The sequence below is a fragment of the Trichosurus vulpecula genome, chromosome 3 (genome assembly GCF_011100635.1).
Source record: "Trichosurus vulpecula isolate mTriVul1 chromosome 3, mTriVul1.pri, whole genome shotgun sequence".
NCBI classification, from domain to species: domain Eukaryota; kingdom Metazoa; phylum Chordata; class Mammalia; order Diprotodontia; family Phalangeridae; genus Trichosurus; species Trichosurus vulpecula.
In genome coordinates this window covers 435,769,592-435,882,455 of record NC_050575.1, presented here as the reverse complement: position 1 = coordinate 435,882,455, position 112,864 = coordinate 435,769,592, and the positions used below count along the sequence as shown (strand labels likewise).

The following is a 112,864-nucleotide window of genomic DNA, read 5'->3' as shown; positions in this document are numbered from 1 at the left end:
CTATCATCACCAACTAGGTCAGACCACCCCTACCCCAACTTTTTGACTAGCAGAAGGATCGCTGAGCTGGAGGATATCTCGGAGGTCATATCTACATAAGAATCCCCACCACAATATCCTGGCCAGTCCAAAGCTGTAACTAGCTTGGGACAAACGGGGCTTTGCTGCCAGGTGCTGATAGGGAGGCAGCTTTCTTCCCCTTAAAATCCTCCAGAGGCACAACTTCTGGGTGATTCTCTGGGGCACTCAGGGCTCCCTCTAGACCTAGCCTGCTCTCTGAACTACCTCCTGCTACTCTCCTATACAAACCTATTTATTAAGCCCTTCCTGCGTGCCACTAGGGATCAGAAAGCTGTGATATTTAGAAGGTCTCTAAGACAAAGAAAACAAACAAAAGCAAAAACAGCTCCTGCCCTCAAGGAGCTTATATTCGAACGGAGGAGACAATATGTACTTACAATCTAGGTACAAAGTAGATGGAAGACAATCTGAGATGGGAACTCAAAGAGCTGGAGGTGAGGTGGGACCGAGGAAGGCTCTCTGTTCAAGGTGACAGTGGAACTGAATTTCCAAAGAATGAAGGGACTGGAAGGATGGAGGTGCCCTTGATAGTAACAGGAAGTTTAGAAGAGGGGTGGGTTTGGGGAGAAAGATCAGACTGTGTTGCGTTTGAAATGTCTACAGGAAATCTAATAGGAAACATCCCTTGGGCGGCTAGATGAGAGAGAATAAGATTGACTCTGTAGATTTGGGAATTCCTGGCATAGAGATGACAATTGGAGATGATGAAACAGATTAACCAAGTGACTTAGAACTGCGGCAGAAGAGAAGAGAGAGCATGTGATATACTCACAGTCGGTGGGTGGGAGATGGATGAAGGTCCTGCAAGGGAGACTGAGGAGTGGTTAGACAGATAGGAGGGGAACCAGTGGAGAGCAGTGCCATGAAAACCTAGCATGATAGAGAAGCCAAAGGCTTCAGAGAGGTCATCAGGATGAAGATGGAGAAAAAGCCACTGGAGCCGGCAATTCGAGATCACTGGTAACCTTAGAGAGAAGAGCTTCAGGTGAACAGATCAGAAGCCCAATTTTGAGGATTTTGAAGAGAGTTAGCATCGAGGAAGTTGAGGCACCAGTGTAGATGGCTTTCTCAAAGACCTTAGCTAAGAGAGGAAGACCAGGTATGCCATGGTTTCTGAAAAAGGCATATCTTTGTGTCCAATCATCATCCTTGTGACTTCTTAGGCCGAAACATCCATCCCTGGCTAACCCACTCCTACCTTTTGTAACTTCCCATTAGAATGGGAACTTCTTGTGGGAAGGAGCTGTCTCTTTTTGTATTTGTGTTCCCAGTACTTTGCGTAGCATCTGGCTCCTAGTAAACAATAAATGCTTTTTCAGTCATTCCCTAATTCATTCTTTTATTTATAGCAGTAGCAAGCTGTTCCCTTGCCCCCCACCCACCCTCAGCTCAAATGATGTAATACTAGTTAGAGACCGATGACAGAAGTGATTCAATCTTACTGTGTTAAATAAAATGTAAAGCATTATCTATAACTTGGGAAGGGCAATTTACTTTTGGCTGACAAAACACTGAATATGTCCTTTGTGGTCTTTAAAAAGTTTGTTAGCCTTGGGACATTCAAACCTGGGAGCAATTTTGTGGGGTGTGATCACCGTGTCTTTACTAGAAGGCAGTAACTGCCTGGGAGATTTCTTTCTCCTCCTTCTCCTCCCATCTGCCATGGAGATATTCTTACAGTAGAGACAACTGCCACCACATCCAGCAGGAACAGAAGGAGAGAGTCAGGACAAGAAACAGCCTCAGGGAGTGTGACCCCAGCAGCAGAGAAGAGAGTCAACTGTGAATCCCTGGGAAGTTGGGGGCTGAGATGCTGAGAAGAAGGAAAAGGCATACTGTCCAAGGTAACATTGGAACTTAGTTAAATGATCCTCCCAGAAGAGATGCTATGTCCAGGGTGGATGCAACATGAAGGTATGTGAAATAAAAAACATTGGAGTCACGTAGTACCAGAGTCATGAGTACCTTTGGACACACACACATCTATCTATATCTACATATTTTTCACAGCCCTCCCTCACTTAAATCCAATTAACTTGCATGTCATGGCATCGTCTCCCTGATGTCATGATCCTCTTCAAGAATGAAGGACGAACAACAACAACAACCCTATACGTATGCGTGGGGCAGTGAGGTGGTGCCATAGTCACCTGGAGTCAGAAAGAGTCAGGTTTCCTGAGTTCACATCCAGCCTCAGATATTTCCTAGCTGTGTGACCCTGGGCAAGTCACTTAACTCTGTTTGCCTCAGTTTCTTCATCTGTAAAATGAGCTGGAGAAGGAAATGGCAAACCACTCCAGGGTCTTTGCCAAGAAAATCCCCAATGAGGTCATGAAGAGTCTGAACAGGCTGACAAATGACTGAAGAACAATCCGTATGACTCACTATCATGCTTGCAGTTCTCAGTTGTGACCTTCTTCCTATTGAGAGCATGTGTATTTGTGGAAGGGCACGCACTCTCCTAAGGCAGCCTACGCATCGTTCCTGTCTGCCTCATTTCTTATGGAATTTGTCCAAGCCCAGTTTTGGTTGGATCCAGTTCCAATCCAGTGATCACTTGAAGACTTCCAGAAAAGCTGAGTGCCCTTCAGCTCAGTAATGTTCTTTATAGGGTGTGGTGCCCAGACCAGAACAGGCCATTCTAGAGGTAACCTGATCTGGGCACAATATGGCCATATTATTGCTTCCCAAGACCTCGATGATAGGCTTCTCTCAATGTGATAATGATAGGTAGAATTTATAAAATACTTTTCAAATATTTTATCCTCAAAGCAACCCTCAGGATAGGTGCTGGTTATTATAATCTCCATTTACACATGAGAAATCTGAGACGGAGAGGAGCAAAGTGACTTGTCCAAAGTCACACGACTAGTTAGTGTCTGAGGTGGTGTTTGAACGCAGGTCTAACCCCAGATCCAGTGAGGTAGCCACTGGGCCATCTGGCTATGTAGCCTAAAGTTGCACTGTATGTTTTTGGCTGCCATATCCTACCACTGAAGCATATTGAACTTGTGGTCCATTAAGACCCCCAGGTCTTTCATATATGACCTGCTATCCTGACAAGCCTGAACCCTGGTCCTGGTTACTGAGCTCACATTTCCTTAGCTCCATGATTTTGCATATTATCTTCTTGATTCTCATGATATCTCTAAGAGGGAGCATCCTTATCCCCATTTCTGCAGCTAGATAGACTGAATTCTGCAGGGAGGTGAAGCCCTTTCCCTAAGGTCACACAGTCAGTAGGATACAGAGACCACTCTGCTGCCTTATTTCTACCTTAAAATAATCCCTGGAATGTCCTACTGTTCTCTTTTTTTCCTCACTCATAAAGCTTCTTAGGAACAACTCTGACTGGAGAGCAGTAGGGAACCTTGGTATTTTCCCATTTATATGGTGTCTGAGGATTTAGATCTGGAAGGGATCTAGAAAGTCATCTACCCCAAAGCCCTTATTTAACAGGTGAAGCAAGTGAAGTCAGCGGGGTGCTGTTGAAAGAGGTCTAGTTCTGAAGTCAGAGGATGTGGGTTCAAATCCTAGCTTTGGTGCTTCCTGCTGTGTGTCCTTGGGGAAGTCACTTAACTTTTCTGGCTTCATTGTACAATGAGAGGTGGGTGGGTGGGCTAGATGGCTTCCTGTTCTAGATCTATGATCCTAGTCTAAGACTCTGAGAGGCCAAATATGACCAAGGTCACACAAACAATGAATAATAGAAGCAGAATTTGATTCTATGCCCTGTGACCCCAGTTCCCATGATCTTTCTACCATACCGCCTCGTAGCTGCGTAGCTGTAACCACATACTGGCTGGCCAGGCCCAGGCCTACTGCCTTCAGATGAAGACCATAAAGTAAGTCTCTCTGCCCCTGCAACGGATGACGGCTTTCCCAGATAAGAAGTATGGGGGTGCCTACGAGTTCTCCTTAACATGGGGAGGCTCTAGCTCACTCCTGACATACTTGGGGGGCTTTGGCTTCAAGTCAGGGCAGGGGAGAGGGAGTTCCAAGGTGGTAAGACTTGCAGGGACCTCTCCATCATGTGGGTGTCTTGGGGGTTTTGGACCCAATCTAAAACCAAGGGTTTGGGATTGTCAGAGAAACAAGTTCAGCTAATAGGACTTCATCATTGGAAGGGAACTTTGAGATCATCTAAATAGACTGGAAAGGGATTGGGAGACAGAGGGTCTGGGTTTAAAACCCGGTTCTGCCACCTACTAGCTGTGTGACCTTGGACATTTCCTCTCTGTGACTGAATGACTGGATGAGCATTTGCTAAGTGCTTACTGTATGAAGAGCGCTGTGCTAGGGAGGCAAATAGAAGAGACAGTTCTGTTGTCAGGGAGCTGCCATTGTGATGGAGGGGCACAACACCCAGGAAGGGTTCAGGTGCAAATCAAAGGTCCTCTGGCTCTTAGGATGCAATGAATGGCAGCACGTGGTCTTGTATCACCCTCGATGTCATTCCCACTATCAAATCACCACAGATTCTGATGGTGAACCACCAGATAGTGCCAAGGACTTCAGTGGTGAGAATACCCTTTTCTGAATCTTCTGTAGTCATGCTGATGGGCGTCTCTGTGGCACCCACAGGAGCAGTGGCCAGGCATCATCTTCATGGCATTTGCTTCCTGGAGGTCAGCTTCTGAATGTGGGCTGGAAGAGGGGCCTGGATATTCTCATGACTCCTGGGTTTGGGGTCCTGAGATATTTCCACTGGGTTCTTTTTTTAAAAAAATTATTTTATTTTCAATTCATGGAACAAAACAAGCATTTTGTATAATAAAAAAGATGAGGCAAATATGAAACTGCAAATCTACCATAAACAACTTGCTATTCCCTCCAAATATACAACAAAGTTATCATATAAATTTATTTTTTTCTCCCCCCCCCATGGCTACTATGAGACACAAATATATATGCATACACATATGTAAAATGAGTCTGTACATGCTTCTATTTATCAGTTCTTTCTCTGGATGCAGATAGCATCTTTCTTCATACACCCTTTACTAATGGGTTCTGAGTAGCGGTGGGAGAGGTTGATTTGCCTGGTATCTGCTGCCACCTGGGGGCCTTGCTGCTTCAGCTAAGCCGGCTTGCCTGCCCTGTGGGTGCAGTCAGCAGGGATGCCTGGCACATCGCCACAGGAGCTACTTTCAATATGACGTGGGAGCTGGGCTAGAAGCTGTAATGGCGGTCTGGTTAGTGTTTCTGCTCCTGTGCCTCTTGGTCCTACTTGCCCATAGGAGGCTGTTGGTGTTGGTGGTGGCAGGGAAGCTGAGCTTCTCCCCAGCCTCATCTCTAGAATGAGGAGGTTGGACTAGGTATGACTACTAGAGATCTCTGGTTAATCCAACACCCTCCTCCTCCAGATGAATAAAACGAGGCTTCCCTCTGTACCATCTTATCCCCCCAGATGATCTCGGAGGTCCCTCCCTATGGCTGCCTCACACCTACAGGCCTCAAGGCCTCCCTCTCTCCAAATTTCAGCTCCAGCATCGAAAAGGGTTCTGGGGCAGTCAACACTGTCTCCTTTTGTCACTCCCTAAAATCAGTCTTCCTCCCTGGAAAGTCCTGGGCCCCCAAATCTCCAGAGTTCCTTGAGAAGTCAGGATTCCCTCCCTCCCTCTCCCACTTCCTCACACCTACTCCAACCCCACCTCTCCCATCAGGCTTCCCAGATTGTGTAATTATAAACTGGAGGGATGGCGTGGGATGGCAGCACCCCCTGGAGGCGGCCGGAATCTCTGCACCTTCTGTGTGGATGGCGCGGTGAGCCAGAGTGGGATGCAGGATCAGAGAATCTCAGGACCCCGGAATGCCTAGAATCTGACCTGTAACTGAACAAGAATCCCTTCTCCAGCATTGCTGAGAAGCGGCACTCTGGCCTTTGCCTGAGGAGCTCAGTGACATAGGGAGCGCACTCTTTCTGCCCCAAGCATATTCATTCATTGGTTCAGCAAGCATCTATTATATGCCTACTGTGTGCTAGGTGCTAAGGATACATAGGCCATGGAAAAACAGTCCTTGATTTCCAGGAACTTGTATTCTGTTGGGGGAAAACTACATCTACACCGAGAAACCAACATGTAATAAATGTAAAGGAGATAGAAAACAGTTTTCTTGTACAAGGCGGCATTTGGGTTGATTTTTTTCAAGATCGAGGTGGAGGTGAGAGGGAGCGCGTTCCAGGCATGAAGGTCATGTCACCTGGGCCAAGGCCTGGAGGCCGGAGATAGAACAGGGGCCTCAGGAGATAGGCCAGATGGGCTGCAGTGTAGTTTGTGAAGGGGAGCAATTCTTTGGGATAGCTCTAACTAGAGGGTTCCATAGTGCACAGAGTGCTGGGTGTGGAGTCCGGAAGATTCATCGTCCTAAGTTCAAACGTGACCTCAGACACTTCCAAGCTGTGTGACCCTGGGCGAGTCACTCAACCCCGATTGCCTCAGTTTCCTCATCTGTAAAATGGGCTAGAGAAGGAAATGGCAAACCACTGCAGTATCTCAGCCAAGAAAACCCCAAATGGGGTCACGAAGAGTCGAACAGGACCGAAATGGCTAAGCAACAACAAAGGGAAGTTGGCTTTCTTGAGAGGGGGTGAGTTCTCTCTTTTTGGAGGTCTTCGGTGAGAAGCAGGTCCACTTTTCATGCATGTATATATGTGTGTGTGTATGTACATTGTGTTTTGGTTTTCCTGTGTAAGTCACTTGTGTCCATGGCTCTGTCTAGGTGTGACTCACAAGGAAGGAAAATAAACGTCCCTGAACCTCCTCCCCTCCCCCCTTCTCCAGGGGAGACCGATTTCTGCTGAGAGGAAGTAGGAAGTTGGGGCTGGAGGCCGGCTTCTCGCTGTCCTCGGAGGAAGGGGGTCCTGGGCCGGGGCTAGATCTGCCTGCTCCTTTAAATATTGCTGGGACAAAGATGCCGCGATAGCCGTTGCCGCAGGAATGACGGCCAACATTTATGTAGCGCTGACTCCACGCCAGGCACTGTGCTGAGGGCTTTACAATTATTATCTCGCGTGATCCTCATAGCACTTCAGTCCTCTCATTTTACAGGTGAGGAAACTGGGGCAAACAGGCATCGAGAGACTTGCCCAGGGTCACACAGCCAGTCAGTGTCTGAGGTTGGATTTGAGCTCAGGTCTTCCTTACTCTAGGCCCTGCATTCTACCCACTGGGCCACCTAATTTAGGGGAAATAAGTTTTAAGTTCAAGCTGTGCCCCTGATCATTGTTTTTTTTTTTTTGTTTGTTTTTTTTTGGGAGGGTAATTGGGGTTAAGTGACTTGGCCAAGGTCACACAGCTAGTACGTGTGTCAAGCATCTGAGGCTGCATTTGAACTCAGGTCCTCCTGACTTCAGGGCCGGCTCTCTACTCATTGTGCCACCTAGCTGCCCCACCGATCATTGTTTCTTAGTGGGGAAGCCCAAGCTATGTATCCGAGGCTCGAACCCCTTCCTGCAAGACACCACCAGTTCCACAGAGAGTGGATTTAGCCAAACAGAGCAAACAGAACTCAGAAAGAATGCAGGTGAGAGCACACGCCAGGCCACACGCGGAATGAATGAGCTTACCTACTGGGGGCGAGATAACTCAGCCCAACGGAGAGAGAGAGCGCCAGAGACAGGGGAGATTCCTTCCCAGTAAGGTCCCTTGTGAGCCTCCAGTTCTGTGAGTCTGGAACGCTAGGGTGAAGGGAAAGAACCAACCTGATCGTCTACATAGTGAATAAACTTAGGTCAGTTGGTCCTGACAGAATATGGGCTCGGGACCATGGTAGGATCCAGGGAAAGGCGTTAGAGAGGCTCCCAGGAGGGATAGGGCCAGGCCGAGGGAGGAATCTTTGATGAGGATGATGATGATATCTAGCGATGATTAAGGTTTGCAAAATGCTTTACAAACATTTCATTTGCTCCTCACAACGACCCTGGGATGTAGGTGTTATTATCACCTTCTACAGATGAGCAGTAAAATGACTTACCCAGGGTCACACAGCTAGTGTCTGAGGCAGGATTCAAACTTAGTTCTTCCCCACACTACGCAGTACCTACTGCACTATCTCGGTGCCCTGGAAGTGAGGAGGCTTCTTCCTCATTAGGGAGCCCATATCCACAATGCAGTTTCAGGAAAGGGCCTAGAATTCTATTAATTCTTGCTCCCATACCTATGGAGCTAGGCAGCACAGTGTACAGAGCGTTGGGCCTGGAGCCAGGAAAACCTGAGTTCAAATTCAGCTTCATTCCCATACTAGCTGTGTGACCCTGGGCGAGTCACTTAACCTTGATTGTCTCAGTTTCCTCATTTGTAAAATGAGCTGGAGAAGGAAATGGCAAACCATTCCAGTATCTCTGCCAAGAAAACCACAACAGGGGTCATGAACATTTAGATATGACTGAAGACAACTAAACGACAACAACTACCAGCCTGAACCTCCTTCAAATTAGGAGCCTGTGAGTTTGGTCTTACATCCTCACAGACTAGCCAAATTCAGTCCTATTTTTGACCTTTTCTGGAGGGGTATCCTCTGGTGAATTCCCTTGTTAGCATGGATGCCAGCCAATGAATGAAGTGAAGGCTAGATTCAGGGGCTCAGAACCTTCAAGGATACTTATCTCTAGACAATGTGCCCCAGATCAAGGACTCTACATGCTGTGGTCTGGCCTAAACTTCTGGCTTTTCTTTTATTTTCTCTCTTTGATTTCTTGCAAAGGTTACCTTTATAAGTATCGAATTTGACTCGACTGGGCTAAGAGAAGAAGGGGACCTATATTGCAAATAGGACATGGGGGAGCAGAGGGCCCTGAGAAGCTGGGGAAGGCTGATGTTTCATTTCCCTGGACAGTGTGCGTGAAGCCAGGGCAGATCAAAGGATGACAGCTTAGAACAGGGAAGGCCAAGACAGCTGGGGATGCTGATGTAGCTGAGCTGACGAGAAGAGCTTTCCTTCACATGTGGGCAAATCCCTTCCTTTCTCTGGCCCCAGTTTCCTCATTTATAAAATACTCAGATTAGCATATATCAGGGATTCTTAATCTGGGGTCCATTTAAAAAACATTTTGACAACTATATTTCAACATATTATAGTGGATTTCCTTTTCATCCTGCATATTTTATTTTATGCATTTAAAAATGTTGTTCTGAGAAGGGCTTCAAAGGCTTCCACAGACTGCCAAAGAGTCAGATACAAAAAGGGTAAGGATCTTTGGGTTGGATGATTTCCAAGGTCCCTGTAAATGTTGGTATTTGATGACAAAACTAATCTTCCATGGGGAGCAAGGATTTCTTTCTTTTAAGAAATGTCATTTGTTCATTTGTTTATTTGCTTATTTATTCATTCATTTATTTACCCATTCATTCACTTATCTAATCATCTAACTATCCATCCATCTATCTATCTATCTATCTATCTATCTATCTATCTATCTATCTATCTATCTATCTATCTGTCTGTCTGTCTGTCTGTCTGTCTGTTTGTCTGTCTGTCCGTCTGTCCGTCCGCCCGCCTGCCCGCCTGCCTGCCTGTCTGTCTGTCTGTCTATCTATGTATCTATCTTTCTGTCTGCCTATCTATCTATCTTTCTTTCTGTCTGTCTATCTCTCTATCTATCTACCACTCATCAGTAACATCTATCTATCTATCTATCTATCTATCTATCTATCTATCTATCTATCTATCTATTCTGTCTGCCTATCTATCTATCTGCCTACCTACCCATCTATCTATCTGTCTAATCTGATAAAATTCCAAATGGGGCTTCTTGGCAAAGCATTCAACTTCTCAGCGTTGATACTCAGGTGGCGTTCTGTGCAAAGGACACCGCATTTGGAGTCAGAGGAACTAACTTGGTCCTACTTAATTCTCATTTGACGTTGGACAAGTTATTTTCTCTTTTGGCCTGACTTTCCTCCTCTGTAAAATGAGGAAGTTGGATTCTACGGTGTTTATGGTCCCTTACAGTTCTCAATCTTATGATCCAAAGAGAGCTCCTCCCTCTTCCCAACCTCTGGATTAATGCTGCTAGGGATGAATGAGGGTGACATTTTTCCAAACTGGTCCCTCCTGTCCATAGATGAGGCCAGATCAGCTGGATGTGCTGAGTGGCTTGTGTAGAAAAAGAAGGGAAGCATCATTTGGGGGTGGGGACTAAGGAAGTCTATGTGATATTCAGTTGGTGTTTAGGTTGTTTTTGCTGAACTTCTGTTTTTTCTCTCTTTGTTATTATTTGTTACAAGGGATGAGTTTCTAGGGAAAAACAAAACACCCATGATCTTGCCATCACTCACGAATGTTCCACTTCCATGTTCATGAACCAGGAAATTCTCTCATCTGATCATGGTCTATGGCCATTCCACTTCTCCCTCTGCCTAGAAATCCCAAACCCTGTTCTTCATCTTCACCCTTGCCTCCAATCCTTTGGCCCCACAGTTTCTTCCAGGCCATCACTCCTGCCCTGATTACACTCTGCTTCCTTCCCCATTTGACAACTTGGTGAACCAGTTCAACTCAACACTGTCTCTCCAATCCCATGCCCTTTTATCCCCCATCTTGCCCAGCTAAGCATCAGCTTTGGATTTCTCCCACCTTCTGCTGCCTTCACTCCTACTCATGTTGCTAAATGGAGCTGCAAGAAATCATGAGACTGTCCCGACCATGTCCATTACAAATTTACATTACATAATCTCCACTGGGCTCTTGGTGTGATGAGGCAATTCTTTTATATCTGTCTGATCAATTCGCTGCAATTGTGAATTGTGAACACCACAATTCACTACATTGTGGTGGGTTCCTACCCACCACAATGACTTTTCCAAGCCTTTTCATCCCTTCCCAAACCTCCCATATCTCCCTCTCTCAGCTAAAATCTTTGCCTCATGTTTCATTGGAAAAAATTGAGGCCATTTGACAAGAGTGCTCTCTTTCCCCCTCCGCCTTATCTCCCCTCATAATTGTGCCTTCTACAACTCTCTCCTTCACCTCTGTCTCATATGAACAGGTAGCCCTTCTCCTTGCCAGGGGAAACTCATCTATATCCATGAGTTGTCTTGTTCTATCCTGTCTTCTCTAACAGATTGTCCTTTCTTATCATCCCTACTTTCTCACTAACATCTTCAGTCTCTTCCTGACTACTGATTGCTTCTGTATTGCCTACAAACATGCCTATGTTTCCTCCATTTCCAAAGAACTCTTACTTGATTCACCCATCATAGCTAAATATAATTCCATATCTCCCTTGCTTTTCTGTGGCTAACCTCCTTGAGAAGTCCATTTATAATAGGTCTCCAGATAATTTTACAGATGAGGAAACTGAGGCAAACAGAGTTAAGTGACTTGCCCAGGATTATAAGTGTCTGAGGCTGGATTTGAACTCATGAAGATGAGTCTTCCTGACTCCAGGCCTGGTCCTCTGTGCACTATGGAGCCCCCTAGCTGCCCTCATCACCTCAGGCTTAGACTATTAATAACTGCTTTGGAGTCAGCCTGCCTCAAGTGTCTCCTCACTCCAGTCCTTCCTCCACTCACCTCTCAAGCTGACCTTCTCAAAGCACAGTTTGACCATGTCACCCCCCCACTCATTAATCTCCACCTTCCAAATCAAATATAAAATAATCTATCTGGCATTCAAAGTCCTCTTTGTCCTGTTCTGACATTTCCAGTATTCTTACCTTTTACTCCCACGTACTCTGTGATCCAATAACAATGACCTCCTTTCTATCCCTTGAATAAGACTGTCTTCTCTGAACTTCCGGGAGTTTTCTCTGGCTTTCCCCAATGCTTGGAGTGCTCTCTCTCCTCACCGCCATCTCTTGACTCCCTTCAAGTCCCAGTCAAAGCCCCTACTCTACAAGAAGCCTTTCCTTTCCCCCTGGTGCCTTCTCTCTGTTGCTCATTTCCAGTTTCTCCAACACATTTCTTGTTTGTACATAGTTGTTATCTACTCTGTTAGATGATGAGCTCCTTCAGATAGAGACTGCTTCTCTTCCCTTCCCTCACCCTTTCTTTTTAACCCCAGTGCTTAACACAATGCCTGGCGCACACTTAATAAATGCTTGGTGACTGATTGATTGACTGATGGAGGGGAGGCAGGAGGGATATATTTGGAAATGAGGTACTGCAAAAACAAACCATATCAATAAAATTGTGACAGTCATGGGCCAATAGAATGACAAGGTAGAAACAATGTTGATAGCTTATGATGCACCAAAAACCATCTCTTCCTGTCATTTCGATAACCTATATAAGACCCCTCTCCCAGAGTCTGGACTATATGTAGCGCCTGTCCTTAGAGGCACAAACTTGAATTGGCAAGGTTTGGAGAACACGTGATAACACTGTCTCCAGAAGGCCCCTGTCAAATTGTACCTTCGCTACTTGGGAGGAGTGGACAGGGCTCTGGGGTTAGGGTGTATCCCCCTACCCCTCTCCCATTAGCACAAAAGTCTAGCTGAGCCTATCAGATGAGTAATTATCATTCCAGAATGAACCAGATGTGGGCCCCAAGGGAGTGAGAACCAGGCTGGGCCCATTTCAGTAGGGGCAGCATGGGTAGAGAACAGATGAGGTTGAACGGCTTAGCTAGGGAGAGCATATCCAGGTTGGTAGAGTCATCTTTTGGCAGTGAGCCCAGAAGCGAACCGCTCAGAAATGACTTGGGGAACTAAAAATCTTACTTTGCTGACCTCAGGATTTGGCCTTGGCTCTAGGCTCTTTTTATGTCCCTACCCCATGACCCAGTAGAGAGGCTGAGAAGAGGTGGGGTCAGGACCTCCTCAGTTTCCATTTCTCCTCTTAGATCTCTGCTGATCCCAAGAAAGATGAGCAATCTCAGCAGTTTGGGAAGAAAAGGGGGAGGGAAGGTGGAAAGGAGGGATGGAGAAGAGTTTCTGATGATAATTATTTCCTAGTAGCACCATTTACTTTCTCCCACTACCAAACCAATTTTATTTTTGATTTGGGGTTGGTGGCAGTACTGCCTATCAAATCTCAGGCCCAGATCTTACCTTTGGTTTCACCAGGGATGATCTATGTCCTGGAGCTGGGAGAGAAAATGGTTTTGGAGAGTGTTCTAGCCTTGAAGAGCTAGGTTTTAGGGGATTAGGGCCCTTGGGAAGCTGGTGGTCTAATTATGGAATAGATACAGTGACCTTAAGCTTTTCCTAAGTCTAGAAGTCATGGTGAGGGTGGGGTGGGACTGACATATGCTGATGATTAGGGACAATTAATAGGATACGAGAGAATGAACCCTTCTGGGGAAAGACATGGTGGTCCAATCTGATCTCCAGGGTCCCTTCCAGCTCTAAATTCTGTGATTCTGTGAAGCCAAGAAAGTAACAGTATGCCTTCAAGAATCCAACCAGAGTTAACCAAGAAATCAAACCCAAAGGGTGGTGATAAAGGAACATGAAGAAGCATTTTCTGCCCAAGGAATTCAACATGGATGAGGATGAACATACCTTGAAGGGGATCAGTAGGAGGGATGAGGTAGTGACCATTTCTTGCACCCGAGATGACTCTCTTCTCTGGCATCTACCTGTTAACTGCACTTCTTTCTCCCTGGACCCAGGCGACACTTTTCATAGGCCTTTTTTGGGTGGAAATGGAGAATTATCATAGGCTGAGCCAAGTGAAGACTACCTAGGCAGAAAAAGTACAACCAAGCCCCAGACTGTCAACCTCCTGATTTTCTTCACTACAATAGACCGAACCTCTTTATAGGAAGGGCATCCTCACCTCCTGCCAGGGCTCTGATGCCCCAACATAGCTTTGTCTGCCCTTTAGCCTCATGAAATGTTTAACGCCTGGAGAGGGCTAAAGTCAGATGCAGGCATGGTGCTCAGTGTTGGGATGCAGACAGGGCAGGAACTTAGAGACAGTGGTGGATGGGCATGACCATGGCACAGCTAACATAGCCTCCTTGATGTTGGCGAGTGAACTTTTAAACCTTGATCCTTCCAGTGAAGGAGGGCTTCTAGGCCAAACAGCTGTGTGAACTAGCCAAGGTGAAGTCAGACTGAGGCCCTTTGTCTTCTCCTTCCAGACAGTTGGGACTCTAATCCTGGTAGAGACAACTTCTCATGAGTTAATTTCCTGTGTGCCACTCCCATTTTCAGGGCATACAAGAAGGCCTAATAGAAGTCATCTCTTGCTTCTGTGCTGTGTCCAGGAGGCCAAAGAGGGAGAAACTGAACTTTAGCCAGAGAAGAGATTTTTAACCTGGGAGGCTGGAATGGAGAAGGGGGTAGAATGTGGCATTTTGTGAAGTATCTGTCTTAAAATGTTTTATTCATTCTGCTTTTATCTAATCTATTTAAACCAATTACTCAACTACTCAACTGTGACCTTGAGTTGAGATGGCTCCTAAAAGAGCATGTTGGGTTTGGCAAGCAAGGGGTGTGACTAGTAAGCCAAGGTGGAGCCATATATGGCATGATTGACACAGACTTCTAGATCAAAGGGCAGCTAGGTGGGGCGGTGCATAAAGCAGTGGGCATGGGGTCAGGAAGACCTGAGTTCAAATGTAGCCTTAGATACTTATTAGCTGTGACCCTGGGCAAGTCACTTAACCCTGTTTGCCTCAGTTCCATCATCTGTAAAGTGAACAAGAGAAGGAAATGGCAAACCATTCTAGAATCTTTGCCAAGAAAACCCAAACGGGGTCATGAAGAATAGGAAGTGACTGGAATGACTGAACAACAACAACCTAGATCAAAAGCCCAGGTCACAGAGGAGAGTGGCAGAAGGCTGGATGATTGATTGACAGCCCCCTGCGTCAGGGCCATGACTGTTGACCCAGATCCAGACAGTCACACGTATTAGAAACAAATTTAGAACTAGAAGGGACCACAGAAATCATCCTGTCCAAGCCTTTCATTTTACTGAGGAAGAAGCTGGAGCCTAGGGCGAGGACTTTCTTTAGGTCGTATAGACCATAAGCAGCAAAGCTAGGCTTTGAATGCAGTTCTCCTGTCTCTAAACCCCATGCTCTCCCTAAAGTGAGAATCTGAAAAGACTTTAGCCCAAAAAGGCCAGGGTCTCCCATTGCCTCCTGGTCCATCTCTAGTTATCCTGATGAATATCAGGACACTGGACCCAGATGGCTCTGGAGGAGAAAGTGAGGCTGGTGACCTTGCACAACGATCCCTCCCTCAAATCCAAGTTAACTGCAAATCATGTCATCATCTGCTGATGTCATGGGCCTCTTTGAGAATGAAGGACAAACAACTATCCAATACTGCCTTTCTCCTCTCTATTGCCTTGGAGTTGGCTGAAGGAATAGCTAGCTTCACAGTAGGAATTAATGTAATCATGTCAACCTGGTGGGAGGTCACAGTTGGCCAGTCAATAAACATTTATTAAGTCTCTACTATGGGCACTATGCTGAACATTGAGGAGTCAAAGAAATGCAAAAGAGAGTTCCTACCTTCAAGGAGCTCACAATCCAATGGGGAAAGACAATATACGAAAAGAAGATGTGGGCCCAGGGAAGGTACCCAGCACTGGGGCATGATGAAACTAGGTGGGGAATGATGAGATGGCTGTCCTGGACACCCTTAGATGCCTGCCCTCCACCTTTTCCGGTCAGAGGGAGGGAGGGGTCCAAGGGTCAGGGGTTACTGAGAAGGTGTAACATTCAGGGTGATGTCATCTCGCAGGATGGTGAGTTTCTGGAGACCATGAAGTCCGGGAGAGCGGCCCAGTGGGAAATGGCGAGGTGACTGCCTTGGGAGCCCTCCTTAAATGGAGGATCTGGGAGGACTTCCCACATGTCCACCACCCCCACTGTCTAATCAGAGGATCAAGGTCATCTAGTCCATTCTAATTCATTCAAAGGCATGAGGAAACTGAAGCCCAGGGAAATGAAATGATTTCTTTGAAGTCACACAGTTAGTAGGTGGCAGAGGGGCAATTCAAACCCAAGTTTTCTGATTCTGATTCATCCCACTACAACAAGTCCCAGTGCTGCAGGATCTTGTCCTTGGTCCTGACCTGTTCAGCATTTTTTTTTTTACAGCGACTTGGATGAAGGCACAAGGAGCATCTTTCTTGAGTTTGCAGACAATATAAAGCTGGGAAGGACATAGCTCACATACTGTGTGACAGGATCCCAAAGGACCTTGGTAAGACAATCAGATCTAGCAAGGGGATTGACTTGAATCGAAGCAGCTATGAATGACGAATGATGCCATGATCCTTCCTTTTTCCATTTCAAAGTTTACATCTAAGGGCGGGTAAAGAATTTTTGTTGATTCCACCTCTAAGTTCCTTGAGGTGGGGTTTGTTTCATTTTTTTATCCTTGTATCCTACGCTGTACCTAATACTTAATAGGAGTTTAATAAATGTGTGTCAAATTAAAAGGAATTAAATTGACTGGCATAAAAATGTTTGTTGAATTGAGCAGTAAAAGTGAACCTGGAGGTGGAAGAACAGACCAAAAGACTCTCAATCAATGCCACTGGGATGATGAATCCCAGTTTTTGCTTGAGTGTGTTTCATAGAGCCTATTGTTAAATTTTTAGTGTGAATATTTTTACTTCAGGAATTAGCAAATGCTGCAAATGAGGGCTTCATTTATTGTTTTGTGGATTGTCTAGACTTAGGAAAATGTTAATAATGTAAATTCTCTTAAAAGTATGTCACAGGTACATTCCCTCTCCCCCCCAAAGAGCTGATTGTTAAACATTTACCAGAATACCCTAGGTGTGCTCTGAAAAAAAACACCACTGATGTCATTTTTTTACTTGTTACTATGGATAAAACAGAGTCCCTCTCAACCCAAGGAGAATCAGGCTAGGTCTGGGGAAGCTGTAGTCTAGGAGAGTTTAGAAATTGATGCCTCTTGATGTGGAAAAAGAGACACTAATGCATTGTTGGTGGAGTTGTGAACTGGTCCAACCATTCTGGAGAACAATTTGGGACTATGGAACTGTGTATACCCTTTGACCCAACAATACCCTTGCTAGGTCTGTATCTCAAAGAAATCAAAGAAAATGGAAGAGAACCTATTTGTTAAAAAAATATTTTGTGGCAGCAATTTTTGTGTTGGCAAAGAATTGGACATTGATGTGATGACCACCAATTGGAGAATGGCTGAACGAGTTGTGATATGTGATTGTGATGGAATACTACTGTGCTATAAGAAATGACGAGCCAAATGCTTTCAGAAAAACCCAGGAAGACCTATATGAATTGATACAAAGTAAAGTGAGCAGACACAGGGCAGCTTTGTACACAGTAACAGCAATATTGTAACTATGATCAATTGTGAAAGACTCCGCTCTTCTCAGTAAGACAATGATCCAAGATAATTCCAAAGGACTTGTGATGAAAAACACTGTCTACCTCCAGAGAAAGAACTGATGAACTCAGATTGAAATATAAGTTTTCACTTTTTATTTTTCTTTTTTTGTGTGACGTGGCTTATATGAAAATATGTTTTGCATGATTTCACATGTGTAATTGTTATCATATTACTTGTCTTCTCAATGGGTGGGGGAGGAGCCGGAGGGAGGGAGAGAATTTGGAATTCAAAATTTAAAAAAGAATGTTAAAAATAAATAAATGATTAATTAAAAAAAAAGAAATTTAAGCCCCCTATCTGGTAGATTTCTTTTGTACAAACTTTGAATTACTTTATCCTGGCCTAGTATTTATGAAAAATGGAAAATGGCACCCAGAATTGGTGGCAGTAGCATGAAAAGACAGTTAGTAGGGTTTTGGGCACTACAGCTCCCTAACCTCAGGAAACTGAGATGGCTTAGGGGCCAGGAAGGGCCAAGAGACTGGGTAATTCCACTCCTCCAAAAAGCCCTTGGGCCCAAGGTAGGTCACTGGAAGTTGCTCTGAGAGGAAGAGTTGGTGATCCAGGAAACTGAGGTGTCTGGCCCAGAACCAGACATTTTCCAACTTATTTGTTGTTATTTTCTCTGCTGGGTAACCTTAAATCGCCGCCTGTTTGCGTGGTTGGAGAGACGAACGTCTCTCTCTGGGGGCACAGAACACCTCACACTGCTCCTTATCCCAGGCCTCAGAGAGGCCGGGTGATGTAGGAGGAGAAATTTAAAACTTAGAGTCAGGGAAGACCTGGGTTCAAATCCTCTCTCTGATACTTAGTTCTGCGGCCATGGGCAAGTCACACAAGCATTCTAAGACTCCATTTCCTTGTGAGTAAAATGAGGACACTAACAGCACCTCCTGCACAGGGCTGTTGTGAAGCTCAGACGAGACAGTGTATGGAAAATAACTGGCAAATGTCCAAGTACTAGAGAAATATCTGCTGTTATTATTATTAGGATAAGTGACTCGCCCAAGGTCACACATAGCCAGGATTTGAACTCAGCTCCTCTGACTCCAATTCTGATGCATTTCCCACTGAATCACACCGTCCTCTAATTCCCAGCTCTCCAAGGGACCTCAATGAGGCACTCATCATCATCTTCTTCTTTTCCTCCTCTTCCTCTCTCTCTTTCTCTCTCTCCCCACCTCCTTCTCTTCTTGCCTTCTTTCCTTCTTCTCCTGCCCCTCATAGCAGAGAAAACGACCTATTGACTCGACTCAATGATAATTCATTCTTCTGTATTGGGGGCCAGTCCTTCCTCTGCACCATCATGGAACATGCTCAGAGAACCCTTTCTGGTTTTGGTTGACCTGGGAGCCTTCTGTCCGTGTTGTAAACCCCTACTGAAAGAATTTTACATTTCACTGCGATGTGGTACCCTCTGAGTGTTTTCTTGGTTTCCCCCCTGCCGTACGATAGGAGCAAGGAGGTAGATGTTTCATCATCTAAGTGAAGACAGCCTAAGACTGAGCCTTCTCTTGCCTGTGAACCTTCCTTCTGTCTAGAGCTGAGGGATGGGCAGTACTTATTCCCTTATGGGAACGCTGCTTCCCTGTGGATCATGACCTCAATTAGGCAAGTGTGGGCTGGGGCTCCTGCTGCTTTTTCTACTTCATTTTTCCTTTCACAAATAGGTAACCAAACCTGCTGCTTGAAGTGGCCATGTTCAGGCTTGGGGGTGATTTTGTGAGACTGAAAGGTCAAAGAAAGGAGTAGATGGTTGGTGCAGATGCAGGAAAATTAGCTTGTGGAAGCAGCTAAGTTCAAGGTTCAGAGGAAGTTTGAGGTGGGATAGCGTGAGGGCTAAGATAAAATGCAAAATACCTAATCAATAAGCCTGCAAACTGATAACGTTTGGCTTCTGATAATGTTTAAGAATCAGTCTTTCTTTAGATTGTAACAGTAGTCAAAGTTTAAGCTACTGAATTTTGTTCTGTTGATATATGTGTTTGTGAGTTTTTTTTTATTTTTAACATTTCTTTTGTTTATAGGAACAAATTAACTTTACCGTATCTGATTCACTTTGGATACCCCTTTGCTTTCCCCTTTTTGGGGAGGCCCTAGAGGTAGCCATAAATAAAATAGTCCCAAAGGGTTACTAGGCTTGGAGGAGGGGGGAATGAGTATAAGAAGAGGGAGTCTAATCCACTTATTAGAGGCCGGCTCCTCCAGGATTAAACCAAGTCAAAACTACATGACTGAGTACAGAACAAAGAGTGGAACAGTACCCTTGACCCCATGGACCCACTGAGGTTCCTCATGGTCAGACTTCAAAAGATGGAAGAACAAAAAGGGAATTTTTATTCTGGAACTGATTCTCACTAAGGAGGAACTAAATCGCTGGAATGGGAACCTCGGGAGGAAGCAACTATTCGTCCCTAGCATTTGTGATAGAGGAGACATTCAGGCAAAGTCTGGCATGCATCCTAGATTTGAGGAGAACAAATGACAAAGGGTTCAGATAAAGGATAGACAGAAGCCCAGGGACTACCCACTTACAGATGAAGCCAGACAGCTATGTGGGGCGGTTCACAGAGGTCCTGGGGTCAGAGAGACCTGAGTTCAAATCCTGCCTCAGTCATTTATTTGGTTTGTGACATTGGGCAAGGGGTTTAATATCTGAGTTTCCTCCTCTGTAAAATGGGGCTAATAAAGCAACTACTTCACAGGTTTATTTTGAGGATACCATGAGATGATACATGATTTGAAGTCCTTAGAGAACCACACAAAAACTAGTTTTTATTATGATGAAGATAGGCTTTCAAGGATAACGCTGTGAATACCCAGATAGAAATAATTTTGATAAAGAGAGAAGAGGGGAGATGCCTAACGAGACCGATCTAGATGCGGGGGAAGCAGCCCAGCAAAGATGGAAGTAAGCAGGGCTGTGCTGGAGCCAGCTAAACTGGCTTGAGAGACCTGATGATGAAATTGTCAGCGAGAACCTACACTTCGGAAACTGGCAAAAGCTACAGGCTGAGGCTTGGTTGACTGTATTGCTGATTGTCTAGACTTAAAAAGATGACGGAGAAAATGTTAATAAAGATATTAAACTTAAAAAGTATGTCCTGTGTACGTTTTCGGAGTCTTGTTAAGCATTTACCAGCAAGCCCTTGGAAGCAAGGGTAGGTAACCAAGGGTGAATACAGAGATGTGATAGTGTCAGGAGTGCTAAAGCTTATGGAGGGTGATAGGGAAGGCCATGAATAATTGTTCTCCACTTTGTTGAATCTCTCCTTTAATCTAGAACAATTCAGAGGAACCTGGATGTCTCCAGATTCTGAGATCCTCCCTGGACATACCCTTAACTTCTCTATAAAAAAGAGAAGAGGTGAAGTTAAAGTTTCAAAAGACTCAAAGACAAGGGGTTAACACAGCAGGAAAAAAGATAACTGTGCTTTGTGGCTTCTTTTTTGCCTCTTCTCCACTTTATCTTTTTTTTTCTTCAAGAAGACAGCGTCAAGAGAGAAGCAATGGTAACCTAAATGTTAATGATGGAGAAGTGTGGGTATCAAGGAGTGGAGCTATGAACAGCATTGTTCAGAAACAGCTGAGGTTTGGCAGCTATCAAACTTGTATACACACACGATATGTAGGTATGTATGTATGTACGTGGTATTTTGGTCCACATTACCAAAAATGATGGGATCGCAACATACTGTGTTTTTAATCTCTGAGCACTGTGGGAAGTAAGGAGAGAGTGGAATACCCCTAAGTAGTGGGTGTTCTGAATCAACTATAGATAGTAGATTTCATATTTTAGTATGTAATCAATATTTCATTCGTTTCCTGGATTAAATTGGAACATGGCCAGAAAATGAAAAGTTCTTCCAAGTGAAGCCTTCCAAAGCAAAGCTGACATTGGTTGAGGAAGTAGCAAAGTCATTTTGATCCTTCCCTAGTGGGGACACTGCAGTGGGGATACTATAGCCTGTTAAAGGATCCATTAAGACTTGACTTTTTTATTTTTATTTTTGTGAGGCAATCATAGTTAAGTGACTTGCCCAGGGTCACACAACTAGCAAGTGTCAAGTGTCTGAGGCTGGTTTTGAACTTAGAAGACCTGACTTTGTAAAACTAGTCTTTCTTTCTCCTTTTGAGAAGAGAAAGAGAGAGAGAGAGCTCAAACAGAGAGAGAGCTCAAACAGAAATGACATTTAAAAACAAATTTAAAAATCTCATATGTAAGAACAATTTCTAAAATAAGATACAGATTTATTATTATTATTTTTTAACCATTTTGCACGTACTGAAATATTTTGGACATCCAGTCTATTTAATGTATGAGCGTGAACAAATTGAGACAAACCTTTTTCTAAAGCTACATGCTTTAGGATTGTGTGACTATAAAGACCCTTGTGTTTGATGAGCCTAATTGTTTTTAATGATTTTATCCTGCTATTTGGTAGGAAATATGGCCACAGGTACTAAAGGAGGGAGAAGCAGTCAACTTTGACTATCTGCTTAGGGTAAGCAGAAGTTTCTGAGTGAGTAACAGAGAATGCCGAATTCTCTATTTACTGTTCATTTGTCTCTGGACAGTTTAGCTACTGCATTTTTAGTTTTTATTTGTAAAATAATAAAAATTTATTGATTATAGAGAATGAAGGTATTCCACTGAAACTTTCTTTTTTCTTCCAGAGTGATGCTTTAGAAATCTCTGGGAAGTCTTCTTCACCTATTATGTGGCTTGACATAATTTTTGCTCATTCTGGGACCACAGGCATTTCCATTCTCTTTTCTCAGTGTACACACATATATTGTATATACCTCTAGGTATAGTAGTTTAAATTGTTTTGTCAAAGAGATGGGTAGCATTTATTTCTTCTCTATCTTTTCATTTCCAAAAAAATCATAATCTAAAACAGTTCTTTTTGTTATTTCAAAAACATTTTGTTTATTTATTTTTACTTTAAAAAGGTTTTATTTTTAAAGGTCTCAATTTATCTCGAGACCTTATAAACAAGTACTAAAATATATCCAAACAGTTACTAAAACATATCCCAAACTGTCACTAAGACATACCCGAACCTGTGTATTTAGGTATCTGTATGGAAAGACAGCTGTGAATATTTAAATGAGCCTAAAAGAAATTCTGTAGTTCCCGATGACTTCTAGGATAAAACTGAAAATATTTCATTTAGAACTATCCTCTTTACTTGGCCTTTTCAGTTGTTTTTCATTGTCACAACAGCAGAAGTTTTAAGGCTGCTAATACAATGAAAGCTACTGTGAATGCTCTAAGTTTATTCTTTCACCCAGTAAAACATTAGAAAGCCAATCACACTTATCTCGGGCATTGTGCAATTGTGCGAACTATTTCCCAATGGGGAGGGGAGAGGGTGGTGGAGATTTTGGGAAAAGAGGAAGAACTCGAAAGGCTTTATATTCTTCCTAAGACCGAGAAGGACCAGAGCTCCAGGGGAGTCGGAGGAGCCCCGAGCTCCTGGCTGGATTCCGGGTCTTCCTCTTTCCCCTCCTTTTGGATCTGAGATTGAAGCCATCACTGAGGTCAAGATCAAGGTAATTTCTCCTCTCTGGTGAGGAAAGGTGAGCAGGGGGCAATGAATGGAGAAACAAAAGGAAGAAATGTCTCTGCTCTGGGCAAGGGCTGAGAAAATTTTGGGGAGGAGGGGATCTCCTGGGCTTTCTATCTTTGGTCTGAACCTGTCTGAACCAGGGTTTTCATGAGCGGAGGGAGTTCCTCGCTATAGAAATCCTTTACACTTGTGTAGATTGGCAGCCCATCTAGGAGTGGCCCAGAGGGGAAATATTGTGGTAGAAAGACCTCTGGCTCTGGAGCGAGACCTGTGTTCATATTTCACCTCTGATGATGCTTGCTACCTGGGTGACCCCGGACAAGTCAAATTCATCTCTCTCAGACTCAGTTTCCTCATCTGTAAAATGGGGAGGTTGAACGCCATGGATTTTTGGGGTGATTTCCAGCTCTGATTTGATGATCTGTGATGCAGAGTGGCACCTAGTCAGCCTTTATTTTGGTTCCAAGATGTATCCTAATACATAGAGACCACATGGTATAATAGACTGCTAGGCGAGGAGTCAGCAAGAGCTGGGTCCAAATCCTGCCCCAGACACTTCCAGTTCTGTGACTTTGGCCAAGGCACTTAGCCACTCTGGGTCTCAGTTTCCTCATCTGTGAAATGTGGGAGTTGGATGCCATGACCTCTAAGGCATGTTTTAGGTCAAAATTGACATAGATAGCTTTTGCATAGCACTTTAAGGTTTGCAAAGTGCCTTACGAATGTTATCTCTTTTTTCATTCTCACAACAATCTTGTGAATTAGGTGCAAGGTCGCAACCTCCCCCCCCCAATTTTGCAGATTGGGAAACTGATGCAGACAGAGGCTAAAATACTTGCTTAGGGTCTGAGGCTGGATTTGAACTCAGGTCTTTTGAGTCCAGGCTCAGCACCCTATCCACTATGCCACTTTGTATGCTCTACAACCCACCCACATCCATTTCTACCCCTGTTCTCAATCCTCATCTCATTGTCTAAACCTGACCCTCATCCAAATCTCAGAATCTAAGTCTGACCGTAATTACATGCTGATCTCTGACCCTGACCCTATCTGCACACTGATGTCTTGATCCAATTACAATTTGGAAAGCAATTCTGAATCCTGACTCTAATCTATTTTCTAATCCCTAACTTTCATCAAAGGGCAGATAGGAGACAGTGGATGGAGCACTGGACTTGGAAGACTCCACGAGTTCAAGTCTGGCTCAGACACTTACTAACTGTGTCACCCTGGGCAAGTCACTTAACCTATTTGCCTCAGTATCCTTATCTGTAGAAGGAGCTGGAGAAGGAAATGGCAAACCACTCCAGTGTCTCTGCCGAGAAAACCCCAAATGAGGTCACAGAGAGTCAGATTGAGTGACAAAGAGCTAAACTTTCATCTCTCTCCTGATTCTCAACTCTAACCACAATTAAAAGCCTAATGATTTGCTCCAATCACATCCCAGGACCTAAACCCAGCACACCCAACCCCAATATTTAACCCTCCTAACTCTAGCCCAAGCCTTATCCCAAATCACATCATTTAACTGAACCGTATAGACCTGTATCCTAGTGCTATTCTGATCACTCATTCCAATTTTGGCCTCATGTTCATTTTCCCTAACTCTTATCTTCCAGGCAGCCTGTCCCAATGAGAGTGGAGGTTCAGACTGACACATGTGCAAAAGGCTTCCCTTAGCAATGAAACTGAGACCAGTGGCTTGCATTTGTCAGATCCTAGCCCTGGCTCCCTCCTTAAACCTAGCCATTCTCCAAATCTTCCCCTAACTCAACTCTCATGCTTTAGTGATGCCTCCACCCCCATCCTTAATCCTCATGCTTAGTGCCGAAGCTTGTCCAAACCCTTGATCTTTATCCCAACCCTAACTCTTTCTCTAACACCTCATAGTAGTAATACTCTTGGGACACTAAGATTAATCTCACCATTGTAGAGAGGGAAGGAATGAACCCAGGTGTCTGAAGTTCCAGGGAGTTTAGCTTCGTGGTGTGGTAGAAAGACCATTGGTTTTAGAGAAAGGATCCGCGGTCCTCACCTCCTGTGTTACCTTGGGCAAAGTGACTCCACTCCCTGACCCTCAGGTTTCATATCTATGAAATGGGTATGATAATACTTGCGCTATTTCACAAGGTTCTTGTGAATAAAGTGCTTCGGAAGCTGTAAAATGCTGTTAGAAACTGGAGTTACCGTGATAAGTCTCAGGAACCTATCCAATCGTCGGATTCCAAATCTGACCTTGTCCGCATACGGATCTCTCACCCTGACCCCATCCCAAGCTTCGCTGGGAGGGTGTGCTAACATTCTGTGTGATAGAATCCGTATTTGACAGGCCAGAACATTGGACTGAACCAAGTGAGAGAAATTCAATAGGTTTCAATGTAAAGTCTTACTCTTGGGTTAAACAATCAACCCCTCAAGGATGGGAGATGCCGAGTAGACAGACAGCCGTTTGTCTGAAGAAGGAGCAGGGGTGTGGTGTGGCGGGGTTGGTGGACAGCAAGCTCCGTCTGAGCCAGCAGTGCGGCACCGAAGCCAAGAAAGCGGAGCCAAGAAAGCGAATAAAAGTGAATTTAGGCTGCGTTGCTGGGACCAGGCGTAGCGAAGTGCTTTGTTCTGGGCAGATTACACCTGGAGAGTTGCGCAGGAGGCTACGTGAGCAGACTTGCGTTTGGAGTCAGGAGGGATCTGAAATCAGGAGACACCTGGCTTTGGTTCCCACCTTAGATACACACTAGGAGGAAGCCTCAGTTTCCTCATCTTCCAAATGGACATAAAACAGCATCTACCTCATGCTGTAAGAGGGGCAGCTTGGTCGTGCAGCGGATAGAGCAGGAAGACCCCAATTCGAATCTATCCACAGACACTTCCTAGCTGTCACTTAACTCTGCCTTAGTTTCTCATCTGTTAAATGAGAAGGAAATGGTGAGTCACTCCAGTGTCTCTGCCAAGAAAACCCCGATGAGGTCATGAGGAGTCAGCCATGACGGCAGTGAATGAGCGACAGCACACGGCGACCAGATGAGATGATTACGTAAAGCACTTTTCAAACCTTGTAAATGTGAGCTGTGAGTGGCAGTGCCGCCCGATGGACAGAGGCATCAGGAAGACCCGAGTTCGAGTCTCGCTGCTGGCTGTGTCACCGGAATTCTCAAGGCTTCGGGGAATTCTTGAAGATTATGAGTTTTAGAGATGAGATGGGGCAGAGGTCCTTGGCCTTTGATTTCACTGATACAGAGGATGCTCTGGTGAGGACGGCCGGCATCCTCTCGTCTGTTTGTGACAGTGGGGCTGTAGGGACCCCCGAGGCGGCAGACTGACCTGGAGAGCGCATTTCTCTCCTTAAATAATTAACGAATTCTGTCCAATGTTTCCCAACTCCATCTTGACCTGGGTTGGGCCTCAGCAGGGAGGGTTGTGGGCCACGGGCAGGGGGAGGTGGGGTGCTGTGTCCAGGGACAGTCAGTGTCTGTCAGAGCCGGGACTCGAACCCTGACAGTGAGACTCGCTCCTTCGTGCGTATTGAGTGCTTTGAAAGCATTGAGGAGCTTCTGTGATTCTTAATACGATAATATGACATGATGTGATATGATATAAGATATAACATTATAATTATACAATGTATTATGAACTACTACGGTTATATAATGTAATATAGCGTATACCGTGATAATCATAAAATGCGCTATATAATTTAATGTAATATATATTATAATTATATAATGTGTCATATGATACACTTTATAATCATGTGACGTAATATATACCATTAAACACACACCATAACACACCATATAATATTTTATATAATCATGCTATACGCACTACGGTAATTACATAACGTACTGCATTCTATACAACCATAATAACACAATGTAAATACAATCCACACATCGTGCGAGCATGGATTATCATTCCGGCCCCCACAGTTCAGGGAGGACATTGATAAATCGAAGTGTCCCAAGGAGGGGAACCCGTTCCTGCCGCGTGAGGAGCAGTTAAAGACCCGGGAGAGAAGGGGAGCCCTTCGAGAAGAAGCCAGAGGGGGGATGCTGCGGCCAAGCCTCTGAAGGTCAAACCAGGGGTGGGGAGCCTCCGGCCTCGAGGCTGCGTGTGACCCTCTAGGTCCTCGAGTGCGGCCCTTTGACTGAATCCAAACTTCGCAGAGCAGGGTCCCCGCCGCCTGATTAGACATTCTTCTTTTTCTGTTTTGCTCCGCATGCGGAAACTCTCATTTTCTTTGGTGTTCGTTGGGTTCAGAATGAAAAGTACATAAATTTTTAGAAACACACTGGTTTCTTCCCTGAATGAGACGGCCTAGTCTTTGAGAGCGTGTGTGCCATCCCCGCCAGCTCAGATCATCCAGCCTCGATGGTCCCTCTTGGTCCTTTTGGCCAGAGAGGGATTCGGGCGCCTGGACCTTTCCGCTGACCGTCTCCTTCCTTCCTCTCCTTCCTCTCCCTCTTCACTTTATGTGGGCAGCGTCGGCCTCAGAGAGCCCTTCTAATGATGCTCGGGGGAGAAACCGAAACCAGGACCCAGAAGAAACCTTGAAGCAGAAATGAAACCGAACGCGTCCTTCCACTGCCCTTCACTGACATTTCTGTACCCGTCCCCTCCTGCTCCCGTGACCTCACAGGTCAGATCACTGCCCCCTCTTTGGCTTTGCCACCTCATCTGTAGAATGTGTTTCTAGATCCCGCTTTCCTTCTTCCTCACTGAACTCCTCCTGGGGGCAAAGCAAAGCATTCGATATGAAGACCGCGTCTGACAAAGTCTCTGACTTTGTGTCCTGATGGCCTCCCCCCTCGCTGCTGTGAGAGAGGAGCTACGCATCCACTGCATCTTCTCCGGGACCTTCGTTGGTTTTTCCACTATAGAGAAGTAAATATCAACTCTGGCAGCAACCGTCAAATGGGGTTGGCATGTGGAAAGTGCTGAGGAAGTTAAGTAACGAACATATGAATCACGTATCATAAATCTAGAATGGGAAGGGACCCCACACATCTTCTAGTCCAGGGTCCTCTCACACCCCAGGGTCACACAGGTCCCTCACACAGGTGGGAGGGTCAGAATTCAAACCCAGGACACTCGACTCCAAATGCAGCCCTCTTTTCTGCTTTGTACCGGTCTGGCTCTTATGAACTTCCCTTCCCCTCTTCAGGATCTTAGGGACCCCCTCTGAAAAGGAGAATGAATGGAAGGTGGGTCAGAATAGGTGAGGAGAAATACAACATGAGTGTAAGGGGGCCTTGTGGCGGGAGAAAATACTTCCATGTTTGGCTTTAAGTAGAGGAGGAAGATGCATCCACAGCTGCCCATGAGATGTGGCTTCAGGGCTCCTACACTTTTATATTTCCCACCTTCAGGTGCCATGGCCTTCAATTCCATTTGAAAGTTAGAAGGGCCTCAGCAGCCATTCAGCCCAACCTATCCCCGGAAGGAATCCCCGCCATATCATGTCTAACAAGTGGTCGCCCAGGCTCCGCACCTCGAAGGAGGGGGAATCCTTGCCTCTCCAGGCAGCCCATTGCCCCATGAGACAGCTTCTGCATATGGCAGCCCTGCTAATGTTTGAAGGCAGCGTCATGTGCCCCCTCCAGGCATGTGCGTGTGCAGTTCCTTATATGGCCTGAGCCTTGGGTGGTTCACCATCCCAGTCACCATTCTCTGGATGCTCTTCGGCTCAGCAACATCCTTCTTAAATGGTGGTCCCCAAACTGAATAAACTACTCCTGGTAAGGCCTAACCAGGACAGAGGACAGAGACCCACTTTCCTGATGAGTGAGGGTGGCAGTAGGTCAGCCTGGGTCCCTGAACCTCTGGATCAGAGAATACTGAGAACCTGGAAAAGAATCGAGGGGGAGGGTACCCTACGGAGGGCTACCATCTTCCTGTAGACTGGCGCCATGTATCCAGTGCAGTGGAAGGTTAACAGTCTCAAATTAACGTTGTGATTCAAGAAAAGAATATAAGGAATTGGGACAAATTTGATTGAGTAGGAAGGAGAATGAGTGATTGGGATGGCTTTGATACTAGGGAAGGACTATGCGTCCTCAATATTGATGTCTTCTGAATTTTGGTGCCTTGTGGCAAGCCCTCTGTTGCTCGAGAAGACCTGGGTTCAAATCCCACCTCTGACTGTAAGTCTGTGACCAGGAAAAATCATCAAAAGATTGCAGGATCATCGATTGTGAGCTGGAAGGAAGCCCAGCCCCTTCACTTTACAGATGAGGAATCTGGGTCTTGGAGCTCACACAGCTTCTAAGCATTAGGTGGGATTTGAACCCAAGTTCTCCAGACTCCAAGTCCAGCATAATATCCCTTCATCCCCACACTGAGTTTAAGGCAACCCTTATGATCCCTGTTGTCTGACTCGGTTTCCCTCTGAAGCTAACATTTCTCTAAGAAAACCCTTGAAGGTTTGTATTTTATGTATGTTACCTCATTTGGGCCTCACCACAAGCCTGTGCGGATGAGCTGTTCTTATCAGCCCCATTTTACAGATGAAAACCATGGAGGCTGATAGAGGTTTGGATGATTGCAACTAGCAGCCATTATCCTTGGGGTTAATAAGAACCTTGCCTCTCCTTTGGGGAACTCCTTCCTGGACTGGGACAGGCCTTGCCCCACTCTCCTTCTCCTCACCTACTGCAGTAACAGCCTCTGAAGGACTATAAAATCTGTTTTTTTTGTAGTCATAATAAACATAATGAACCAGTTAGGTGGTATAGTGGATAGCTTGGAGTTAAGAAGATGTGAGTTCAAATCCAGCCTCAGACGCTTACTAGCTGTGTGACCCTGGGAAAGTCACTTTGCCTCAGTTTCCTCATCTGTCAGATAAGCTGGAGAAGGAAATGACAGTATCTTTGCCTAGAAAACCCCAAATGGGATCACTGAAAAAATGACTAAGCAACGACAAAGAGGAGCCAAGTTTCAAAATCAGTTCATGTGATTCCACAGCCAGTCACGCTGCCTCCCTGGGGCCTCCCCACCGATTCTTCTTTGCTTTCTTATCCCCATGAACGGTCCTCTTGGGGAACCACAAGAAATGAATAATTTTGGTTTTCTTTTCCCATGAAACAGGGAAGTTGGCATCAGGTTTCTATCTTTCCTTTCTTCCTCCCTCCCCCTTTGCTGAGTCGGCCCTGGGTGTCCAATGTGCCTCGAATCCCCCTGGTTCCTTCTTTCTTCTACTTTCTCTACATCCCTCCACTTCCTTGATGTGGTTTTCAGCATCCTCCCTACACATCCTACAATGCTACACAGTCCGGTGACCTCTCTGAGCTTCGGCTCCTCATCTGTCAAATGTGGTGGGAACTGATCTAACAATCCTATGTGAATTCTCCTTGCTGGTGATTTCACGGGGAGGAGTTATCAGGATTGGATGAGATGATGGAGTCAGCATTCAGCATGGAATAGGGGCAGAGCGCTGGACTGAGAGTCAGGAAGACCTGAGTTGAAATCCCACCTCTGATGCCTACTATCTGTGTGATTCTCAGTGAAGCACTCCATAGGCATCATCTATGAAGAGGCAGGAAGGCCCCGAAGGTTGTTTCTAGCTCTTAATCTGTGATGTGATGGTTCCACCTTTTCCCACTCCTTGCCTCCAACTGTAGGTTCCAGAGGGAACTCAGCTCTTCCGCTTGGTTGCCTCTCTACTTTCTGAAGGGTCTTCCCATCTAATTTAGTCAGTCAATAAACATTTATTAATTGTTTTCTATATGCTTGGCACTATGCTGAGGACTGGGGACACAAAAAAAGGCAAATGATAGTTCCAGAGATGATAAGCAAAAAAATATATACAAACAAGCCATTGCCGGGAAAACTGGGAACTGACTAATAGAGGGAAGGCACTGGAGTTGAGAGGGGTTGGGGAAGGATTCCTGTAGAAGGTGGGATTTTAGTTGGGACTCGAAGGAAGTCAGGGAAGCAGGAGATGAAGAGGGAGAGCATTCCAGGCTTGGTGGACAGTCAAAGAAGATGTATGAAGTGAGCAGATGCGGAGTGTCCACTATCTTATGGGTCTTCCCAGACTCCTCTGGGAGGTGGTCAGGGAAGGGGTTATTGTTTCCGTGGTATAGATGTGGAAACTGAGGCCCAGAGAAGTTACTCAAGGGCACTAGAGTCCAGGAACACTGTGTGGCCCTCCAGCTGCCATAGCCTCAACCTCCCAGGACCTGTTCCTGGCATGGGTACTATCCTTCCTCTGTCCTATATTCTATCCCCTCTGGACTCTATTCTTTCTACCTGCCAGGGTGACAACTCACAAATCTGACAACAAAATTTGTGGTAATTGATCCATCAATTGTGTTATAGTGAGGATTCCTTTGCTGCATTATTTGGACTAGGAGACCATTAAGGTCTCTTTCAGTTTTCAGATTCTGTGATTCATTAAGCATCTTCTTTGTGCCAGGGCAATTAGCTGGATAGAGAGTGTGGGGCTGGAGTCAGGAAGACTCATCTTCCTGAGTTAAAAATCCTTACTAGCTGTGTGACCCTGGGTGTCCAGGGCATTCAGGGTGTGACCCTGAACCTGTGACCCTGTTGGCCTCAGTTCCTCTTTTTAAAGATGAGCTGGAGAAGGGAATGGCAAACCTCTCCAGTATCTCTGCCAAGAAAACCCCAAATGGAGTCATGAAGAATCAGACAGGACTGAAAAGAGCTAAAACTACAACTTGTGCCAGGTACCTTCTGCCCAGGAAAGTGAGTGACCAGAAAAGGACCCTTGAGAAAGAAGTATAGTGCCAAAGGAGGACTTGAGGGGCAAGTGGGGGTCTGAGGACATCCCGGGGCAAAGTGTTCACTGAGCTGGGAACTTGGCTGCTTCTGGGGCAGGGTCTGCCTAGTCTTAGTAGAATCTCTTCCCACTTGCTACACCAGGCTGTCGATGGATTGTGGTGGTGGCTTTGGTGATGGTCCTTGAACTGGTGAGCTTCACATTAACAACCCACCTCTCTAAAGTGCTGTCAGGTTTACAAATCACTTTCCTCCACCACATCCTCAAGGTAAGGGGCAGTGACCTCCTTCCTGAATGACCTTCCCTTCCAGCTCCCTTCTTTCTGTCCCCCAGGAGCCCTGCTGGACCTGGCCATGTTGCTTTTGAGCTGGCTGCTTCTCCTTGGGTCTGCCTTCCACCAAGGTATGCCGAACCCCGAGGGAGCTGCTGCCCCAAACCTCCCTAGCCCCCAGTCCCCACACACGCCTGTTTGGATCGTGGACTCTGCTAAGTTCTTTCAAGTCCATGGCCTCATTTGGTCCTCACAGCACACACACTTTCCTTGCCTTCATGGAGCTTGCATTCCAATGGAAAACTAAGGTGTTTGTGCCTGGGGAGGGGGTTACCATGAGTTATACATTTATTTTTCCCCAAATCCCCCCATTGGGGAAAAGATCTCCCAGTTTCTTGAATTAGAGAGCCTTATTTCTCAGATTGGTATAAAGGAGTGTGGCAGATGTCCTGCGTCCCCTGACACTTTCCCCTAAGCCTTAGCTTGTGGGGTCATCCACCTAGTTTGAACTCAAACCTGAAATGCAGATGGAGAAGAAAGCGTCTGACTGATTGATTCTCCCTCTTCCCCCTTATCTTTACCATCAGGCCTGGGTTCCTGGGAGGCGATTGGCCCTAAGAATATTCAGGAAGTCAGTGACTTTTCTCCCTCCAGCCCCTTATCTCTTCCCTCTTTCATTCCCTCAGGCCTGGGTTCCTGGAAGGTGATCAGCCCTGAAAAAGTCCAGGGAGTCCTCGGCTCCTGTCTGGTCATCCCCTGCACTTTTAGCTTCCCTAGTGATGTGAAAACAGACAAAGGTATCAATGCCATCTGGTACCGAGACTACTCCAATGCCAACAGAAAGGCGGTGGTGAGTCATTCCCAAGACCCAGCACAAGTGGACCAGGGCTACAAAGACCGGGCTGTGCTGCTGGGGGACCCTGGGCAGAAGACCTGCAACCTCCTCTTACGGAAGCTCAGCCCCAATGACAATGGGGACTATACTTTTCGGTTCGAGATCATTGGGGTGGATAGCTGGTCTGCCAAGATGAGCACCGCAGTCACGGTTACTGGTGAGACTGGGGAAGGTGGAGCCATCCGCTGTCCCTCCCTCCCTCTGAATCTTTACCCCCCTCTCCCATCCCCCTTATCTATTCCCCCTCATACAACCACAGAATTTCAGATTTAGAAGGAACTTCAGAAACCATCTAATCCAACCCATTCCTGACCAAGAATTTATTCTTCACCACCCCTACCACCCCTGACAAGTCATCCAACCACTGTTTAAAGACCATTACTGATAAGAGGCAGTTCAGTGAATAGAGTGCTGGGCCTGGAGTCAGGAAGACCTCAGGTCAAAACCTGCCTCAGCCACTCGCTAGTTGTGTGACCCTGGGCAAGTCACTTGAACCTCTGTTGGCCTTGATCCACTGGAGAAGGAAATGACAAACCACTCCAGTATCTTTGCCAAGAAAACCCCATGGACAGTATTGGCATGCTTGGGGTCATGAAGGGCTGGACATGCCTAATGACAACCAATCAAGAGTTCATTAGCTATCATGACACTCCATTACAATTAGGATAACTGAGAGTTTTAGGAAGAATTTACTTTCATTGATCCCCAAACTGCACACATTCCTTTGTGTTTTTCCTTTCCCTCATCCCTCATCTCTAAACCTACTGTCACACTCAGAAAATCACAGAATTTCCAAGTTAGAAGGGACCACAAAGGTCCATCTAATCCAACTCCTATAAGAATGAGGATCCTCTCTTAAGCATTTGTGACAAAGTGGGCACCCAGCCTTTTTTTGATGAGCTCCAGTGACGAGGAATCCACATTTACTAGCTGTGTGACCCTGGGAGAGTTACATAACTTTTCCCAGACTCAGTTTTCTCCTCTGTAAAATGTGGATAATAATTCCACCTGCTTCCCAGGATCGTTGTGAGGATCAAATAAAATAACACAGGTGAAAAGCTTTGAAATCATTAAATCCCTATGTAAATTTTGGCTTCTCCTCCTCCTCCTCCTCCTCCTCCTCATCCTCATCCTCCTCCTCCTCCTCCTCCACCACCACCACCACCACCACCACCACCACCACCTCTTCCTCCTCCTCTTCTTCCTCCTTCACCAACTCCTCCTTCCCCACCTCCTCCTCCTCCTCCTTTGACTATTCCACTTTTAGGTGACTCTCACCGTTAGGTAGCTCATCTTTATATCTAGACTAAATCTGCCTTTTGGAAGCATATTCCCACTGCTGCTAGTTCTGTCCTTTGGGGTCCAGCAGAGCCCATCTAGTCCCCCTTGCACACGATGACCATCATGTCTTCCCTAAGTCTTCTCCAGTATAAATATCCCCAGTTCCTTCCGTGGCTCCTAAGATGACGTTATCTCCAGACCCTTCGCCATGCTCACCACCCTTCTCTGGACAGGCTCCAGCTTGTCAGCATCCTTCCTAAAACACGACAGCCCACGTCCAATCACAAATTCCATCCCCATGCCTCATCTCTCAGCCCCACCTCATTCGTATTCTTATTTTCATTCATTTTCCAGCCTTCTCGTTCCTTCCGGTAGGTTAAAATTCAGTTCAGAGGTGGGAGAGAGACGTGTGAGGTTTCAGTGAAAGGCCTAGAGCTATCGAGGAACCACAGGTATAGAAAAGGAGGCCTCTGTATACTTTTCCTTCTAAGACACCTACCTTGTCTTTTCTACCTCCTGAGTGGGGATTGTTTTTCAGGGGTGGGAGAGGGGGACAGGGGTGAGCCCATCCTTAAATGTTCCATTTCCACCCTAGATGAACCCAGCAGCCCTATCATTACCTCCCCTGCTCATCTTCGGGAAGACACACAAGTCATCTTCAACTGTTCCACCCCCTACATGTGTCCTGAGGATGGGACTCCCCTCTCCTGGCACGGTCAAGATCCTGTCCACTCCAACATTAGCCAGCTCCAGGTACTGGAGCCCACCAGTGTCATCTCCCAACAAAGCCTCAGCGTTGCCTTATCCTGGCGTGACCATGGCCGGACGCTGACTTGCCAGTTCTCTGCTGCAGGGAAGCAGAGCCAGGGGCAGATCCAACTTCAGGTGCAATGTGAGTGATGTCTGATGCCCAACCAGTCAGCCTCCAGGGCAATCCTCTTTCAGTATTCTGGGCCTCTGCTTTGGGGTCCCTTAGGCCTCACACCTCTGTTTATTCCTATGTCTCCCTAGATAAAAATCTCTGGGATTGCCATCCCCTTACTGGAGAAAAGATTCTTTCTGCTCCCAGACTAATGTAAACTAGTAACCCAAGCACAGCTGGGCCTTTCTAGGTTGATGGTTGGGGCAGGTGGTGGAAGGTAAAGAAACAATCATGCCTAGCTTAAAAAACAGAGCAAAAAAACATCTTTTCCTATTGCTGCTGAATTTGAATTAAAAAAAAAACTTTAGTTGACTAAAAAATTAAATTAACTAAATTTAATGAACTATTAACTAACAAAAAGGAGGTGAGTTCTATGGATAAAGGTAAAGTAAACCCAGTGGAGATAAATAATTTAAACTTAATTATAAAGACAAATGAGCCAAGAAGTAAATCAATCCCTTTTTTTAATAGAAGAGGGAGAAGACCAGGTCTCTACCCTCTAGGGGGCGGGGAGGGGTATGGTCTGCTTGTGGGACTCTAGGTTTCCTGTCTTAGTGAGGTTCAGGACTAGCCTTCCTGACACTGTTATTCCCTCCTAGGCATTTAGTCCATAATTCGGGAGCTGCTGGCTCTGGGGTGGTGGTGGTGGATTGTAGTGCCTGGGCCACTGCCTTGGGCTTGAATTGCTTAGATAAGGAAAATGGATTAAAAGGAAATTGTGCACAATTTTATACTCAGTCATCTTTTTACTAGGAGATTAGGAAGGTAGCGTTAGAAAACCGGCTCAGCATAACATTAACTAGAATTACTTATTATGACATTCAAATCAGTGACATACAATTTGAGGCAAGATTTAAAGAACCATTAAACACCTAGGTGCAGTTTGGTACCTTTCTCACTGACCTGTAAGTGTTGCCAATCATTGCCTAATCTAACTGTGCTTTCCCACCCATGTCTGTGGGACCCTTTACTGGCATACTGAGCTATCCACAGGATATCCATTAGGAGCTATCCACAGTTTCCGAGGGCCTTCCTCAGAGACTTCCTGTTCCCCTGCTTACTATTCATCTGACTCCTTGTGTGCAGGTCTTTGAGGGTCACTGCTCTTCTAGGTGCCCTCTACCTTGCTGTTGCTTTTCCTCAAGGCTCAACAAAAATGGAAAAATTACACAGCAACAAAACAAGATAATATAAACCCCCCAAACCCACTGTTCTAAAAATCCCACAAAGAGCCTTTTCCAATCAGAGAAGGGTTTTACAGTTAAAACACTATTTTAATAATGTTTTAATTGATATTTTCCATTTCTTCCATAGCCATAGTTATCTTCTTCCCTCTTCCAGAGTCATCTCATATGACAAACAATATTTTTTTAGAGAGAGGAAAAACAAGTCCTCACAATGGTTCAATACGTTGAGAGAGTCCACAAACATGTACAATGTGTAACTCTGTGGATAGTGATGTTATGAGAACCCTGGATCCTCTTTGCTCTCCTTTCTTCCCTCTGCAGTACCATCATTATGCTATTAAAGAAAATCATTTAACAGGCTCTTAGCACATCCAATTTTACTTCACTCTGGATGCCAAATGCTCTGTTTCAGAGGGACTTTTGTGGCACAATGAATAGGGAGGGCACTGGGCTTGGAATCAGGAAGACTCCTCTTTATGAGTTCAAATCCAGCCTCAGACACTTATTAGCTGTGTGATCCTGGGCAAGTCACTTAACCCTGTTTGCCTCAGTTTCCTCATCTATAAAATGGGCTGGAGAAGGAAAGGGCAGACTATTCTAGTTTCTTTCCCAAGAAAACTCCCAAAATGGTATCACGAAGAGTCGGCCATGACTGAACAACAAAATTAACTCTTTTCACCTCACCAGAAGATAACAGATTCAACCATGAAACAGAGAACAAAATAGGACTGCTCAGAATTTGGTACTCTTGAGTTCTGCAGGAGTCTAGAGGAGGGAGAGAGGTATATGGGCAGGGATCATCTGGGAAAGCTTCTTGAAGGGAGTGGGCTGGCAGTGGATCTATTTAAAGCAACAATAGGGAATAAGATGGATAGAGGAGAGGAGGGAAGGTGCTTCAGTGGTGTAGGTCAGCATACTGGTAGAGTTGGGAGGAGAGCTCCAATAACCAACCACCTCTCCTCCCTCAATATTCCCACACCTGCTGGGTTATTGCAAGCAAGTACTTTGTGGTGCAGACCTGGGGCAGCATGGGTTAACTTTGCCCTCAGGGGCTCACTCTGGGAACCCACTATGGATCAATTGAATAAGAGGAGTATAACAGTTTTTAGGACTTTTAGAAGGGAGTACCGAGGGGACCCAGAGTAAAAGCACAAAGTCTGAGTTAATTGGGGAGAACTTTCTGGAAGAAGTGAATTTGCATAAAGGAGAGGGGCATGGATCGACAAGGAGGAGTGACAGTAAGGTGGCTTCTGCTCTCATTTCCACAGGACCTCACCATCTGATGGACTTTGCTCTTCTCTCTTTCTAGATGCCCCCAGAGGAGTAGAGGTCTCTCTAAGGCCCTCCAAGGAGAACATCTACCTGGGGGATTCCTTTACCCTCACCTGTCACATCAATGGCAGCCACCCTGAACCCACTGCCTTCAGGTGGTTTAAAGATGGCGTGCTCCACCATGCCAATCAAGAAGCGCTCCAGGTGAACAAGGCCACATGGGAGGATTATGGGCGCTACTCCTGCGAGGTGGAGAATGCGGCAGGCACCGGAGCAGCTGCCCCCATCACTGTCTTCATCTTCGGTGAGTTCCTCCAAATGGTGCTTTTGATGTTATGAAGTGTGGTCCCCTGGGATTCTGGAAAGTCCTTCTCTGCTAGGACCTGCGGAGTCATGTTGGGCTGACCTGGGAAATGGGTGGAGTCAGTCGCCTCTTCTGGGCGGGAGTAAAGATTCAGGGATCTCAGTCCCTTTCTGTCACGTCAGCCTTGCTAATGAGCTAAGAACTGGTCCTTAGGCTGGGAGGTAGGAAGAACTCGGGCAAGATGAGAGTCTGGAGCGTCAGCTGGTGCTGGTGCCTGGTGAGGTGGGAGAGGCTCATGGGTGAGGCTTCGATCAAGGAGGTCAGACTATGTGGTGGGGTTAGGGCTAGATTTTAATTCAATTTAACAAACACTGATCCTTTGCCTACCGAGTGCAGAGCACTGGGTCACTGGGTTTAGGACTGACCAAGAAGAGCAGATTTGAACTCAGGTGAGATCTGGATTCAAATCCTGCTTTTGCCACTTACTAGGAAAATTTCTGTTTCTTTGCCGTCAGTATTCCTAGCACTTGGCAGGGTAGTTGGCACAGTAATAAGTAATTAGTACTAAGCAGTTATTGGGCCCTCTAGGCGGTGCCACAGTGCACAGAGTGCTGGGCTCAGAGCCAGGCGTGTTTGCCTCAGTTTCCTAATCAGAGAAGGAAATGGTAAATGCCTCCAGTGTCTTTGCCAAGAAAACCCCAAATAGGCTCATGAAGAGTGGGACATGACTGAAAAATGACTGAACAGCCACAAAGTCATCATTGAATTAATTACATTGGAACTGAAGCTCTCGGAGAACGTGCCCCGACGGGCGCTGGATTGAGTCATAAGCTGGGCTGGATTCGCACCTGACACTGGAAAGTTGGGGCCATTGAATAACCGTGGAGGTCAGGCCCAGAGGCTCAGCCCGGTGGCTCTGTCAGAGGTGCTGATTAAGGGTGGGGAGGCAGCGCCTGGGCTGAGGTCTCGTGCCTGCCCTCACAGAAGCCCTATGGGAGAGATGCACATCCTGCCCTTGGAGAGCTCTTGGCCTCAGAGGTCCTGCCCGGCCCCTTCCCTCCCTCATCCCGTCCCCGCCTGTCCCTCAGATCCACTGATCCAAGTGCACCCACCTGGCGTCATCCAAGAAGGGCAGGCGGTGGCTCTCACCTGCTCCCTGCCTGGAGGGGAGCAGCAGAATGTCTCCTACAGCTGGTTCAAGAACAACGTGTGGATCGAGGACTTGGCTGCCCCGACCCTCATGTACGCCCGAGTCAGCAGCACAGATACCGGCTTCTACTTCTGCCAGGTGCAGAATTCCAAGGGCAGCAAGGCCTCCCTGCCTGTTAACCTAGTGGTCACCTGTGAGTTGCCTCATCCTGGGCAGGGCTTGGGGCTGGAAGGGTGGGGCGGCCCTTTGGCAGCTAAGGGGTGTGATGTGACCTGTTCCAGGCAGCAGCAGCTCCGTGTGGTGGAGACAGTCCTAGACTTGGCATCAAGAAAATCATATCCCTCCCTGTCTCTTCAGCAGCTGGGCTGTGTGACCTTGGGAAAGTCAATTCCCTCTGAGGATCAGTTAAATGAGAGGGGTTTGCCCTCTGTGAGCTCTTTCTGCCTCCAAATTGACGTTCACAGATCAGTAGCTCCACTCAGCCCGATTCCTGGGCCTTCTGTACTTCCCAAACAGCCTCTCCCTCTAGGATCACCTTCCCTACCCTATCCCATCACAGCATGGTTCCTATAGTCACTTCCAATGGTGAAATTCTGTGATTCTGTGACTCCACAGTGCTTGAGCCTTGAGAAAGACACACCTTCTCAGCCACATTTCCCCTTGGTGATAATAATACTTTAATTTCCTGACTCACATAATCCTCCTTCAGGGCACCTGGGGTGGACCGAAAGGAGGCAGCAGCCCCAGGGCTTTCAAGTCCAAGAAAGCTTAGGAGTGGGGAAGCCAGTAACTCTCCTTGGAGAAATCCTGGAAGGCTTCCTGGAGGAGGTGTGATGGGACACTGGCCACCATCCTCCCCTAGTTCTGTGCCTTCCTCTGGGCCCCTGGACCTGGCCAGGTGTTCTCACTCAGCTCTGGTCTCTAACCTGTGCAGATCCACCGAGGATGCCCATGCTCACCTCTTTCCTGGAAACCCAGAGGGGACAGAGAGCCATCATCCATTGCTCTGTGGACAGCGAGCCCCAGTCCAACCTGACCCTTTTGCATGCTGGCCAGCTGTTGGCCTCCTCAAATTCCCAGGATGTACCCAGTCAACGCTTCAGTATCTCTAGCGGCTACAACTCCCTGCGTTTGAATATTCAAGGACTGGAGGCTGATGATGGCGGGGACTACCAGTGTGAGGCCATCAATGCCCTTGGGAAGGCCACCTCCAACCATGACCTCAGGGCCAACAGTAAGGGTGACATGGAGGCTGAGGTGGTGGGGCAGTCATGGGGAGGGTTTAAGGGATGCTGCAGGGGACATTCACTCCAGACTGTCTTCCAAGAACCTCAAAGGCCTTCCTAGAGGTGGCTCTTCTTGTATATACTGAGTAAACGCTATGGGGTAGAGACTTGGATTAAGCATTAAGGCCCAGCCCTGCTCTCAGGGAGCCTCTATTTGGAACTAAAAAAATGTGCCCTGAGTAAAAAGGAAGGTTAGTTTAAATTAAAAAAAAAAAGATGAGGAGAGGAGAAATCCCAGAAGGTTCCTTGGACTAGATGGTATCGCCTTAAGGTCAGGGTGGCCTGAAGTGTATTCTGGGCCTGGGTAGTGTCTCAGAGGCAGGAGGCTGGGGCTCTGATGAGCTAACCACCATGGTCCCTGACCCTTTCCACATTCTCCACAGCTGCCTGGGTTGGAATTGATCCCGCTGCTGAGGTGGTAGAGGGTGAGGAAGTGACGCTGAGCTGTGTGGCTGCCCAGGGTGACCAGCCCTATGCCCTCTATACCTGGTACCGGAACGGAGAGTGGCTGAAGGAGGGACCCCTCAGCCTCCTCACTTTTCCCAAGGTGCTCAGTGCCAACTCAGGTTCCTACCACTGCCGGGCCCAGGACAGCCTGGGCAGCAGCCGGACCTCGCCTCCTGCCACCCTCACTGTTCTCTGTGAGTGTGCCCCAAGACTTTGGGGATGGGGAGGGAATGCTGTGGGCTAGAGACTTCTCTTGGCCTCCCTGCCTCCATCAACCTGACTGATTCCAGCCTGATTCCAGGCACCTACTGGGTGCCTGGGCTCGATGCCAGACACTGGTGGGTGCCTGGAAAGGGAGGAAGGGGGCGAGGGAAGAATTTGTCCCCGTCTTCCAAGAGCTCACAGACTAGTTTAATTCACTTTAATTCAGAAAGCATTGATTCAATGTCTATTATGTGTCAGGAACATTACATGCTAGTTTTGGGAGAAAGAAAGGCAAAAGCCAGCCCCTATGCTCAAGGAGCTCCAAATCTAATGGGAGAGATAACACATAAATAAGTATGTACAGACAAGACATAGAGGCGAGATCAATGGGCAATCCCAGAGGGAGGGTGCTAGCTTTAGGGGGATTGCGGAAGGTGGGATTTGAATTGAGTCTAGAAGGTGACCCAGGAAGGCAGGAGGCAGAGGTGAGGGAGGTCAGCATTCCAGGTGTGAGGGACAGTCATGGAAAAGATGAGGAGTTGGGAGATGTCAGATGGATAACTGTGTGTGTGTGTGTGTGTGTGTGGTGCATAGCAGTTGAGTCTGACAGGACAATAGCCACCACTGCACATCCCTCATTTCTCCGTTGCCTTTTCCCTGCTCACAGACCCCCCACGGAAGCCCACGCTTACCGCCCTGGTCAACATGGAGGCCGATAGGCTGGGCCTCCTCTTGTGCAGAGTGGACAGTGACCCACCAGCGGATCTGAGGCTGCTCCGAGGAGACCAGCTTGTGGCCACCTCTCGGGGTGGGTGTGGAGGTGGGCAGAGCCATCCCCGGGCTCAGGCTGCCTCCAGTCCCAATTCCCTTCGTGTGGAGATCCGTGATGTGGTGCTGGAAGATGAAGGGGAGTACACGTGTGAGGCCACCAGTACCCTCGGCAATTCCACAGCCTCTGTGACCTTTGAAGCCCAGAGTGAGTGTTCGGGAAGATGGACTCAAGGAAGCTGGAGAGATGGATGCTGGGGTGGATCGATGGAGAGATGGGCTGGGGGACCGAGGACAGAGAGTTAGGAATAGTCTAAGGGGAAGGAGGATGGGTGCTAGCGTGGCCATAGCCGTGGGTCAGTACTTGGTGAATGGGAGTGTCCTGGTGGGTCTGAGTGACGTTCGAGTGAGGCTGAGCGATGTTACAGCTTTCGACTGAATTATCTGCGGACCTAGTGAGTCTTAGTGTGCTCAGGGTGCTCCTTGGTTTCCCTCTTTGTAAAATGGGCTATTGAATTAGATTGTTATGGTCAGATTGCTAAGGACCTTCCAGTCCTGACATCGCATGGTGTAAATTTCCAGCCTCGATACTGACAAGCTGGGGCATCTTAGCAGGACTTGGGTCCGAGGTGGGTGACGGGCTTCCCGCATGGAGGCGGAGGGGTTGATGCAATCAGTGTTATCCCTGATCTCTCTTGGGCATAGTCGTGCATGGATGCCTGGGGAGAGATGACGAGGTTGTTGGTCCCATCTTTTGTGGCTGGAGGACGGGATGCAGTTAGGTGTGGAGACGGGAGGATGGTCCTCAGGACCTTAACTTCAGACGTACCTGACTCCATGACTTTGATCTCCCTAGCCACCCGTCTGGTCATCTTTCCATCACCGACTGTGAAGGAAGGCGAAGAGGTCAATCTGACCTGTGTTGTGATCCGGGAGTCAAACAACACTCCTCTGAACTTCACTTGGTACCGGGACGGGGCCCGGTGGGCCCAGGGATCACAAGAAACTGTGGTCCTTCGGCCTGTGGCAAGGACAGAGGCTGCTCTTTACTCCTGCCATATCAGCACCCAAATAGGGGAGAGGCGCTCCCCTCCAGTAGCCCTGCATGTGCTGTGTGAGTGAAGGGCACAGGGCAAACGATGCATTAGAATCTGGATGAAGAAGGTGGGCTAGGGTGGGGAGGGAGAGAGTGACTGGGAGGATGACACTTGGTCTGAGGAAAGCTCTGGTATTGGGGCTGAGTCTAGCTGTGACATTGGATTGGGGCTAGCTCTGGCATTGGGATTGAGGCTAGCTCTGGCATTGGGATTGGGGCTAGCTCTGGCATTGGGGCCGAGGCTGGCTCTGGTGCTGGGTGGGGCTAGCTGTGACATTGGACGAGGCTAGCTCTGGCATTGGGATTGAGGCTAGCTCTGGCATTGGGATTGAGGCTAGCTCTGGCATTGGGATTGGGGCTAGCTCTGGCATTGGGGCTGAGGCTGGCTCTGGTGCTGGATGGGGCCAGGCTCAGGCTGAGTGTGGTTTAGGGCATGGTCAGGATATGAAGTGTGGCCAGATGCAGAATTTGGGGAAGGCTGTGTCTGGGAAGGGGTTTAGGTCAGGGGGCCATCCCTGGGATTAATAGCCTATGTTTATATTGCGATTTTAATTTTGTTTTTATAGTACAAATGTTCTTTTTCTCATTTAAGAGGTGAGGAGACAGACTTAGAAAGGTTAAGGACTTGGCCAGTGGTCATACAGCGTAGAATAGTGTGAAGAAAGGCATTGGCTTTGGAATAAAAAGACCTGAGTTCGAGTCTCACCTTTGTCTACCGACTAGCCATGCAACCATGGGAAAGTCACAACTTTTCTAAGCCTCTAGGGGGCACCATAGTGCATGCAGCATTGCACCTGGAGTCAGGAAGGCTTGTCTTCATGAGTTCAAATCTGGCCTCAGACACTGAATAGCTGTGTGACCCTGGGCAAGTCACTTAACCCTGTTTGCCTCAGTTCTCTCATTTGTCAAATGAGTTGGAGAAGGAAATGGTAAACCACTCCAGGACCTTTGCCAAGAAAATTCCAAATGAGGTCATGGAGAGTCAGACACAACTGAACAACAAATTTTCCTTCCTCTCTAACAGGAGGGGGTTGGATGAGATGACCATTGAGGTCCCTTCTCACTCTGGGGCTCTGTAATTCTGGCCTAGGATGTGAGGGGCAGTAGGGAAGCGGTTCGGGGTATAGAGAGTTTGGTTGGAATTAGGATGGGCTGATTTGGAACATGGAGCTGGGTTTGAGGAGTCGCTAGAACATGGGTTGGAGCTTAGGTTGGACTGGATGGCTGAAGGTGTGTTATAGCTCTTATTAATTATTATAATGAGGGTGTGCCTAGGCGGTGGGGTTGGGGAGTTAGCCAAATCCTGCTTCTCTTCCTCCTCTAGACCCTCCAGATTCCCCCCATCTCTCTGCCTTCCTGGACACCACTGGGGGCCGAGTAGCCGTGTTCCTCTGCACTGTCGACAGCAGTCCCCCTGCGTCAGTGACCCTGTTCCATGGTGAGGAGCTGGTGGCTTCCAGCCTTGGCTCTAGGGCTTTGGAAGGCAGGCAGCTCCGGGTGGAAGCTAGCCCTAACTCCCTGAGGATGGAAATCAAGGAACTAAGACTAGAAGACACTGGGAATTATCGATGCCAGGCCACTAATGATCTTGGCTCAGCTTCCACCACAATTTTCTTTCAAGTTCATGGTGAGTGTGTCCCTCCTCTCTCCCTTGGTCCTTCCTTTTAGGCAACTAAGAAGTGAACTTGGAGTCAGGAAAGCTTTTCCTCTAGCACACATTAGCTACATGACCAGGAGTAGATCACTCGACACCTCAGCCTACTTCCTTAACTGAACGGGCTGGCAGTGCCTGGACTTTGCAGAGTTTTTGAAAGAATTAAATAAAATAATATTTGTGCTTAGCATAGAGCCTGGCACAGAGCGGGCACTTAATAAATGTTCACTCATTGATTGATTTTTTTACTAGACCTGTGAGGGAGGGCAATGAGAGAAGTACATGGAAAGCATGGCTTAGGGCACAGTGTTAATAGACAGGAAGGTTAATATGTGAGAGAAAGAGAGCCAAGATGATGAGGAGTTTGCTCAGTACATAGTTCGACCACCTATAGAAGATGTTTACTACAAAGGAGATAGGACAGCTTCTAAGGCACAGCATCCAAATCACTAATAAAAATGTTGAAAGCAATAGGACCAAAGATGATCCCTGGAGTACCCCATTGTAGACCTTCCCGGGTATCCCTCAAGCATCTCATTGTAGACCTTTCTAGGTATCCCTGGAGCACCCCATAGACCTTCCTGGGTATCCCTGGAGCACCCCATTGTAGACCTTCCCGGGCATCCCTGGGGCATCCCATAGAGCTTCCCGGGCATTCCTGGGGCATCCCATAGACCTTCCTGGGTATCCCTGGAGCACCCCATAGACCTTCCCAGGCATCCCTGGGGCATCCCATTGTAGACCTTCCCAGGTATCCCTGGAGCACCCCATAGACCTTCCCGCGTATCCCTGGAGCACCCCATTATAGCCTTCCCGGGTATCCCTGGAGCACCCCATTATAGCATTCCCGGGTATCCCTTGAGCACCCCATTATAGCATTCCCGGGTATCCCTTGAGCACCCCATTATAGCCCTCCCGGGTATCCCTTGAGCACCCCATTATAGCCCTCCCGGGTATCCCTGGGGCATCCCGTTGTAGACCTTTCAAGTTAACCCTGAACCACTAACGATTTCCAGCCATTCACTGAGTTCACAGCAGGGCTCTCACTTCTGTAGTGAGGTCTGTCATACTCTCCTGGTAAACACGATGAGGAAAATGGTCTTGTAAACACTGGTCCAGCAAGGGGAATTTTGGAGCCCAAGACAGGAGCAAAGTCTGCTTGCTTCCCCAATTTTTAGCCCACGACTGGTCACATAAGTAGATTTTCCCTTGTCCTATAAGCGATGGCACACTGGGATCGAACCCTGGCCGAGATAACATCTGTCAAGGTTAGACTGTGAGCGTACACAGAAATGATGACTTAAAAGGCAAGCACAAAGCAGCACTAGTACATGTTATCTCCAATTTACAGATGAGGAAACTGAGTCAGAGGTTAAGTAACTATCTGAGTCAGTATTTGATGTCGGGTCTTTGACTCCAGGTCCTGTCACCAAGCTGACCCTTTTGACAACCTGTGTGACCTTGGCAAAGTCATTTCTCTTCTTGGAATCTCTGGTTCCTCTAGTGTAAAATGAGGATGTTGGACTCAAAGATCTCAGAGGCGCCCTCCCACTCTAAATCTGAGATGTTATGATTTGGGAAGGAATGTATTCTCCCCGCAACAATAATAAGCACCACCAGGTGGCGATAGACCACCATGTCAGAGCCTACACAACAGAGGCCACAAGAAACAAAAAACCCAGTTTGTCTGGCATATAGCTCGACTAAAATAAATTTGATTTTCAAATAAGGCATTATGACCAGAGATAAAACCATGAAGAAAGTATTCTTAAAATATGGGTAAAAAGGATGCCCTCCATTCTTCCTTTTAGTTTAGTTATCATGGAATCGCATAGTAGGAGGGGCAAGTTGTGCAACCTGACCTCATCTCCCATGCCAGAGGCCTCTTTCCAGAAGTCCAGACCCTTGGTCCTTCGGCTTCTGAGGGAACAGCTCGGTGGCGTGGGGCTGATCTCTTAAGTTCTCTGCACTTCAATTTCCTTGTCTAAAATGAAGGAGGGGGCTTATTCATTCATTCTGTCTCTGTCTCTCTCTCCCCCCCTCCTGTCTCCCCTCCTCCTCCTCCTCCTCTCCACCCCTCTCTCTTCTCTCATTTCTCTTCTCTTTCTCTCCTCTCTGTCTCTTTCTGTCTCCTCTCTCTCTCTCTGTCCCTCTCTCTCCCTCCCTCCCCCTGTCCCTCTCTCTCTCCCTGCCTCTTTCTCCCTCTCTCTCCCTCCCCCCTCTCTCCACCCCCTCCTCTCCACCCCTCTCTCCTCTCTGTCTCTGTCTTTCTGTCTCCTCTCTCTCTCTTCTCTCTTGCTCTTTCTCTGATCTCTCAGTTCTCTCCATGTCCCCTGTCTCTTCTGTCTCTCTCCTCTCTCTGTCTCTCCTCCTTTCTTCTCCTCTCCTCCCCTCCCCTCTCCTCCCCTATCCATTCCTCTTCTCTTTCCTTCTCTCTCTCCTCTTCAAATAAATCAATGAAAATATTCATACAAAATGAATGCAAAGTAATTTTCATGGCTGGGAGAGTGAGGACGCTAACAACTGAGAAGAGAAGCTCTCAGGCAGCAGAGCTTTGAAGAAAGCAAGGAATTCTGGGAGGCAGAGGAAAGAAGGGGCTGCAAGCACAAGGGACGGTCTGGACAAAGGCACACGGGAGGGACGTGGGATGTCATGTATAAAGAATGGCAAGTGTGTCAGCGTGGCTGCAATGTGGCATTTAGGGCTTTTAAGGTTCTTCTGTGAAGCTGCAAGCGTTCCAGGGGTGGGGGGCTCACTCTCTCCTGAGGCAGACCATTTCACTTTCTTTTCCTGTGTGTGTATATGTGTGTGTCTGTGTGTATGTGAGTGTGTGTGTGTGAGAGAGAGAGAGTGTATGTGAGTGTGTGTGGGTGTGTTAACTGTGTGGGTTAATGTGTGTGTGTGTGTGTGTAAGTGTGTGTGTTTGTGTGTGTGAGTGTGAGGGTCTATGTGAGTGTGTGAGTGTGAGTGAGAGCATGTAAGAGTGAGTTTCTGTGTGTGTGAATGTGTGTATGTGTGAGTGCATGTGTGAGTATGTGTGTGTGTGAGTGTGTGTATGTGAATGTGTGTGTGAGTGTGTGTGGTATGTGTGTATGAGTGCATGAGAGTGTGAGTGTGGTGTGTGTGAGTGTGCGTGAGTGTGTGCATGAGTGTGTATGAGTGCATGAGAGTGTGTGAGTGTGAGCACGTATGTGAGTGCATGTATGCATGTGTGAGTGTGTAAGTGTAAGAGTATGGGTGAGTGTGTGTGTGTGTGTGTGTGTGTGTGTATGATGACCTTCCTTCTCTTCCACTGTCATCTACTTCCCCAGAGCTGGCGCTCACAAACAGTCCAAGGCCCCCCACAGAGTTGTTCACAGGGTCCTGGCACAGCCTGGAGACAGAGCAGCTGCAAAGGGGACTGAGAAAAGCCATTGTGGAGATCAGCCCCTCCCGTCTCCCCATTTTACAGATAAGGAGCCTGAGGCCCAGAGAAGGGAAGCTTCTTGTGTAATGTTGGAGCTGTGCCTTCAGCAGGTCTTCTGATTCCCAGGCTTGTGGTTTCCCTCTGTGTTTCTTCTCATGCTGGATTCCTTGAGCTGCTGCCAGATTCTCACCTATATCTGAATTAAATCCCACCCTTTCCTAAGGATGTGGGATCCTCCGAAGATTCCCTGTCCTGCTCTCTGCATTGGCTTTTCCTCTATGTGAAGTGGAGCGCTGTGTCCAGCTTGCAGGGGGCATGGAACACAGTGAGGACTGTACAGGCACTGACCCTCTGTTCCCCCTCCCCCTTTCCAGCTGCTTGGGTTCAGGTGTCACCATCTCTGGAGGTTCGTGAAGGGGAGGCCGTGTCCCTGAGCTGCAAAGTGACAGGGGGAACCCCTGATGGGACCACCTACCACTGGTACCGGGACAGTAGGCACCTCCCCGAGCCTACCATGTCCACACTCCGCTTTCCCTCCATCACTGCTGAGCAGGGTGGTGCCTACCACTGCCAGGCCCGGGCTCCAGGTGGGGCTGCCAGTATCGCCTCCCCAGTCAGCCTTCATGTATCCTGTAAGTACTGCCCCTGTGGTGGGGGAAGGAAGGGAGAAAGAAGAGTTGTCAGTGGAGGGTATCTAGGAAAGAGGAAGAGTTGGGGGAAAGCAGAGAAAAGAGGAGTGGGGAAGGAGAAAGAAAGAAGGGGAAGGCCAGGTGTTGTTTACAGGATTCAGGGCAGTCTGGGAGAGGGAAGGGGAGCCTTGCGGGAGGGAGGAGTAGGCTGTGCTCCCAGGTCACAGGAAGGGGTCCTCAGCAATTCATTCCCAGAGTTCCAGAACTCAAACCTGCAGTGATGTCAGATAGTGTCTGTCCCCCAACCCCAGGGCTCCTGCACTCTCTTCTTGTGCTCAGAGCAGTTGGGATACTTACCCCAACCTAAAGTGGGAGAGAGAGTCTTGTCTCCCCCAGGTGCCCAGAGACAAGGTATGTGAGGCAGGCGACCAGGCTGGGGATTTCCCCTCTGTTCCATAAGCTAGCTGTGCCCATCCTCAGGAATCCAGAACCTGGGTCTGAGAGACCAAGGGCTCAGAAGAGTCCATGGAGTGGAATCCATCTTGTACATCTCTCTTCCCCCACCTCTGCTCTCCCTACACAGACCCCCCACGACAGCCTACCCTCACTGCCTTGCTGGAATTGGAGGCTGGGAGGTTGGGCCTCATCCTGTGCCAAGTGGACAGTGACCCCCAGGCCCAGCTGAGGCTGCTGAGAGGCAGCCAGCTCCTGGCCTCCTCCGAGAGCAGGGTTGGAGTTGACTCTTCCCGAGTTACTCGGGCCTTCAATGTCCTCCGTGTGGAGATCCCAAATGTAGTGCTTGAGGATGAAGGAGAGTATACCTGTGAAGCCAGCAATGTCCTTGGGAATGCTACGGCTTCTGTGGCCTTCAGTGCTGAAAGTGAGTATGTGTGTGTGTGTGTGTGTGTGTGTGAGTGTGTGTGTGAGTGTGTGAGAGTATGTGTGTGTTTATGTGTGTGTGTGTGAGTGTGTGTGAGTATGTGTGTGTATGTGTGTGAGTGTGTGTGAGTATGTGTGTGAGTGTGTGTGTATGTGTGTGAGTGTGTGAGTATGTGTGTGAGTGTGTGTGAGTATGTGTGTGTGAGTGTGTGTGTGAGTGTGTGAGTGTGTGTGTGAGTGTGTGAGTGTGTGTGTGAGTGTGTGGAGTGGGGGGAGGCAGGCATTTTAGACATAGGATGATTAGAAGTGAAGTGAGCAGAAGCAGGAGGAGACTGCACACAGGAGCTGCAGTATTGTACGGCCGTCAGCCGTGAAAGACTCAGTGATCTACGACAATTCCAAAGGCCCCAAGCTCCAGAGAGAGAACTGGTGAACTTTAAGTGTAGATTGGAGCAGGTCTTTTCCACTTTATTTACTCATTTTGCAATGTCACTAATATGGAAATACGTTTTGCATGACTTCATGTGTATACCTGGTATCATATTGCCTTCTCGATGGGAGGGAGGGGATTTGGAACTCACAACAAAAAAGCATGTTAACAATAGCTCATTGGCCAGGGTTGCAAAGCCGCTTGGGCCAGAGGTGAGGCTTGACTTTGAGGTTAGCTCTTGATTTCGCTGTCTCTTTTTTATACACGAGGGATAGCTGTTTATAATAAATAGCATGTTTCTGCTCCCAGAAAAGGTATGTCTGATTGCCGGTAGTCTGACCCCTGGCTCACCTTCCCTCCCCAACAGCTGTGGTGGTCCAGGTGTCGCCCTCGCCGACCGTTCGAGAGGGCCAGGCCGTGAACTTGACTTGTGTGGTCTCAGCTGCTGACATTACCCAGCTCAACTACACGTGGTACCGGAACGGACAGTGGGTGGGTGGAGGCCCCGGCTCCTCCTCCATCTTCTTCCCCAATGTCTCTGCCGCTGATGCCACATCTTACCACTGTGCTGTGGACACTCACGAGGGGGGCACGCGCCTCTCCTCCCCCAAGCGCCTCACTGTTCTCTGTGAGTCCCAGGGTGGGCCGACTCCAGGGATTTTGAATGACTTGGGGCAGGGTAGGGGAAAGCATCTGAGGACAGGGTTTGGAGGAGTCTCTTCTTTGTTTTAGAAATTGGGGAAATGGTTTGAATATCTCACATGGGAGTAGCAACTGTGACTCATCCCAAAGCCCTTTCTGGGCTCCCTTCTCATGCCATCTTTCCATGTCAAGTTCTATGATTCTTTAGCCATCTTGGCAAAGCAGGGATAGCAAGATGGATTATTCCCATTTCACAGATGACAAAGGCAATGTCTGGAGTGGTTGTGGGATTTGGTCAAGGCACATGTCAAATTAAGGGGAGCTGGGACTCCAGATGGATCCCCAGTCTGGCGTGGAAGAGGTGGGGAGCTGTAACTAGAGGTTCTGGCACCTGGTGCTGGGGTGCAGAGGACAGGTCAACCTCAGGGACAGTTACATTGGGGAGAAGGGAATAGCCTGCTTCCCGGAGACTGGAGGGGGGAAGGCAGATTTGGGAGAAGAGGTAGCACATGGCGAGCCCCTGGGGTGGCTCAGGGCTAGGGGGCCCTAGCTCCACGTGGCAGCGTGGGCTGGTGGAAGTAGCGATGAGATGAAAGGCTGATGGTCACTGTGAGGAGGAAGCATGCTCCTTTCTCTCTGGCAGGGACTCTGGGACAAAGCTCCTGTTGCCATATGCTAGTTATGACCCTGAGGAAGGGGAGAAGACAGAATGAGGGTGGGAAGCTCAGTACGAGACTCTGGGGAGGACGTTCATGGGATCATTGCCCTAGATCTGAATGCAACTAATTCAACTCCTCCATTTTACAGATGGGTAAACCAAGGCTCAGGGAGGTAAGGGTTTCAGAGCTAGAAGGACTTTAGAGCCACCGAGGAACCTGAGGCTTGATGGCCAAAGTCACATACTAAACTGGGGGGTCCTGACTCCCAGTTTCATTCTGACTGGTGCTGCTTGATCCACTATCCCTCATCCTCCCTGTCAGTCTGAGCCTTCCCCTATCTTCAGCTCTCCACGTCACCTCCTCCCAGGTGTCCCTGTTTGACGGTGCCCCTGCTCTGATTTCCTTCCCTCTAGATCCACCCCGGATCCTGCGGCTGACATCTCTGCTGGAGAGCCGGGTGGGACAGCCAGCCGTGCTGTTGTGCACCGTGGACAGCCAACCTCCAGCCACACTGGCTTTGAGCTGGGCTGGTCAGCTCCTGGCCTCGTCTTCCACTGGGCCAGCCAGGCTGGGGGCATCCTCTACCCCTAACACCCTTCGCCTTGAGCTCCAGGAGCAGAAGGCCCTCGGGAGTGGCCTCTACACCTGTTCTGCCAAGAACTCTCTGGGCCAAGCTAACACTTCCTTGGAGCTTCACCTAGAGGGTGAGCATAGAACAGGGGATGGCAAGGCTGCAAAGCATGATGGAAAGAGTGTCTCCATCAACCCACCCCCTCTCTCTTGGCCTTTGTCCTCTGTCCCCTGTTCCTGTCTCCCCTGATGAATCCTCCTCTGGATAGGGGGTTGGCTCCTCAAGGGCACCTGTTCACAGAGATGGAAGGGGTGGGCACAGGGCCTGTTCTCCCAAACATCTGGCTTCACCCTCCTGGCTCTCCAGAGGCCTATTCTCTATATGGATCAAAGGATTTAAATCTAGAGGCGACATTAGAGATCACTGAGAGGAACCTTCTCATTTTCAAATGAGGACACTGAGCCCGGAGGAAGTGGAGTGACCCAGGTAGTAAGTAGCAGGGTTAGATTTAGAACTCGGGTCCTTTACTTTAGATCAAGAGCTGTTTCCACTCTGTCATCAGCCCTCTGATTGGGGATGAAATGCCCCCCATTAGTGTCCCTCAAGTCATACCATGTGGGCAGATGCCTAGGCCGCTGTGTCTAGGGCTTCCCTGGAATATCTTCCGCAGGGACGGCCAGTGGGCCGACCCAGTAAACAAGCACTGGTGAGCTTCCTGCTTTAGTGTGCTAGGCACTGGCCATACAAAGGAAGAACGGAATAATTCCAGGGGAGAAACCATGTACAAATCGAAGTATATACAAAGTATATACAGAAGAATTACAAGGTGATTTTGGGTGGGGGGAGGAGGAGGAGGAAGGTATTAGTAAATGGGGATGGGGAGGTGGTAAGAAGAGGCTCCACACTGGACCCTGAGAATCTGGGCTCCAGGCATGAAGCCTGTCTCTTCCCTCCCCAGCTAGTCCCCCCCCCTCACTCTGTCTCCTTGCCCTACAGTCACCAGAGTGTCCATAGCCCCATCCAACAAGGTGCCTGAGGGCACACCTGTCATCCTGACCTGTGAGGACCCTGCTGCCAAGCCCCCCACCATCTATACCTGGTATCACAATGGCCGCTGGCTCCAGGAGGGGCCCACCCACGTCCTCCAGCTCCCTGGCACCAGCAGGGCCCGCGATGCCGGTGCCTACTCCTGCACGGCCCGAGATGCCCGGGGGGTCCGAAGTTCCCAGCCTGCCTCTCTGCAGCGCCTGTGTAAGGGGGAGGGAGGGAGCCCAGTTAGAGGCAGCACTTTGGCTGGGGCTCGTGGTTCTTCAGCTCAGAAATCTAAAGCAAGAAGAGACCTAGGAGGTCTCATTTTGAGGAAACTGAGGCTCTGAGAAAGAAAGTGTAGGACTGGAACCCAGATCCCCTTACTCCAAAGCTAGACTTCTTTCTGATGGTGATGCGGGCACCCACTGGGCTTCCTGTGGGCAGCGTCATTTTGGGAGGGTCCTATTCTACAGGCTCGGCGCTCTATCTACGAGCTGCCTTAATATATTACTGTTAGACTTTATGTTGTCTATACTGTTAGGGCCAGGCCTGGAGTCAGGAAGGTCTGAGTTCAAATCCGGTTTCACACTCTCACTAGCTGTGTGACCTTGGGCAAGCCCCTCCCTCCCAGGACTGTGTGAGGATTAAATGAAAGAATAGTAATACGGTGCTTAGCACAGTGCCCGGCACAGAGCGAAGGTTAATAAATGCCATCTGTTATTTCATTGATCCCATCAACATTCCTGTGAGAGAAGTGCTGCAGGTATGATGGCATCCACTTTATAGATGAGGAAGTGGGCTTAGAAAACCTTTATAGCTCGTTCAGGATCACGCAGCCAAAAATGACGTTGAGTGACCCCTGTATTCTGGGAGGTCGGGAGAGAGTCCTTGTCCCGGGAGTTCCACAATCTGCCATAATGCCTACATCAGGTTGGCTGACCCCAATAACTCGCTGCATTGGATCTCTAAATACCCTATGGAAAAGAGTAAAACATCATGGGAGTCCTTAGAGCTTTAAAGGAGAGGAGGCTTAGGGCTGAGGCAGGCTCAGCTGTCATCTGGCTTTGCACCCACAAGCTGGTTCCCTTGTGCCCAGATGCCCCGAGGGATGTGTTCCTGACCTCTTTCTTGGACACCCGGGCTGGCCGAGTGACTGTGTTGCAGTGCACTGTGGACAGTGAGCCTCCAGCACAGCTGGCCCTGTCCCGGGATGGTGAACTGGTGGCTTCTGGCCAGAGTCTCTTCGGATCACTGGTGGGGAGAAGCCGTGTCCACACTACCCATAATACCCTCCGACTGGAGCTGTGGGATGTCAGCATGCAGGATGAGGGAGACTACCTCTGCTCTGCCCAGAATGCTTTTGGCTCCATCACTACCACCGGACAGCTGTGGGGAGAAGGTAAGGGGAAGGGCTTGGGTGGAGGTCTAGGAAAAGGGGACAGAGGGCTTAGTCAGTCCTTCTTGGTTCTGGGCATCCCAAGTGGACTGGGTCAAGGCACAGGGACAGGTGGAGTTACAGCATTCCTGATATTCTCAGTCTGATGGGGTGACAAAGTCCCTGAAATATCTGTCTTGCAGAGTGTTCTAGGGGGTGGGAGACAGAGAGAGACACAGAGACAGAGACAGAAACAAAGAGAGGGAGAGAGGGAGAGACAGAAAGAGAGAGAGAGACAGAGAGAAACAAAGAGAGACAGAGAGAAACAAAGAGAGACAGAGACAGAGAGAGAGAAGGGAGGGAGAGAGAGAAGGAGAGAAAGAAGGGGAATAGAGAGGGAGAGAGAGAGACAGAGAGGCAGAGAGAAACAAAGAGAGACAGAGACAGAGAGAGAGAAGGGAGGGAGACAGAGAAGGAGAGAAATAAGGGGGATAGAGAGGGAGAGAGAGAGAGAGGGAGAGACAGAGAGAGACAGAGAGAGGAAGAGAGGGAGAGGGGGAGAGAGACAGAGACAGAGGGAGAGAAGGGAGGGAGAGAGAGAAGGAGAGAAAGAAGGGGGATAGAGAAGGAGAGAGAAAGAGAGAGGGAGAGAGAGAAGAGGAGAGGAGAGGAGGGGAGGAACCAAACCCCTGACTCGATGGAGGAAGCAGCCCATGGTCTGATGTGGGAGACACAGCCCCTCAGAGGCATCGGTCTCGTGTCATAGTCATAGTCTCTGCCCTCAGGGAGCCTCTGTTGAGGCCCCGACTTTCTTGAAGCTCTAGTCTGAGAGAAGAGATGCTTAGTTCCTATTCTCTGGGAGATCGTAGGGTGAAATAGTCACATAGAGGTGAACAGGGGATGGGCATAAGGAAATGTTAAACTACCCAAGAATGGACAGAATGTCTCCTGTCTCAGGAGGCAGGATGGGGGGTGTTTTGGGGGACGGAAGGGCAATGATCCCTTCCTTAGAGGAGACACGTAGTCGTCTTTTTCTGCTTCTTAAAGATCAAATCAAACTTCTCAGTACTTCAGTTTTCTCCTCCATAAAAAGGGAATAGCAAGGCCTGTTTTACTATCTGGGAGGGTATTTCCAACGTTTCAATGCAGACAAGCCCTGCAGATTTTAAAACATTGTAAAACTATGATCATTCTCATGTTGCTGTTAGTTCTGTACCCATCTATTACTTTTGAGCAAATTAAGGTAGGAACTTGTCCAGGGCAGGTCTTCACCCTAGAATTGCTGTTTTGTGTTCCATACCATTGGACAGATGGACCAAATGATTGCTTTTTGAATGAAAGCTTTGCAGTGTGAGCTCACCTTCTCTTGGCTCAGTAAACCGTGTCATTATTGTGGTCACCGTCGCTGTTACTTTTGCTCCCATCGGGCTGTTCCTCAGGTCTTCGCATCACGGTGGAGCCAGGCCTGGAGATTCATGAAGGAGCCTCCCTCAACATGACCTGCCTGTTGACCGGCCAGGCCCAAGAAAACGCCACCTACACGTGGTCCTGGAATTCTCGATGGTTGCAGGAGGGTCCAGAACCCATGCTTGTGTTTTCCCAGGTGACCAGTGGCCATGCAGGGGTGTACCAATGTCATGCTGAGGGGTCCTTGGGGAGTGCCTCCTCAGCCCCTGTCAGCCTCAAAGTGCTATGTAAGTGTCTGGACTCCTCTGGATGGCTCTGAGGGTAGACCCACTTCTGGGGGCCCCAACACCAACTTTTTCCCCTGCCAAGGCCCCGGGGCAGGGGTGAACATGAAATATGACACATCGCTGTTTCGTGCATGAATTCACTGAGCCTTTAAGGGTGGGCTTAGAATTCACCTACCTTTAGAATAACAGTTTATACATTCCTGGGTCTATCCTTTTCTGAAAGGTATGAGTGGGGGAGGAGAGGCAGCCCTTATGACTTCCTTCTGTCTTATGGTTTAGGGCTAACACTAGCAATTCTGACACCTGGGGCAAGTGCAGCCAGGTAAATTATCCTTGGGTAAGCAACAGGAAAGGTGTCTTTGAAGTGATTTTTAAAGACAAATTCGATGAGCCAGTGGAGGTAGAGGTGGGGGGGGGCACTGGAGGACAAAAGGCTTCATGGTGGGAAGAGATATTGGGGCATTGCACTATAAGGGAGAGACACAGACCCTGAGGCATGAGGAAAGTGCTGCAAGGAAGGGGGCAGGGTGGGGTCTAGCCTGGATGTCATTTACTTGGAGTAAAACTGCTGCCTGGTAGGTTCCTGCTTTAACTCATCATTCTTCTTACCCAGGTGCCAAACTTAGTTGTTGCTGCTGGCTGAAGAAATACAATTGCTTCCAGAATTCTCTAAATTTCAGCACCCTGGAACAAAGCCGTCATTAACTCACCTTAGTTATGGCTCTAGTCAGAGAAGGAATTCTTGACTTTTTTGTGTCTCATGAATTCCTTTGGCAGTCTGGTGAAGCCTATGGTTCCTTCTTAGAAGAGTGTTTTTTAAATACACAAAGTTTAAAACACACAGGGTTACAAAGGAAACAAACAATGTCGAATCCAGTTATTGCAGTATTTAAAAATAGCAACAACCTTGCTTTAACGGACCCCAGGTTAAGGACCACTGAGTTAGTCTCTGCTGCTGAGGAATTTTTTCTTTCTTTCTTCCTTCCTTCCTTCCTTTCTTTCTTTTTCTTCCTTCCTTCCTTTCTTTTTCTTTCTTCCTTCCTTCCTTCCTTCCTTCCTTCCTTCCTTCCTTCCTTCCTTCCTTCCTTTCTTTCTTTCTTTCTTTCTTTCTTTCTTTCTTTCTTTCTTTCTTTCTTTCTTTCTTTCTTTCTCTCTCTCTCTCTCTCTCTCTCTCTCTCTCTCTCTCTCTCTCTCTCTCTCTCTTTCTTTCTTTCATCTTTCTTTTTCTCCTCCCATCCCATCTCCCTCTTTTTCTGTCCATTTAGCTATGACACCTGTGGCTCTTGGTAGTCTCTCTAGTTCAGTGTCTCTGTCACAAATTCTGAGTTTTTGTTCTAGCTTCAGATCCTATCTTAGGTACAAATCCTCCCCCACCTTCACCTTCAAATACCATGTCTGGGCAGGGCTCTAGCTGTTAAATTGGCTCAAACTCCTGGAACTCTGGATTTCATTCACTATCCTTTTATCTCTGCCTTTTACTGTGGCTCAAGGTCTAGCTCTGTTTTTTTGGTTCATACCTGAAATTTTAGGTCAATCAATCAATCATTATTTTTTACTGAAGTACTAATTCTTAAGGTATTTCTCTGGTTCTGGATAAATCTCTTTCTCTAATTACCCCCTCCTGTTTTCCTGCTGTTGTCTCTTTCTGCTCCTCCTCCTCCTCCTCCCTCCTCCTCCTCCTTCTTCTTCTTGCTTCTCCTCCTCCTTCTTCCTGCTTCTCCTTCTCCTTCTCCTCCTCCTCCTTCCTTCATTCTTTTCCTCCTCCTCCTCTCTCCTGCTCCCTTATCTCTCCCCCTTTCTCTTTTTTTTCTTCTTTCTTCCTCTTTCCTTCTGTCTCTCCCCATGTCTCTCTCTGTACCTTTCTCTCCCTCTCCTTCCATCTCCCTCTCTCTTCCTCCCCCTCCGTCTCTCTTTCATCTCTTTCTCACTTTCTCTGTTTCTGTTTCTCTCCTTTTCTCTCTTTCTCTTCTTTCTTCCTCTCGCTCTTTCTGTCTCCCATGTGTCTGTATTTTTTCTCTCTCCCTCTTCCTCCTGCTTTCCCTCTTCTTTCTCTGCCTTTCAATGTCTCTCTTTCTCTCCCTCTCTCCCTGTTTCTCTCTGTATCTTTGTCTCCCTCTCCGCCTCCCCTTTCCCTCTCTTTCTCTCTATCTGATCATGGTTCTTTCTCTGGTTTAAGTCTATTTCTGATTCTTGTCTGACTCTAGATCTGAATCTGGCACTTTCTCTGATAAACTGACTCTACAATGGTTTTTTAGCTCTTGCACTAGCTCTCTTGGTCTCAGACTCTAGAATTCTCTCTAACTCTAGAGCTTCCCCAACTCTGATTCTAGTTCTTTCATTTGAAGTCTGCCTCTAAATGTTTGCTCTGACTAGTGATGTCTTGTATTCTAGATTTCTCTGTAGCTTTTTGGTTCTAGATATATCTCTAGATCTTTCACTCTAGCTCTTTGCATGACTGTGGAATGTTCTCTGAGGCTAGGTATATTTCTACTTTGTCTGACTGCCATTTTCTCCAACACCTTCTCTAACTAAGTGAACTCTTCCTGTTTTTAGGTCTGCCTTTAGCTCTTTTACTGGCTCCATCTTGGCATATAGCGCTTTCTCTGATCTAGGATTGGACTCTAGCATTTCCTCTGGCTCTTGGTCTAACTCTAATTCATTCTCTGATTTTAGGTCCGTTTTTTTTGCTTTTTCTCTGGCTAATTCTCTTATTATCAGTCTGTCTCTGCCTCTTTCACTGTCTTTGATTCTTTCTTTAGATCAGTGTATTTGGAGCTCTTCTTATACGTTCTTAATATTTTGTTTTTCACCAATTACATGTAAAAACAATTTTTAACATTCTTTTAAAAAAATGTGAGTTCCAAATTCCCTCCCTCTCCCTTCATTGAGAAGGTAAGCAATTTGATCTAGGCTATACATGTACAGTCATGGAAAACATATTTCTACATTAGTCATGTTGTGAAAGAAAACAGAGACAAAAACCCCAGGAAAAATAAGGAAAGTAAAAAAAACCCCATGCTTTGGTCTGCATTCGTACTTGGAATTCTTTTTAGGACTCTGGATCTGACTCTAGGCCAGCTTCTAGCCTTTTCTCTGTTTTGATCATTCTCTCATTCTAGGTCTGTTTCTAACTCGATCTTTGACTCTATGTGTGTTTCTAGGTCTTTCCATGACTTGAAGATCCGGCTCAAGCATCTTCTTTGATTTTAGTTTTATCTCTAGCTCTTTCTCTGATTCTAGTTTTTTTGTTTGTAGCCCCCCCCCTTTTTTTTATCAAAGCAGCTTATGGGAAGTAGAGATGTTACCAGCTGAAAAGAGGGACTGAAGGATCATGAGAGAGGAAACCTGGGAATTTAGGGGCTCTACAGAGAAGAGAAGGGCCCAGGGTGGACACACACCAGCAATGAGCTGATGGCAAGTGAAAGTTACTGCTACCCCAAAACCCCGAATGTACATGTCAGTATTGGAATCTTTGGCTCCATCACTCTCAGAGTGAGTGATGTGCTTACATATTGCTTACATTGACTGGAAGAATGTTCCCTGAGCTGTGGAACATGGTGAAATTAACCTCTCCTTATTCCTCACTTTTCCCTGTGCATAGAGTGCCAGGCCTGGAGCCAGGAAGATTCCTCTCCCTAAATTCAAATCTGGCCTGAGACACTCACTAGCTGTGTGACCCCGGGCAAGTCATTTAACCCTGTTTGCCTCACTTCCTCATCTGCGAAATGAGCTGGAGAAGGAAATGGCAAACCGCTCCAGTGTCTTTGCCTAGAAAAAACCCAAATGGGGTCATGAAGAGTCTCAAATGACTGGACATTTCTCTGTTTCATTGCTGCTTGCTCACTTTAGGGAGTTTCATGGTCCCTTCAAACCCTGTTTATTTGCTGTTTGTACTTTTATTATAGAATCCACAGAAATATAGGCTGATTTTTGTTAAATCCCCGCTTCCCCCCTTTAAAGACTGGGTCTCCATCTCACCTAGGCTGGAAGTACAGTGGCTAATTATGGGCCCAATTCTGCTAACGATTGGCACGGGAATTTTGACTTCTAGTTTGCCTTTCCTTAGGTAATCTGGTGGCCCCGAGTTGTGAGGGTACATCATACTAAAGGCGAATAACGTGGAAGTTTGATCAGTTCTGCTCTCCTAGGTATAAGCTACCTGCCAGCCTTCCGGGTAGCTAAGGTTACAGGCATGGGCCACCACGCCCATCTTTTTGTTGTGTTATGAGTGAGTGAGTATTCAGTGGACTATACAAAGAAGGGAAGGTAAAAAGGGAACCTAGGACTATTTGCCTTAGACTTAACCACAAGCCTGCTGATGACCCAAAGAATTTCTGAATCTAGATCAGGCTCCAGCCTTACTCTGGTTAGCTCTTTCTTTGATTTGAGGTCTGTTTTGAGCTTGCTCTTTGAGTCTTGCATATTCCCTGATTCTAGGCACCTCTCTAGCTCTTTCTCTGATTCTAGATCAGTCTTTGGCTTTATTTCTCATGGCTCTTTCTTTGATTTGAGGTCTGTTTCTAAGTCTGTCTCTGATTCTAAGTCTTTCTTAGGTTCTAGGTTCTAGACAGACCTAAGTTCTAGGTCTGTCTCTAGCTCTTTCTATGACTCTAGATTGAACTCCAGAACTTTGTGTAGAGTGACTTTAGGTCAATCTCTGGCACTCTCTCATTCTAAGTTCATTTCTAGCTCCTTTTCTGGCTTTCTCAGTCTAAGTTTTTCTCTGACTCCGGATCTGACTTTAGCTCTTTATTTGATATTAGATCTGTTTTGAACTCTTTCTCATACTGCAGCTTGTTTTAAAAATGTCTCCAACATTAAGACTCATTCCAGGATCTTCTTTGCAGATGCACCACGGATACCTGCTGTGACTTCCTTTCTAGAGCCAGAGACTGGTCTTTGGGGTATCCTGCACTGTCATGTGGATAGTGAGCCCCGGTCTGAGCTGATGCTTTATCACGGAAGCCATCTTATTGCTTCTACCCATCCTGGAAGCCATCGTGATCCCCGCATTCAAGTATCAGCCTCCTACAACACCCTGAGGGTGGATATCCAGGATATGAATCCCAAAGACCAGGGAGAGTATGTGTGCTTGGCATCCAATGCCCTGGGTACCTCTTCTTCTTCTGTGTACTTTGGAACACGAGGTGAGCAAAGAACTCCTAGGGAAATCAGGAAAGAGTTCATTTAGTGCCTTCCCCTGCTCTGAGGAGGGACCATACAACCTTGTCTGTTTGTCTCTGTGAGTCTCTGTGGAACAATCTCTGCAGGAGATGCCACAGCTTTCTCTGAATGACACATTCTAAAGCTCCCAACACTTAGAGAAAGTTCTCTCTAAGGTCTCCTGTGAATTTTTTTTCCAATTTGGATGGTTCTTTCTCATTCCATCAATTCTATCTGATTCAGCAAACACGAAGTACCTAGTATGTGCAAAACCTTGCTAGGTGCTGAGGATACAAAGTCAAAAAGAAAACAGTCCATGGCCTCAAGGAGCTTACAATCTCAGTTATGAAACAGAAGAACTCACCACCATTCAAATGGGAATACTATGCCCATCTATAGAGATGCGCCAGACCTCTAAGAGGTAGAGGAATATCCAGAACCAGGACAGAGTCTGGAACAAAGACAAAACAAAAGAAATAGCTAGACCCAACAGCTAGAGTCGTGGGCAAGGGCAGAAGGACTGGATTGTAAGCCCCACGTGGGCCAAGACTGTGTATCCCACAGTGGCCGACACAGTACTCTGCACATAAGAAGGACCGATTCCTCTCTCTTGGTTCTCCTCTGACCTATCTGGCCACTACTCCTCAGTCTCCTTTGCTGGATCATTATTCATATCCTGCTTCTGGTTGTGAGTGTGCCCCGAGACTTTGTCCTGAGCTGCCATTTCTTCTCCTTCTACACTCTCTCTCAGTAATCTACGCACAAAGATAGTCAGTGCAAACCATTCTATGAAGATAATGATCATGGTTCTCCCAAGCTCCACTCACATCTCTAACTACTGCTGGCCATCTCCACCTGGATATCTGAAGAAATATCAGACTCAATAAGTCCAAAGTGGAACTTATTATCCTTTGCCCTAAACTGCCCCTTCTTTCTAATTTTCTTATCTCTCTCAAAGGCGTCATGATTCTTGCTGTCACTCTGGTTCATTCTTGAACTAAGATTTCATCCTCAATTCTCCACTCCCCCTAGTTACACTCATCTATGTGATTGACAAGCCTTGCTAATTCCATCTCTGCAACATCTCTTTCATTGGACACCTGTATCCTCACTGAGTAACTACCCTTGTTTACCCCCCTCCTCCTCCTCCTCTCCCTTCTGCTCTTCCTCCTCCTCCTCATCACTTTATACTTGAATTATTGCAACAGCCTCCTTTCTAACTGGTCTGCCTGCCTTAGTCTCTCCCTTTTACAATCCACTCTCCACCCACATCCTCCACAAAAAATGACATTCCTACACACCCTTCAGACCATGTCAGCCCTCTACTCAAAGAGTTCCTTGATTTAGTGCCTATGGGTCAATCCACAGGGGCTCCTCTATTTGACATTTGAAGCCCTTTACAACCTAACATTCTAGCTTTATTACACATTGCTCTTCCTCACAGACTCAAGCCAGTCCTTATACTCACTCACTGGTCCTTGTACTCTACATTCCACTTTCCACCTATGTACCATTGGAAAGGCTATTCTCCATGCTGGCCATATGCTCCCTCCCCATCCACTTCTCACCTTCAGCCTCCTTCAGAGCTCAGCTCAGGTGCCATCTCCTATAAGAAGCCTATCTGATCCCCCTGATGCTGGTGCCCAGCCCTCACTTCCAGTGCTTTGTCTATAGTTTGCACTCACTTTTGTGTGTACCTGTGGTTCTTTCCCCTCATCCTTTGCTCCCTTGAAGCCCTTTGAAGGCAGAGGGTATGTTGCTTTTTGTCTTTGTATTTCCAGTACCTGGGCCTGACTTATAGTAGGCCCTTAATAAATGTTTGATTTAAATGACAAGAAGAGCTAAAAATGGCCTAGGCAGGCAGTGGAGACATATGCTCTGGGGTTGGAAAACCAGTGAGCCTTCTGAGTGGACCTTTTTCCTTGGGTCTTATAGTTCTTGATTACTTGAACCTGTACCAGCTGCTCTTCATCATCTTCATGGCCCTGTCTTGCTGCCTATTGCTGCTCTTGGGTCTGGGGACCATTCACATCTGGAACAGGTAAAACTGTCTGGAAGGGTTTCTTCTTGTTCTTGTTTTTGTTCTTCTTCTCCTCCTTCTCCCCTTTCTTCTCCTTCTTTTCCTCCTCCTTCTTCTTCCCCTTCTTTTCCTCTTTCTCCTCCCTCTTATTTTCCTCTTTCTTCTCCTCCTTCTCATCCTCTTTTTTCTCTGCCTTCTCTTCCTCCTCTTCAGTCCAAATCTTTTTAGTTTAAAAGTATTCTCTTTCTGTTATACAACACCACCTACATTTCTCCTGCTTCCCCAGTTCCTAGTGAAGATGGAGAAGGGGAAGTGGGCAAGAGGAAAGTTTGTTCCTGTTTTTCAACCCTTCCTTCCAGCTCTTTCCTACTGCTTTTCCTGAGGAAACAGCTTTGGGAGGAAACTTTATGGAATAGTATGATGCTATGTGACCTGTTGGAGCCTGAGCCAGAGACTTCTTCCTCACTGTATGGGGGTCAGTTGGGTTGGAGATGGGAATTCAGGTAGGCTAGGGAAGGTGGAGGAATGATGGAAGAAGAAAGATAGAAGGCAACCTCCTTGTCCACTTTTTCTCCACCAGGAAAAGCCTCCTCTATAAGTTGAATGCAGATGAGAACCTGGTAGAGATGGCTTTCCAGAATGAGAAAGCACAGGTATCCTCTTTGTTTTTTTCTCTAGTTTGGCAACACATTCTTTGCCCTAGTTTCCCTTTCCTGGGGGTAGTCTTAGACATATGTACTTATTAGTTGATTTGATATATAGAGTTAGGAAACAGGGGTAGGGCAAGAGGAGGAGGGGAAGGGAATAGAGAATAAGCATTTATATAACATCTACTATGTACCAGGAACTGTGCTAAGCACTTTTACATTATTTCATTTAATTCTCAGGTAGGTGCTATTATTATCAATTGAGGAAACTGAGGCAAACAGAGGTTAAGTGACTTGCCCAAGGTCTCACAGCTAGAAAGTGTCTGAGGCAATTTGAACTCAGGTCTTTCTGATTCCAAGCCCAGCACTCTATACACTGCACCACCAGTGGCCTTCATTTCTCCTGCAGGAGGACAACAGAGAAGATGGGAAGGATCTTGGCAAAACTGAGTAGCCACATTCTGAATGGAGGCCCTAAGACCACCCCCCCCCCAAAGAACCCGTGTCTGAGTTTTTAAAGATATGTTTTGCCCCCTTGGAGTCATTCTCAATTCTTCCTTCTTTCTCATGACCCATTCCCCATCTCCATCTTCAGTTGCCAAATCTCATCATGTCTCCCATCTCCTCTTTCACACCCCATTTACCATACTAGTTTAGCCCCTTGGTACGTCTTACCTGGCTTCCTAATTGGTCATCCTGTATCTTTTACCTCTTCCATGAAGGCTTTCCTGATCTGTTTTCTCAGCTTTTAATGGATTCAACTTTGACTGTTGTGTTCGCCCTTGTTTGAAAGACTTTGATCTCTTTGCCCATATCCTGTATTCCTCATTAGAAAAGAGCCCTGTGGATGGTAGGGTAGAGGGCACTATGTGTCATTTTTACTTTTTCTCCTCTGGTCTAGGACTCTATACTAATTGTTCTAGAGGACCTGGGACTTTGTGTCAGTACTCTGACCTCTATGGTAATGATAGCAATAAGACAAGAGCAAGAATTTAAATTCATAAACATTGATAAAGAAGAGAAAAAATTATCCTTCTTTGTAGTTTGCTCAGAAAACCCTAGAGAACTAGCAAAGAAAGGATTCATTTAATAGTTTTAAAAATAGATATTGACCAGTTTCAGTAAAGTAGCAGGATGCAAAATAAATCCATAAAAATAGATAGCATTTTTGTAGAGCAAAAACTGTCAAAGCCCATACTTTTTAAGCTCTGTTTCCTTAGTTTCTCTAATACAGTTAGATACTCCCTCCCTGTCTCAACATCACCCTTTAGGGAATCATTTTCTCAGTTGCTTAGGCCAGAAAAAATTATCACTTACTTTCTGCTCTTTTAGTAATTAGTTGTTCTACTCTCAGCTAGGCTGGCCAACAGTCCTACCCTGTCACTGGAGTGTTAAAGGCCTGCCAGAGCTTGGACTCCATTGGTTAGCTTTTAAGATCTCACAGGGGTATAACTAAGAATTATGGTGCCTGGGGGCAAATTCAGCTGAAGGAGGGCTTCAATTCTGATGGGGTGCTTTTGCACTGGGACAGTCCATTTTCCAGAGAGGCTGGTTGGGGCCTCTATAGCCCTATGACCCCTGCCCCCTCAATTTCTGGGAAGAGAAGCCATGGAATTATAGATTTAGAGCTGAGAGGGAATTTAGAGATCATTGGATTCAACCTCCCCATTTTACAGATGCAGAAACTGAGCAAGTAAATGACAGAGTCGGGATTTGATTAGGGACTAAGTCTGTGGTAGAGGAACCATTTCCTTTGTGAAGCTTCCTGGTCCAAACAAGGAAGTGAACCTTTTATCTTGGCTCAATGAGTACCAAGCTCTTTCCACTGACAGGAGCCATGCCGTTTTTTTCTTTTTATCTGACAGGTGGAAGAAACTGAAATCAGAGAACCTGAAGGCCTTGCCAAGGAGTCAGAGATGGATCCCACCAGGTCCATTGAAAACGTCCTGATAAATTCTGGCTTCTCCAGACCAGATCTGAACACATTCCTCTAAACTTCTAACTTCCTCCTGGGCAGTGGCTAGAGGAAATATGGGAGGAACGGAGCGTATTCTCCTCTTGCCCATCTCTTGTGGACAGTTGCCTCCAATGGGGATTTGGAAGAAGGATTAATAATATTCCCCCCATTTTATCCCTCCTTTCGTGCCCCCCAGTCCCACTTTCCCCTCCCATACTCCTCCCTCTTCTTTCTCCTCCATAATTGTCCATTTCCCCTCTTCTCCTGGAAACCCAGAGAGCTAGACATGCTTTTAACCTCCTGTCCTCACGTCTCTTGGTAGGTCACCATGGTAGGATGGAAAACTATCAGTTGTGTTTTGGGGTTTGTCCCCTGAGATAAACCATCACTGTCACTGTTGGGAAAGCAGCCTGGTGTGACGGAAAGAGAATTGGACTTGGAGTCAGCAAGCTTGCCTGTGAGATGGCCTATTGCCTGTGAGAGTCTTGACAAGTGACTTCAACTCTCTGGGCCTGCGTTCCTTCATCTGTAAAATGAGAGCTTTGCACTGGATGATCTCTGTGGTCATTCGGGTCAAAATGTGTGATCCTGTGACTGTCACCACCACGACATTCAGATTCTGTGGAGAGAAGCTGTGATATTTTCCCCTGGACAGATGGTCTGCCTGTAATCCCTGTTTCTATTTCTATCCCAGACTAGCAGGAAATCCTAGGGACCCCTTTCTTCTCTAGGGCTAGAGTGGAGGAGCAGACTTATCCTAACCTCCATTTCTCATTCGAGCTCCATCTCAGCCCAGCCCCTCTATTTTTACCAGAGCCCGTAGTATTTCCTAAATAGCTAAAAGTTCCCTTTGAAACCATTCCATCCCAGTGATTCTACTAATGCTCTAATCCCCTCGTTTCTATGAAAGGTCCTGTTCTGGGGTCTTATGATGCCTGTAATGGGGTAGAGAGAAATTTTGATGTGGGGAAAATCATCTTCAGCTCCCTCTCTGTCTCAGAATAAATATTGTCTCTAATTGGTTTATTGCTCCCCTTAGACTACCTCCAACGTATACAGTATATACTTATTTGTGTATAGTCATTTGCATGATGTCTTGCCCCTTAGACAGTCCTCCTTGAGGTCAGGGACTATGGTTTTTTTTAAACCCTTTTTTGTATCCCAATGCTCAATACAGTGCTTGGTACACAGCAAGTACTTAATAAATGCTAGTTAATTGATTTACATCAGGCTGGGTTTATCTCTTTCAGGCTTCTTGTATTCTCCTGAATTCTCTTTAAACCCTTATTCCATTGTGTATTCTTGATGCTTTCCAAGATCCCTACCTAAGCAGGTTTTGTCATTACTATCCCTATCACTATCATTGCCCAACCATGACTGCGAATGCCATCAGCTTCAGAAGCATCACCACTGCCATCTTTACTATCCATCACTGTCATCACCATCACCTTCACTATTCCCCTCATCACCATCACCATAAGAGACATGACCTCCCCAGCCACTGCTATCCCTATCACTAACACCACCCTCTCATGATCATGGCTATTGCTGCCAACATGATCGTAATCACCAATGTCATGATGATCTATACCACTGTCTATCACTGTCCTCACTATCACCTTCACCAATATCCCCATCATCATCATCATTATAGTCACTACCATTAATGCCATCTTCACCACCACCATTATCTTTGCCATTATTTGTGTCTTCTTCATCCTTACCATAACACCATTTTCACACTCAACCTATCTCCTTCACCATCACTACCATCCTCTCCCTCACCATCAGTACCAATCTCATCATCACCACCACTACTTTCATCCCCACCATGACTGTTACAGCTGCTTCAGCTTCACCCTCTTCTCAGGAGGGAATGAATTTTGTTTTTGCTGTCCAGTCACATCTGATTTGTCATGAACCCATTTGGCAAAGAAACTGGAGTTGCTTGCCATTTCCTACTCCAGCTCTTTTTACAGAGGAGAAAACTGAGACAAATAGGGTTAAGTGACTTGCCCAGGGTCACACAGCAGTAAGTGTCTGAGGCTGGATTTGAACTCAGTTCCTCCTGACTCCAGGCCTGAAACTCTCTCCATTGTGCCTCCTAACTCTGCTTCCCCATTTGACTTAGGTCTCCTGAGACCTCTGCCCTTACTGGAGGAAAGGGATGGCTCTCAAGTTCTTTGTAGCTGGGGCCCTCCAGCTTTCGCTTCACCACTGCTTTTGCATTTCATAGTTTCTGTTCAGCTCTGGTCTCTCTAGCTGGAATTCTTGAAAGTGCTCTATTCTGAACTCCTTGAGATCATGCATTGACAGAACATCTTTCTTGCTTGGTTTGACTCAGTCATTTGTGTCATCTTCCTCATTTAAATGTCAGCCCCTTGAGGGCAGGAACAGTCTTGTTCCTGTAGTTGCATCTGCACAGTGCATGGAACGATGCAAGCATGTAATAAGGGATTTTAACTTCTCCACCCATCCAGTTGTTCAGTCTTCACTATTACTTCCACATTCGGGATCACTGTTATCTCTCTGATCTTCACATAAACTTTATTCAGCTTTTCTCTCTCCCCTCCCCCTTGGTGCTGACCAGAGTGCTACACAGTGCTGGACACACACAGACCTCCAAGGCCTCCAGTCTGGGTCAGACATGGAAAGGGAACATGTAGACATGACACTAAAAACAATGTCTCTCAGATCCATCCCCTCCACTTATTTTGTCAGAGTTCATGGTAGATTAAAAATAATAATGATGATGACAATCAACAGATCTGTAGACCATGCTGCCCTAGGGTAGACAAATCCTCCTCCATGCCCACCTCCTGAAAGGGAGATGAGAGGACAGGGCATCTCAGCTCCATGTGGGAAGGAAAGTGGGATGTCTTCAGCTCCTCTGCCCTAGGCAGGCAGCAGCTGCTCTCAGGGGCAAGAGATTGGGGTGTTTGTTGCTCACTTTCATTTGCCATCTGTCCTCAAAGCTGGAACTGGCAGAGACCAGGTCCATGAAGTGGCAGAGGGCATAGAGCAAAAGCATCTCAAAGTTACTGTTTATCATGACTGTGTAGACAGATTGAGAGGTGACAGAATAATTCCATGAGTTTTCCTTCCAGACCCTCCACTGTCCATGGGGATTCGCCCCTACTTAGGGATGGTACTCAGTGATGCTTACATTCCTGGTGTGTTGGATGGATCTTTACGATTATTCCCTCAGGCACTACCATAGTCCAGGCTCTTGAATCCAGTGTTGTAATGGCCCGCTCCATGGTTTTCTTGCTTTAAGGCTCTCATCTTTTTATCCATCCTTCACATGGCTGCTAAAGGTATGTCCCCAAAGCACAGGTCAGACTCAGTTTCCCTTCCTCCCCCCCAAACAGCTCCAGTACCTTCCTATTACTTCTAGGATCGAATACAAACTCCTTCTCTTGGCATTGAAAACCCTTCACACCTGGCTGCAATTTACCTTTCCAGGCTGTTAATTTCATTTCTTTCTATATGCTCTGTCACCAATGTCAAGCTCCAATAGAAATGAGACCACTAAATTCTAGGGTGTATTGACTTAGAAAACCACATAGCAAATTATCTATGTTCTATTGTATTTTAATTTACTTGTTAAATATTTCCCATTACATTTGCACATTGCTCAGGCTGCACTGCTTGTGTTGGCCTGCAGGCAGTGTGTTGTCACCTCTGCTCTCTCTATTAGCCAGACTGGGCCACTGGCCTCTGCCCTAAACTTTTCCTTCCATCTCACGTTGGTAGATCTTGGCACAAGTTCTTCTGATGCCAGGAATGCAACTGCTTCCTTATCTTTCATTCTCAGAATCCTTATTATCTTCCAAGTTTAGCTCATGCACCACTTCCTCTGTGAAGTTTTCCTTGCTGACTTCACTGTTACTGCTCTCACCCTTCTTAAACCACCTTGAATTGATTTTTTCACATCCAGGTTTATTCCAAGCAGACTGTAAGCTCCTCGAGGGTAGAGACTGTCATTTTGGTTGTGGTATTCCTGGTGCTTAGCACTATGTAGTAGGTGCTTAGTGAAATTTTGTTAGTTTGGCTGTAATTGAATTTCTGGCACCACTTTTCTTCTTATCCTGAAAATCTTCCTGATGAGGCACCAAGAGGTTGGCCAAGCCTTTCATGATGATGGAGGAAGAGGTGGCTGAATGACAAGGGCAGAAGAAGAGGGAATAACTTGCCCATGTCTGTAAACCATTCCATCAGTTATTATTGAGAGCCCAGAGGGAGTGAGCCCTAAATTCGGATGGTATCAGGAGAATTGTGTTTGTCCCGGGGACCACACTTCAGGAGTACTGTTGACGAGCTGGAGAGTGTCCAGAAGAAGATGACCAGGACGGTGAAAGCCCACAGTGGGGGGAGTTTGAGGGAACTCCTTTAGGAGGAGTGAGACAAGCAGAAAGGTGGAAGGATAGGAGGTTGTGATCATAGGCGGAGATTTAGAAACTCAAGATCTTGGAGGTGGGGAGGTTGAAGGCATAAACACTCCGGTTATGATGAGGTAGAATGGCGTTGGGGATCCTGGGAGTCAGACAAACTGGAAGCTCAATCATAGAAATGTAGAGCTGAAAAATGGCTAAGAGATCATCTGGTCCAAACTTCTGTTTGTTTTGTTTTTTTAGACAGAGGAGCGACCTGAGGTTCAGAGACTTGGACTGACCTGCCCAAGGTCCAATAGTGAATCAGTGGTGGAATCAAAATTAGCCAAGTCTCTTGACCCGGTCTAAGGCTATTTCCACTATTCCATGGAGTACTCAGTGTTTAATTAATCCTGTGGTTGGTGATTAAATGTTTCAGAGGGCATTAATCACAGAAACTGAGTTCCAGAGTTCACATACAAGAGGTTTGTATTGTCTCTATACTTTAAGGCAGAAGTTGTGTTGTTCTAACCTAAAAGATAATCTAGGGGCATCTGAGTGGCTCAGTGGATAGGGAGCTGGGCCTGGAGTCAGGAAGACCTGAGTTCAAATCTGGCCTCAAGCATGTACCAGTTGTGTGACCCTGGGCAAATCACTTAACTCTATTTGCCTCAGTTTCCTCATCTGTCAGATGAACTGAAGAAGGAAATGGTAAACCGCTCCCAGCGTCTCTGCCAAGAAAACTCCAAATGAACAAAGAGTCAGACATGACCTAACGACAACAAAGACATGATCTGTTGATTCCGGGGAAAGTGATGCGTTCATGTTTTGTGTTGATGTTGCTGCTGGATCCAGGCAAAGCGCTCGGTACAATCTGGCGCCCGCAGCTGCTTCCTGGTAGACGGTAGATGCATAGAGCAGCATTGTAGCAAGATGGTAACCAGTGGGCAGCGGCCAGGAGGCACGAGCTCTTACTAGCAGCATCGAAGGGCTCATTTTGGAAGAGGAGTGCAGGGGCAGCGTGGTCGAACCTCATCAGCGTAAGCGGGGAGTGTCTGTGAATAATTAGACAGACTGCTGCTGTCTTTTAAAAAATCATCTTAAATTTATGAAGTAAGACAAGCATGTCCACAACCGTAGGATGACAAAAAGCTGATTGCGCATGAAACTGCAAATCTATTATGTACCACTTGCTGTTCCTTGTAGCTATAGAATAAACGTATCATGGAAATTGTTTTCTTTTTTTCTCCCCCCCCCCCCGCCCCCAGCCAACGGCTACCATCAGACACAAACATGTAAAATCATTCTATACAAACTCCTATTTATCAGTTCTTCCTCTGGATGCAGATAGTGTCTTCTTTCATATGTCCTTCGGAGTTGATTGGGTATTTATAATAGTCAAAATGACTTGGTCACTCAAAGCTGTTCTTAAATCAATATTGCTACTACCGTATACAGCATTCTCTTGGTTCTGCTCATTTTGCTCTCTGTTGTTTTGTGCTAAGTCTGCCCACGCTTTCCTAAGATCATTGCGCTCCATTGTGACCACATACCACCACTTGTTCAGCCATTCCCCAACTGGCCTCATCACCATATTCCAGAATTGCTTACCTATAGCATTGTCTGAGCTTTGCCCATCACCCACGCTGTTGATCTCTTGGGTCCTATTGTGCCATTCCCTAACATTGTTTGTGCTAGGTCGGGCTATCATTTGTTGTTTTGGGTTTCCTCAAACCAGGGCTCCGGGCCCTGGATGTGTTCAGGTCAAGACTCTAGGTCAGGACAACTCTACAGTCCTGTGTCTAAGGTTTTCTGAGACCCAGGATGATGGATTTTGCGGGTAGAGAATGGCACATGTTCCGAAATCAGAGGGAAGGAATCGCTTGATGAAGAGCGCTCGATTTAGAGCCACAGCTAGCTAAAGCATTGATTGTCTGCTATGTGCCAGGAACTGTGCTAAGCACTGGGGATATGTGAGCCAAAAAGACAGTCTATACTCTCAAGGAACTTACTTAGTAGAGGAAGATAGCACTTAAAGGGGGAGGAAAGGGGAGGAGGAAGGAGGAGGATCCCCACTTGCCAGCAAGGCTTCTCTTACCCTGATCCTTCTACTTGCTGCCTGTGTGACCTTAGGCCAATCACTTCTCTCCTCCCAGGGCCACTGTTTCCTCATCAGCAAAATGAGATGGCTTCTGTCTATGCTCCTACAGACCTTCACAGACGTGTATAGGAATGTTGCCATCACACACTCCTTCTCTGGACTCCCTGCCTCTTCCCTCATGCTTAGTATGCTCTCCTTTTCCCTTTTGCCCCCTGGCTTCTCTGGCTTTCTTCAAGACTCAGCTCACATATCACAGGAAACCTTTTCACTCCCTCCCCTCCTCCCCAGTGCCTTCCTTTTGAGATCACCTCTCACCCACTTTGTATGTCACTTAAATATACATACTTGTCTACATGTTCTTCCCTCTATTTGAGTGGGAGCTCCTTCAGGGCAAGGACTGTGTATTTTTGCCTGTTTTTTTTTTTTTAAATCCCCAGCACTTAGCACAATGGCTGGCATATAGTCAGGTTTTTTTTTCCAGTTGTGTCTGACTCTCCAAGATCCCATTTGGGGTTTTCTTGGCAGAGATACTGCAGCGGTTTGCCATTTCTTTCTCCAGCTCTATTTACCGATGAAACTGAGGCGAACAGGGTGAAGTGACTTGCCCGGGGTCACACAGCTAGTAAGTGTCTGAGGCCAGATATGAACTCAGGAAGATGAGTCTTTCTGACTCCAGGCCGGGTGCCCTGTAGTAAGTACTTAATATTGGAGTTCTTTACCAGGCGTTCATGAACTTAAAAAATATATACATATGTGTATGCTCTTATATGTGTTATATGTGTTTATATATATATTATAAATAAAGATTATATATAGAGAAAATTATATATATATATATACATACACACATAACTAGATCTCAGCATAATTGACTTCCTTTGTAACCCTACGCATTTTATTTTATGCATTTGAAAACATTATCCAGAGAAAGGGTTCATAGGCTTCACTTGATATCAGAGGGATTAAATTAAGAACCGCTGAACTCCTAAATGCTTCTTGACTGAATTGTCTCAGTTGTGACACCTAGTGGTTAAAGATTGGTACATCACGCGTGACTGGTGAAATAGCTCACAACTCCCAGTTAAATCTTCCTGGTGTATAACTCCCAAGCACCAGCTGCACAGTTGTTCAGGACCTCACCTCACATTTAGGAGGCTAGGTACAACCTTTTCTGTGCCTGCCTCTGCTGGCCCAACTGCTCGTGACTCCAGGACAGCCAGCAAACACAGACTGGCTTGCTGAGGCCAACCTACTGAGTGTGCTGAGGACACAGATTGGGGAGGTATGGTAGACGATGGGGAGGAGAAGGAGGGAAGGCAATATTGTCATCTGTTTCCTCCCTGACAAGATGTGGCAGTGTTGAGGCTGAAGGGTCTCCTGTCCTCACAGCAGACTTTTCTCTCAGCATCTGGTGACAGGGGCAGGTTCTGCCCATGTGGCTGGTGAGAACAGGAGGGTAATGTAAATTCCTTGAAGGAAGACATTGGATTATCTCATCTTTGTCTTTGTATCCCTGGTGCCTAGCATAGTGCTCGACACATAGTAGGAACTTTATAAGTACTTGTTTGTTATAAGCACTTTGTAAGTGGTTTCTGCATCGGTTAAATACAATTGGGTACTCTGGGGTGTTTCTTTTATAATATTAATGATAATAGTTTTTCCTATTATTAGACTTTTTTATCCCTAGTATAAATCCAACTTGGTCATAGTGAATAATTTTAACGATATTGCTATAGTCTTTTTCATCACATTTTATTTAAAAATTTTGCCTCATTATTTATTTGTGATACTGTTCAATAGCTCTCTGTCCCTGCTTTAACCTCATCTAGTTTAGGTATCAGGCTGCATCTCCTTTAATGAATTGCTGTTGACAAAAGAAACCAGCACCAACTGTCTGGTCATGTGGTTCTCTGTACTTAGCTCATCTCTACTCAGTTGGCAGATGCCCAGAACGATCCTTGAAGACATTCCCGACAAGTAGGATGTGTCAGAGCTTGGCCTCTTGGTGCAGCCTTGGGATCCAGGATCATTTATTTGCAGAGCCTGGTGAGACAGCGAAGGCAGACTCTGGTGGAAGAATGATTATGATATTGGTGGTGATAATGGTAATATAATAACAATATTTGTGTGTCATATGTAAATGTGGTCAGGCTGGCTTGATCAGGCAGCTCAGAGTATGGTGCTATGACATTATTCCTGTTGGGGCCAATTTGTTCTTTCAGTCTTAGTGCTGACCAAAAGCCAAGTGTGTCAAGCCCTGGGTCTCACTGACTCCTCTGGAGCAATCTCACTTGTTCTCAGGTGTGGGGCAAGTGGCTGCCCATCAGACCTGCTCTTGGGTCACCTATCTGGGAAGGTAAGCCTCTGTAGAGAACACAGAGAGCTTTCATAGAGCAATCAAGGACAGAGCTTGGAGAATATGAGACTTAACGGAAGAGTGTCTGGATCCTGACCAACAGAGAGCTGAAACCCAAGGTAAGTAAGAAGAAAGGGAGAGAGCTTAGCTGTAATGCATGGCTTCTGGTCACCAAATCTCCCCATTGTAACAATGGGAGGAGGGTATCATTGAATCATCTAATCACCTCACTCCACCTACAGTACTAATAAGATGCTCTATTCCTGACACTTTTATTAGGAGAGAATGGCTTTTTTGAGTCAATCAACCTGAAGCATCTAAAAAATCCTCAATAAATTTGGAAGGAGGAAAATGCTTCTAGCCATTGGATAAAATGAAACGATGCTACACAGAAAATGTATCGGGATTGGCTGAAGAGACACATCCGTACTTGGAATCTTGGATAAAATTAAAAGCCACTTCAGAATCTGGGATTTAAGGGACAGGCTAGCCTACTGGTGAAAATAACTCTGGCAAGAACTTTAGAAGGCATTGCTTGCTGGGGAGAGTGTGAAGGAGAGAGCCTCCTTACCCCCTTGACCAGAGCCTCCTTGACCCCCTTGTGAACTGTGAAAGGTTAGGAGATTTTTGGACATCCCCTGGATATCATAGCAGTGTCCCTAGAACAGCAGTGGTAGATGGCAGCACGATGGGATCAGAGAACAAAGTCAATGCACAGAGTAAATACAGCTTCAATTCTCTCTAAGAAGCACAGCAGAAAGCCACACCACACTTATGGGAAATTTCGTGATGACCCCAATTAGGGGAGAAAGGACTTCCAGAGACCAGGAACTATGAGGTACCCCTTCTCCAATGTGCTCTCCAAGCTTGGCTCTACTTCCCCTTAGACTCTGTCTTGTGGGAGAGCATGCACTCAGTTTTCTTGGGGGATATTTTGTCCCAGCTCTTCTTATTATAACACCTCATTAAATTCTCATTTCTAAAAGCTATTAGATCTGGCTGATTAATTGATGTCAACTGTAATCAGTAGGGGGAACATATTAGCAGGGGCTTATGAGCTATAGTGCTAGAAGACAATTAGGGTTACTCCCAGAGCCCTGAGAAGAAGGGGTAGTAGCCATCCTCTGGGGACCTTCCTTGCTGCTAAGAGCCTAGTGAGACCCTGTCAATGACCTTTGAAAAATCATGGAGAATGGGAGAATATTGTGGGGATGAGAAGAGATTGGAAGATGTGGTCTCAGTTTTCAAAAAGGGAAGATGAATTCTTCAATCAATAGACCAGAAACTTTGTCGTTGATTCTTGACAGAAATCTAGAGGATGTTTTTTGGGGGAAACAGTGATCACTAGGAAGCAGCATGGGTTCATCCAAAGCAGGTCATGATGACCCGGCTGGATCTCTTTTGTACACAGGGTAAAGAGGCTGGTAAAACAGGGAAATGCAATAGATAGAGTGTGCTGGGGTTTTAGCAAACGATTTGATAAAGCCTCTCACACTATTCTTGTGGGTAAGATGAAGAGACATGGGTTGGATGATAATAAGTCAGGTGGATTCAGACTTGGTCGAGAGCACTCAAAAACCAGGGAGTGATGGCTAGATGACAGTTTGTATGGAAAAACCCTAGGGCTTTGGGGGCAACAATCCCTATGTGAGTCAACACTGTGATCTACAGTTTTTTGTCTGTGAACTCAAACTTAGGTTGTATTGAGGGGTATAATGTCCCAAAGCAGGAAGCTGACAGTTCTATTGCACTTGTCAGTGAGTCAGGAAGCATTGATTAAGAGCTTGCTGTTTGCCATGGACCGTGCCAAGTGCTAGGGATACAAAGAAAGGCCTGTAGGAGATCAAATCCTAATGGAGAGAAAACATGTAAATAACTAGGTACATCTAGGATGGCTACAGAGCAGATGTCATGTAATCTCAGAGGAGATGGACCCTGGTAGCTGGAGGCAGTGACATCAGAGGAAAGGCCACCAGTAGGAGGTGGGTTGGAGCTGAGTCTTAAGGGAAGCTAAGAGCTGTGGGGGTACAGGGAAAGCATTCAAACTATGGAGGATGGCCAGTGCAAGGAGGCAGAGAGGGAAGACAGAGTGTTGTGTGAGAGTGATAGCCAGTAGGCTAGTGTAGCCAGATCATCAAGAGTGTAGAGGAGAAAAAAGTGTGAGAAGACTGGAAATGGAGAAAGGGTCCAGGTTGTGAAGAACTTTCAATGTCAAATAGGATTTTATATTTGGATTTGGAGATAATAGAGTTTATTGAATACGAGGAGGGCGTTCATGGTTATGGGGCAGCTGGATGGTACAGTGGATAGAATGGTGGGCCTGGAGTCAGGAAGACTTCTAGTGCTCAGTTCAAATTTGGCCTCAGACACTTACTAGGTGTGTGACCCTGGGCAAGTCACTTCACTCTGTTTGCCTCAATTTCCTCATATGTAAAATGAGCTGGAGAAGGAAATGGCAAATCACTCTAGTACCTTTATCAAGAAAGCCCAAAGGGGTCACAAAGACACAGACACAACTGAAATGACTGAACAACAGTGTTAATAGAGAGAGAAGGGGACATATACATACACGCAAATACATACACACACACATACACATATACCAAGGTGACATGAAGGTAGGAAAGATAGAATTTAGCAATGAGTTGGATATGGGGTGTGTGACACCATGGTTGTGAGTTTGCATTCCTGGGAGGAAGTTTGGCAGTGAGATCAAGTTCTGAGGAGTGAAAGGTTTATTGTTGGGGCAAGACAGTAAGCTCAGTTTTGGCCATGTTGAGTTTGGGATATACAAAAGACAGTTGGTGATGTGGGACTTTCACTCTGGAGAGAGACAGCGTTGTATACATAGTCCTGGAATTGTCTGTGTAGAGATAATAATTAAACCCATGGAGCTGAGGAGATCCCACAGTGAAGCAGCATCCGTCCAAAAGAGAAGAGGGCCTGGGACTGAGCCTTGGAGGACACCCACCATTAGCAGGTATCGAATGAATAATAATAATGGTGATGAGGACAATGTGCCAGGCACTGTGTTAAGTGCTGTACTAGTATTATGGCATTTGATCTTCACAACAACCCTGGGAGGTTTATCCTCATTTTCCAGATGAGGAAACTGAGGCAAAGAGGGGTTCAGTTGCTTGTCCAGGGTCACCTAGCTAGTAAGTATCTATGGGTGGATTTGAATTCAAGTCTTCCTGAATAGAGAACCAGGCAGGCCAGGCCACCAGTGCAGAACTATGGTTAGTTCTCAGTGTCCAGGGCGGCGGGGTTGGGAGGGTAGATGGACAGATTTTACTAGGTGATCTCTGAAGTTATTTCCAGCTCTGAGATTCAGTTTGTAAAGAGCTTTCCTCATGACTACCTTGCATCTTGGCAGGAGCCTCATCATCACTGCTACTGTTATCATCATCACGTCATCCCTGTCATCACTGACAGCATCATCATCACCATCAGCCTTGTCACCATCACTGTCACCACCATCGCCATCATTGTTACTGTCGCCATCTTGTTCATGGCCATCATAATTCTCACTATGACGACTGTCATCGCCACCATCACCATCAGCCTTGTCACCATCACTGTCACCACCATCGCCATCATTGTTACTGTCACCATCTTGTTCACGGCCATCATAATTCTTACTATGATGACTGTCATCACCACCATCACCATCAGCCTTGTCACCATCACTGTCACCAGCATTGCCATCATTGTGACTGTTGCTATCTTGTTCATGGCCCTCATAATTCTCACTATGATGACTGTTACTGCCACCATCACCATCAGTCTTGTCACCATCACTGTCACCAGCATTGCCATCATTGTTACTGTCGCCATCTTGTTCATGGCCCTCATAATTCTCACTATGATGACTGTTACCACCACCATCACCATCCCATACATTTACACAGCGCTTTAGGGTTTGTAAAGCATTTCCCATCTATGATGGCCCCACATATTTACCTGTCTTCCTCTTCTTCCATGTGATGAAAGCAACAACACAGCTCAGCAACATGGTGATGACTGTCAGGATGCTCAGGGCCACGTGCCAAGGCCTTACCTTGGTGGGCTTTACAGGCACTGGGAGAAATGAAGGGCATCAGACAAAGGGGGATGGAAATCTTTACTGAAAGCAGTGGTCAGTATTATTAGAGGGAATAGTCATAGATTTAGAGCAAGAATCCTGCCCTGGGGGCCCTCCCTGGGTAGGGGTTGGAGAGGCTAACTCCAAGGTATGGTCTCCGGGGACGGGCCAGACCAGTTTGGGTGGGGCACTCACCAGGGTATATAGCTGGAGTCTCTAGCTCTCTGTGCTCCACTACGCAGCTGTATCCTGTCTCCATGTTCCTCGACTGGAGCTTCAGGGTGATTTGGAGGTAGAAGGTGGCATCACTGTTGGGCAAGATGCCGCTGGAGCTCTCTTGCCCCCACACCACCACTTGCTCATCCTTCTCCCAGCGCAGCAGGATAGAGCGGGGGTAGAAGCCTGTGGCTGTGCAGATGAGGGTGACGTTGCCATCTGGGGCATCATGCTGGGACACAGTCACCTCTGGGGGTACTGTGGGCAGAGGTCAGTACAGAATGCGTCCTGTCCAACTGTATCTGGACTTTTACTCTTTCCTTCATTTCCATCTTCTTTTCCCACCCTGGCCTCCTTAGCGTCCTAATGCCTCCCACATTAACTGAGACCCAGTAAAGCCAGGAGTCCCAAACTTTTCATCTCTTTGTATCTTGCTTACTGATCTGCCAGGTGCTCTGCATAAAAAAAGGCCCTAAGAAAAGACAGTGGTTAATGTTCCCCTCAGAAGAATGCAATATCCCCTAGGGAGGGTCTGTTTTTAATTAACTTTCATATCTCATATTCATATTGTTCAATGCCTCGTCCCTAGTAGGTGCTTAATTACTGCCTGTTGGATTATATTGGTGATAATGTGCCAGCAGAAGATATCGAAATCAACTACAAGTGGCCATTAGGGCCCCGTTTGTTGGAATAAGTTAAGGTAAGTTGTAACAAAGACTATTTAAAGTTATAATACCTGAGAAGACCCAGGGCTTTATCACTGTGGGTACTTCCTACACCCATGAGCATCATAACCCCTACAAAGCTAAGTAGGTGGGATATCTCGAGGTTCATTTAAAACAAACAAACAAGCAAACAAACAAAATCAGCCAGTGGCTCTCTTTCTAGTGATGGCATCTCTGCCTTCAGCTAGGCTGCTTGACAGAGACAATTCATCTTTGGAGGCAGCTGGTGGTGCAGTGGATAGATTTCTGTGCCTGGAGTCAAGAAGACCCAGTTCAAATCTGACCTCAGACACTCACTAGTTGTGTAACCCTAGGCAAGTCACTTAACCTCTGTTTACCTCAACTTCCCCATCTGTAAAATGAGGATAATAATGGCGGCCACCTTCTGGGTTGTTGTGATGATCAAAGGAAACAATTTTTGTAAAAAAGAAATCACAGCATCACAGTCTGTCGCACACAGTAGGTGCTCTAGAAACGCTCACTTCCTTCCTTTCCCCCTTCCTTGGGCTGATGCTGGATGCTTTCCCAGTTCATGCCACAGTTGGTGCTAAACTGCCCCTTTTCACCCCGATTAGGCATCTGAGTAGAATTCACAGCACATGATTCCCCCTCCTCCAAAGAAATAATCATCTACCCGTTTCTATGCTGCTGACTTTTGCACTGCGAATTGGAGGTTCCCTGCCATTCTGCCCTAGAGCTCTAGGCTCCTGCTTTAAGGCTTCAGCCATTGGTCCGGATCTCCTGGGAGGAGAGGGGCCTCACCATTATCCCGGACATTGGAATACTGTAGGATGTTTTTCATTGGCTGGACACAATAGTCTTCCAGGTAGCGTTTCACCTTCTTGGAGCAGTAGATCACTTCTGCGAGGAGTATGGCGGGTTTAGCCTCAGGCTTCTTGGCCACCCAGTGGTTTATCTGCTCATCCATCTGGCAGAAGTCCTCGCCATCCACAGCACACCAGATGCGGCTGCTCACATGGATGCCTCGGTCCAGGTGACAGTTATGCCAGATCTGGACTGTGTGGTTCTCTGGGAGAGCAAAGGGCTCCTTTGAGCACAAAGCTGGTGGGAATGTAGAATGAAAGCGCCCAGTGGGTGGGGATTGTTTGTCTTCCCACCTCCAGCACCACATACAGGTGCTTAATACATGTGGATTGGATTGGATTGGGAGGAAGGGAACCTGCAGGAGGGTCCCCGCCTTATGGGCCTCGTAGAGAAAGAGCTCGCCTTTGTCAAGGTTGGAAGTGACCTGCGTTAGGTTGCATGTTTCTGATTTTTGGGGTGACGGGAACATTGCCATCCTGTCTTCTCTGGCATCTTCCCCTCTATCATTCCTATTCTCTCCCTAATCTTTAGTCTCTCCTTATCTTCTTCTCTGCTGCTTACACTTTCTGCCTTCTTATCCTTAAAACAAACATTTTCTTGATCTACCCAATCACTGCTAACAATTGTCTTATCTCTGCTCCCCTTCATCCACAAACTTGACGAAACCACGCACAGTAGGTGCTTGTATTTCCTCTCTTCTCACTCTTTTCTAAATCTCTGCTCTCTGGCTTTTATCATTCAACTGAAGGCTCTCTCCAATTTTAATGGCCAAATCTAATGGCCTTTCTCATGCTGTCAGATCACTCTCTTCTCCTGCCTACTGCTTCCTCTCTAGGTGCTGGTGACACTGCTTCCTCTTGTTTTACTCCTACTTATCTGAGTCTCCTTTGCTTTATCTTCCTCCAAGTCTCATCCACTACCTATGGCCCTCTTCTCTTCTCCCTCCATCCATTTAACGTGGTGATTTCACCAACTCCCATAGATTCAATTATTATCTCTAGGTAGATGAGTCCCAGAGCTATAGATCCAGCCCTAATCTGTCTCCTGACCTCCAGTCTCACATCTCTAACTGCCTGTTGCACATCTTGAACTGGATGTCCCATAGACATTTCACACTCAACATATCCTGGACAGAACTCATGATTTTTCACTCCAAACTCTTCTTAGTTCCTAGCTTCCCTATTCTTGTCCAAGGCCCCACCAGCCTCCCATTTGCCCAGGCTCACCACTAGGGATCATCCTCAATTCCTTACTTGTACCCATCCTACACATCTAATCTGCTGTCAATCCTATTTCTGCCACCACAAAGTCTATCATACGTGTTCTCTTCTCTCTGTTCACACAGCTGCCCAATACAGACCCTCATCCCCTCCCGCCTAGACTACAGCAATAGTTCTCTGGTTCATCTCCCTGCCTTAAGTCTCTTCCCACTCCAGGCCTTACTTCATTCAGCTGCCAAAGTGATATTCCTAAACTTTACATCTGACCTTACTCAATAAATTCCAATGGCTCCCTATTACCTCCAGGATCAAATATAAAATCCTTTATAACTTTAGGACCTTTATAACCTCACTCCTTCCTACTTCCCTAGGTTTCTCATACATTATTATTCTCATCCATGTACTTTGTGATCTGTAACACTGGCCTGCTTGCAAGCTGCCTCTCATGCCTGGAATGCTTTCCCTCCTCACCTCTGTCTCCCAGCCTTCCTGGCTTCCTTTGAGACTTAACTCAAATCTCAGCCTTTCCTAGTACCTCCCCATTTCTACCCTCCCCCCACCTTTCCTCTCAGATGGCCTACTGTTTTCTCTCTGTACATCTTGTAGGTACCTAGTTGTTTGTATATTGTCCCCCCCCATCAGAATGCAATACTCTTGAGGACAAGAAATTTTGGTTTTTGCCTCTTTGTGTCCCCAGCACTTAGCCTGCCACAGAGTAAACACTTATTAAATGTTTATTGACTGACTGCCCACCTAAACTATATATATGTATTCCCATGTGTTCCTTGTTTGGAGAGGAGCGATCTCACTCGTTAAGTGGTTACGTGGACAAACCTCTTCAAATTAGCCATTACATAGGTATAGAAAGCAAATGCCCTTCTGGGGCCCATGAGGTTGCTACATCATTCAGTAGAAGGAAAACCATAAATCATATAGTCTGGTGGGATAGCTAAGGAGTTAGGGGGCATTCAGTCAGAGGCTGATTATTTTTCGATGTGAAAAATGCACTCACGACGTGGAATATATAGCCACGTGGGATGAAAAGGAAAATCGGGCATACAGATTCAGCAGCCGTATCAGGAGAAGGGGGAGTGCTATTTGGGGATAGAAGGCAGTGGGTTTCTGAGCTTAGGGATGGCAAGATATTGATGATTTGAGCTGGGGTTCGAGGATTTGAATCTGAAAAGTAGTAGAAGCCTGGGTGCCAAAGGCATTTGTTCTAAGAGACAGAATGGGCACCCCGGGAAACTGATGTTGTTTAGTGAGGATTAAGGCTTAGGACAGAAGTCTTCACAGTCCTTTCCCTGGGTCAGGACGTAGCAGGCATTGACCCCCTGGCCACTTACCTTGGTGGTGTGGCTTCATGGGTTTGGGTCCTTAAAGCCTCAGGGGGAATGGAGGAGTTTGGAGGGAAGGAAAAAAAGGATGAGAGGTGTTTGGGGCAGACTTACCTTTGCCCAAGGTATCATTCTGTACCCAATTCTGGAGGGCCCAAAGGTAGTCAATCTCATTGTTCATCAGCCTGTACTGCTGATCTTCTACAAAGTCAGCCCCCAGGGCACGGGAGACCCAGGCCTCCTTGATCACAAGCTGCTGGTGTTTTTTGTCATAGAAGGCAATCTCTACATCATCCAAGAAGCTGACCATGGTGAAGCCCAAAAGTGTCTTTGATGTACCCACTGCAGTAAAAAGGATCTCGTGGGTGTGATGGGCTAAATGGCAGAAAGAAAAGGAGAGAGAATGGCAGTTAGATGTCATGGTACCTGCCATGCCTCCCCCTGTTAGGAGGCTAACTAGGGTTGGACAGGCTGGGAGCTTTCCCAGGGGCCAATCCAGAAGGGGGCATGGTACCTATCATTCCTTCCAATTCATGCCTCCCACATAACTGTCTGGGCCAGGGCTGGGTATAGCCAGGGCTCAGACACTGGCTGTAAGTGTCAGTAAGGAGGTGCAGCTGGTTTGTTTAGTCAGGGAAGACGACAGAGCCATGGGCGTTGTAGAATGGATCGGCCCCTTATAGTTCCACAGACACAGAAGGTTATATCATTCAAGTACAGAAAAGGATGGAGTCACCGTGTGCAAGAAGGCAGCCTGGTTGGGGTGGGGTGCCTAGGATGGCATTTTTCCTGCTGGGATTATTTTCCTCAGGAAATGAGATCTTGGGGACCAAGGGAACTCTATTGTGTGGAGTATACACAACTGCACTAGCTGGCTTCCCTGCCTCAATTTTCTCCCTGCTCCATTTTATCTTCCCCCCTAGCTGACAAAGCGATTGACCTAAAGCACAGGTATAAGCATGTCATTTCTCTACTCAATAAATTATGGTGGCTGCCTAGTACTACCAGGATCGACAGTGGGCCAGAAGGTGGAGCTAAATGATGAATTCTGGAAGCAGATTAGAGTTAGTGTGATGAGAGACTTTTCTGTCTCTGTCTCTATTTGTCTTTCTCTGTTTTTGTCTCTCTGTCTCTGTCTCTCTGTTTCTGTTTGTCTCTGTCTCTCCCTACTTCTTTGCTAAAACCAGAGCTGTTGAAATGTATTAGATGGGTATTTTGGATAATTTCATCTTTCTGTAGGAGGAGGAACAGGTGGTGTGTGCTTCTATTCTGAATGTGAGTCTGAGCAGTAAACAGGAACTGACTGCTTAGGTAGAAATGACAGGAACCTGGAAAGGAGGCAGTGGTATGCTTGAGCTTCCAGTAGATGAGAAGGGGAAATACGGGCTTGATTTGACATGTACCCGAGCCTTGGGAGAACAGTCACAAAAATTCATCCAAAGGATAGACAGATAAAATCCCACGGTTCAATAGTCCACAGGGGAAGCTTTTTCAAGAGGGACGGGACACCCTCAAGAATGAAATCATGACAAAAATATCCAGATTATTTTAATGAGGAAGGACAGGGGAACTTTTCTGGGGTTTCATGATGTGACATTGAGATTTAGGGAAAGAGGCCAGCAGGGGGCACCCTGGGAGCTGAGACAGTCAAGCCACCCAACAATTAAACAGCAATGCACTGCAGACAAGAAACTGACAACTTCCAGGGCCCAGGACTCCTTCACACTCTTAAATTTATTATAGACCCTTCAAAGAGGTTTTGTTTATGTGGGCTATATCTATTGATATTTACCATATTAGACATTAAAATATTTGCCATATTAGAATTGACTGTATAAGAAAGTAGAAATGAAAGCATCTTAATGTTATTCTTAATATAGTTTTGACCTCAAGAAGCCCCTGAAAGTAGCTCTGGGACTCCCAGGGGTCCCCAGGCCATATTCTGAGAATTGTTACACTAACTCATTGGCTTCTCTGCCTTTATCCTTTCAGCTTTAGTAAAAGCCCAATAGTGTTGTTGGGTCAAATGGAATAACATCCTCAAATCACTTTGTAAGGCTTAAAACACTACATCACCATCACCACCACCACCATCACCATCACCATCACCATCACCCCCCCACCTCCCCCCCAACCTCCCACCCCCACCCCCACCACCATCACCACCACCACCACCATCATTATCCTTAATTTTCTTCACGGCTCAGCTAGTGCCACCTTCTACATGAAGTCTTTCTTAGGTCCCCCAGTAGCTAGGGCACCTCCCTCTCCCCGAACTTTCTGGTATCTATTTTGTGAATATTTATCTGTGATATATTATCTCTCCCAGTTAGGTCATAAGCTTCTTGAGGTTAGGCAGGGTTAGTAGGTTCTTCATTAATACTTTTTGATTATTTGATTGAGATCCTTTCCAGTTCAGGCTTTTTGATTCTGTAATTCTTTTTTTTTTTTTGCTTTTTTTTGGGCGGGGCAATTGGGGTTAAGTGACTTGCCCAAGGTCACACAGCTAGTACAAGTGTCAAGTGTCTGAGGCTGGATTTGAACTCAGATCCTCCTGACTCCAGGGCCGGTGCTCTACTCACTGCGCCACCTAGCTGCCCCATGATTCTGTAATTCTATGACCAAAGAGGCAATGCTATCAGTCACATTAAAATGGGCTTGGTGAGTTGATCAGGGCACCCCCATGCAGTGTGTGGGGGCAGGAGGAAGGCTCCACCTTTAAGCCCCAGGGTCCATCAGTAGAGCTGCTGCTGACAGAGAGGGGCAGAAATAGTAAGGAGAGAGTCAAGGGTAGCTGTGTAGGGCGACCCCCTTCTTCCTTGGGGTTTTTGCTCCCAGAGACACTGACATCCCTGGTCCCCAGGTCTGAGCAAGCCCTAGTCAGCATTGCCTTAAGCCTCAGTGTGTTTGATGCTGGCTAGGCTCTGTACCCCACACAGAAGAGCCTAGGTACAGGTGCTGACCTTGCAAATAAGGCAAGTGAGGAGCTGCTGCTGTTTCCCAAGACAGATTTATTCCTTTCTTCTTGTGCCAAGGTTGGAGATGCCCCCTTATCAGCCATCTTCATACCCCCAGAAACTAATGGATGAATATTCCTTTCTCTCACTTCCCCAATAGCCTCAGATCTAGCCTTATAATCAGATCCTCAACTCACCTGCCTCAGCTTCCCTCATAGCAAATACTCCCATAACATACATCCAACATGACAGTGACTTTTTCCTTGACTTCTGATTCTTCATCCTGCAATTGCTTGGCTTCCTCATCAGCATCTCATTTGGATAGAAGCTCTGGTCCCCAAGTCCTATACTTTCTGTGGTACCCAAAGGAGAAATGCCTCCCTGTGCCTCATCCCCACCCCTGTTGGGGTTGGCTCTGCCAAATCCTTTTCCAGGCAAAACCTGACCCTGTCTAGCAGGCATGAGAACAGAAGTGAAATTTAATCTGTGGCAAAGTTGGGAAACCCCTTAGCATGGTCATCATCAGGCTTTGGCAGGAAGACCCACAATGCCGTGGACATAGTTGGCATTCTTCAAATTGTTTGAATTAAGCTGGATTCAGACAGTGAGTAATGACTGATGAGGCAGACAGAGTTCTAGCTTTGGAGAGCTCCTGGTCTAATGGAAGAAATACAGCTTTTCCTCTTAGGCGACCCATAGTCTGACCAGAGAGACAATCTAGCCTGGGGAAGTACTTTTCTGATGGGAGATACGGTCTTACTGTAAGAAGCCCAGAGTCTGAAATCATGATTTTGTACTGGTTCCCCACATAATCTTCCTCGATTCACAAAGACTTCAACGGTCGCTAGGGGACCTCAAAATGCATTTTGATGCTCTCTTTCAAGCAGCTGGGTAGTACAGGGGATAGAGTGCCAGGCCTAAAGTCAGGAAGAGTCACCTTCATTAGTTCAAATGTGGCCTCAGACATTTACTAGCTGTGTGACCCTGGGTAAGTCACTTAACCCTGTTTGTCTCAGTTTCCTCATCTGTAAAATGAGCTGGAGAAGAAAATGTCAAAGCGCTCTACTATATTTGCCAAGGAAACCCCAAATGGGGTCACAAAGAGTCAGAAATCACTGAAAATTACTGAACAACCACAAAGTCCTTAAACTCCCATTTCCCTAGTCTCCTTAAATCACATGACCTTTATTCTACCTCAGCCATACACAGGGATAGTCACACCTTGTATGTCACTTTTGTCCACAATCATTCAATGTCCTGAAAATATGTGGACATTCCACTCTCTGACAATACCTCCCATCATTCCATTTCTGCCTGTGCCTTAACTCTCCCAAACCCATTTTCCACCCTCATCACTCCTGACAACCCGTTTGTCCATCAGTGCTTTCTCGCGCCTTTACCTCTGCTCTAGCTTCCTTCCCAATTTTAACTCTCCATGTTGCCATTCAACTCCCCAGTCTCTGATGCTTGTGACTCCATTGCCCGCTTGACCCCATAGATGGTTATCCTTTACTAAACCCATGCCATGCATTACACCTCCCACCTGGCTCCTTTGCTCGTACTCTTGTGCTGCTGAGCCGGGCTGGGAGAAGTCCCACGACCATGCTAAGTTTCTGGTACTGAATTGCCTTTCAGCCCCAAAGCAATCTTTATTCCTCCCTAGTTGATTCTGTACCTCAGTCACTAAAGAAACTGTTCCAAATCTTCTCTCCTCACTGTGCCCCTCCGCCTAACTTTCCTTCCTCTTCACCTCTCCATTGAGGAGTGAAATTGAGATGATTTCCCAATCTCTCCTTTCCTCCAGTCTGCTGATGAATGGGCCTTCTCTTCACCAGGAGCCCTAGATCCAATCCTACCCCATCCCCCACCTTCTAAAGCAGATTGACTCCACCATCATTCTCCCATCCCCATCTTTTTGGCTTCAACCATTCCATATCTCCTGCTTCCTTCCCTACATCCTTCAAACAAAACCGAGTCTCCCCCATCCTTAAAAAGCCTTCACTAGACCCTACTGTCACCTGAAGATATTGTCTAATTATTCTCTTTCTGTTTTTAGTTAAAGTCCTAGAAAAGCAATCTCTACTCCTTGTCTCCATTTTCTCTCCTCTTACTTAATCTTCAGCCTTTTGCTATCTAGCTTCCCACAATAATGGCTTTGGGTACTGGGCTGGAATAACTACCACTTCCAAGGCTTTGGAGTTTAAGGTCTTGGGCTGTTTCCCCCAGGTTCTGAAGGGAGATGGTGGCCAAGGTGGTTTGATTTGCTTGGCACATGTATCTTCCTATCTCTCCTACTGCTGCTTCAGTTAGGCTGCCCTGCCTGCCCTGTGTGCGGCAGGCAGTGGGGGGTGGGGATGTCTGGCCCCTTCTCCATTAGAGCTGCCTCCCCAGATGATGGCTATGAGCAATTGACTGGAAGCAGGGACCTGTGGTCTGGGGGGAGGGGGCACTTCCACTCCCAGGACTCTTGTGCCTATTTTCTGGTTGGTGGCAGTTGGTTAGTTGTTGTTACCAGATAAGGAAGGCAAGTTTCTCTTCCACAATGATTTCTCACTTCAGTGACGGCTGTGGGATATAAACTGGAAGCAGGTCTGATGGCCTGGAGTGGGTTGACTTTGCTAGTCCTGAGCTTCTTTGGCTCAAGGCCCTGGGCTTTCTCCACCAGGTATGAGAGGAAATGGTGGCCAAGATGGTGGTGATGGTGGTAGTATGCCCTGCCTGGCATGTCCTGCCTCCTGCCCTCCTCTTAGAGAGATTTGCTGCTTGAGTGAGACTGGCATGCTTGCCCTTTGCACGGTAGTCAGTTGGCAGTTGGTGGGGGTGGCTTGTCCCCTTTCCACAGTTTGTCTTGGATTCAAACAGATACCATTTTGTCGTTTTTGAGACTAGAGCTGGAGAAGGAAATGGCATGGCACGCCAGGATCTTTGCCAAGAAAATCCCTAAAGGAGTCACAAAGAGTGGGATGTGACTGAAAAGGACTGAACAACAACAAAACCCCACTACTGCTTTTCTCACCCTTCTATTGCCTATGAAGGCTACTCAATTTGTCCTAAGGGATTCTTGCCCACATTAGTACGTGTAATGACCACTTGAATTAATTCACCCATTCTTATCTAGTTCAGTTCACTGACACCCGAGATGTTGATGTTTAGTCTTTCCACCTCCTGTTTGAGCACATCAGCTTACCTTAGTTCATCGATCTTGCATTCCAGGTTCCTATGCAACATAGATCTTTATAGCACTAGACTTTCCTTTTGTTACTAGACACATCCACAGCTGAACTTCCTTTTGGTTTTGGTCTGGCTGCTTCATCAGTAATGGAACTACATGTACAGTCCTCTGCTCTTCCCCAGTAGCATGCTGGACATAGTGATAAATGGACTTTTGTCAAGTGGCCGCCTGAAGAGTTTGTGAGTTTGGGAATTCCTAGATTCCTCAGTTGAAGCTTACTGGGAGCTGAAGAAATTTGTAGCTGCATCTTCTTTGAGAAGACAGCCACCCTTGGGAAGATGAGGCCAAGCCATGCTCCATCTTGTCAGAAGACACACAGATAGACCTTGAGGGAGCAGTTCTGAGTCCCAATAGTACGTTCACAAGTAAGGAATAAGAAGGCTAGGATGGAACCTGGCAGTCCCTTTAAAGTCTATTGAGCTGGCAGAGAAATAAAATACAAGAAAACAAGATGTCCCTTCTTGATTCAGTGGTTAATCCTCTTCGAGAACAGCCTTCTTCCCTGGCTTCTGTCAAATCCTTTATCATGGAGCCAAGAAACATGTGGCCTCCTGAGAGTGCCCAGTGTCTTTCAAATCTCTCCCTCCCTCCCCATCTCAGTTTATTAACCCTGTTACATTGTATTTGCTCATCTGCAAGCATGTTTTATTTACCGCTGCTTAGCATGGAAGGAATAGCTAGCTAGCTAAAGCATTTAAGTCTTGATATGTGGATAGTAACTATGCTACATGCTAGGAATATAAATACAGGAAAACAAGATGGTCTCTACCTGTAGGGAGCTTATATTCTAACAGGAGAAGACAAAACCATAAAGGCTGAGTTGGAAACTGGGGTGGGGAGAGGGATGTAGGAGGTGATAGTTATTCCCACAGAGGCAAAGCTACTGCTGAGGAGGCGCTGCCATCCAGAGAGGGAATTGTACTGGGAGTGAACAGACCATGAATAGAGCTTCATGGGATGGTGATCCTGGCCGGGGGCCCATCAATCAGAGGGCTGTTCCAAGATGGGCAAGACTTCTGTGGAGGAGGTGGAGTGGTCTGGAGAGAGAACTGAGCTGGGAATGAAGTGAGCATGACTGGAGCCCTTAAAGAAATGGCAGTCCAGGTCCAGGACTTTCCAATCAGGCACAATATTTTTAAATTTGTATTCCTATTGGACAGTGGTTTAGCAATTGCTCGTTAATTCATTGATTGATCGAGGGATCTGGGCTTATAGATGGCTCCTCATTCAACCACCTTGCTGGAAATCTGAATTGCATTACACTGTCACAATTCCCCATGCCAGTTTGGCAATGATTCTCCCTAGTCTGGCACCTTTTGGGACCCAGAAAGAAACAATATCTTCTGTCCTTATTAAAATGCTGGAGGTGCGTTCGTGTGTGCGTGCGTGCGTGTGTGCATGTGTGTGTGTGTGTGCATGTGTGTATGAGTGTACATGTGCATATGTGGATATGCATGTGAATGTATGTGAGTATGCATGTATGAGTACGCATGTACATGTGTGAATATGTGTGTTTGTGTATACCCCACTCTTCTTCACTCAACTAACTGTATCTCCTCTTCCATAATTCAAGGAAAATTGGAAAACATTACTGGCACAGATTGATCCTGTTGCTTAAAAAATTAGAGACTTTTCACCCCACATAAAGTTCACCTTCAAAGTTCATTAAAAAACCCCTTCCTTTAGAGACAGGGCAAGGAAAAGAAAATGGTGGAGGCAGGAGAGTTTCAGTGGCACTTTGCCCAATGCCAATGATACCCATACCTCCACATCACCTTAAAGCTTCTGCCAGTGAACACTGGGAAGATTTAGACCTGTGTCTAAAGCACAGTGAGCTGAAGACGTCAGCTGTGAATCCTGGTGAGTATCTCACCCAGGCTGTCTGGGTCCGTCTCCAGGAGGCTGTGTCAGAGAGCAATGTTGACCCTCTTCAACTTCCTCTCCCCAGAAATGAGCCCCAGGGCAGGATACTCAGTGCACATCCCCTAATTGATATCTGAGTAAATTGCCTTCTCCAATTTACTTGCTGCTAATCTCCTATGGATCCTGAGAAGCCCTCTAAGAAGACTTCTTGGATCATGGCTCCAGGCATCATGTTGGTTATTGTGCTGGTGCTGAGCTGTTCTGTGGCCTTCATCACATGGAAGAAGAGAAAGACAGGTATGTTAGTGAGGAGAGAAGAAGCAAAAAAAAAAATGGAGATCACAACGGGAAAGGAAATTCTGAGATTCCAGCAGCCTCCTAGGAAGTTTGTAATTTGGTATAGAGAATCTAATGGTTAGAAACAACTTCAATGGTCTCATGATAAATCCTGTGCTCTCAATATCCTGAATGGATGAGTTTGCATGTGTATGAACTTCTAGAACTTTCTTTGGTCCCTTGGTTGCATTTCATATCTATACTTAATATTTTACTTATTTTTTTGGGGGGGGCATACTACTTCCCTCAATAGAATGTAAGCTTCTTAAGGGTAAGAATTGTTTTGTTTTTGTCTCTCTCTCTGGTATGAAGCACAGCGCTCTGTATATAGTAGAGGATTAGTAAATACTTATGAATGAATGACCGATTCTTGAAAAATCGTGGGAAATGAGAGAGGAGATGAAAGACAAGCAAAGGTCTTGTTTAGGGGAGGCAATGTGTCCTAGTCAACTGAGGGCTGGACTGGATCCACATACTGCCTTCGACAGTGGCTAGCTGCATAACCAAGTCACCTAACCACTCTAAACCTCAATTTCCTAGACTGTAAAATGGGAACAAAGATACCTGTAGTGCTTACCATACAATGTTGCTGCGAGGCTGAAATGAGATAATGTCTCTAAAGTGTTTTGCAAACCTCAAAGTGGAATATAAATGCCGGGCATTATTTTCAAAGAGAGGAAGAAGATTTTTCCAACTCCTGGATAGAGGTAGTTTGATTCATCATGCATTAAGAGCCTCCTGTGTGCTGGGCACTGTGCCAGCTACTGAGTATAACAAAAGACAAAAATGAAATAATCCCGTTTTGCGAGAGAGCCCAGCTTTGATTCCTGACAAAATTCTGCAAAGGATTCTTCAAGGGATGGTTTGTTACCATTTAGAAACAGAAGCAGGAATCACTATAAGCAGACATAAATTCATCAAGAAGAGACACATGTCATTTTGTAACATAGTTTCTCACCTGGCACAACAAAGGGTACAACACACATCGTAACAATAGCTAAAGGTTACACAGTAAAGATATATAAACACACATTTATAGCACAGCTCGGTATTTCTATATTTTTGCAGTCTTTTCTTCATAATATCCTTTTAGACAAAATGGTAGGCTGGTAGATTCGGAGCTGAAGGCCATTGATTTTACAAATGTGGATACTGAACCTCAGAGAAGATAAGTGACCCGCCTAGTGCGACACTAGATGGTTCATTGTCAGCGGATGGCTTTGAATCCAGGCCTTCCTGACTCTGCCTCCTGCATTCTATCGATGAATAGCGGCCAGTGTTTATATAGCATTTACTACGTGTGAGGGGCCGTGCTAACCACTTTACAAATATCTCATTTGATTTTCACAACAACCCTGGGAGATAAGTGTTATTGTTATCCTTATTTTCATATGGGAAAACTGAGGCGAATGGAGGTAGTGACTCGCCCAGGGTCACAGAGCTAGTCAGTGTCTGAAGCTGGATTTGAACTCTGGTCTTCCTGACTCCGGGTCTCGCACTCCATCCACTGTGCCACCTAGGTGCCTAGAATGCTCTTCAGCCTCTCTATGGAGAGATAAGGCTAGATAACAATGCAGTTCTTGTGGACTAGGAATGCTTTGAATTTAAACAGAAATGACAAATGTACAGATGAGCATCTGAGGAAATCTCTAGTGGAGAATCCCATGGATCCTTCCGTGGACCTCTGCTATTTAACATTTTTATCTGAGAAACATATTAAAAAAATCTAAAACCAAATTCTCATCAAATATGAATACAGAATATGTAGTTTTAAGCTATTAAAACTTAAAACTTCACTGAGACTTTTGGGTGACCTTGTTTAAATACAGTCTAAAGAAGTGAGATGAGAAAGAATGTTGTGCAAAAAATATCTGGGAGCTTTATTGGACTGGAAATTTGGTGTCAGAAGGATAATATAGCACCTCCCCCAATCCCTCTTTCCCCCCAAAACCCCCCGAATTCTAGCTTTAGATACATTGTCTAGGTAGAAGGCAAAATTTCCAATGTCTCTTTTCCTTGTCAGACTATAGCCATGGCATTTTTTCTAGTTCTGGTTACCAAAGAATCAGTAGGCATTTATTAAGTACCTACTATGTGTACCTATCATGTGAATCAGTATTTAAATACCTACTATGTGCCTGACACTGTGCTAGGTGTTAGGGATAAAAGCCACAACAACAATGAAAATGTCTCTGCTTTCAGTACCTAACATCCTATTAGAGAAAAGAATGGGTACGTGTATAAGAAGAGACAAAATATATGTGGCAGTCACAGTGGCTTAGTAATCAGTGCATCAAGTTCCCCCTCCGCCACCCCAGTTCTTCAAGGATATATCCAGGCCTGTGGGCTCCTAAGTATTTGTCTGCCACCATCAATTCCACATTGACCATTTTTGTTCTGTTCTCATTCTGAATATAATTCTCCTTGGCTGCAAAAAAGGAATTTTTTTTTGTGTGTATGTGTATGTGAATACATTCAAAATCTATACAATAAAAATGGCGCTATAATTAATGCACCAGTTTTTCCAGTGCCTTAGGATGCATATCCAGGTCTGATGATCTGAATTCATTAAGAGACACTAATTGCTAGCTTGTTACTACTTCATTCACTGTGGGTTTCAATTACATGGTAACCATATTTGTTCTGTCCTGATCATACTACATTTAGTTTGGAATGGTAGAGAAAGTAGGATCAAAATGATTCACAGAGTTCTCCCTTCTCTTTGTTATCCATTTTTATAATCCACACACTTTGAATGGTAGCTCTGTCTCTTGTTAAACTTAATTTTGTCCCTAAATACAGCTTTTTTTGGGGGGGCCCTTCTTGTCTTAGTGTTGATTGCTACCATAAATTCATTCTCTGTTTTTCTTCTCCTCGTACTATTCTTACAAGACTATGATGCTCTTGTATGCATCTACATTTACATGTCCTTGCTTGCCTCTTCTGTACATGTTCTTTAAAAATCTTTTCGTTAGTGAGCACCCAGACTATACCAGCCTCTTTAAATAGTTTCTGTTGTCCATTTTAATAAATGCATCCCACCCTTCTTTGGTCTTCCATCCCTACTGAATTTTAGGTCATAAAACCTCACCTGTCCATTCTCTGAACTCTGAAATCTGTGCTCACTAAACTGTGTCCCATAATCCAGGCTATGCCCATCCTTTTAGCTCTTTCTCTCATAAATCCTAAAATTTTCTGTGAGGCAAGGATAGCATTTTGCAGAGATTACTTTCAGAAGAGAGAAATCCAACCTGAGTCTGGATAGTTTGTGTTTCTCATATACAATTACACAAATACATATTATGCTAGCAAGGCTTAGGATGTGTTTCCCAAACTTACCATTCATTTCTTATTTTTATAGCTTACCCTCTCTGTAAGGCAATCTCTCAAAACTTTCAAGATTATGTGTTTTCCAAAACAGATTTCCTTTCTGTATACTTGTTCTGATCCAACCAGTGTTCCTTACCTTTCCCTAAGTGTCATGTCTTCTTATTTGGATAGAATGTCTGATACTGTTCAAATATAGTGGTTCCTCCATCACTGGTGAGGAAAATGGATTGTTATAGAAATGTTTGTTTCATTGTACCTTGTGTAACACTAGGGTCTGTACAGTTAAGGTTCGGATTCGCCGGAACAAAACACTCCACACTCCAAGAAGCCTGAAAGGTTTTTTTTTCTTTTATTATTAAAATACAGGCAAGAAAGACAGAAATCGAAAGTAGCAGAGAGGAAGGCTTAAGAATAATAATAGCAAGGCAATTACTAGATTAGAGGAATGGCTCAAGAGACAGGGCTCCAACCACCTTGTCACCATCCCACAGGCAAGTACTAAAATCAACATATTTACAGTCATCACCGATGCGGGGGAGCTCCAACACCCGACCACACAAGCTGGGGAATCCCAGGGTACAGACGTCAGAGTCCCGCTCATGGAAGTCCCAGGCCAGACGTCTCTGCCATGGGTGTGATTCCAATTTGGGGTCCAAATCTTATGGCATAAATAGTGCTGGGAACAAAGAAGGCATCAGGCCAGGTGTTTTTGGCAAATGCTGCATCTTATGCAAGACCCTGAAAGGAGGCCAATTCCTTCAAGGTCTCCAAGCGCAGTGCGTCCTTGGAGTGGCTAGTTCCCAGGACACTGGTCCATCTCAGGGTCTTGGCCAGGACCCAGGAAGGGACCTCCTTCTTGTGTTCCCAGGGCTTTCTACTTTAGGAGATAAGACTTGTGCCAGATTTGCAACTGAGTCAAGTTAAGAGGGGCTAACTTTGCAATTGAATCAAGGCCTCTGTTTGTATAATCTTATGTACCTGAGAGGGGTTAAATCTTACCCCTTCAGGGTCACTGTACCACAAAGTTTGGGAGAGAGAATGGGAAGTGAAAGTAAAATTGAGTTCTTCCCAATCCTGCCCCTTCTCTCCTTCCCAAATCTGATGGGCTTGCCATCATGCCCTCATTTAGTGTTTTAGGAAGTGAGTAGTTCTGATCTGATAAATGACTCATGATATATGCCCTCAGTTAGAAAGAAAATCTCTAACAAATGACTAAAAATTGGGGTTTTCAGCCTAAAATGACAAAGAAAAAACTCCCCAGTCAGTGTCTTTCTGGGTGGCTAAAACTACCAGAGCCACCCACCACACATTTAGACTGTGAACAAAGGGACATCAGGAAATATACATTTGGGTGAACCACAGATATTTATAAGAAGTATAACTGTTGGTAAAAAAACACACGACTTATCCCATAGCAAATGAATGAGTTTAGAAAGGGGTGATAGTTCACACCCAGCCCCAGTAAAAAAAAGGAAGTAGAGTAAAAAGTATTAGTTCTTTCACATTTTTTTAAACCATCGCTCTAGCCACATGGATAAATAAGCGTGACAAAACAGCAAAAAACTGTTTCTGCCTTTTAAAATTTGTTGGCAATATTTCTGTGCCCTAATACATGGTTCATTTTTGTAAAAGTTCCATACAGTGCTGAGAAATAGCTAAATTCTTTTGCAATTCCATTTGGAAGATGCCACAAATCTCTTGTTTTTCCAGCAATTTGTTTGGTTCTGCATTTCCCCTTTTATCTTTTTGTTAGATTCATCCAAAACAGAGGGGCATTGACCTCTCCTGTCTCCCTCATGTGTTACTATCTATGTATTCTTGTGGATCAACTAAAATTTCCTTTATAAATTTATATGGTGAGGCAATTGGAGTATATAAGTTGTATTTATTTTGTTTGATGGCGTGATTGAAACTCTCACTTTTTTTGAATTTATTTGATGCATAGCAATTTTTTATCCTCTCATTTTATTCTGTGTATGCCTTTGCTTTCTTATAAGCAAGTAATTACGATGGGGAGTCCCGGGTCTGAGATCAAGTATGATACTGTCCTAAGGCAGGAGGCTTAATGAGAGGCATTTTGAGACTGTCTTCATTGGTTTGGAAGAATGCAAAACTAGGGCATGGATTCTAGACTTAAGGACATGGCGTGGGACAGTTCAGGAGGAATTCACTTTGGAAATGGACCAGGAGAGCACGTATGTGTGTGAAATTCCAAAACATTGGTCTCATTTCTCGTCACAGGCCGCTAGGTGGTGCTGTGGACACGGTGTTGGACTTGGAGTCAGAAATACTTGAGCTGGAATCCTGCCTCAAAGATGCACTCGTCATGTGACCCAGGACAAGATGCTTAACTTCACTCAACCTCAGTTTCCTTATCTGTAAAAATGGACATAGTAACAGCACTTTCTTCATAGAGCTGTCAAATCCAATGAGATGACATATAAAGTGATTTCCAAACCTTAAAGCAACTTATGAGCTTAGGTGACACGGCAGCTGGAGTCAAGAGGACCCTAGCTGTGTGACCCTGGGCAAGTCACTCCACCTGTTTGCCTCAGTTTCCCAATCTGTAAAATGAGCTGGAGAAGGCAACGGCAGACCGCTCCAGTGTCTCTGCCAAGAAGACCCCAAATGGGGTCACGGAGAGTCAGACACAACTGAAATGACGGAACAAGAACAACAACGGTGAGTATAAACGCCAGCTTTTATCAGGGCATCCGTACCTCTCACAGGGATCAGAATGAGAAGCTGGGGAGAGAAAGATAAGGGTTGACTAACCCAGAGGTCTTTTTCCCACAAGAATGACCTCACAAGGTTGACTAGAAGGACCCTTTTCTACTTATCTTCCTCCTCTCCCTTTGAAATGGAAAATTTAAGGAACCAAATGTCTAGCCTCCACATGACTCCCTGTGCTTTTGGGGGAAGAGTCACTGCCGGCAACTACATCCCAAACCCTAATGTAAAATCCAACTCTGTCCTCCAGCTGATCCTCTTCTCTTTGAACTAAGGCTGGGATCACGAAGGGATACTCTTCCCCAAAAGTAGGAATCAAAGGTAGGAGAAACAGCTGTGACCCAGGATTCCCTTTGTACTCCCGCTTAATATGGCAGTGAGGAAATGAAAGCCCACTCTAGAAGGATTTAAGCCTCTGAAATGGGATCCACACACTTGCAGACATCATGCCTCTCATTTTTTCTCTACTGTGCATAGCAGCTAATATGCATGCTTGCTAATACAAAAGGCAAAATAAGGTTACTGATCATGGGAATGCCGGAAGTTAAAAGCTGAACACATGAATGTTGAGGGTTGAATGCATATTTGTAACGCCAGTGCTGCTAGCAGCTGCTGTGGAGGCATAAAGCCAATAACACCAGCACACAGGAGGGCTGCTAGCACAGGTTCTTTGATCTGCTTTTCTAAGGAAAGCAACTTTAAGGGGTTTACAATCTCACTTTAATTAAACACACATATATCATTCACTTAGTTCAGGGGAAAAAGTCAGCGCCCTCAACTTCAGAGAAAACACAAACAGAAATTACAAGCAGAAGTTATATAAACAGAGCAAGTATCATAAATCAGCAGACAGGCTTCTGTCTGACCATAGCAATACATATGTTGTTATCGGAGAGAGAAGCAACAACATCTGGGCTTTCAAAGCCGGGAGGCTCCTTAATAGCTACCTATGGTCTCGTCAGGCCAAGTCATGTGAACGCTATTCCAGTGAGTGAGCCCCCCAAAGCAAAATGCTAACCTCAGAGTATATGTACATTTCTTCAGGGTCAGCCCACAGAGGGCATCACAACCACATGACTCAAACTCATGTGCCTTAGGCTTTCTTGTGCCTTAAGCAGGTCATCAAAGAAAGACTCTTGATTCAAACAAAGGCAAGTCTCAATCAAAGACACTTGATTATCTCAGTGCTGAGAAGAACTAGAACTCCAAAAGAAAAAAGAGCAAAACAAAAAGTCCCACTTTGCTTGCCATTGCAACATTCTGATATTTTCCCACAAACTATTAACATTGAAATATAATAATAGCAGTAACAGCTGACATTTAGGTGGCATTTCCTATGAGCCAGGCAATGTGTTAAGCACTTTATGATTATCTCATTTGATCCTCACAATAACCTGAGGAAATAAGTGCTATGATTATCATCTCTATTTTACTGATGAGGAAACTGAGGCAAGCCATAAGCTAAATGCCCTCCCCAGGTTCACCCAGCAAGGAAGTGTCTTAGGTTGGAATTGAATTCAGATCTTCCCACCTTCAGGCTTGGTACTTTACCCATTCCCCCAACTTCTCTGCCCCTTCCCCAGCTGCTACTTAAGCACATAATCTCATCTCTATCATTGATCAATTAATCTCGACCGGCCACTTCAGTTGATTAAATAAACTAGAGGGACCTATTTTTCCATAAGCGTGTAGTTATCTCTTTTTTTTTTGCTGTAATTTACCTTTAATGAGAATTTGATACACAAATATTAACAAATTAAAACCTAATAATGTAAATTATTTCATTGTACCATTTTATTTTTTCTGCAGCACATAAATGCAAGCATATTTTGACTTATGAAAAATATTAAAGTATAACCTTTATTAATTGGAATGCTTAGGGTATGGGTCTGTATAACTAATGGCTAATGTTTAATTCTTCTAGGTAAAAACCTTTAAAAAATATAATAGTTCACTTTTTTTGTCTTAATTTTACTGCCTTTACTAAGCTGACCACATTGTGATGGCTAAGAATCTTGTTGTGCCCTAGTCATAATTAAGATCAATCAAATCCAGCTTTCTAGTGCCACATATAACTTTACAATACCAAAAAACATTCTTCAGAAAATACACATGGCTAGCTAAGTTACATTTTTTGTAAGAATCTTTTGCTTTTTCAATGAGCATTAGGCCAGAAACTGGAGTATCATGGGATGATATCCCTGAAAACAAATCATAGAAAACTTGGTTTAGGGGTGCTAATTTATGCATTTGCCAAACACAGCTGTGTACGCCAGCTGCGTTCTACCACAAAGTAACAAATAACTTAAGCTGCTTTTTTTTCTGAACCTTGATTTCATACGATGTACATGGGCCAACATACATAACACACATCATACATGTGTTAATGCTTTCCTATTACAACCCATTTCTTTCTTTTAAGGGTTTATCTCTTCTTTTCCTTATAGGTTTCTGGAAAGCCATGTTTTATCCTCTATAGTAGTTAAAAGAATATATACTTGGCTCTCTTCTGCTGCTTGTTTACATAATCTAGTATTAACTTTTTTCTTCTCCACTCTGTTGCTGCTTTTTCATTTCGACCCTTTTGGCACCCATTCTCATTCCTTCTGGATTTTGTGGGTCACTGTGATGTTACTTCTTATCTCTTATATGGCTTGCTCCTTTCTTTCCTATCACTTCGGTTTTACCTTGACTTTTCTATGGTCAGTGATCATGGTGCTTAAACTGTCTCCTTTTCCCCTGCCAGCCTCCTTGAACTTTGGCTTCAGTACACTAAAGGGTAGATGACAGCACTTCCTTGAGCTTTGTGCGATTTCAGGTCTTCTCAATGATATTCATTCCCTTTTAGGTTTCAATGCAGAGTTATCCACATCAAAGATGATTATATGAGAGTTCTCAGAATATACTTATGGAGGGATATAACTCAGCCACAGATGTATTTAAATTCCCACTACTATATCCAATTCTACAGGAACACAGGTAGACTAGCTAATGTGAGATGTGATTTTCCATAATTAGAATAAGTTCATATTGTTCAGTTGATGGTACTTCTGAGTTACCTGGAAATCCAAATGAAATACTGGAGTCAACTGAAACCTAGAAAACCCAAATGATAATAAACACAAATATTTATGTGTTAGTCAAGTCATGTTTTTATCTTAAATTGTATGTAAAATGCACATTTATTCACCTCTTTCTATGTTCTCTGGCCATTCTTATTTGCAATTCAGGAAATAATTTACTCTATAGTTGACATATGATTTTAAACAAGAAATTTTCATTTTCTTATTTTACTGGTAATATCATCTTTCTATTTTAAAATGAAATCGAAACTCCTTTCATAAACATAATGAGGTAGCAGAGGAGAGGTTGGCTTCTTTCTTAAGGCAGCTGTTTTATTCATGGGATGTATTCCTTCTTTAATGTAAACGGTCAATGTCCTTATAGGAGTAGGTACATAAAATTGTAGATAGTCCGAATGCAATGTTACAAAATAAATATCAATGTTTATTAGGAAAGATAATGGTAAATTTCCATTCAGCAGAAATTAACAACTCCCCACACGATCTCTAGGAATTATTCGTAGTTCTGAGTCATGCTTTAGGAAAACATTCCCAGCAGTCTGTGCAGGATTTATTCCTATTCCATCATTTGTGATTATAGCACTTGTTGCTGCAGGAACTTTAAATTCTTCTGCAGCAAACTTTAAGACTGCTGTGAAAGGAGTATTTTCGGGAACACTGAGTACTTTGTACGGCAGCCGCGGGTCCGAGGTTAGCGTGATCTTAAAGGAAACTTTCGACATAGTGAGGCCGTGGCTGGACTTTAGGGAGCCTCACGGCAGTGCTCAGTTCCCTTCTGCCGCTCAATTGTTCGCAGTCCGTAGTTATCTCTTTTAAAATAATAATAGCAATACTTAATATTTTAGGCTGAAATAAACAATAATGTTGCCACCTGTACGTTTTGTTAAGGTTTCCAGACACGCAATTATAACGTATCAGCCGTTAGAAAGATCACAGCCAAACTCCCTCCTAAGCTGCATCGCTACTGTTGTCTTCTCAGCTCTAGAAACACAGCGCCCTCACTGCACTCTCTTGTGGTTGACTTGTTTCAGTTGTGTCCAACTATCCACGACCTGGCTGCAGGTTTTCTTGGTAAAGATAATGGAGTGGTTTGCCGTTTCCTTTTCAAGCTCATTTTACAGGTGACGAAACTCAGGCAGACAGGGCTAAGTGACATGCCTAGGGTCACACAGCTAGTAAGTGTCTGAGGCTGAATTTGAACTTGGGTCTTCCTGACTCCAGGCCCAGCCCTCTATTCACTGTGCAAGCTATCTGCTTTTAGGACGTCCATTAAAAACTCTTCTGAAGAATAACACTCAAAACGCTTCTTTACAAGATGAGTTAAAACCATGTTCTCAGGAAAGATATTCTTGTCTCCAGAATGAGAGTTAAACTGTCAGTGTCTCAAGATTCTATTCCTTCTTAAAGATACATTAACAATGTCTATAGTCTCTATGGGAGAAGCTATTGCATTCAGTTGAATTCTAGCCCTGTTAGAAGTTGGATTATAATAAACGTATTTTTTCGGAGTGTGCTATTATAGAGTACTTTCTCATAATGTGCCATAAAATGATCAATTGTTTGAGGCTTGCTCTCAGTCATGAAGTCACAGAATTGTTGACTGGTCCACTACAAATTCAGGTTGTGTAATCTCCGCTGAGATCTTATTGCTACATGACATTCCATTCACGTCTCCTTGAACAGTTTCCCGTCACACTCTACAATGCAGCTGTTCCAGATCTTCTCTTCTTAAGTCACCAAGCCCAAGATTGTATTTTGGAATGATCTCAATGGAAAAAAATTTAAAAAAGCCAATTTGGCCACAGACAAAAACAGCAACAAACCTTCTAGTGACATGCGTCTCTCTGTGATTAGCTAGGTTGGCAACCAGGGATTAGGCTTGGCCAGTTCCTGGAGCCATACTCAAAGCCTCTCCAGGACAGTTGAGCCTGATAGAGTTGGCATTCCAGTGGTATAGCTTTCAACAACCCAGTGTCACCCACATGCCATGATTGGGCATCTGTCAAAATAGGACTTTACAAAGTGGGGTTAGAGGCCATCAAAAAGGGTGCCAATATGAGGTTTATTAAAAAAAAATAAAAGTACTGTTATGCTTTGGAAAAAATACTAGAGTAAAGGCCAAGAATGTAGACTTTAGTCTTTTCTTTGCAACCAACAGGCTATGACTTTGGCCCAATTATTTAGCTTGTCTGACCCTCAGTTTCACCATATAAAGAAGAGAGGGCTGAATGAGATTATCATAGGATCATATATGTAGAGGAGAAAGGCTCCCCAGTGTTATCTAGTCCAACTCCTTCCTGTAGAAGATAAGGAAACTGAGGCATAGAGAAGTTAAGTGATTTGTTCAAGGTCCCCCTGTTAGTAAGTGGAGTTGGCTGTGAATTGAAGCCAGGTCCTTTGATTCTCAGTCTGGTCTTTTCAATCTCTGCCCTTCAATCTATAAAGTTCTAGGAATGTGTAACCTTTTTATACTTGGGTTATGGGTGACACCCACCCCAGGAGTCTTACTAAGTACAGAGCTGTGTCTATACTTTGTAGGCCTTTAGAGAAGAAACACATAACCTCTTTCCTTGGAAAGAATCCATCACTTTATTGGGGGGCTATTTTTCCTCTTCCTCTCATGTCAGAGAGAGGTCTAAGATCAGACTATCCACCCCCTCACATCATGAGATCACCCCTCTCAACTCTCATAGCTCCATGTGCCAGGTGATAGGAGCTCAAGCCATTATATTTTAACTTCTAAAGTCCCAGGGCATCTCTTGCCAAGGGCTGAGCTTCATACTTATTATAGGCCCAACTAAATGTTTTAATATCTATAGACCTCTCTCTCTACTCAAGGATTTTATTGCTGTGGATCTATGGTGCCCAAGATGTACAGGTAAGAATATCTCACCCAGGGAAAATGTTTTTGCTTAAGAAGGCCTAGTCCCCTGAAATCAATCTCTTTTCCCAGCCTTAGGTCCAGGCCACAGAAATTCATTGGGGAAAAACAGTTAGGGTTAGGGATGAGGTTAATGTTTAGTTTAGGGTTTGGTGTGCAATGAACGACTCCATCTTCCATTATATGGGGGATTCCCTGAAAGGGTGAGTGGCTCAGACTGGGGCCTTCAGGGTTCCCACTTTTCTATTGCAGAAGAGGAGGAAGCGATAAAGGACCTTCCAGATGGCCTTGGGAAGTTGTTCCTGTGGACAAAATTCTCTAGGTTAGTCTCTTCTCATTTCCCATCTCCAACTCTCCCCACCATCCATGCTAATGAGACATAGAAAGTAATGAGGGCGATGAGGAGGTACTTGTACAATTGCTCACATACATGTGTGCATACACCCCACCACATGCACACGTGCACGTGCGCACACACACACACACACACACTCTGCAGCCTCCCTGTTACCTTTCCAAAGAACTCTTGCCCACTCAGTGACTTCCCTTCTTTACCATCCCCCCCTGTGATGGCCTTTGGGGGGGGCTCCTTTACTTTCCTCTGTAATATATACCGTGGTATTATAGAGCCATCTTCATCACCAACACCATAACCATCTTGCAGTCCTCCCCCTCACCAGGGTCAACCTAGGCTGTAGGAAGTGAGGTGGGATGTAATGATGGCTCTGATGGACTGTGCCAGCGGTCAGCCCACCACTGGAAAAGCACTAGGCCATTCTGAATGGGCAGAGAAGGAACAGAATGGACAGAGTGCTGATTTTTCTAGGTGACTTTGGAGTTGTTTTGAGCTCTGAGATTTAAATATTCCGTTTGGAGAGGGATTTCCTCATAGCAGTATTGCAGGTTGATTGGAATGTCTTCACCATCTTTAGTGTCAGCATCACCTTTAGCTGCAGGACCATCATTAACATTATTATATTTATCCCCTTTTCTAACTCCATTCCCTTCACTTGCATCTACACAGTCCTTTGTAAAGTCCTTTCTGTCCATTACTTGTGTACTTTCTTATCTCCTTGGGATCTCCCCACACACACACACCTGTCTTCCTTTTCTTCCACGTGTTGAAGGTCACAGCAGAGCTCAGTACCAGGATGACAATTGCCAGTACGCTTAGCACCATGGCCCGAGATCTCTTCATAGTTGGCTTCTCAGGAACTCCAGGAATAAAAGACAACAAATAAACAGGGGTGGGAATTTCCCCATGAGGCAATGGGACTGTGGTGAATGGGGCCCTTTCTCAGGGGACAGGGGGAAGAAACTCCAAGAATTGGCCTCCTTGGGATGAATTCAATCAGTGTGGATGATGTACTCACCTGGGAACATGACTGGAGTCTCTAGCTCACTGTGCTCTACCACACAGGCGTAACCTGTCCCAAGGTCATTGGGCAGGAGTTCTAGGGTGATTTGGAGGTAGAAGGTGGCATCGGCATTGGGCAGGGTGCCACTGGAGCTCTCCTGTCCCCACACACCCAGTTCTCCATCCCTTTCCCAGCGAAGCATGATGGAGCGTGGGTAGAAGCCAGTGGCCCTGCAGAAGAGGGTGACTCTGCCATCAGGAGCATCATGTCGGGACACGGTCACATCAGGGGGAACTGATGGCACAGAGCAGGAGAGAAAGCATCATGTCCAAAGTTCAGTGAGAATCTGCTCTTCACCTCATTTCTACTCACTTCAGAACACCCATGACTATCTCTGGGTCCACACTTCCTTCACCAATATGGGTCATGACCTCCCCACAACTTAGTAGACAGTTTGCTTTTGGCAAAGATGAAAAAAACCCCAAACAAAAACACAACCATTGGCTAGTGACCAGACTTCTAGTGATGATTACCTTGGCTCTTAGCTAGGCTGGGTGACGGTGATCATACCTGAGTTAGTGATTGATATTTCCCCATACGGTAAGGTCTGCTAAAACGCATCCCTAGTTTTAATGGTTTGTAGACCTCTGTATCACATCTACATCATGAAGAGCTTTCAGAGTGGGACTTTTATCATATCATAAACCTCCCAAAAGAAGGGATGATGTTTACCACTTCTATGCTATGGATTTTCCCACTAAGACTGGAATAGCTCCTGGGACTATAGATATTTGGTCTTCTGGTCACAGTGATGTAGACTTCCCATGAGGATACAGGGGAGTGAAGCAGGGACTCACCATTTCCCCTTACGTTTGAGTACTGCAGGACTTTCCTCAATGGCTCGACACAATCTTCCTGCATGTAGCGTTCTATCTTCTTATAGGGGAAAATAACTTCCCAGAAGGGTTTGAAGCACTCAGCCTCAGGCTTCATTGCCACCCAGTGCCTCAGCTGCTCATCTACTCCACAGAAAGCCTCTCCATCCACAGCATACCAGAAATGGCTGCTCACATGGATGTCTCCATCTAGGTGACAGTCATGCCAGAACTGCACCGTGTGATTATCTGAGTGGGCAGGGAAAGAAAAGGGTTAATTTGACTACAAAACAGGTGTTTATCATTTAATGTAATCCATTTGAGGGCAGAGATAGTATCATGTTAATTTTTATATTTTAAGTTCCTCGCAGAGTGCCTCGAACATTGCTTAGGAAACAGTTGCTTAGAAAGTATTTATTGAGTTGGACTGGGAAGAGGTGACCTGTTTTATATGCCTCAGAAGGGAAGGGATTATTTTTTGTGAACTTTGGGGTTTAGTTGTGCCTTAGGTTGAACTTCTGATTTTTGAGGTGATAGGAAAATTGCCTGTACCATGTATACTGTAATGGTTCTTGATTGGGGGAGAAGGTGATGTCTTGTTAGATAAGTGGTTGCACAGGTAAAACTCCAAAACCCAGGCATTTCAATAAGCAAAGGAGAGAAGATTCTTTTCTGGAATCCATGAATGATCCCAGATGAAAGACTGTGAAGTTGATAGCTAGGAAATGCTGATCCCTGGAACTGTTTAGTGACTGTAGGACAAATGTATATTGCCTAATTATGGCTAAGCTGGCAGAAATGTTGGCTTTGATTTGTATTCAATTTTCACTCCAGACACTACGTGTGTTGGTGAGAAATTGTGTCCCTTATTTATGAGTGCAATGGTATTATTTTATTTTTATTTTGCCTTCTGTTTAGTAAATGTTTCTGACTAATAGTGGACTTCATCTTAGTTGATTTGTGAAATGAGAGGTTAGGTGGGGAGCCTACAGCACCTAGTGGCAGGAGAGTATTTCTCCCACCAGCATTACCCTTAGAACTTTGAGAGTATTAGTTATAGTGGTGGTCAGATCCTTTGGCAACCCCCAACCTGCTAGAGTTTGGTTGCAAATTAGGTAAATGAGTTGAGAAAAAGAAAGAAAGAAAGAAGAAAGAGAGAGACAGAGAAACAGAGACAGACATACTGACTGACGAATGGACAAAGAGACAGAGAGATAGAGACAAAGAGACAAAGAGACACAGAGACACAGGGACAGAGAGGCAGATACTAGAGGGGGGAAGGTGTATGCTTATAATACATAAACCTATGTAAATAAACTTATGATTTGGAATGTGTAACAATACAGAATAGATGTGGAAAGCAGGCATTGAGATATAATGGCTATTGCAGGAGAAAGGGGACAAATGTTTAAGGAAACATGGCAGCAGGTTTCTGGCCACAGGGATTTAGGAAAGTCCTGACTCTTCATGGTTTAAGTTGGGGTTCAGTGATTAAGGATGTTTGAGGAGTAACAAAATCCCAAGGGCTGATGACAAGTCCTGTAGATTTATTTCAAGACTCAGAGCTGGTGCCTTGAGAAGCTCATGTGGTAGAGCGTGTACTGAAGGGCAGAACCCTTCACAGCCCAGAGTTGGGGCAGACTGACCTTCACCCTTGGTATCACTCTGTATCCAATTCTGGAGGGCCCAGAGAAAGTTGATCTCACTGGACACCAACTTCTGCCGCTTCTCTTCAATGTAATGGGCCCCCAGCACCTGGGACACCCAGGCCTCCTTGATCACAAGCTGTTGGTCTTTTTTGTCATAGAAGCTCCCCTGCACGCCATCCATAGAGCTGACCATGGTGAAGTCCAAGAGAGACTTTGTTGTACCTACTGCTGTGAAACACATCTCGAGGCTGTGGTAAGCTAATTTTGAGAAAGGGAAGGAGGAATAATAGCAATCAGATTTTATGGCCCCAAGGTTTCTTCCCATGCTTCCTATTGTTAGGATTGTAAGTAGGGTCAGGCAGGCTGGGTCTTTTTCCCAGAGGACGGTCCAGAGTGGGCATGGCATGCAACATTCTTTCCTAACAGTGCCTACCACATAACTTAGTACACAGCTGTGCTCAATAGGGCTTTATTGACCGACTGAGTCAGAGGCTGGGGATGTAAGCACTTTGCCAACCATGACCTTGCCTTTTGGTATTTAAGAAAACATAATGATGTATAAATATGACTGAAGATTTGAGGCATTAATGTAGCCAAGCTGTGGGATAAAAAATGAGCAGGTGCAGGAGGATATTGTCCCAGAAAGTGTAACATTTTTTTTGTCTGCATCAGGGCTGTGGTGATACTAATTTTTTAAAGCAGAGATGGCAGGGCAGCCATTTCTGTGGTTCAGGAGATCGGTCTCATAATTCTGTAGGCAGAGAATGCTAGAGTGTGGGGAGAGGAAGTAAAGGAGTGCCAGAGATCTCTTGGTGCAATGAGACAATGTCGTCCTAATTGTTCTCCTTGCCTCAAGTCTCTCCCCATTCCAATCCATCCTCCTTATACTTTAATGCTGTATAGGTAATTAAAGTGGGCCCTTAGCACTTATTCAACCAAGTGCCCTTGAAGAGTTTGGTCCTTGATGACCTCCTTGGCTCAAGGGAAAGCCTATTTTATATAGGTTTGAGTGACATGTTTGTGACATCAGAGGCTTTTAGACCGTGTGGGTTTAAGTCGCATTTTTGTGAGTTGCATGTGTGACTCACCTATGACCCTGAACAAGAGATATAAACCCAGAGGTTGGCGTTCTCCCTTGGGGCTCTGAGCCACAGGAGGAGTGGCGCAGCCATTGTTATAAGCTCCCCAGCTCCTGAACTCAGATGTTGATGGTTTCTTGGTAACTATGAATTGTATTTGGTCTGTTCATAATGTATGTTTGTAACTTGTTTGTATTTGCTCTGAAGTTCAGGTGGCTGGCTTTTCCTCCTGAAATAAGTGATTTTATACGTATATGTTGGATTAAACTAAACTTGTTAACTGCTTTATGTTGCTTTCCTTAGTAAAGCAGATCAAAGAACCTGTGCTGGCAGCTCTTGCTGTTGGACTTATGTTGGTCTTTCACCCCCACAGCAGATGCTAGCTGAATTGTTGCAACAAATGCCTTCAGGTTCAGTTGTGGGAAAAGATCTTATTACATAACAATCAAAGCAATTTTCCAAAATCATAGATCTGTCCATGCTAACCCCCTACTCAATACATTCCAGTGGTTTCCTGTTATTTCTAGGACCAAATAAAAATCCCACAATTTAGTATTGAAAGCACTTCACAATCTTGCCACATCTTCTCTTTCTAACATTACTACACATTATTCCCCCTTCATGCTCTTTTCAGCTCAACCATACCGTTCTTACTGTTACCCCTATGTGTCACTCTCTGCCTCTCCCTGGCTCTTTGGTGGCTGTCCTCCTTGCCTGGATTGTTTTGTAAATCTTAAAGCACTATCTGGATGCTATTAATATTATTTATAACAATTTGTAATTAGTCATTAATATAATAATTATAATAATAATATTTAGCCTTGCTTGGGTGGGATTCCTTTGGAACTAACCAAAGCACTCACAGCTCTAGCTTTGTTGAGGTATTTCTAGCTCTTAGTAGCAGGGGAGATTGGTAGGATCTCTTGATTTTTCTGGACTTGGGTATCTCCCATAGAGCGTATACATGCATTCTGGTCTATTTACATGAAACATGTACTATGGCTCCCTTGCTAAAGGACATGCTTTAGACTGATACAGTCTGGCTACATGCCCTTTTCCTTCTCTCCTCTGTGCCTTATGGCAGTATTCTCCACTCCACCTCCCCAATGGAGACTGATATGTGTCAGTCCACAAACATTTATCAAGTGCCTTCTATGTGCCAGGCATTGTGCTAAGGGCTAGAAACACAAAAAAGGCAAGAAAGAATGCTCTCAAGGAGCTCACAGGGTGATTGGAGAAATAATTATGTACAAACAACACAGACATGGGCTAAATTGGGGAGATTTGCAGAGGAATGGCACTAAGGGTGAGGAGGGCTGGGAAAGACTTCTTGGAGAAGGTGAGACCTCGGCTGAGAATTATGGCTGGCACCTGTTTTTGCCATGGCATGGGAAGCTTCCAGAAGACAGAGGACTGCCTGTCTCATGTGACTGGAGGATCTGGGGGAGGGAGGAAGGGTGTATCTCCTTCTGGACTAGGAATTGCCTGAGGGCCTGTCACCCTCATCAAACTCAGTTATATTCAGCTAAGTTTCAATGAGTATGTAGGGTGATTCCCATGAAGTGGTCCTCTCCTTTAAATTTGCAGTGAATATTTCCAATGGGCTGGAACTAATTTTACACACTTGTAATTTTGAATAGTGTGAACTTGAATTCATGCAACCACATTATTCCAACTAGTAAAGATCTCAACTTCCCACCTCTGTATGCCCACCCCACCCTCTGACTCACCTGCCTCAGTATCCCTTAGAACAATCACACCCACAATTAGCAGCCAGGATGAGAATGATTCTCTCCTTGTCTTCTGACTCTCCATCTTGATCTATAGGTAGGGGCTTGGTTTCTTCAATAGCATCCCTTTGGGGGTGAAGCTTCTCTTCTCCAGACAAGTATACTCTGCTGCACCCAAATGGGAAATGAGCCTCCCTAAACTGTATCCCCACCCTGCTGAGGACTGCTCTGCAGGCGCCCTGCCCTCCTCTCGTTGCCAGCTGGGACATCTGTCTTCTAGGCAGTACCTGATACTGCCTGGGAGCCATTAGAACAGAAGCAATGGAGTTTGTGGTGAGGGCAGGAAACCCCAGAGGTGACAGCCATCAGGTGTTGCTGGGGGGTCCACAGATGGGATTGGGATAGTGCCAGTAGTTGTCATTCTTTAAAAAATACTTTAAAAAATTATGCAGCATTTTCTTCCCCCTTTAAGTATGCTTCAGTCTATATTCAAACAATACCAGTTCCTTCTCTGGAGGTGGATAGTTTACTTCCTCATTAATCCTTTGGGCTTATCTTGGATCACTGTATTGCTGAGAATAGCTAAGTCATTCACAGTTCTTCATCGAACAATATCACTGTTACTGTGTTGTTCTCCTGGTTCTGCTCACTTCACTATTGCCAACCTCAGAGTTTGGTCTAAGAAACACAAACAAAATTAGGTTGTTTGTGCACTCATTTCTCTCAGAGCAGACAGAGCACGCATGCTGAGCTGCAGTCAACCTTTGGGGGTTGGAGTACATAGTTTTTATATCCTTCCAACAGGGGCTGACATTACTCCATCATCATTTCACCTCTGGACAGAGGAAATTCCTCTTCTATTAGACCCACCCCTCCCATCTGGGCTATCTAGACAAAAGAGTCTGTCTCCACCCAAGTTTCAGTAGAGTAATGGGCTTCCCTACTTTATTTATTGAATATTTAATTTATTTTCCATTTTGCTTCCTTACTTTGGTTAAATTCCTTTCAGCTTGGGTGGGGGCTCATCGGGATAAGGAGAGTCATGTGTCCAATAGCGTTATCAGTAATGTTCTTTTGGGGGGATGTCTGGGTTCAGCAAACAAACACTTCGAGGATCTCAGGCATGAGCTTGAGCGATGCTCAGTTTGCCTCCTGACTAGCTGATTCTGATTCCGAGGTTAGTTCGGCCTCCTCTGGCTAGTGAGGAAGCTCAAGCATATCAACGTGGTTGGTAAGGTCGTTAACCATTCTATTTTCACAATTTTCATTTTTTTTTACACTGTGCTTCAGTTCATGTAAATCTTTCCAGATTTTTCTGAAATTATGCTGCTTATGGCACAATAGTATTCCATTATATTCCTGTACCACAACTTGTTTGGCCATTCCCCAATTGGTGGGCATCCCCTCAATTTCCAGTTCTTAGCCACTATTAAAAGAGCATCTATAAATATTGTCAAATAATGAGTTTTTGAGGGGCTAGCTTTCTAGAACTCTTGCTCAGGAGCCCCCACCAATGTGCTTATTGTTGATGGCTAGTCACACTTAATTAGATTTTATCAAAGGTATTTTATAAAATGGTATAATCACAAAAGTAGTCACAAAGCATTGTCCCAAACTGGGAAAACTCTTGTCATGCGTACACAAAGTGCCTAAATGGAGTTGATTTAGACTTAAAGTAGAAAGGTAGTGAGATACATGTGTAGAGAACCCAGGTGGTGAAGGGATAACTCCTGGTTACTAGAAGACCTCGTCTTCAAGTTCCCCTTAGGTATCGTAGCTCTTAGTTGGGATTTGAGGGTCATTGCCTTTGTGAAATCCATAGATGAAACTTCTCTCATAACCTGATGTTGCACCCTCCTTGGAACTGCTCCCTCTCTTGGGTGTTTATTTTTCTGTGTCTGATGTTGGTCCTTGGTATGTCTCTCTCTGCTACCAGCTGGATGTACCATCTTCAATTACATAGTCAATAGGGGTAGGGAGGAAAGAAACTTTTGTTTCACTAAACTCAGTTCCCTTTCAGGGACTTGGCTTGAGCTGAAATCTTCTCCTGGATTTATCTCCCCTAGATTGGGGAACTGCTGAAATTCTCCTGCTAATAAAAACTAGAAGAATGGTTACCTTGTTTGACTAGCCAGTCAGACTTTTCCCCTTCTTGATCTAACCAAAGAAGTTCCCCCTTGCTTACATATGTTGATTGATTGATTCTACAACTCAAAGTGACATTTTTATCTAATAAAACTCTCAAGGAATAGAACATATTACTAATTAAGGTGTGTATGTGTGTGTGTGTGTGTGTGTGTGTGTGTGTGTGTGTATTCTCACACCTTACAATGAAATCCATCATTTCTTACAGTATGATAATATTCCATTACATTCATATGTGAGAATTTGTTTGGCCATTTGCCAATTAATAAGCTTTACTTTGTTTCCAGTTGTTATATTTTCCTGTATATGGGACTTCTTCTTCTTCTTCTTCCTCTTCTTCTTCTTCTTCTTCTTCTTCTTCTTCTTCTTCTTCTTCTTCTTCTTCTTCTTCTTCTTCTTCTTCTTCTTCTTCTTCTTCTTCTTCTTCTTCTTCTTCTCCTCCTCCTCCTTCTCTTCATCTTCTTTCTTCTCCTCCTCTTCTTTGTTCTCCTCCTCTTTCTTCTCCTACTCCTCCTTTTCTTCCTCCTCCTGATCCTTCTTCTTTTCCTCCTCCTCTTCCTCCTCCTTCTCTTTCTTCTTTTTCTTCCTCTTCAGAACAAAAATTACAGACATTTTGATATTTTTTGAATGATCCAGATTGCTTTTCAAAATGGGTGGACCAATTTACAATTCCAACAGACCATTAAATTATCTTTCCACAACCTCATCCAACAAAATTTTTTTTGCACTTTTGTTAGCTTTGTCAAATAGTTAGGTGTGAGGAGATACCACAGACCTATAAATGTTTTGTTTTGCATTTCTCTTATTAGGAGCGATTTCCAGTTATCCTTTCATATGGTTATTAATAGTTTCC

The 112,864-nt window shown here is 45.7% G+C and overlaps 4 protein-coding genes across 4 annotated transcripts; 1 reads left to right on the top strand and 3 right to left on the bottom strand.

Annotated features, from left to right (window-relative positions):
* Window positions 1-22,845: 22,845 nt before the first annotated feature.
* Window positions 22,846-66,700, top strand: SIGLEC1 (sialic acid binding Ig like lectin 1). The gene is made up of 22 exons (XM_036752435.1): window positions 22,846-22,934; window positions 32,022-32,090; window positions 32,646-33,011; window positions 34,731-35,027; window positions 37,554-37,820; window positions 38,909-39,163; window positions 39,905-40,204; window positions 40,640-40,897; window positions 41,575-41,883; window positions 42,532-42,789; window positions 44,096-44,398; window positions 48,206-48,463; window positions 49,044-49,340; window positions 50,137-50,397; window positions 51,484-51,774; window positions 52,638-52,892; window positions 53,767-54,069; window positions 55,485-55,739; window positions 60,587-60,886; window positions 62,838-62,943; window positions 63,503-63,575; window positions 65,435-66,700. The coding sequence occupies exons 2-22, from the start codon at window positions 32,042-32,044 to the stop codon at window positions 65,561-65,563; spliced, it is 5,190 nt and encodes a 1,729-aa protein (XP_036608330.1). The 5' UTR covers window positions 22,846-22,934; window positions 32,022-32,041; the 3' UTR covers window positions 65,564-66,700.
* Window positions 66,701-74,026: 7,326 nt separating this feature from the next.
* On the bottom strand, window positions 74,027-86,032 carry LOC118841341 (zinc-alpha-2-glycoprotein-like). The gene is made up of 6 exons (XM_036748711.1): window positions 85,918-86,032; window positions 82,878-83,138; window positions 80,144-80,410; window positions 78,636-78,914; window positions 78,320-78,436; window positions 74,027-74,067 (listed from the first exon to the last, which is right to left on the bottom strand). Exons 1-6 carry the CDS (start codon window positions 86,030-86,032, stop codon window positions 74,027-74,029), a joined length of 1,080 nt encoding a protein of 359 aa, XP_036604606.1.
* Window positions 86,033-100,690: 14,658 nt separating this feature from the next.
* On the bottom strand, window positions 100,691-101,060 carry LOC118844797 (ubiquitin-fold modifier 1-like). The gene has a single exon (XM_036752780.1). It carries the CDS (start codon window positions 101,014-101,016, stop codon window positions 100,759-100,761), a length of 258 nt encoding a protein of 85 aa, XP_036608675.1. The 5' UTR covers window positions 101,017-101,060; the 3' UTR covers window positions 100,691-100,758.
* Window positions 101,061-103,418: 2,358 nt separating this feature from the next.
* Window positions 103,419-109,990, bottom strand: LOC118842847 (zinc-alpha-2-glycoprotein-like). The gene is given in 6 exon segments (XM_036750151.1): window positions 103,419-103,477; window positions 104,274-104,390; window positions 104,549-104,827; window positions 105,391-105,657; window positions 107,055-107,315; window positions 109,867-109,990. Coding segments are annotated over 6 exon segments (1,107 nt in total).
* Between the last annotated feature and the right edge of the window lie 2,874 nt (window positions 109,991-112,864).

Bases quoted from the DNA above. Each gene is read 5' to 3' on its own strand.
- SIGLEC1 (XM_036752435.1), top strand. From the start codon at position 32,042: ATGTTGCTTTTGAGCTGGCTGCTTCTCCTTGGGTCTGCCTTCCACCAA. The intron at 48,464-49,043 runs GTAAGTACTGCC...CTCCCTACACAG, and splicing joins AGTCAGCCTTCATGTATCCT to ACCCCCCACGACAGCCTACC. The intron at 49,341-50,136 runs GTGAGTATGTGT...CCTCCCCAACAG, and splicing joins TGTGGCCTTCAGTGCTGAAA to CTGTGGTGGTCCAGGTGTCG.
- LOC118841341 (XM_036748711.1), bottom strand. From the start codon at position 86,032: ATGCTGATGAGGAAGCCAAGCAATTGCAGGATGAAGAATCAGAAGTCA. The intron at 83,139-85,917 runs GTGAGTTGAGGA...TCTGCCATTTAG, and splicing joins TATGAGGGAAGCTGAGGCAG to CCCATCACACCCACGAGATC. The intron at 78,437-78,635 runs GTGAGTGCCCCA...CATTTCTCCCAG, and splicing joins GACTCCAGCTATATACCCTG to TGCCTGTAAAGCCCACCAAG.
- LOC118844797 (XM_036752780.1), bottom strand. From the start codon at position 101,016: ATGTCGAAAGTTTCCTTTAAGATCACGCTAACCTCGGACCCGCGGCTG.